General features: G+C 40.3%; 2 protein-coding genes across 2 annotated transcripts; one reads left to right on the forward strand and one right to left on the reverse strand.

Annotated features, from left to right (window-relative positions):
* The first annotated feature begins 30,544 nt into the window (after positions 1–30,544).
* Positions 30,545–36,217, forward strand: LOC140194710 (anterior gradient protein 3-like). Its single transcript, XM_072251965.1, has 8 exons — positions 30,545–30,652; positions 30,820–30,993; positions 31,119–31,182; positions 31,733–31,785; positions 31,950–32,026; positions 34,291–34,354; positions 34,455–34,538; positions 35,806–36,217. The coding sequence occupies exons 2-8, from the start codon at positions 30,849–30,851 to the stop codon at positions 35,853–35,855; spliced, it is 537 nt and encodes a 178-aa protein (XP_072108066.1). The 5' UTR covers positions 30,545–30,652; positions 30,820–30,848; the 3' UTR covers positions 35,856–36,217.
* A 23,726-nt stretch (positions 36,218–59,943) lies between these two features.
* On the reverse strand, positions 59,944–113,365 carry tspan13a (tetraspanin 13a). Its single transcript, XM_072251966.1, has 6 exons — positions 113,023–113,365; positions 83,024–83,191; positions 78,362–78,442; positions 74,554–74,667; positions 70,600–70,704; positions 59,944–61,328 (listed from the first exon to the last, which is right to left on the reverse strand). The coding sequence occupies exons 1-6, from the start codon at positions 113,083–113,085 to the stop codon at positions 61,254–61,256; spliced, it is 606 nt and encodes a 201-aa protein (XP_072108067.1). The 5' UTR covers positions 113,086–113,365; the 3' UTR covers positions 59,944–61,253.
* Positions 113,366–121,896: the final 8,531 nt, after the last annotated feature.

Raw genomic sequence — 121,896 nt, forward strand, 5'->3', positions numbered from 1 at the left:
TTGATCTTGCTAACATTGAGTAAGAGTAAACTGTGAATTCAGTAAGCTCTAAATTTACCCTTACCAGCACAAAAGTCACTCTGTTTCTTGTAATTAGCAGTCTAGATTTTGGAGCCACCAGTAAAACAATGTGAGTTGTATTCCGAAGAAACCTAACCACAGTTACCTATACACCTTAACAAAATGGATTCCCATTTTCTGATGTTAGTTTTAGTCAGTTATCAATTCAAACTGAGCAACCATATTGAAGAATTCCCGTGAACAGCAAATTGAGAAACAAAATGCACATCTTTCAGCTAAATCTTTGAAAGTTTTCCCATGCATGACATAAAGATTAAAATGTACATAAGCTTATAGCACAAGCAGACATAATAATGAAACATTTTAGAAAATTAAAAGTAATTTTATAATTTTAAAATAAATATTTATCTAAGAAAATTACAATAAATAATGCTAAGAGTGAGATTTCTGACCAGCAGTAATCAAAACCTCACTTATACCTAAAGCAATAACACAAGAACTTTATCGACCTGAAACCATTTTCTTGCTTCACAAATGCTGCCTGGCCTACTGAGCATTTTCTGTTCTCATTCCCGTCTCATTCAAATTTCAAACTTCAATGTACATTTATTATCAAAATGAAGTCTTACACCATCCCTAATGCAGAGGGCCCAGAACATGACATAATACTCCAGATTTGACTGAACCAGTGTTAGATAAAGGTTCATCACAACCCAAACTCTGGTATATTATTATGGCAAATTTCAAATGCAATTAACATTTCATTATTGAAGTCAGAATCAGAATCAGAATCATTATCACCGGCACATGATGTGAAATTTGTTAACTTAGCAGCAGCAGTTCAATGCAATACATAACCTAGCAGAGAAAAAAAAGTAAAAAAAATAATAAACAAACAAGTAAATCAATTACAGTGTGTGCATATTGAGTAGATTTTAAAAATGTGCAAAAACAAAAATACTGTATATTAAAAAAGTGAGGTATTGTCCAAACAATAGTCTGCCTGTGACACATGCATATACATTATTTCTTTCTCCTTTGCTAATGCTTCAGTATATATCATGCATTCCTTAAAATTATGCTTCCTCAGTTAAAGGAGAAAGTGTGATGGCTGTTTGCCTTTGAAGCTGGAAGTGGTCCAGCTCTTTATTAAGCTGAGTTATTTATTGTTTTTGCAAATGTTTGCAAGACGACTACAATCTGTTGGTTGTAGCTTCTGTTATCATGGGCCAGCTATTGACTCAATCTCCAGTGCCTTTAACAAATCCTGCTCTTCATTGTTGTTGGCTATTCGTATGACAACTCCAATGATGTGTGCGCCCACTGAGTAGCTTTGGAAGTTTTGACCTTTCACAAGCACATTAATTCCAGGCATAACAAGTTGATGCAAAGCCAAGCTCAGGGCCTTTACATTCCCAGGACAAGGGCAAAGGTTAACATGGATGGCAGGAGCATCAGTGGCATGAGGCCCATCAGGGCCTGGGTAGTAGGGGGCTGGTGGGTGGTTAAGACCTTCAGGAAAGGGACAGATGGGGAAATGACCATTGAAATGATTGAAGCCTCAGTGGTCTGGCTGGAGGCAATAGAATCAGGGTTTTCAACTAGAACATCAAAAGATTGGGGTATTGTGGGGGATTAAGGTTTATCTGTGACCAGGGCTTGAAGTAATCAGAGAATCAGAAAATTTCACTGAATACTGCTTTGTGTCTATGTGGTCACCTGCCCAAATAGCAGAACCAATGCATCCCTTCAGAACTTACACTGTTTCAAAATGACAACTTTTTTACCTCCTTTAAGAATCAGCTTAGCATTCAAATTTTAGATACACAAAAATCGTAATTTAAAATATTTCTCTAACAGATTTAAAAGAATAATGAGACTTATTTAGTAGGAACATGTTTTATCACTTCTTTGCTAATCCGTTTTGGAATTCTCCATGAAGTTTACTTCTATGATTTTCAGTTTGGTGAGGAAAGTGCATTATGCCTCATTAGATCATTGGCTTAATTTATTTGAACTACTCCACCTAGTTCAAATATTGAAACTGGTTCTGTAGCAAATATAATGAAAATGCTGAATTGTTCAGTGTATTGATTACACACTTAGGTCACACTCTGTCACAGACATAGAACAATAGCTCTATGGCTTTCCTAAGTGGATTATACAGTCTTATAGAGGAAGTTATAAATGTCTCCTCTCAAAATTGCACAGCCCTCATGGGTGGAGAGATTGCTTACTTTTCCATATAAAAAAAAGTGTTTCCAATGAATTGAGACTCTGTAAGTGCTTCAGAGTAAATCTTTGTAATCTTTGCAATCACTAATTTGGCTTTGAAAGATAAAATAGCCATTTTGCCAATTAAATTGGTCAATTGGCATGACATCGTCTATCCTACTTGCCACTGCAAATTGCTAAATAAAAATCAGTCATCACATTCACTTAGGTCCAGTGAGGTGATTTGAGTAAATACACGCTAGACAAAAGATTAGTGATGTTAATCACATGTGGCTCTAGACCCATGCATACCATTGCAATGGGATAAATGAAAGTTTAGAAAAGTATGCCAGACATCCAAATTAGTTTAATATATCTCTTGCGTTTAAACACACCTACTTGATAGAAGTTTAACACATCTATGGACCCATCAAATTAACAATGTACTCATAGAAGTAACATACAGACCATCAACTTAGTACACAAATCAATAAAATATAGCTATAACTTAATAGCCATCATTTTTAAAGTGTCCCACACCAGAAAAAAGATCATTTGACCCATTTCATTTCTGTCTGTGTTTTTCACAAATCAACAAACCTAACCCCGTTCTCCTTCTTTCAAATACCGTTCATTAGATGCTTTTCAAACAACTATCTGAATTCCTTATTACAGTATTTATTGCCTCTGCTATAAAAAAAGATGAAGGTTGTTCTATTAATCCCGTAGATACATCATCCACTTATTAATTTTAATTTATTCTAATTTATTTTATTTATTTTAATTTATTCTACTGTGCCTAAGATTGGAATGCTTTACAAAATGCTTGTCAAAATAATAGGGTATGTTATTTTAATTATGTGTTTTAAGCGGAAGCTTAGCAAGATCAAAAAGGACATTATTGACCCCAATCACCCTCGGGTTGAATAGCTGGCCCTTAGGCATGTGCATTCGTCCCGAACAGATTCTAAATAATAAGTATGGTTTTAGAGCTATTAGATTATAAGGGAAATCTTCCAGGAGCTTAGTTTTGACCAACTTATTATGTTATTCCACAAGAAAGCACTTTGGTTCGCTTTTGCAAAGAAGAAAGAATTTGCAATTATGTAGCCAGTTACACAGCCTTCATATGTCAGGAGGGGATTGACAACCAAAGAACTGTGACAGGTTTCTACAGGTTTGGCACCCTCTGAGTGAGCAAATTTCTCTTCATTGTCTTCACTGGGCATCCCATCAACCCTCATTCTTGAAACACATCCTCACTCCACTGAATCCCATCTGTTTAGTCCTGTAAGAACTATGTTTGTTTTTGAAGGATCCCTTCCCATTCTTTGAGACAATACTGGCTACATTGAGTTTATAGCTTCTGAGCAAGCTGATGAAGCCAATGTAGGAAGCACAGATTCTTCCATAAATGGAGCAGGTGATGGCTGAAGGGGAGGCAGGTTATGAGGTGGTTTATTTAACCACTGCTTAGGCAAAAGCCTCAGTGTGTTCCTGAAGCATTCCCCAGTTTGATGCTCATGAGCCAGAGATCCTCAAAAGTCAGTATAAATACTGTATTTCTTCAAGGAGGTCTGAGGATATCCTTCGTCCTTCTGGTAATCTCTCTGCATAGTGGAGCTCACAGTAGAGTTCCTGTTTTGGGAACCTGAACAACAATGGAGAAGGTTCTAAACTGGCAGTCAGGAAATGTTGAATTCCATGACTGTAGTTACAAAGGTCGAAGTGCAAATTTATTATTATCAAAGTACATGAATATCACCATATGTAATGCTAAGATTAATTTTCTTGTGGGTCTACCAATAAATCCATAATATGATAATAACCATAATAGAATCAATGAAACACCACACCAGCTTGGGCATTCAACCACTGTGCAGAAGGCATCAAACTGTGCAAATACAAAAAGAGGAACATAATAATATATAAATGATCAATAAATATTGAGAGCATGAGATGAAGAGTCCTTGAAAGTGAGTCCATTTGATTTCAATGATGGGGCAAGTGAAGTTGAGTGAAATTGTTCCCTTTGATTCAAGAGCCTGATGGTTCAGAGGTAATAACTGTTCCTGAATCTGATGCTGTGAGTCCTGAGGCTACTGTACCTTCTTCCTGATGGCAGCAGTGAGAAGAGAGCATGTGCTGGGTAGTGGGGTGGTTGATGATAGATGCTGCTTTCCTGTGACAAAGTTTCATCTAGATGTTCTCAATGGGCTTTACCTGTGGTGGACTGAACCATATCCATTACTTTTTGCAGGATTTCCCTTTCAAATCCATTGTTGTTTCCATACCAGGCTGTGATGAATCCAGTCAATATATTCTTCACCACATATCTAGAGAAGTTTGTCAAAGCTTTAGATGTCAGGCCAAATCTTCGCAAACTGCAAAGGAAGTAGAGATGCTGCCGTGCTTTCTTTGTAATTGCACTTAGTGCTGACCTAGGACAGGTGCTCTGAAATTCTAATACTGAGGAACCTAAATTTGATGACTCTCTTCACCTCTGATCCTCCAATAAGGACTGGCTCATGGACCTCTGGTTTCCTCCTCCTGCAATCAATTTGTACATCTGAATGCAAAAAATGTGAGATTTTGTTGTCAAACACAAGGAAGTGGCGAGGAAAACTATTTGGTCATATTACAAATTTGATTCATTATTTTTCTACAGGGAGAAAAGATGATCAGCCCTGATTACCTGTTTCTGCTTCTACACTACATCATGTGGTATATTTGGATTCTCAAAAGGCTTTTGACAAGGTCCCACACAGGAGATTAGTGTGCAAATTTAAAGCACACGGTATTGGGGGTAAGATATTGACGTGGATAGAGAATTGGTTGGCAGACAGGAAGCAAAGAGTGGGAATAAACGTGACCTTTTCAGAATGGCAGGCAGTGACTAGTGGGGTACCACAAGGCTCAGTGCTGGGACCCCAGTTGCTTATAATATATATTAATGACTTAGACAAGAGAATTAAATGCAGCATCTCCAAGTTTGCGGATGACACGAAGCTGGGTGGCAGTGTTAGCTGTGAGGAGGATGCTAAGAGGATGCAGGGTGACTTGGATAGGTTAGGTGAGTGGGGAAATTCATGGCAGATGCAATTTAATGTGGCTAAATGTGAGGTTATCCACTTTGGTGGCAAGAACAGGAAAGCAGGTTATTATCTGAATGGTGGCCAATTAGGAAAAGGGGAGGTGCAACGAGACCTGAGTGTCGTTGTGCACCAGTCATTGAAAGTGGGCATGCAGGTACAGCAGGCAGTGAAGAAGGCGAATGGTATGCTGGCATTCATAGCAAGAGGATTCGAGTACAGGAGCAAAGAGGAACTACTGCAGTTGTACAAGGCCTTGGTGAGACCACAGCTGGAGTATTGTGTGCAGTTTTGGTCCCCTAATCTGAGAAAAGACATTCTTGCCATACAAAGAAGGTTCACCAGATTGATTCCTGGGATGGCAGGACTTTCATATGATGAAAGACTGGATCGACTAGGCTTATACTCTCTGGAATTTAGATTGAGGGTGGATCTTATTGAAACGTATAAAATTCTAAAGGGATTAGACAGGCTAGATGCAGGAAGATTGTTCCCGATGTTGAGGAAGTCCAGAACAAGGGGTCACAGTTTGAGGATAAAGGGGAAGCCTCTTAGGACCGAGATGAGGAAAAACTTCTTCGCACAGAGAGTGGTGAATCTGTGGAATTCTCTGCCACAGGAAACAGTTGAGCCCAGTTCATTGGCTATATTTAAGAGGGAGTTAGATATGGCCCTTGTGGCTAAAGGGATCAAGGGGTATGGAGGGAAGGCAGGGACAGGGTTCTGAGCTGGATGATCAGCCATGATCATACTGAATGGCGGTGCAGGCTTGAAGGGCCGAATGGCTACTCCTGCACCTATTTTCTATGTTTCTATGTTTCTAACATTATATCTTTTTTGCATTATCTATATTTTTTGTAATTTATAATAACTTTATGTCTTTGCACTGCACTGCTGCCATGAAAAAACAAATTTCATGTCATCTAAGTCAGTGATAATAAACCTGACTGATTTCTGATTCAAATTCTTATTCTGCCCTCTCTTTTTATAAACCACACTAATTTAATCTGGATGACGTGTAACTCTTGCTTTCCTTATTGTAAGCATGCACTTCATTGATAAGTATTAAACTGCAAGATATATATAATTAAATGCCATGAATAATATTCCACCTGAAACTTTAATGCTACGTGAAACTTCGAAAAGCCTGGAGCATAGCCAGATGTTTTACTCCAACAAGGTATGACTCATTGCCCATCCCTTTTTCCCATCAAGGTTTTCAGAATCAGAATCATGGTGTTGGTAGTCAGAATTTCCATATTATAATGACGCTACCACAGGTCACAGAGGTTCGAAATGCTTGCTCCTTTTGCCCTGCCTTCCCCTATTCCATAGCAACTTGAAAGTATTCGTGGGTATATTCCAGTGTTACTTAGACAGAGGGAAGGCAAATGTATTTTTCTATATCAAGTGATGACTTTAGAAGGAACGTAAAAATGGCAGAAAATCAAAAAACATAACAAATTGTTAAAATATTTTAGAATCAGAGAAGCATACAGCATCGAAGTAAGCCCTTCAATCTAACAAGTTTGAGCCAACTATCAAGCACCAAAATAAAGAGTTTAAGGACTCTTTTTCAATTTTGCCCCTGACACTTTTCTATAAAATAGTTTTACAGAACAAAACAGTCCCACCCCGCACTACATATGAAATGGTCCACTTCAAGAACAAAGTATCTTGGTGTTTAGGAGCAATGTTACTTTTTGTTGTATTGAAATAAAGAATTAATTTTTTTAAATGCTAATGTACTGACACTTACTTTAATATGTTGCAACAAAACCCCTCCATTGAAATCAATAGAGGAATTTTACCTGCACTAGTTTCATGCTGGCAGAAGCTTTTGGGCAGATTCCTACAATGACTTACCGGGGAATTGGATTAACTTTATATTCCACCATTGGACTCCATAAAATGCAAGGAAATCTCAAACATGCTGGCACTTTGGTAAGAAAGTGTTGTCAGGTATGTGTGTAACTCTTGATATTTGCCTGCAAAACTTAGGTCAATATTTGATCATAATCTTACTTATGTTAGTAAGAACTAGATGTATGCAAAAAAATCAACTTAATCTACTGTATTATAATAGTGACTGAACTTCAGTGGCTGTAAGGTACTGAAAGGAACATGGAAAGGTGCTATATAGATTAATGTCCATTTTTTTTATTTAAAGCATTAGGACCTAAATTATTTTCAGTTGAAATTGACAGACAAAACCTAAATGCTGTTAGATGATAACCTGAAATTTCTCTTTCCAAGTCCCATTACCAATTGTTTTAAACATACCATGAGATGTGTCAGCTATATGTCACAGCAACATTAGATGATGATATAGATAAAACGGTTAAAAATTCCCTGATGTAGTCTAATTTTTCTTTCTTTCTAAAAAGAAAGTTTGTCTTTTTTTTTAATATGGACGCTAGGAGATATAACACTTTACAAACATTTGGACTGTTTTTTATGCTTTCCTATCAGTTACAGTTTTGCCAAATGGATGAACAAATTTATACCAGAAACAAGCAGCCAGTGGAATAAGCTAAGATTGAAGATGACTGACCAAGCAGCTGTTAAGATATCATAAGGCTGCTGTGTAGGTCCTCCAGAAACTTGAATACACTGGTTCAAGAGCAAGATAAAGTAAATCCAGAATGGTTGATTTTTGCACTGTCTTCTCTTGGCATTAAATGGTACCTAGCATATTGGTGAGTAGAGTAAAAAAAAAACCCAAGGCATTCTTCAATTATGTGAAGAACAAAAGGATGACAGGAGTGAAGGTAGGACTGATTAAAGATAAAGGTGGGAAGATGTGCCTGGAGGCTGTGGAAGTGAGCGGGGTCCTCAATGAATACATCTCTTCGATATTCACCAATGAGAGGGAACTTGATGACGATGAGGACAATATGAGTGAGGTTGATGTTCTGGAGCATGTTGATATTAAGGGAGAGGAGGTGTTGGAGTTATTAAAATACATTAGGACGGACAAGTCCCCGGGGCCTGACGGAATATTCCCTAGGTTGTTCTACGAGGCGAGGAAAGAGATTTCTGAGCCTCTGGCTAGTATCTTTACGTCCTCGTTGTCTACGGGAATGGTACCGGAGGATTGAAGGGAGGCGAATGTTGTCCCTTTGTTCAAAAAAGGTAGTAGGGATAGTCCGGGTAATTACAGACCAGTGAGCCTTACATCTGTGGTGGGAGAGCTGTTGGAAAAGATTCTTGGAGATAAGATCTATGGGCATTTAGAAAATCATGGTCTGATCAGGGACAGTCAGCATGGCTTTATGAAGGGCAGATCATCTCTAACAAGCCTGATAGAGTTCTTTGAGGAGGTGACCAGGCATATAGATGAGGGTAGTGCAGTGGATGTGATCTACATGGATTTTAGTAAGGCATTTGACAAGGTTGCACATGGTAGGTTTATTCAGAAAGTTAGAAGGCATGGGATCCAGGGAAGTTTGGCCAGGTGGATTCAGAATTGGCTTGCCTGCAGAAGGCAGAGGGTCGTGGTGGAGAGAGTACATTCGGATTGGAGGGTTGTGACTAGTGGTGTCCCACAAGGATCAGTTCTGGGACCTCTACTTTTCATGATTTTTATTAACGACCTGGATATGGGGGTAGAAGGGTGGGTTGGCAAGTTTGCAGACGACACAAAGGTTGGTGGTGTTGTAGATAGTGTAGAGGATTGTCAAAGATTGCAGAGAGACATTGATAGCTGGCAGAAGTGGGCTGAGAAATGGCAGATGGAGTTCAACCCGGAGAAGAGTGAGGTGTAACACTTTGGAAGGACAAACTCCAAGGCAGAGTTCAAGGTAAATGGCAGGATACTTGGTAGTGTGGAGGAGCAGAGGGTTCTGGGGGTACATGTCCACAGATCCCTGAAAGTTGCCTCACAGGTAGATAGGGTAGTTAAGAAAGCTTATGGGGTGTTAGCTTTCATAAGTCGAGGGATAGAGTTTAAGAGTCGCGAGGTAATGGTGCAGCTCTATAAAACTCTGGTTTGGCCACACTTGGAGTACTGTGTCCAGTTCTGGTCGCCTCACTATAGGAAGGATGTGGAAGCATTGGAAAGGGTACAGAGGAGATTTACCTGGATGCTGAGGATGAGAGGAGGCATGATAAAGGTATACAAGATATTAAGAGGAATAGATAGAGTGAATAGCCAGTGTCACTTCCCCAGGGCACCACTGCTCAATACAAGGGGACATGGCTTTAAGGTAAGGGGTGGGAAGTTCAAGGGAGATATTAGAGGAAGGTTTTTTACTCACAGAGTGGTTGGTGCATGGAATGCACTGCCTGAGTCAGTGGTGGAGACAGATACACCAGTGAAATTTAAGAGACTACTAGACAGGTATATGGAGGAATTTAAGGTGGGGGGTTATACGGGACGCAGGGTTTGAGGGTTGGCACAACAATGTGGGCCAAAGGGCCTGTACTGTGCTGTACTATTCTATGTTCTATATATAAAAGGCTTTTTATGATATTTATAATCATTTCTCTGCCTCATTTGGATTGTAGCCACTGATGTGCACTGATGCACAGATTAATAAACAGATAAATATGTTCCGCCAATTGATGGGAAAATAAAACATTCCGCCAGAGTTCATTAGACCTTATAATCTTGGTTTACAAGCCCATATTTCACACATGAAAGCCTTCCCTTATGAGTAGTCCTGTCTAGGCACACTTTCATTCCTTTCTGCCCCTTTAGCATACTGCTGTTCATATCTAAGGAAATCCAACATCTGATTGTGTACATGAGCTCAGGAATTTAATACAAATGTGAACAACATAGAAGTTTTAAGAACTAAGATGGGTCACATACGAGAAACAATCTAAAGGTCTTCGAAGCAATGTAGTACCACCGGCCACATTGATATATTTTGGTATAATAATATTACAAACACAGAACGTGCAGGGAATAATCTGTCTGGTTCAGGATGCTGTTGGCTTGCTTCTATTTTTTGCATGATGTGTTTTTTTTCTTGCTCTTTCTCTGTGCAGTGGCTTTTGTTTTTTTTTAAAATTGGGTTATAGGGATTCTTGCTTTGTGGCTGCCTATAAGCAGACAATTTTAAGGTGTATAACTTATACATTCTTTGATAATAAATGTGCTTTGAATACATAGTTGTAATATGGGAAGTGTCTATAACTAATCCAAGAATGGGAAGGATGATCAAATAGATTTAAAATCCCTGTGAGTACATGAAAATAAAATCCAAAAGCTTTCACCATGACTCATTAAGATGATCAAAACTAATCCAGCAAATTACATTTGCCCTATTTTTTTAAAAAAAGGGGAAAGTATTGGTAGCACTCAACAGGGCAATAAATTCTGTCGAAAGAGAAATGGAGATAACATTTCAGGTCAAAGGCCCTTAATCAGATCTGGGAAACAAAGAAAATAACCTAGTTTTAATTTTCAGGGAGGGTAGAGGTTTGTCAAGAGAAATACACCCGGTGGCCACTCTATTATGTACCTGCTGTACCTAATAAAGTGGCCACTGAGGAGAATGTTTGTGGTCTTCTGCTGCTGTAGCCCATCCACGTCAAGGTTTGATGTGCTATGCATTCAGACATACTCTTCTGCACACCACTGTTACAATGTTTGGTTATTTGAGTTACTCTCACTTTCCTGTCAGCTTGAACCAGTCTGGTCATTCTCCTCTGACCCCTCTCATTAACAAGGCATTCTCACCCATAGAACTGCCACTTACTGGATTTTTTTTTAATTTTGTTTTTACACCAATCTTTATAAACTCTAGAGACTGTTGAGTGTGAAAATCTCAGGAGAAGAGGTGCTTCTGAGATACTCAAACCATTCTCTTTGGCACCAACAATCATTGCAAGGTCAAAGTCACCTAGATCTCGTTCCTTCCCCATTCTGAATTTTGATCTGAACAGCAACTAAACCTCTTGACCATGTCTACATGCTCTTATGCATTGAGTTGCTGCCACACGATTGGCTGATTAGATATTTGCATTAATGAGCCGCTGTGTACCTAATAAAGTGGCCAATAAGTATATAGATATGGTAAGGACAGGATTGCCATGGCGGTAGGCTGTTGGTAAGGTCATCGGACTGATATGTTAATATGGCTGTTAGGAGTGACAACACAAAGGAACATGCAAAAGCTGTGAATGGCAGAGCTACAAGCATTTCAGACTGTGCAAGTGCACACACAAAAAATATTGTCAATAGTATAGTTGGATGACCTGCACCAGAACCGACACCAGCCCAGAATGCACGTTACCTGATGCTGTTGAGCTTGGAGGATTGCAACATGTCTGGATGGAGAATGAGGCGCTGTATCTCAAGTTTATTTTTGGCCCCATTAACAAAACTGCAGGAGGTGACTGACAGATAAATCAGAGAGGGACTAGGATGGACAACTAAGGTAACAGGCAATTGGAAGCTCACAGCCATCTTGCAGACTGAATGTGGGTACTCCACAAGGTGGTCACCCAATTTGCATTTTGGGTTCTCTTATATACAGGAGACTGCATCACGCAGTACACTGATTAGAAAGGAGTGCAGTTGAATTGATGCTTCCTTTGGAAGAACTAGCTGGGTTTGTTGATGGTGGGAAGGGATGAGATAAATGGATGGTGTTGCACCTCCTGTGATTGAGTGGGAAAGTCCACAAAAATGGAACTGGTTGGTGGAGAAGGGAGAGCTGACTAGGAAATCATAAAGAGTGTTAGCCCTTTGAAATACTGAATGGGAAGTGGACAGGAGGTGGTGGAATCTTGATGAAACCATTAGAAAGTGCAAAGAATGACCCATTAAAAGCAGAGACTCTTGAGGTGGAAGATGAAGACTACAAAACTCAAACCTTAAGAGAAGGAATGAAAACGAAGATGTGGGAAGTAAATGAGTTATGGTCAGGTGCTTAGTCATTTATAGTAGAGGGCAACGTGGTTTAGGAAGAAGGAAACCATCTCAGAGGTAACCGAGTGGGAATAGCACAGCTATCTAATTCTCATACAAAATGATCTTGGGCCTAGCCAAGGTAAGTCATGCTCTAGGTTGTATCAAAATAAGGAATGAGCATCTACTGCACAAGCTGGCAAGCAGTTCCACATTTTACCCAGTTTTGGGAAAAGAACAATTGCATAACACTTAACCCAATTCTGTTTTTAACACTACCTGACTTTGTCAAATTGAGAATTTTTCAACGTTCATAACATGAGAGATGAATCAAGCAGGAAGTAATAGGTAGGCTTCAATAATTCATTTTATCTTTTTCAGAATATAGGATGTAGATACTGTCACTATTTATAGTGCTTAAGCATTAGGAGCAATTACTTCACCACTAAAACTGGAAGATGTCTTTACCTTTTGTGTACCTTTAACTGCTTTCCCTAACCTACTACTGAGTTTCCAATGTGAGTATTGTGTTCTTATCACCATAAAAGTCACAGCCAGTAGTACTGCACTGCAGAATTGAATTGAATTGACTTTATTTCTTACATCCTTCACATGCGTGAGGAATAAAAATCTTTATGTTACATCTCTGTTTGAATGGGCAATCTGCAAATTATAGTAATTTGTAATAAATAGCATGTATAGTCAATATAGCTCAGAAATATGATTGTGTCAGTGTGAATTAATCAGTCTGATGGCCTGGTGGAAGAAGCTGTCCCGGAGCCTATTGGTCCTGGCTTTAATGCTGCGGTACTGTTTCCCAGGTGGTAGCAGCTGGAACAGTTTGTGGTTGGGGTGACTCAGGTCCCCTATGATCTTTTGGGCCCTCTTTATGCACCTGTCTCTGTAACTGTCCTGAATAGTGGGAAGTTCACATCTACAGAGTGGTCAGCACCACTATCTGTAGAGTTCCGCGATTGAGGGAAGTACAGTTCCCATACCAGGCAGTGATGCAGCCAGTCAGAATGCTCTCAATTATACCCCTGTAGAAAGTAGGATTTGGGGACTCATGCCGAATTTCTTCAACCATCTGAGGTGAAAGAGGCTCTGGTGTGCTTTTTTCACCACACAACCAGTATGTACAGACCAAGTGAGACCATCGATAATGTGTATACCATGGAACTTGAAACTGTTTACCTTCTCAACCCCAGATCCATTGATGTCAATAGAGGTGAGCCTGTCTCTGTTCCTCCTGTAGTCCACAACCAGCTCCTTCGTTTTTGCGACATTGCAGGAGAGGTTGTTTTCTTGACACCACTGTGTTAGGGTGATGACTTTTTCTCTGTATACTGCCTTGTTATTATTTGAGATGGCCAATCAATGTACTATAATCTGCAAATTTAATTAGCAGATTGAATTAGCACAAGGGAGGGTGAAGGCAAGGTCTCTGTGCATCTTGTCGAGCCTGGAGGGAATTATAGTGTTGATTGCTGAACTGTAGTCCAAGAACAGCATTCTCACATAAGCATCCATCCTCTCCAGGTGTGTAAAGACGGTGTGTAGAGCAGTGGCTATTGCATCATCTGTCGATCGGTTGTGTCAGTAGGCGAATTGTAGGGGGTCCAGTGTGGGTGGCAGCATGCTGCAGGTGTAGTCCTTGACCAGCCTCTCAAAGCATTGACTTATTATTGAGGTGAGTGTGACAGGACGCCAGTCGTTCAGGCATGTTACCTTGGTCTTTTTAGTTATAGGGATAATGGTGGGTGTTTTGAAGCAGGAGCGCACTCTGCACTGAGAAAGGGAGAGATTAAAAATGTTTGTAAACACAGCTCTGAGTACCCGCCCTGGGATGCCGTCCAGTGCAGTACAGTAAGAAATGTTTTCAAGTAAGTCAGCAACTGAAGAGCTTCATGATGCCAAAAGGTGAGTGTGTCAGAGGTCTACGAACCTGCAGAGACTAAGCAAACATTTATTCAGATTCAAAAGATTCAAAACTATTGTGGGATGTATCAGTCCCTAACATGATGCAGGAAATAATATACATGTGCATCAAACAACCCAAACTGCAACTGCATTGACATTTAATCTAACTTCCCCTCCGTTACTCATGATCAGGAACACAAAAATAGAGTTTTACCCTCAAATTTAAAAGAATAGGCAGAATTTTGAAGTCAGTGGTATAAAGGCACTTTGTGCCATTTACCTCAATGGAACTTGCCCACTGAGACCTAGTGACCTCAGTCTATAACATGGACATTGATTGCTATCAGGAATCAGTTCCAAACCCACCAATTGTGATCTCATCAATGAACACCAAACATCTAATCAGATGAAAGAATTCTTACAGGCCAGGAAATAAGGTTCACAAGTTTTAACTAAAATTTAAAATATTTCACAGTGTAGTGTAAAATGAAGATTAGAACACGCAAGTAAAATGAAGATAAAAGGGGACATCTAATAAATAAACTCTTAATCAAATATAAAGTTACTGAATTCTCGAGAACTAATGAAATAACGTCACCCCATGTAAACAAAAATAATTTTTAAGAGCAGGGGAATTGTCAAGCAGTAACTCTGGCTTGGAATGCCATGAGAAATTTATCCATGTCTCTTGCATCAAAGCACATTTTCAGGCTTTCATTAAACTTTGAATAGTGAACTGCTTGCACAATACTGAAATTCTCATCATAATCACTGACCTCTCAAGGTTCCACAAGAGAAGGCGGCAAAACATTGCTCCTTGAGAGGAGAATCAATGACAGCAACTCCCGGGTTTCTGCAAGTAATATAGATATTCCAGGAATTGTTTCCAGAGCATCTTCATGACAGCAGCGAGTGTTGAATCCTACCAATATTTCTCACCAAAATTCCTGAACCAGAGAATTAAAATCGATTTTCTGTTTACCAAGGTCTGGCTTTACCATAATGCATTGCACCTTCATGCTGCAGGTCTTTCTGAAATGCACGCAAAATCTCTATGGATACAGAAATAGATTCAATGAAAATTCAGATCAAATACCACATATACCTGCTAATTACTTTTCTGCTATAATAGGTTTGATGCAAAACACTATATTCTCTTATAGTCTTGTGTCTGACTACATCCTTGTCAGAGTCAAGAATGACCCTTTTCCATTATTGTTCTGCTGGCTTTGAGGTGGTCAATGAAGCCGCTATGGGACTCAGAAACTCTCCTTGCATAGGAAACATCTTCTCCACATCAACTCTATCAAGACCTTTCACCTTTTGATAGGTTTCAATGAGGTCACCCTTCACTCTTCTGAATTCTAATGATTACAGGCCCAGAGCCATCAAACACTCTTCATGTAACAAGCCATTCAATCCAGGAATCATTTTTGTCAACCTCCTTTGAACCTTCTCCAGTTTCAGCACATCCTTTCCAAGATAAGGACCGAAAACTGATCACAATACTCCAAGTGAGAACTCACTAGTGCTTTATTAAGTCTCAACACGGGACCTGCACTCAGGGTTTCACGACTGGCTGTTATCCAGCATGTCAAGGGCGTGGCCTAAGAGCTTCGCTCTTTGCCTTCCTCACTAAAGACCCAACCTGCAAATTAACTTTCCTGCACAAGGACTCCCAAGTCCCTTTGTACCTCAGGTTTTTGCATTTTCTCTCATTTCTTCCACCAAAGTGCATGACCATACACTACCTGACACTGTATTCTATCTGCCATTTCTTTGCCCATTCTTCTAATTTGTCGAAGTCCTTCTGCAGCTCCTTTACTTCCTTAAAACTACCTGCCCTGCCATCTATCATCATATCTTCTGCAATCTTTGCAACAATGCCATCAATTCTTTCATCTAAGTCATTGATAAATAACCCAAAAAAGAATCAGTCCCCAACACAGACCCTTGTGGAACACCACTAGTCATCGGCAGTCAGTCAGAAAAGGCACCCTTTACTTCCACTCTTTGCCTCCTGCCAATGCTTTATCCATGCTAGAATCTTTCCTGTAATACCATTAAGCTTGTTAAGCTGCCTCATGTGTGGCACCTTGTCAAAGACCTTCTTGAAATCCAAATACACAGCATCAACTGATTTTCCTTTATCCGATTGTGGAGGTTTGTGTCAGTAAGTCTTTTTACTGATTTAAGCCTTTTTGTGTGTCCTGCATACCTTGCCCAGGTTTCATTTCTTGAGAGGAGAGTTCTGAGGACATATGGGGTGGTAGGCTCAGAAATACAAAAAAACTGCTTACTCTGAGACCTGGAGCAAAAGGGAAGTTCCTGGAAAAACTCAATGCGTCAAGCGGCATTTGCAGAGGGGAAAGGGATTTCTTGATATTTTTTCACTCAGATGGTAGGCTCAGGGTTTGCAATTCCTTAAAAGGTTGGTTCACATCTCTTATTCAGCTTTGACATTACTTCCACAGGTTTTGTGATGCTTTTCATTTACAGTGTCATTGCTGGAGTTTCTGGATTGTAGAAATGTGATGCTGTCAGAAACCGAGAGCAGCACATTAATAACGTTTACTATTGCTGATATGGCAGTAACCTGGGTCTTGATTTTCATCATCATTCTTTGCCAATGGTCAATCCAAATTCCTGACAGTCAATTAGCCACTGGAGATCAACACACGCAAAATGCTGGAAGGACTCAGCAGTATCAATGGAAATGAATAAACAGTTGACGTTTCAGGCCTAGACCCTACTTCAGGACTGAAAAGGTAGAGGGAAGATGCCAGAATAAAAAGGTGGGGTGGAGAGGAAAGATAGTAGCTAGAAGGAAATAGGTGAGGCCGTGTGGGTGGGACAGGTAAAAGGGTGGAGAGGAAGGAATCTGATGGGAAAGGAGAGTGGACCGTAGGGGAAAGAGAAGGAGGGAACACAGGGGGAGGTGATAAAAAGGTGCAAAGAGGCCAGAGTGAGGAATGGAAAAGAAAGGGAGAGGGAGGGATGGGCCAAATGGCCTATTTCTGAACTATACCTCTCTATGACAAACCCTTCAGGTCAAAAATACTCAGTGAATGTCTGTACATTGGTCAGGACAATATGGGCAAGTTTTCCCATGACATTCAGCAGAGAAGTACCACAGTAATTCTTAAAGTCACCCTGTCTTAAAGGAGGCAACACTCTTTTTTTTTGTACGCCATACTCTTCACTTATATGTGATAAATTATGTATTCTAAGTCACAGTTACTGCTATTTAATATCATTGCAGGGAATCACAGAAACAGTACAGCACAGAAACAGGCCCTTCTGCCCACCTAGTCCATGCCAAACCATTTCAGCTGCCTACTCCCAGCAATCTGTACCAGGACCATAGCCCTTCATATCCCTACCATTCACATACCTATCCAAACTTCTCTTAAACTTTGAAATTGAGCTTGCATGTACTACTTGTGCGGGTAGTTCATTCCACACCCTGAGTGAAGAAGTTTCCCTTCATGTTCCCGTTAAAATTTTCACCTTTCGCCCTTAACAGTAACCTCTAGTTGCACTCCCACCTAACCTCAGTGGAAAAAGCCTGCTTGCATTTACCTTAAATATACCCCTTTTGATTTTATATACCTCTATCAAATCTCCCCTCAATCTTCTACATTCTAAGGAATAAAGTCCTAGCCTATTCAATCTTTCCTTATAACTCTGGTCCCCCAGACCTGTCAACATCCTTATAAATTTTCTCTGTACTCTTTCAACCTTATTTACATCTTTCCTGTAGGTCATCTCCCCCATAACAGTATCCTGTTGTTGTGGGGGGGTGGCCACAGGGGTACTCTGCGTGGGCTGTTTAATCCCTCTTTGACTGTCTCTCAGTCTGCTATGTCCTGCAGCTTGGGGGTAACTAACTCTTTATATCTATCACCCCTTCAGCCTCCCCAGTGATCCAGAATTCAACCAGTTCCAGCTCCGGCTCCTAAATCGGTTTGTTAGAAGCTGCAGGTGGGTGCACATCTTGAAGGTAAAGTTGCCAGGGACACTGGAGGTCTCTGCTTTCCCACATCCCGCAAGAGGAGCATTCAACTCTCATACCTGGAATCTCTACTGTTCAAACTGTACAAATGTAAAGAAGGAAACAATAAATAAATTGAAAAAAAATCTCCCTTCAGCTTTTTCACCTTTTATCACACAAGCCTCTCCTTGCTGAAGCCTCAAATAACACGTAAGCATTTTATCAAAGTGAATTTATCACATCTGCGCTTTATTGTGCACACTTAAAATTGCTTCCTGAATCTCTCCAAATTATACTCCAGTTTGTAAACTAATTTCTAACTTAATCTCTTTTGAATTTGTGCACTGGTATTCGAGTAATAGGATTATAAAGTACAGAAACAGAATCCTTTTTCCGCTCGCCCATGCCAACTACAATATCTAACTGAGGTAGTCCCATTTGCTTGCATTTGCCCAATATCCCTTTAAGCCTCTCCTGTCGTATAACTAGTCTACATGTATTTTAAAAGTTGTAATTACACCCATTTGCACTGCTTCCTTCAGCAGCTTGTTCCATATAACCACTATCCCCTGCATAAAAAGGTTTCCCTTGAGATTCATTTTAAATCTTTCCCCTAAGTCTATGTCCTCTTCTTTTCGTCTCACCTGCCCTGAGAAAAGGACTGTGGCCTTTCACCTTATCTATAGTACTTGAAAATCATGGAACATGGCTTTTGAGCCCTTGAATACGGAGTTGAATTTGTCGGCTAGAGTTTATTATGAAATGCTAGCAATTCTTCATTGAAGTTCATAAGGTTAAAAAGAACATCTGTTGCCCACTCCATGAAATGTCAGCAAGAAGGGGACTGCAATGGTTCTGTATTTGCTGGCTGAGAGTTTATGACTGTGCTGCAATACTGGCATATACAGGTCAAACACAAACCTGTTGAATTTTCCAGTAGTTACATGGGTGGGGGTGGAGTGTGGTGGGGAGATTGTCTGCTGAACTCCCAAGTTAAGTGTTACACAGGATTCACTTGCCCATTAATCAGAATGAATAAAAATAACTGGGAGCAATATTCAGTTCATGCTGTCCCTTGGATTTGCTTTCTCTTCACTTGGTTGTTGATGTGTCCTATGATTAAAAAACAGCTTTACAAGCAATATGATGGGGGCAAGTAGGTGGATGGGTTTTGATGGAAGTGGTATCCTCCTTCCATTATCATCACTTAATACCGACGTTCTAGTTTTTTATTACCTTATCGGATGTTTCTTCTCCAATTTGATCCATCGTAGGAGAGAATTCTCGATATTTTGTCAAGATGTTACATTTTTCGGAAAGGCTTTGAGAACTTCCTGAAAGCATTTTCTCTGCCCTCCAAAAAACCTGCATCCTTGAAAAGAGCTCACAGCAGGATAGAAACATAGAAACATAGAAAATAGGTGCAGGAGAAGGCCATTCGGCCCTTCAAGCCTGCATGGCCATTCAGTATGACCATGGCTGATCATCCAACTCAGAACCTTCTCTCTGTATATGCCTTCTCTCCATACCCCCTGATTCCTTTAGCCACAAGGGCCATATCTAACTCCCTTTTAAATATAGCCAGTGAACTGGCCTCAACTGTTTCCTGTGGCAGAGAATTCCACAGATTCACCACTCTCTGTGTGAAGAAGTTTTTCCTCATCTCGGTCCTAAAAGGCTTCCCCTTTATCCTTAAACTGTGACCCCTCGTTCTGGACTTCCCCAACATCGGGAACAATCTTCCTACATCTAGCCTGTCCAATCCCTTTAGGATTTTATACATTTCAATCAGATCCCCCCTCAATCTTCTAAATTCCAGCAAGTATAAGCCTAGTCGATCCAGTCTTTCATCATATGAAAGTCCTGCCATCCCAGGAATCAATCTGGTGAACCTTCTTTGTACTCCCTCTATGGCAAGAATGTCTTTCCGCAGATTAGGGGACCAAAATTCCTCAGATTAGGATGTCCATTTCCACAATCTTAAACAGAAGTTAACAATAATGACACTAATGAAAGTTTAGAAGAAGAAAAAGAAGTGTAGTTCAAGGAAGTTTTAGGGTTTTTCAGTCTGATTCAAGAACTTTCACTCAGAGGGATGTGAGAGTGTGGAATGAGCTGCCAGCACAAGTGGTGATGCAAGTACAATTTCAACATATAAGAGAAGTTTGAATAGGTGCATGGAGGGGTCTGAAGAGCTATGGTCATAGTGTAGGTCAATGGGAGTAGGCAGCTTAAATGAGTCGGCAGGTACTAGATTGGCTAAAGGGTCTGTTTTCTGCTCTGTACTTTTCTATGACTCTATGACTTTAATCTGATGACACCTATGGACTCACTTTCAAGGACTCTTCATCTCATGTTCTTGATATTTATTGTTTACTTTTGTATTGTTATAATTTCTTTCTTTTCGTCTTTGCACAGATTACTGTCTTTTGCATACTGGCTGAACACCCAAGTTGGCGTGGTCTTTTATTGATTCTATTATGGCTATTATTCAATGATGTATTTACTGAGTATGTCCACAAGAAAATGAATCTCAGGGCTATATATGGTGACACATACTGTATGTACTTTGCTAATAAATTTACATTGAGCTTTGGTGGATATGTACATTAGGTATAATAAAATGGAACTTGCTCAGTATCACATGGGACCACGTTCAATGGAATGCAGTTTCCAACAATTTGCAGTTTGCTACAGTCTTATTCCAGGAAGTGCACTCTACCCGTGCAGAAAACATCTGGAATTTCAATTTCCCCTAGGATGAAGGCATGTGATAGACTATGAAAAAATATTCCAACAATCCAAAACCATCTGAATATGGGGTGAGTGGAAGCCTTTCCTATTGAGGAAAAGATCCAGATTCTCTCCAGGTATACTGCTACATCACAGTTTCCAAGATCTTTTCTCTTCATTGAAATCAAAGTAGTTCAATTCTCTCTGTGACATCATTGCCTGCATTATTATTCTGAAGCAGAAATGAGCAAATAATTATGGATATGGCAGGATCTGTTGTGGCTGTGATGAAACAATTTAGATTCAATATGACCTTCTGCTCAAGAGAAAGAGCCAAACGAGCATGACTGTTTTTTTCCAGCTGCTCTTCCCATTGATGACTGTCTTTGATAACATGAGTTTGTTCATCTGTATAGTCCATGTAGGATATGATGTCACTGAAGATTTTAAGGGGTAATCTGTGCCTTTGCCACCTTCCTTAAGGTCTCCAGCCCACCTTGTTTGCCACATTGCCTCCAGGTATACAGTCCAGGCAGGAGGTCATAACTCAGGCCCTCAATGAGTATCTCAACAGCAAATCGATGGATTAAAGTTTCCACCTTAGCTTTGATACACATCATAGCTTTGGAAAGGGTTTTGAGCTGCCCAACTTCAGAGCTCCCTTTGTTGTAAAGCGCCATGACTTTACAAAAAAATTCAATATTTTTATCAAGTTCCAATGGTGGCAATGGGTATTGAGCACATAGTGATGGCATTAGGTGCATGTCTGATGCTGGAAAGAAACTCAGACACATTGTTATGAATAGCAATTCTCTCTGATTCAATTCTGTAGTAAGTGCCACTTCACTTGGAAATGATTGTTAGCATGATCTGCTCCAATTACTTAGCTCACGTAGGTTGTACTAGTGAATATTTACACTGATCATTGTCCACTTTAGGCTAATTTGATCTAATCTTTCGGCTCATTAACATTAAAATAGTTGGAAAAATACAAAATTATTTACATGGAGTTTGATTATAACTTTTAAGAGTTGATGATTGTTGACAGAATTTCAGATGGTGGCAAGGAAGCATACAGATGTGAGATAGATCAGCTGTTTGACTGGTGTTGCAACAACAACATTGGAGTCTCTGTCAGTAAGTACAGGGAATTGTTTGTGAACTTCAGGAAGGAGAAGTTGAGGGAGCACACACGAGTCCTCATCCAAGGGATCAACAGAGGAATAGTTGAGCAGTATCTCCTCCCTGGAGGTCCTGAAGATCTATCCTGGGTCCAACGTATTGATGCAAGTACAAATAAGGCACATTTGCAGCAATGTTTCATTAGGAGTTTGGAATGTCACGAAAGCCTCTCGCAAATTTCTACAGATGTACTGTGGAGAGCATTCTAACTGTCTGCATCAATGTCTGGTATGAAGGGGGCAGGGCAATGCACAGGCTCAGAAAAAGCTGTATAAATTTGCAAATTCAGCCAGCTCCATTATGGGGGTTACTCTCTGCAGCATGGAGGACACCTTCAAAGGGGGATGCCTCAAATAGATGGCATCCATCATTAAGGACACCCATCACCCTGGACATGTTCTTTTCTCATTGCTACCATCAATGAGGAAGCACAGGAGCCTGAGACACACCCAACATTTCAGGAGCAACTTCTTCTGATTTCTGAATGGACAGTACATCACTTCTTTTTTACATTTTTGCTCTCTTTTTGCACTACTTATTTAATTTAACCAATTATATATTTCATACTGTAATTTATCTGTAGATTTTTTATTATTATGTATTGCAATGTACTGCTGCTGCAAAACAACAAATTTTACAACATATACTAGCAAAACTAAACCTGATTCTGATTCTGCTGTTTGTAAACAGTCAATTAATGTAATTCTTAGATTATTTAACAAGCAGAAGCATGAGTCAGATTAGGAAACCTTTTGTCTGAGTATGGTGGCTAAGAAGATATCTTGCACCAATGGTTCAATGGTTAACTTCAATGATTTCCTATAGATCCTTTTCAATGTTTATCGAAACATAAAATTTGATTAATATGTTTATCTGAGTGACTATAAAAGTTCGTCTATGGGATTTGGCCTGATCAAACAAATTAAATAATTTTTCATAGTCTATTAATTGAAATTCACACATTATTTTAGCACACATAATAATTAAATATAATAAATAGGCTAATGCTTTTGGTAAATGCCAGACAAAGAATCATTGCACAGCATAACTTCAAGTGTAATGCTTACTGTAATTTGGCACCTATGTTTTATTTAAAAGAGGCTTGAAACTATTGACATATTTTTAAACTATATAATGCATGGCACAATTAATTTTTGAACAAAGCCTGTATTGTAAGGTACAGTTAATATATCATGCAAGTATTGTGCGAGTTTTTGCTTATTTTTCTTTTCATGTATGGGGGAGGATTGATGTATTTCTTTCAACTTCTTCTATGGTTTTCTGTATTTTATGGCTATCTAGAGAAGACAAATCTCAGAGTTGTCTTTGATAATAAAATAAACCTTTGAACCTTTGTTGAATTAAGGTCCGCATGAGTCCAATTGAATAGTGAACACTCAAAATTGGTAAGTATCTTAAAAATGTTTGAAATCTATTTGTTTTTAGATCTCATTGGATATATATACTTGAAAAAGATTGTGTTGTCTGAAGTAAAGTTTACCAGTGTTGATACAGTGCATTTCACCTAAAGAGAAAATTAAAATAATGAATCAGCATAGAGACCATTTTGAATAAAATCATATAAAAAAAATTTTTAACCAATAGCAAAAGGACAAGTTATCCTTCAAAGAGATTACAAATGTTGTTTGATATGTACATTCCTTTGAAAGTCTGCCAAGTTTCCAAATCATTTGACATCTCTACTTCACACAGGGTGTGGTTAAATCTGTCAATGCTACCAACATTTCTTCTTTTCTCACAAGAACTAGGGTGTGGTATTTTAAATAATTACTTCATACGGCACCATTTATTAGATTGGTTCATAAAATTCATTTTTATTTCAAGAATAACCCCATGGTAAAGTGTATAACCATCCAAGTGAAAACGTGTCACAGACTTTTCTTTTCTAACCTTTCTCTAGTCTTCTAGAAAATTCCTCTAGAAAGATCAGTGACCTAAAAACATCAACTGTCTTTCTCTCTTCACATATCCTGCCTGATCTGTTGAGTACTCCTAGAATTTCCTGTTTTATTTTTATGCAAAGTTCTCACATTGATGTGATTCAAATTACAATAAGAAGAAAAGCACGCTCTATTTAATTTTGTGTGTTCATGTTACCATGGAGAGGGAGACTAGGAGAAATAGTAAATCACAAGAATGTCCCATCTATAAAGCTTTCAAATTAACAATGTTATGATTTCTCATTATAATTCATTCATGTTAACTGTGTTGAAGTGAATTAAGTCAACAACTAAAGGCTAACAATGAACGAAGGGAGAACAGCTTGAATTATACTCATCAAATTTACCAAGTCACATCAAGTCCACTATGACATCAGAATGGATTTGCTCTAAGGTGAAGAAGCAAGAAGCATGTTTCTGCTGATATGTGCTCTCAGAATTATATATTGTTTGCCCTCTTAATTATACAGAATATTACTTAAAACAAGGGGACATGTTAAAATGACATAGCTTTCTAAAATACCTATTTTTAATTCGCTGATCAAGGTGAGAAACAGATGAAATAAAAAGGGTTCATTAATAGCATGTCTGAAAATATTTTAAAATATTACTGCTAGAATGACTCATGCCATTCTCAGATGCTTCTGGCACCAGCTTTATTAATAAGGGTGTAACCACTGCTGGTGAAAGTGAGATATCTGTAGGCTTTGTTCAATATTTCAGGGTTCATTTCTTGAACTACACATTGATTAGTGATTCTAGTTTTTACCAGCCAGAGATCTTCAATGGCACATTCAACAAATACACAATGATTCAGTCACATCACAATTGATTCAAAGAAAAATATCCTTCAGCATGCTCTCACCATAATTTGCCTGTAAAAGTATTACAAAGTAGTTATAAACTAAACCAAGATCTAAACACAGAAAGAGAAAAAATGTAAGGAATCTGAAATAAAAATGAAAAATGCTGGAAATACTCAGCAGAGAAATGTAATTAATAATTCAGACCAATAACCTTCCATCAAAACTAATGAACCAGGATTCAAATATACTGAATCCATAGATTGCACTAGGTTTCTGAAGAAACTGAGATTAGATTAGATTCTGCCCACTTCAAATGTGATGACCATCAAGAGATGGGGAAGTAACACATTGTGCCGGAGCCATTTGCTTTAGACATGTATATCTTCCACAATGGTACTTATAAGCACATCATGGATGTATCTTTCTGAGTAAACAAATCCCATATGATCTGTGATAGGTTGTTATCCAATCAAAGCAAAAATAAAAAGAATATGCCTTCTTGCATTTTTGAATAAAACATTGTTTACTACAGTTTCTTCCCAAGGAACCATATTCCACTCCTATGCCCACCTATAGTACCTATTATTGATAAACTCTCTGAAATCTTCACAATAATGAGGCCATTGATCATTGACAGTCAAACAGTAGAACCTGTATGCTACCAGGATCAACAGTGGATGGTTCGCACTCAATAATTATTTCAAATTCCACCCATCCATGGATTTCAAAATCAGTTTGTGTTATATCCCATTCATTTAAAGTCAATATTTTTTCTTTATTTCTTCTTGCTTCCTACCAATATCTCACCTTTTTAGTGTTTTATTTTGTACTAGATATATAGCCAACATGAGCTTAACCCATTTCCAGCAAAGAATGAAGAAAAGAAGAGTTTAAGGGCAGAAAAATACTAGCCATAATTTATAACACTTTTCGCTATTATTGTGCTCTTCTGGAAGAAACAAGATGAAGTTAACTGAAGCAATGTCAACTTCATGGAAAGTTTTTCCCCAAACTTTTCAGACAAACGCATTGACTGCAAACCAGTGTGATATTTTATTGTCACAACTTTAGATGGTGTGAACCATGAGAGACTGCAAAGACTGTAATCTGGAGTAAAAAGAATAACTGGAGAAAATTGAATATTTTTGGGTCAGACAGAATCAACGAAGGCAGGTGAGTTTCCAATTTCCAGTTGAGATCTTGCATCAGGGCATATGGAGTGATATCTGCTGCAGCCACCATCTCCTATGAAGATGTGCAACAAATATACACTCAGAACTTGAGCCAACATTGTCTTACATCCTTTGGGTAAAGGTGATCTGCATTTACACAAGTTGAGTATATGGGTGCTGGTCCTTCCTAACATTTCTAATTGATGTAAATTACTGTACAAGCATAATATGGATCCTTGGTGCTCATACACATCCCATGAGTTGTCCAGATCTTTCTAAAGTAAATGGACCCAATGTTTTACATCTATCTAATTAAAATGTTTAAGATAAGACCTGTTACTGTAAGCCTCTTTTGAACCTTTTCCAATATCTTTAAGGCACTCAATGTGTTAGGCAAAAAGAACACATTATATTAAATGCAAGTCAGCAAAATTTTATTGCAGGTCAGAATGTGTGCATCATTTAAAATGAGACATTTTAACTATAATGTAACTAAAATATATATACTACAGACATCTTAGGACTTTAAGGAATAGATACACAGGTATATTATGCTAGTGTATGGGTGACTTTAATGAAGACTGGGAAATCTTTAATGCAAGAGATTTAGACAGGGCATAATTTGTTAGGTGCAACCAGGAGAGTTTCTTATTGATATTCCAACAGGAGGAGGGGGCAATACTGGATCTGATGTTGGGTAATGAGCCTAGCCAGGTGACTAACATTTAATTGAGAGAACAATGAGGAAAAGCGATCCCTAATTGTTTTAAGATAATAATGGATAATTATATGTATTGGGTGGCAGGATGGAGATATGTCTCTACCAAAGGAGGTGTAAGGCGCTTCTTCCCTCTCCTCGCTGTAGGTCACCCTTGGGCAAAGTGTAGCACTTGTTTAGCACCTCCCCCCCCCCGATCTAGATCACATGAAGCCATTGGAGCAAGTAGTGGAAGGTCATATGAGCAGCTGGTGTCATCACAAGTCCTGGTTAGTATTGATAATGGCTGGGGTCACCAGTCTTGTAAAGTCACTGCCCAGAAGAAAGCAATGGCAAACTACTCCCAAAGAAAAAATTGCCAAGAACAATCAAGGCCATGTGACCATGACTGCCTACATCATATGACATGCAAATAATGATGATGATAATAAGTGTAGAACATGCAGGAGATATTAAATTGGAGCAGTGCAAATTATGTGAGTATTAGACAAGGACTAGGGAGGGTTGACAGGGAGCAGCTGATTTTGGGCAAGCCAACATCTGACATGTGAAAGGTGGTTAAAGGCCAATTGCATAGATTCAGGAGAGATATCTTCCAGTAAATGGCAGATGCCATCTCTTTGGCCCTACATTCCTCCTTAGAACACCTGGAGAATAAAGACACATATTTACATTTATTTCCTTTTCATTGACTACAGCTCTGCCTTTAATACCATCATTCCAAATAAACTGATTCCTCAGCTCTGGAACCTGGGCCTTAGCACTCAGATCTGCAGCTGGATCTTCAACTTCCTCACAGACAGGACCCAGGCTGTAAAAATAGGGGACAAGCTCTCCTCTACAATCACTCTGAGCACCGGTGCCCCACAAGGCTGTTTACTCAGTCCCCTGCTGTACTCACTGTACACCCATGATTGTGTAGCCAAGTTTCTATCAAACTCAATATATAAGTTTACTGATGACACAACAATTGTAGGCCGTATCTCAGGTAATGATGAGTTTGAGTACAGAAAGGAAATTAAGAACCTGGTGGCATGGTGCGAAGACAATAACCTATCCCTCAACGTCAGCAAGACGAAGGAATTGGTTGTTGACTTCAGAAGGAGTAGCAGACCGCACGACCCAATTTACATCGGTGGTGCGCAAGTGGAACAGGTCAAAAGCTTTAAGTTCCTCAGGGTCAATATCACAAATGACCTGACTTGGTCCAACCAAGCAGAGTTCACTGCCAAGAAGGCCCACCAGCACCTTTACTTACTGAGAAAACTAAAGAAATTTGGCCTGTCCCCTAAAACCCTCACTAATTTTTATAGATGCACCATAGAAAGCATTCTTCTAGGGTGCATCACAACCTGGTATGGAAGTTGTCCTGTCCAGGACCGGAAGAAGCTGCAGAAGATCGTGAACATGGCGCAGCACATCACCCAAACCAATCTACCGTCCTTGGATTCACTTTACACCGCACGCTGTCAGAGCAGTGCTGCCAGGATAACTAAGGACACAACCCACCCAGCCAACACACTTTTCGTCCCTCTTCCCTCCGGGAGAAGGCTCAGGAGCTTGAAGACTCACACGGCCAGATTTGGGAACAGCTTCTTTCCAACTGTGATAAGACTGCTGAACGGATCCTGACCCGGATCTGGGCCGTACCCTTCAAATATCCGGACCTGCCCCTCGGTTTTTTTTTGCAATACCTTACTTTCCCTTTTCTATTTTCTATTTATGATTTATAATTTAAATTATTTTTAAGATTTACTATTGATTTGTACTTCAGGGAGCACGAAGCACAGAATCAAATATCGCTATGATGATTGTACGTTCTAGTATCAATTGTTTGGCGACTATAAAGTATAAAGTAAAGTAAAGTAAGATGGAAGGACAAGGATGGCAATGTAACACTACACTGGATGTCAGGAGATAATGAATTCAGTTAAGAAGAAAAGGAAGTCCATGTAAGATTTAGGAAGCTGATATCAAACAGAGGCCTTCAGGATTATAAAGAAGCTAAAAAAAAAACAACTCCAGAAGGCAACTTGGAGAACCAAGAGAGGCTAAGAAAAGGCTTTGGCAAGAGAATCCCAAGGCATTCTATACCCACAGTACTTCAACAGCAAGGGGAAAACTAGTGAGGTGGCAATATGCCCAGATGCAGCGAAGTCATGTGTTACTAACTGGATTGAGATTTTTGAGGGGATGATGAATGAATATATTAATTAATTAATTAATATAGAGCTGCAGATTTTGTATGTATGGATTTTAGTATGGCATTTGACAGTCTCTCAGAGGGAATATGATGGCATGTAAGCAAATAATTATTCACTGAACACTTGGAAGGTGAAAGAAGCAGCATCCTGAAGAAGAGTCTTGGCTTGAAATGTCGACTACTTACTCTTTTCCATCAATGCTGCCTGGCCTGCTGAGTTCCTCCAGCACTTTGTGTGCACTGATTTGGAAGGTGAAAACTACTTTCAACCACATGCAGATGAGCAAACTGAGAATGTGTCCAATTGATATATATTTACTGAAAATTGAAACTCAGAAGAGGCCCATCAAATATCCTTTATCTACTTTTACTACTGAAGGAGGTTAATGAGGAAGTAATAGTGGTAACAAAAATATTTTTCAAGATTTATCACAAGAAGTTCTACTAAAGGACAGGCATGTGTGAAGGTGAGATAGCTCAGATATTCAATTACAAAATATTCATCCCTTGATGATAGAGATAAAGAAACGGGATAATTCTTAAAGCGATCACAAAGTTATGAAGGTTTACATTTTATTTAACAAATGTAATTAAATGTAGCTATGGAGGATACCTTGTAGACTTTCAGATCTATTGCTAGGGTGTTGCATGAGATACTAATTGAAAAAAAAAACAAATGCAAGCACTGTGTCTGCCATTGCTACCATCAGGAAGGAGGTACAGAAGGCATGCGCTGAACAGTTCAGGAATAGCTTCTTCCCCTCAGCCATCTGATTTCTGAATGGACATTGAACCCGTGAACACTACCTCACTACTTTTTACTTTTATTTTTGTACTACGTATTTAATTTAACACACACCTACTGTAATCCACATTTTTCTATTATTATGTATTGCATTGTACTGCTACCACAAAGAAAACAAATTTCATGACATATGCCAGTGATATTAAACCTGATTCTGATTTTGAAAAAAGGTACAGAAATCTGATAGGGATTGAAGCAATGATTATTGGAGTCCCTGGGAGCATTACATGGATTACTTTTGGTTTTTGTTTATAAACACAAAGACAAAGGTGAAGGAATATAGTTGAGTGAAGCAAAACGCGGCCAGAAACTTTGTAAAATTGATAATGCTCCAAGGCATTGAAACCAAGACTGAAGAAAATCTTATTTTTGACCTTATTGGAACCAATAAGTGAAAACAGAGATTTCTTTCAAAGTCTTTTGTTTTAAGAATATTGTTGTTTTATATAAACTCGACTTTGTGTGTCAATTATAAAACCTGCTTGTGCAGATATATTAGAATCATTCGTCCTAACAAAAGGCTTACAAGTTGTGAATCAGCTCTCGATTCAAATTAGAATACAATTAAAACTATTACCAAGTTGTCAGTAAAACTTCCAGCCAATAGTAGAGAGACTCGTCAGCTTTCAGAATTATCAAGAGAGACTGATTTGAATTACCCAATCTTTTGAAATAGCGCCAAACTTCCTAAATAATCCATTATTTTTGTCCAGACCCCTGCAAAATCACGTCTAAAATGCAATACTTTGAGAATTCTGAACTCAGGTCTTTCAAAATTTTCAGAATGTACAGAAATGAATTTTTCACGGGAAAGCCCATTCTTCCTGTATTTTGAAATTGGGGAGGGCGATGAAAGGATGGCGGCCAATGGGATGGCTAACTTCGAGTATATATTTGGAAACGATACACACCTGAATTACCGTAAGGTCTAGACAGTCCTCATTTCTGATTCACTAATAACCCACGGCGGTAAGTAGGGGATAAACCTTAGTTTTTGAAAATTATAAAAGCAAATCGCTTGTCCTAATCTCAGCTTTGTTTTAGTCTTCTCGCTTTGGAATTAATTAGAGTCGACTGTACTTTTGCAGAATTGCCAGAACTCATTACATTGCTGATTTTATGTTCTGTGTCTCCAGCAATCTGCGTGAATTTGAATTGGTCCGCAATGTCTGAATTTTCTTTTTTCCTGCTGGTGCTGCTGGCTGCTGTCACAGGCTCTCTGGCGAGAGGCCCCACTGGACAAGCGAGGAAGCCCGAGCCCGAGAAAGAACCTGCAAAGCAGAAGAAATATCCTATCACTCTATCTAGAGGTAAATAATTTATAACTTCCCTCGCTGCTTCTGACCGTATTTCATCGCATACTCCATTGCAGCTCTTTTCGCTTTCCTTGTGATAGTGTCTGCAGGGTTATATATGCATATTTTATTTTTCATAGGATGGGCCGATGAGGTTAATTGGGTTCAGACCTACAAAGAAGGGCTGTTCAAGGCGAGAAAAAGGTAACGATCACTTTTCGGCTGAAAGCGCTCTCTGGTGTCTATCGGAACTGTCGCTGCGCGGTACCTGTCCTTTCGATCACAGAGACATGCACATCAAAGTTAACAAGTAGATGCTATAATAATTAAGCAAACACTGAGACGATTGATGGCAAGAGATGAAACGGCTGACTGAAATATTGCAAGGTTTGACTAGCTGACCTTTGAGGGGAAAACGTCTAAAGTTTTACTAGTCAGAGTGTAACAATGGCAACCAGGTAGGAAAAGTTACAAGATATTGAAGGGAAGCACTTGGGAATTTACCACAGATGAAAGAAATTACTTAAGTTTTACAGGGTGAAAGAAGCATTCAAAGTAGCAAATGGTGAGTTTGAAAAAGTGGAATTAAGAGTTTTCAGCCCCAATCGCCCTAAAAATTAAAAAAAAACTGAAGTGTAGGAGTTAACAAATTTTGTATATTTTAAGTTACTTACAACAGTCTTTATTGATTTGTGGGCTAGCTTATCAAAATTATGGTTGTTTTTTTAACAATGAATATTATTTTGCATTTCAGCAACCGACCTTTAATGGTGATCCATCACTTGGAAGAATGCCAGTACTCTCAGAGTGAGTGATTTCTTTGGCAAGCATTTCTTCCTATGTGTTCACTGAAGAAGCAGTTGAGATGCTTTGAGCTAGTATGAAAGACCTACCAACACTTCATTTAGATTCTAGAAGAACTTGCTGCACTGCACTACTTTTTCATACTTTATTGTGACTTTCTATTTTAGAATTGAAGAAGGCATTTGCTGCGAATAAAGAAATTCAGAAAATGGCAAAAGAGGACTTTGTTATGCTTAATCTTGTGGTAAGTGAGAAGTTGCTTTTAAAAAGCACTAGGCAATACTGCACCAATGGTGAAAGCCTTCATTAAGTGTAAGTTTTTGCTTTTCTTAAACTCAAAGTTGTCCACAGTTTATATGAAAGTAATACAACAGGTTACCCTCTTATTGGAGCTTCCACTTGAATATATCTACAAGACTTCTTGGGCATTTCATCTGGTGATTTAAATGGTCAAATTTCTCTCATCAGCCATGTGGTGATGCTAAGAATTAACCTTGTGGTTTCTGTCTGCAGTAGTCCCAATCCTCCTTTCTTGACCTACTGTTCCAGAGATGGGTGCAATCAGATATGTTGACTGCCTGAGCAGAAATAAGGGTATTGTGACTGACAGTGTCACTTGATTCCTGTCTATTTTGGTAGCTGAGTCCAACATTTCTAATGGAATTCTGCATTGGTTGAATATGCAGTTAGATAAAACAGTGTCTAGCTTCATCCTGATTTATTTCTGCACTATGAAGAGTGTTACACACTGAAATTAGGAGCAAAATGTTATACTTAAATAAATATACAAGTTCCTGTATTAACTTCACCTTGCAATGTTTAAGCTCATTATGTAATATCTTTATACTGTTTCATTTGATAAGCTACTTCCTGTGTTTGCAGAATTTACTTGTTTACATTAAGTCTTAGAACAGAAGTCACTGTAGATTAGATTAGACTCAACTTTATTTTCATTGTGCCGAGTGTAGATACAAAGCCAATGAAATGCAATTAGCAACTAACCATAAGTGCAAAAGAATAGTATTATTTACAAAATAACTGCAAATAAAAAGTGCTACAGCATACAAATATAAAAGTACTGAGACAGTACAATATGGGTGCAATACTGCTTAGCGCTGTGATGTGAGGTTCAGCAGGGTCACAGCCTCAGGGAAGAAGCTCTTCCTGTGCCTGCTAGTGTGGGAGCGGAGGCTCCTGTAGTGCCTACTGGATGGGAGGAGAGTAAAAAATCCATGGTTAGGGTGAAATGCATCCTTGATGATGCTTTTCGCCCTGCCCAGGCAGCGTTTATGGTAGATGTTCTCAATGGTGGGCAATTAGGTGCCGATAATCCGCTGGGCTGTTTTCACTACCCGCTGGAATGCTCTTTGGTCCAATACGGGACAATTGCCATACCACACTGAGATGCAGTTGGTGAGTATGCTCTCAATGGTACAACAGCAAAAGTTCGTCAGTATCCTGGGATAGAGGTGAGCTTTCTTGATGCTCCGTAGGAAATAAAGGTGCTGTGAACAAGAGAATAAAAAAAGTTGGACACTTAGTTCAAGGGCACACAATTTCCACGTTAGCAGCTCTTGCCCACCATTTGCCTTTCTGCAGCCAGTAGTTAACTTGGTGAAATATTCCTTAGTAGAAGCCATCTTGTTCTGTGTCAGGCCCTGTGTTGAACATAAATTGTCATCCTGTAGGAGGTCTACAACATCCCTTCTATAGAAATACTATAACTAACATATTGCTTTGCTACAGTGAAATTAAAAAATCAAGTTACTAAATCACTGAGATTTAAACTTTAAGTAAACTCACTTTAACTCAAAAGAATATAAATTAACTAATTTTAGCTAGGTCCTTCACAGCATTTCCTAAAGTCAAAGTTGAAAATTTTGCTAGAGGTAGATTGTAAATATTAATGTTTTCTTTATTTGGCCACTTTGATGCTTAGTCCAATCAATGTTTTATCAATTTGGGTATTATTACCCAGTGTTTTGGAATGGAATTGCCATGTTAACTTTATGAGAGTATGGTGAAACTGAAGTCAAATGTCAAATTGGCTCCTTGAGTTGAAAAAGCATATGATTGTTTAATTATTTCCTTGGTAGAAACTGGATTCATCCACATAACCACCCCAAATGCACCTTCCATGTCTTATTGGGAAAAGTGAGGATAGGCAGCAATGAAATTGTATTCTGTATTGGAAATGCACTACAATGTTCTCTGTACACTAAATTGCAGGTTTCAATTAACTCTTCAATGTCCTCTTGGTATCAATCTCCATTACTTATGGGCTTCCCTGTTAACTGAGCTCTTGGAAGCTGGGGGTAAGGGGGAGTAGGAAAACTTTTTTTTTTTTTGATGGATGCTCCATAAAACTAAAAGATCACGTTGTTCCAATAAATTAGATGCATTGTTTGTGAATTTAGTTAATTTGCATTATTGATTCAAAATGCTCATTTCCAATTTGCTTACAATTAATGGTGAAATCACTATTACAACTAAAAATTTTCATTCCAGTTTGAGACAGAAGATGAAAACCTGTGGCCTGATGGTCAGTATGTTCCCAGAATCATTTTTGTAGGTAAGAGCTGTAAACTTGCTATATTTGACATGCATCACTCACGTTTGTTAATGCTCGGTCTCTGTAATTGTAAATATTGATCTTATTTTATTTTAAACAGATCCCTCTTTAACAGTGAGAGCAGATATCAGAGGAAGATATGAAAATCGAAAATACACTTATGAGGATGGTGACATTGATCTTTGTAAGTGTAAACAAAAATGCTGCTTTTCAACAAGTGCAAAGTTATTGCCACAATCGACAATGTTTTGTATTTTGTTACCAACTTGTAAAATGTCCTTGCATTGTGAGCACTATTAATGGCAGTGCATAATGGGAGCAATTCTGAATTCTCTTCAACATTGAAAGGTGTACAATTGATTACTATATTGGCACCTACAACTTCACTATTGCTCAAGAGGTCAGGGGTCTACTGCCTGTGGGACCATGTCAAGATGGTACAGAAAATATGTAAGATTATGTAAACACTAATGCCTCCAGCAGGCAAGGTTCCAGCTCAGAGCACGTTAGGAACATTGGCCTTCGAGACATTCTCCATTTATAAATTGTTGCTTCAGATTTGCTTTAATTGTTGTGTGTACCATGTACAGCTTTTCCCTTCTGGGATTTCAAAGTTTATAACATTCATCAGGATATTAATATCATGCAAAAACAACTTCCACTAGTCTATAGGCCAGGAACTGCAAATGAATGATCAAAAGTGAGCTTTTCTTTAATGCAAAAGCTTGCACTGACAATGATTGTCCTGCTGGATGTTGCGGAACAAAATTTTTATTCCATGTTTATTTACTTTTCCAAGCTATTATGTTAGAGTTGTTCTTCAAAGCTTTGGCTAAAAAAGCCACACACAAAAAAAAAAAAAAAAAAGCTCAGGTGTGGGGCAAGACTTCAGATTCTGTAGATTTGAAGTGAAAGGTACTGGAGATGTTCAGTGAGCCAGGCAGCACCTGTGGAGTTTTTATATTTTAAAAAAAAAAGATCTAATGACACGAAATACTAATTCCATTTCATTCTTATGCAAATGATTTTCCTTGTATAATATTCTTTGACTGATTGTCTAATCTAACACAATGCTAATATGCTATTATAATCTGCATAACTGCCTAATTTAAAACATGTATTCTAATGTATTTGCATAATAGTTCTTATGACTTGAATATGAAGTTTTCCCTAATGGTCATGGCCCCTGTGTAACAAAACCATATTAAGATACACTAATATTTGAATGGGCATCCACAATGGGTACCAGCTTACAATAGCAAATGTGTACTCATAAATACAGTCCTACTTCGTACTACAAGGAAAAACTTTCAGTTCCGCATTGACTTCAGGGGCATATAGAGTTGTAAAGATGTGTACTCTACAGCTTGGTGCAATAGGAAGCTGTAATTGATGTAACGTTAAGTTTACATATCCCTTAAGTAACACTTTTTTTTCCCTCTTTGTTTTAGTGATACAAAACATGAAAGCAGCCAAAAATCTACTGAAGCAGGAATTGTAAGGAATTGAAGTTGTCTAACTACCAATTAAGCTTTAACTCCATTATCTGCTCATACATTAAAACCACGATGAGTTCATTGTGCAGAGCTAGTGTGATGTAATGTATTAATGTGTGCAGAAGTGGTGTAAATATTCTCTCAATGTTAGGTATTTCAATGTAAGAGACTAAATCTTTTGATATATACTCTGTATATGTGATCAGCTTCTGTAACATTTTTAAAAAAAAACATGAACGCCCCTTGAGTTACAATAAAACTTTGAACAGTAGCTACTGTTTGGCATGGCTTAAACAGAAATATTACTCTTTAAGATTGGTAGTAAGTAACACCTCCATGAACCATGATTTTCATAATGGAAAATACAACAATTACAAGGTCATTACACTTATATTTGTTCATCTTACTGCATTACATTGAAATCTTTATTTTCAGAATTGCTGCTCCCAAGTAGTAGATACAGTTTCTAATTCCTACAAGTAGAGCTATGCCTGAAGGTATTGTAAGCACTGATATTTTTTTATAAAGAAAGACAATATCAGTTTGGCTGGTTGTTTTGTTTGAGTTGAAGAATATTAACTCTATAAACTGCAGTTTGCTGGCATGCTGCAATGAGGCAAAATAGAACTTCTCGATTTTGTTACTTTTGTGGGGGAAAGATGATGTTGAGGCTAGGACAGTGAAGATGTGTGGTGCAAAGGATATATACCTGAAAGTTCAGCACTTGTAAATGAAATTTCCGTCAGCCTGTGTGTAGGACTCTGCACTGATCAGAAAAAAATTCGATGTAGCTTTACACAAAATGAAATGACTCCACCTAAAACTGACAAGCCACTGTGCTTAGAGGGGAAAATGCTATACAACTCATTTCAGAGACTCGCTCATAAGGATGCAGTTCCTTTATGCTAAAGGATGAGTGGTTTAAACTAATATGGCAGGGGCATGGGAACCAGTATAACAGAGCTTACAATGAGCCAGCAGGTTTACAAGTGGGTTATGGAAGGAAGGACAGACCAAAAATTGGGTACAACTGCAAACAGACCAAATAGTTAAGTTGTACTACAGAGGTAAAATTCTTAAGGGCAAAGAATGCAGGACTGAAAGTACAGTATTTAAATGGACATAGCATTTGGAATAGGGTGGAGGAACTCATGGCACAATTAGAGATTGATTGGTATGACATTGAGGGCATCACTGAGTCGTAACTGAAAGGAGGTCATAGTTGGGAGTTTAACAAGGATATACTTTGTATTGAAAGGACAGGCAGAAAGGCATAGGTGGTAGTGTGGCTTTATTGGTAAGAGATGGAATTACATCTTTAGAAAGAGTTGACATAGGGTCAGAGAATGTTGAATCTTTGTTGGTGGAGTTTAGAAACTGCAAGGATGAGAAAAACCATTATGGGAATCATATATAGGCCACCAAATAGTAGCCAAGATGTGGCGTTGAGAACATAGAACATTACAGGCCTTTTGGCCCACAATATTGTGCCGACCCTTAAACCCCACCTCCCGTATACCCACCCCGCCTTAAATTCCTCCATATACCTGTCTAGTAGTCTCTTAAATTTCACTAGTGTATCTGCCTCCAGCACTGACTCAGGCAGTGCATTCTGCGCACCAACCACTCTCTGAGTAAAAATCCTTCCTCTAATATCCCCCTTGAACTTCCCACCCCATACCTTAAAGCCATGTCCTCTTGGTGCCCTGGGGAAGAGGTGCTGGCTGTCAACTCTATCTATTCCTCTTAATATCCTGTATACCTCTATCATGTCTCCTCTCATCCTCCTTTTCTCCAGAGAGTAAAGCTCTAGCTCCCTCAATCTCTGATCATAATGCATACTCTCTAAACCAGGCAGCATCCTGGTAAATCTCCTCTATACCCTTTCCAATGCTTCCACATCCTTCCTATAGTGAGGCAACCAGAACTGGACACAGTGCTCCAAGTGTGGCCTCACCAGAGTTTTATAGAGCTGCATCATTACATCGCGACTCTTAAACTCTATCCCTCGACTTATGAAAGCTAAAACCCCATAAGCTTTCTTAACTACCCTATCTACCTGTGAGGCAACTTTCAGGGATCTACGGACATGTACCCCCAGATCCCTCTGCTCCTCTACACTACCAAGTATGCTGCCATTTACTTTGTACTCTGCCTTGGAGTTTGTCCTTCCAAAGTGTACCACCTCACACTTCTCCGGGTTGAACTCCATCTGCCACTTCTCAGCCCACTTCTGCATCCTATCAATGTCTCTGCAATCTTCAACAATCCTCTAACAATCCTCAATCCTTCTATTTCTTTAATTCTTAAGAAAGATAAAGACCCTACTGATTGTGCTTCATATAGACCTATTTCATTATTAAATGCGGATGCCAAAATTCTTTCAACAATAATGGCTAATTGGATGGAGAATATACTAGCTAAAATTATTTCTCAGGATCAAACGGGTTTTATAAAAGGCCGTTATTCTTTTTCTAATACTCGGAGATTGTTAAGTATTATATACTCATCCCCCTCTAAGACTCCCCAATGTGTTGTTTCTCTAGATGCTGATAGAGTTGAATGGAAATATCTATTTAAAGTTTTAGAGAAATTTAACTTTGGTACTAATTTTAATAAATGGATTAGATTGATATATAAAAGCCCTATTGCCACTGTCATCACTAATAACTGTAGATCCCCCTTTTTCCAACTTTCCCGGGGTACGAGATAAGGATGTCCCGTTAAGTCCTCTGTTATTTAACTTGATGTTGGAACCCTTGACTGTTGCACTTCATGAAGCTAAAAATATTCAAGGAATTTCTATAAATGGGACTATTCATAAGATCTCCCTTTATGTGGATGATCTTTTGTTTATGTTTCGAATCCCAAAGAATCTATTCCTAGCTTATTGAAGTTATTAAATGAATTTAGATTGTTTTCAGGATTTAAATTAATCCTGCATAAAAGTGAATTATTTCCTTTAAATGATTCTGCTTCTATATATGATGACATTCCTCTAAAAGTTACGGATTCTTTTGCATATTTAGGTATTATCATCACTAAAAATTATGGAGACCTTTATAGAGCTAATTTAGTTCTCTTAGTGGATTTTATTAAGCAATTTTTTTTTCTAGCTGGAATCCACTTACACTTTCGTTAGTAGGTCAAATTCATGCAGTTAAAATGATTTTACCAAAATTTTTATATGTATTTCAAAACATTCCTATTTTTCTAACTTTTTTGATCAGGTTGACTCTATTATTTCATCTTTTGTTTGGAATAATAAAAGACCAAGAATTGGAAAATGTCATTTACAAAAGTTAAAAAAGGATGGAGGTCTTACTTTGCCTAATTTAAGAATGTATTATTGGGTGGTTAATATACATTATGCGTGTTCTTGGTTATATTGGACTCATAAAAAGGAATGACCATCTTGGGTTGATTTGGAATTGAAAATTGTGAAACAATTTCATTTAACTTCGTTATTAGGAGCTCCTTTACCTGTACAACAATACACTACACTATCTACAACACAACCAACCTTTGTGTCATCTGCAAACTTGCCAACCCACCCTTCTACCCCCATATGCAAGTCATTAATAAAAATCACGAAAAGTAGAGGTCCCAGAACCGATCCTTGTGGGACACTACCAGTCACAACCCTCCAATCCGAATGTACTCCCTCCACCACGACCATCTGCTTTCTGCAGGCAAGCCAATTCTGAATCCAGCTGGCCAAACTTCCCTGGATCCCATGCGTTCTGACTTTCTTAATAAGCCTACTGTGTGGAACCTTGTCAAATGCCTTACTAAAATCCATGTAGATCACATCCACTGCACTACCCTGATCTATATGCCTGGTCACCTGCTCAAAGAACTCTATCAGGCTTGATAGACACGATCTGCCCTTCATAAAGCCATGCTGACTGTCCCTGATCAGACCATGATTCTCTAAATGCCCATAGATCCTATCTCTAAGAATCTTTTCCAACAGCTTTCCCACCACAGATGTAAGGCTCTCTGGTCTATAATTACCTGAACTATCCCTACTACCTTTTTTGAACAAGGGGACAACATTCGCCTCCCTCCAATCCTCCGGTACCATTCCTGTGGACAACGAGGACATAAAGATCCTCGCCAGAGGCTCAGCAATCTCTTCCCTCGCCTCGTGGAGAAGCCTGGGGAATATTCCGTCAGGCCCCGGGGACTTATCCGTCCTAATGTATTTTAACAACTCCAACACCTCCTCTCCCTTAATATCAACATGCTCCAGAACATCAACCTCACTCATATTGTCCTCATCGTCATCAAGTTCCGTCTCATTGGTGAATACCGAAGAGAAGTATTCATTGAGGACCTTGCTCACTTCCACAGCCTCCAGGCAGATCTTCCAATTTTTATCTCTAATTGGTCCTATCTTCACTCCTGTCATCCTTTTGTTCTTCACATAACTGAAGAATTCCTTGGGGTGTTCCTTTATCCTACTCGCCAAGGCCATCTCATGCCCCCTTCATGCTCTCCTGGAACTGGAGAACTGGAAAGGACATGTAATAAGGGTAATGTCACAATTGTAATGGGGGACTTCAATATGCAAGGGGATTGGGAAAATCAGGTTGGTGTTGGATAACAAAAGAAGGAATTTGTTGAATGCCTACAAGATGGCTTTTTAGAGCAGCTTGTGCTTGAGCCTACTAAGGAAAAGGTTATCTTAGTTTGGGTATTGTATAATATCCCAGATTTTATTAGTCAGCTTAATGTAAAGGAAACCTTAAGAGGCTGTGATCACAATATGATTGAATTCATACTGTAATTTGAGAGAGAGAAGCATAAGTTACATGTATCAGTATCGCAATAGTCTAAAGGGAATTACAGAAGCATGAGAGAGGACCTTGCCCAGGTGGATTAGAGGGGGATACTGGCAGGGATGATGGCAGAACAGAGGTGACTGAAGTCTGTGGGAATAGTTCACAAGGCACAGGATAGATATGGTCACAGAAGAAGTTATCAAATGGCAGGGCTAGGCAACCATGGCTGACAAGGGAAGTTAAGGACTGCATAAAAGCCAAGGAAAGAGCATATAAGGTACCAAAAGTGAGTGGGGAGTTGGATGATTGGGAAGCTTTTAAAATCCAACAAAAGGCAACTAAAAATGCTGCAATAAGGGAAAAGATGAAATATGAGGGCAGACTAGCCAATAATATGGTTTGTATTCTACAATAGAATGCACCGCCGGCAATGGTGGTGGAAGTGGATACAACAGGGTCTTTTAAGAGCCTCTTAGGTACATGGAGCTTAGAAAAATATAGGGCTATGCACTAGGGAAATTCTAGGCAGTTTCTAGAATAGATTGCATAGTCGGCACAACATTGTGGGCTGAAGGGCCTGTAATGTGCTGTAGATTTCTATGTTCTATGTTCAATGTTAATATAAAGCAGGACACTAAAAGTTTTTTCAGTTATATAAAGAATTAAGGGGAGGTGAGAGTTGATACTGGACCACAGGAAAATGATGCTGGCAAGATAGTAACGAGGGACAAAGAAATGACAGATGAACTTAATAAGTACTTTGCTTCAGTCTTTACTGTGGAAGACACTAGCTGTATGCCAGAGGTCCATGAGTGTCAGGGAGCAGGAGTGAGTGCCATTGCACTTACAAAACAAAAAGTGCTAGGTAAACTGAAAGTCTTAAAGTGGATACAGTTCCCATAAAACGTATTCAGCACAATAATTGATTCACCCTCTTTAAAATGACACACCAAATTGTCACAGGTGCAGCCAATTGTTTTTAGAAGTCACATAATTAGTTAAATGGAGATCACCGTGTGCAGTCAGGGTGTTTCAACTGTTGTAACATAGAAACATAGAAAATAGGTGCAGGAGTAGGCCATTCGGCCCTTCGAGCCTGCACCGCCATTTATTATGATCATGGCTGATCATCCAACTCAGAACCCTGCACCAGCCTTCCCTCCATACCCTCTGATCCCTGTAGCCTCAAGGGCCATATCTAACTCCCTCTTAAATATAGCCAATGAACTGGCCTCAACTGTTTCCTGTGGCAGAGAATTCCACAGATTCACCACTCTCTGTGTGAAGAAGTGTTTCCTAATCTCAGTCCTAAAAGGCTTCCCCTTTATCCTCAAACTGTGACCTCTCGTTCTGGACTTCCCCAACATCGGGAACAATCTTCCTGCATCTAGCCTGTCCAATCCCTTTAGGATTTTATATGTTTCAATCAGATCCCCCCTCAATCTTCTAAATTCCAACGAGTACAAGCCTAATTCATCCAGTCTTTCTTCATATGGAAGTCCTGCCATCCCAGGAATCAATCTGGTGAACCTTCTTTGTACTCTCTCTATGGCAAGGATGTCTTTCCTCAGATTAGGGGACCAAAACTGCACACAATACTCCAGGTGTGGTCTCACCAAGGCCTTGTACAACTGCAGTAGTACCTCCCTGCTCCTGTACTCGAATCCTCTCGTTATAAATGCCAGCATACCATTTGCCTTTTTCACCGCCTGCTGTACCTGCATGCCCACTTTCAATGACTGGTGTATAATGACACCCAGGTCTCGTTGCACCTCCCCTTTTCCTAATCGGCCACCATTCAGATAATAATCTGTTTTCCTATTTTTGCCACCAAAGTGGATAACTTCACATTTATCCACATTAAATTGCATCTGCCATGAATTTGCCCACTCACCCAACCTATCCAAGTCACTCTGCATCCTCTTAGCATCCTCCTCACAGCTAACACTGCCACCCAGCTTCGTGTCATTCGCAAACTTGGAGATGCTGCATTTAATTCCCTCATCCAAGTCATTAATATATATTGTAAACAACTGGGGTCCCAGCACTGAGCCTTGCAGTACCCCACTAGTCACTGCCTGCCATTCTGAAAAGGTCCCATTTATTCCCACTCTTTGCTTCCTGTCTGCTAACCAATTCTCTATCCACATCAATACCTTACCCCCAATACCATGTGCTTTAAGTTTGCACACTAATCTCCTGTGTGGGACCTTGTCAAAAGCCTTTTGAAAATCCAAATATACCACATCCACTGGTTCTCCCCTATCCACTCTACTAGTTACATCCTCAAAAAATTCTATGTAGTAAAAATACACCTGTCATCTGGAAGGTCCAACTGCTGGTGAATTAGTATCCTAGGTAAAATTGCACCATGAAGATAAAAGAACAGTTAACTCTGCGAAAAGGTTATTGAAAAGCACAAGTACAAGAAACTTTCCAAGTCACTGAATATCCCTTGGAGTACAGTTAAGTCAATCGTTTAGAAATGGAAAGAATATGCACAGCTATAGATCTGCCTGGAGCAGGTCATCCTCAAACACTGAGTGACCATGTAAGAAGGGGACTTGTGAGGGAAGCCACCAAGAGACCTATGACAACTCTGGAGGAATTACAAGCTTCAGTGGCTGAGATGGGAGAGACTGTGCATACAACAATTGCTGCCCAGGTGCTTCACCAGTCACAGCTTCATGGGAGAGTGGCAAAGAGAAAGCCACCGTTGAAAAAAATACTCACGTGAAATCTCAGAGTTTGCCAGAAATTATGTGGGAGGTTCTGAAGCCAACTGGAAGAAGGTTCTATGGTCTGATGAAACCAAAATTGAGCTTTTGGCCATCAGACTAAATGCTATGTTTGGTTAAGCCAAACACTGCACGTGATCAAATACTCACCAGCCCTGCGAAGCATAGTGGTGGCTGCACCATGCTGTGGGGATGCTTCCCTGCAGGTGGCCTCCTTGGAAGGCTTGTGAAGGTAGAGGGTAAAATGAATGCAGCAAAATACAGGGAAATCCTAGTGTAGCCTGCAAGAGAACTGTAACTTGGGAGAAGATTTGTTTTCCAGCAAGACAATGAGCCCTAGCATAAAGCCAAAGATACACTGGAATGGCTTAAAAACAACAAAGTTACTGTCCTGTTTAAATCAGAGTCTAGACCTCAATCCAATTGAGAATTTGCAGGTTCTTGAAAAGCACTGTTCACACATAATCCTTATGCAATCTGACAGGGCTTGAGCAGTTTGTAAAGAAGAATGTGGAAAAATTGCAGTGTCCAGATGTACAAAGCTGATAGAGACCTATCCACACAGATTGCAATCAATTAATTTGTGTTTTATATTTGTAATTAATTTAGATTAGTTTGTAGAGTTCTGTTTTCACTTTGACATAAAAGAGTCATTTTCTGTTGATCAGTGTCAAAAAACAGCCAAATTAAATACACTGTGGCTCAGTTTTGTACAACATTAAAACATGAAAACTTACAAGAGGAGTAAATACTTTTTATAGGCACTGTAAGTCACTCGGACCAGATGGACTACATCCCAGAGTCCAGAAGGAGGTTGCTGAAGAGATAATGGATACATTGGTCGTGATCTTTCAAGAATCACTTGATTCTGTCATGGTCCCAGAGGACTGGAAAATTGCAAATACCACTCCACTCTTTAAGAAGGGAGGAAGACAAAAGAAAGGCAATTATAGGCCAGTTTGCCTAACCTCAGTGGTTGTAAAGTGTTGGAGTCCATTATTAAGGATGAAGTTTCAGGGTACTTGAAGACTAATGACAAAATAAGTAAAAGTCAGCATGGTTTCTGTGAAAGGAAATCTTACCTGACAAATCTTTGAGGAAGTAAAAAGCAGGGTGGACAAAAGAGAGGCAGTGGATGAAATTTACCTAGATTTTCAGAAGGCATTTGATAAGGTGTCTAACATGAGGTTGCATAACAAGATAATATCCTGTTGCATTACAGGAAAGGTACTGGCATGGACAGATGGATGACTGACAGGCAGCAAGTGAGAATGAAGGGGGCCTTTTCTAGTTGGCTCCAGTGACTAATGGCGCTCCTCAGTGATCAGTATTGGGACTGCTACTTTTCACATTGTTTGTCAATGATTTAGGTAATGGAATTGTTGACTTTGTGACAAAGTTTGCAAATGATATGAAGATAGGTGGAGGGGTAGGTAGTGCTGAGGAAGCAATGCTATTGCAGCAGGACTTAGACAAATTGGAAGAATGTGCAAAAAAGTGGCAGATAGAATGCAGTGTTGGGAAATGTATGATAATACATTTTGGTAATGTTACATGATCATGGTTTCGTTTACTGTGGGTGTCACTTTAAAACACCTAAATGAGGTGGGACTATAACGTCAGTATAACAAGCTGAGACTTTCAGAGGAGAGAGAGAGAGAGTGTGGAAGCTTTGGACCACAAGCTGCTGGAGTAGCTTGCTGCAGCAATGGGTAAAGTCTGATACTTTCCCATGCCCTGAGAGTTGGGTTAATCAATGGCACACAGTGCACATTGGATGTGTGACTGTCACTTCCTATGACCCATACGTGGATTTTGTTGGAGTACTCTGTGGCAACCACCTTCGTTAACCCTTACATGGTTTCGGGTATGTTATGTGGTAACCACTTGTGCCAAGGAATATTCCATGATTGTCACCTCGTGATATTTCTACGTGGATTTAGGGACAACTCGACAGATCATTTCTTCGGTGACTGTTACTTCATTTTCTCAGCGTGAAACCTGTGGAATTCTTTGTAATTGCCTCCTCTCTACATTTTAATGTGGATTTACATGTTTCTCCCCTCACTTATTCTGTGGATTACCGGATCTTTTTAGTTTGCCATCTTAAAACTTTAAGGACTGTTCCTAAGCTTGACAGTTTGGGAGCCACACACACATAACACTGTTAACTTCTGTTTATTTTGTTTAATTTTCTATATTTTGAGTAGATACTAATAAACATAGTGGTTTTAACATTAAAGCCTGACTCAATTTGTGGTCTATTGCTGCTGGTACATAACATAAATTGGGGGCTTGTCCAGGATTTGAACGAAATTGGAGCTTATTGATTGATTGATTATCGATCTGATTGGTCACTTCCCTTTTGATTAACTTGTGTGTGGAAACCAGCAGCAATGGATATTGATAAATTTCTGGCATCACCAACCTCTGAGGCATTAGAGGAGGCCAGAAAGAATGAGCTGTTGATCATTGCCAAAAAGCCGGGTTTTGTTACAGTGAAATTGGCTGTGAGGAAGGCAAAGATTCGGAGGAGAATAGCTGAGCATTATGTATCTACGAATGTGTTTGAAGAGAGGGTGTTAGAATTGTTTCCTGAAAGTAAACCAGATAACCCCGAGCTCCAGTTACAGCTGGAACAATTAAAGTCCAAGCAGGAGAAACTTAAATTAGAGGACAGAGAAAGACAAAGGCTGTTTGAAGCTGTGGAAGCTGAAAAAAAAAGGCAGTTTGAGATGGAGAAGTTGAGGCTTGAGAGTCAAACCTCTGGCTCTAGGGATAAATTTGTTGCCAGTCGGGAAGTTAGATTGGTTCCTCCATTTGATGAGGTTGAGGTTGATAAATACTTTCAGCATTTTGAGAAAGTTACTCAGAGCCTATGGTGGCCAAGGGGGTGTTGGCCTCTTCTGTTGCAAAGTGTAATTACAGGTAAAGCTCAGCAGGCTTATTCTGCCCTATCAGTTGATGATGCAGCTGACTATGAGACAGTAAAACAGGCTGTGCTTAAAGTCTATGAACTGGTTCCAGAAGCCTATAGGCAAAGGTTGAGGAATTTGAAGAAATCTGTGAGCCAGACTCATGTGGAATTTGCTTATGAGAAGTCTGTGTGTTTTGAAGGATGGTGCACATCTAAAAATGTGGATGATGACTTCAACATATTTAGATGAGAAGGATGCTGCCACTTTGTGAGAATCTGCTAAATTAGCAGATGAGTTCGCTTTAACCCACAAGTTTAAGTTTACCCCAAGTAAGACCTTTCAAAAGAGTAGCATGGATAATCAGGGTAAATCAGAAAATAAATCTGGGACTAGTGACAAAGGTAAGGGTGAAGGGAAGCAGTTAAAGGAGAAGCATTCTGGTCCTACTTGTCACTATTGCAAGAAACCTGGCCATGTTATGGCTGTTTCCTCCTAAAGAAGAAGGAGGTAGTTCCAGATGCCTGTGTTCAGCACTTTGAAACACCTATAGACCCATAGGATTCTGGACATTCTGATGAAGCTCCGTCAGGGGCTGAGACATCTGACCTAATCAAGAAAGAATTCATTCCTTTTGTGTCAGAGGGGTTTGTTTCAGTGAATGAGGGGTCAGCCCCGGTACCAGTGAAAATTCTTCGAGGTACTGGAGCTTCTCAGTCACTCTTGTTAGACAATATTCTAGAGTTTAGTGATGGGACTGCCACTGCTGAGGTAAATCTTATTCAAGGCATTGGGGACGACATTGTTTCTGTACCTCTGCACAAGGTGATTTTGAAGTCAGAGTTAGTTTCAGGACCGGTTAAGATAGGATTGCGGCCCAGTTTACCGGTGACAGGTGTTTCTATGTTGTTAGGGAATGACCTAGCAGGTGGTAAAGTTGTCTCTGCAGTGCAGCTGACTACTATGCCAAACACTGATGACCCAAAAATGGATTCTAATGTTTACCCATCCTGCGGTAACTCGAGCTATGGCCAAGAAGCTTGCCAATGCGGATGGTTCTGTGTAGCATGGTTCTGCTACCCATGATGGCCCAAATCAGGACTCAGGTTTTGATGACTTGTCAGCGACTTTCCTTCCGTCATTATTGGAACAGAATCCTTTTATTAGGTCTGACTATAAAGATTTGTCTCTGTCTAGGAAGGAGTTTATAGCAGAACAGACCAGAGACCCTGAGGTTGCAGCCTTGAGAGAAAAAGCTCTCCCAGGTGATGAGATTGAGAACGTACCAGTTGGGTATTATATCAAGGATGGAATGTTAACGAGGAAGTGGAAACCACCAGATATTCCTGCAAGTGAGGAATGGTCAATTGTTCACAGGTAGTAGATCGAAAAGTCTATAGGAATGAAATTTTAACCTTGGTCCATAGCATGCCCTTAGGTGGCCATCTAGGTGTGAATAAAACTGTGGACAAGATTTCTAAACAATTCTTCTGGCCTGGTTTGAGGAAAGAGCTTGCGTTATTTTGCCTAACTTGTCACACTCATCAGGTTGTGGGTAAACCTAATCAGGTCACCTCAGTGGCCCCACCGCAGCCTATTCCTGCATTTGGTGAACCCTTTTCTAAAGTTATTGTGGATTGTCTTGGCCCATTGACCAAGACCATAGTTGGCCATCAGTATTTGCTAACCATCATGTGTACAGCACCTAGATTCCCAGAGGCAATACCTCGCAAGAATATAAAAGCTAAAACTGTGTCGAAGGCTCTCATAAAGTTTTTCACCTTATTTGGTTTGCCTAAAGAAACCCAGTCCAATCAAGGAAGTAATTTTCTGTCAGGATTATTCCAGCAGATAGTTTACAAACTGGGAGCCAAACAAATTATGTCATATTGTGTACCATCCAGAATCCAAAGGGGCCTTAGAAAGATTTCATTCTACCCTCAAAACTATGATTAGGGCATTCTGTATTGAAAATGAGAAGGATTGGGATGAGGGAGTTCACTTGCTTCTATTTGCAGTAAGGGAGTCAGTGCAAGAGGCTTTAGCCCCTTTGAACCTGTGTTTGGACACCAGGTCCAAGGTCCTCTGGCATTATTAAAAGAGCAGTGGATTAACAACAACCTACATATTAATTTGTTGGACTATGTTTTAAAATTCAAGGACAGATTGCAAAGGGCTTGCAACTTAGCAAGGGAAAATTTAAAATCAGCCCAGGAAAGAATGAAAACCTGGTATGATAATAAAGCCAGAATGAGGTCATTCAACCTGGGAGATAAAGTCCTTGTTTTGATCCCTGTGCAAACAAACTCTCTACAAGCTAAGTTTCATGGTCCCTATGAAATTGTGTCTAAAGTCAATGATGTGGATTATGTAGTCAAAACACCAGATAGACAAAGGCCAGCGCAACTTTGTCACGTAAATATGCTTAAGTTGTATTATGAGAAACAAACAGCAGCTGTGATGGTTGTTGTCAATAACAATGAACCTGAACTCTCTGGGAATTTCCTAGCTGATCCATCTGAGCCCTACTTTAAATCAAACATTATTTCAGCCAGATTGACAAACTCAACTATTTTGGAAAATTTTGATGAGAAATTGGCTCATTTACAGCCACAGCAGCCGCAACAGATGAAGCAGTTGATCATGAAATTTAGGGATTTGTTCCCTGATGTTCCAAAAAGAACAACAGTAGCCTCACATGATGTAGGTGTCGGTGATGCCAAACCTATAAAACAGCATCCATATTGCATGAATCTTGAAAAATGTAGACTTGCTGAACAAGAGATCGAGTATATGTTAGAAAATGGTATTACTAGCCATTCTACTTCAGATCGGATTTCACCTTGTGTTATGGTACCTAAACCAGATGGTAGTATCAGGTTTTGCACTGATTACAGAAAGGTGAATGTTATAACAAAAACAGATGCTTATCCCATCCCTAGAGTGGATGATTGTGTAGACAAGGTTGGAAAGGATAAGGTTCTTACAAAGATCGATTGGCGGGAGGAGAGAGAAGCAGCGCGTCGCGCATGCACAACCCTCCGGTGAAAAATGATATCGTATCCATTAAATAGGGGCCGTGGACAATTCTGATTTGATGGAGATGGAGGTGAAAGCACAGAGGAACATCTGGAAAAATTTCTGAAATGCTCGTTCGCTGCTGTCGTTACTGCGCGATCGGGAATCTTTCGGAGGAAAGGCCTCAAAATCCCCAGCTTTGCCCGCTGTTGGCGACCGAGATGGAGGTCGAATCGGTCAGGTAGAGATAGCACTCAGTACTCGGTGTCGGAGAGCTGATCAGAGCTCGAAGTTTTCAGATGTCTCAGAGTCGGACCGTAGTCGGGTATGGCAGGGAGAGTTTTTCTTCCTTCTCCCATCTGCGTGAGATGTGGGACATTTGAGAGACTTTGAAAGTTTACTGTGCTCATGGACTTCTTCATCAAGTTATGGTATTGTTGTGCTGTTGTAACTATATGTTATAATTATGTGGTTTTCTTAGTTTTTTTCAGTCTTGGTCTGTCCTGTCTTTTGTCATATCAGACCGGAGGAAATATTGTATCATTTCTTAATGCATGCATTACTAAATGACAATAAAAGAGGACTGTATGTCTTCATAATCTATTAAAAGGGTATCGGTGTGTTCTATTAATGGATAGAGGTAGAGAAATTTCTGCATTTGTAACGCCTTCAGGATTGTATGAGTACAATGTTCTGCCATTTGGAATGAAAAATGCTCCAGGAACGTTCCAGAGAATGATTAATTCTGTAATTCAAGGGTTAAAGAACACAGATGCATATATTGATGATTTAGTCACAGGGAATGACACCTGGAAAGCCCATATCTCTGCAGTGGAAAGTTGTTTGACAGGCTCTCAAAGGCCAATCTTACAGTTAACTTAGCTAAGAGTGAATTTGGCCATGCCACTGCGACCTATCTTGGTGATGTTGTAGATCAAAGCAGGTTAGCTCCTGTTCAGGCAATTTCTGAGGTTCCCATTCCAACTCGTAAAAGAGCTCTTAGAAGATACCTGGGAATGGTCGGATATTATCGCAAGTTCTGTAAGAACTTGGCTGATGTTGCTCTCCCATTGACTAACCTCCTAAAGAAGGGTGAAAAGTTTGTTTGGACAGAGCCTTGTCAGGAGGCATTTGATAAATTGAAAGCCATCTTATGTCACCAACCTGTGCTTAGGTCACCTGACTTTGCAAAGCCATTCTTCATAGCCGTAGATGCCAGTGATGAAGCTGCAAGAGCAGTGTTGCTACAAAGAGATGATTATGATGATGTTGACTATCCCACAGCTCACTTTTCAAAGGAATTCAATGAGCATCAAAGAAATTATTCCACTATCGAGAAGGAATTATTATCACTTATTTTGGCTTTGCACCATTTTGATGTTTATGTTTGCCCAGCTCAGAAACCACTTGTGGTTTATACAGACCATAATCCATTGGTGTTCTTGAGTAAAGTGAAAAACAAGAATAGAAGGTTGTTGAATTGGAGTATGATTTTGCAGGAGTATGATCTTATACTTTATACTTTATTGTCGCCAAACAATTGGTACTAGAACATACAATCATCACAGCGATATTTGATTCTGCACTTCACACTCTCTGGATTACAAATATTAAATATTATAAATAGTTAAAATTAGTAAATATTAAAAATTTTAATTATAAATCATAAATAGAAAATAGAAAAATGGGAAGTAAGGTAGTGCAAAAAAAACCGGGAGGCAGGTCCGGATATTTGGCGGGTACAGCCCAGATCCAGGTCAGGATCCATTCAGCAGTCTTATCACAGTTGGTAAGAAGCTGTTCCCAAATCTGGCTGTACAAGACTTCAAGATCCTGAACCTTCTTCCGGAGGGAAGAGGGACGAAAAGTCTGTTGGCTGGGTGGGTCGTGTCCTTGATTATCCTGGCAGCACTGCTCCGACAGCATGTGGTGTAAAGTGAGTCCACGGATGGAAGATTGGTTTGGGTGATGTGCTGTGCCGTGGTCACGATCTTCTGCAGCTTCTTTCGGTCTTGGACAGGACAACCTCCATACCAAGTTGTGATGCACCCTAGAATAATGCTTTCTACGGTGCATCTATAAAAATTAGTGAGGGTTTTAGGGGACAGGCCAAATTTCTTTAGTTTTCTCAGGAAGGTGCTGGTGGGCCTTCTTGGCAGTGAACTCTGCTTGGTTGGATCAAGTCAGGTCATTTGTGATATTGACCCCAAGGAACTTAAAGCTTTTGACCTGTTCCACTTGCGCACCACCAATGTAAATGGGGTCATGTGGTCCGCTACTCCTTCTGAAGTCAACAACCAATTCCTTCGTCTTGCTGACATTGAGGGATAGGTTATTGTCTTCGCACCATGCCACAAGGTTCTTAATTTCCTCTCTGTACTCAAACTCATCATTACCCGAGATACGGCCTACAATTGTTGTGTCATCAGCAAACTTATATATTGAGTTCGATGGAAACTTGGCAGCACAATCATGGGTGTACAGTGAGAACAGCAGGGGGCTTAGTACACAGCCTTGTGGGGCACCGGTGCTCAGAGTGATTGTAGAGGGGAGCTTGTCCCTTATTTTTACAGCCTGGGTCCTGTCTGTGAAGAAGTTGAAGATCCAGCTGCAGATCTGAGTGCTAAGGCCCAGGTTCCAGAGCTTAGGAATCAGTTTATTTGGAATGATGTTATTAAAGGCAGAGCTGTATTCAACGATAACCCTAACCCTAACCAGCCCTAACCCTAACCCTATTGCTAACTGTCTTTCCCGATGTGAAGTTTGGAAGGTATTTTTAATAGTGGAGTGAGATTTACTATTTATCTGCAATATGTAGTCTGTAGTATGCTATATGGTAACCGTTAATGTATTATTTCACATATTGTAGTTTGCAGTTAAAATTTTGCTCTTTCAGATCAAAATTTTCCCTTTTTTTGGCAAGGTGTTCCGTGACCATGGTTTCATTTACTGTGGGTGTCACTTTAAAGTGCCTAAATGAGGCAGGGCTATGACATCAATATAACAAGCTGCAACAGACTGCTGGGACTTTCAGAGGAGAGAGAGAGAGAGAGAGAGAGAGTGTGGAAGCTTTGGACCACAAGCTGCTGTCAGGAGCTTGCTGCAGCAATGGGTAAAGTCTGATACTTTCCCATGCCCTGAGAGTTGGGTTAATCAATGGCACACAGTGCACATTGGATGTGTGACTGTCACTTCCTATGACCCATACGTGGATTTTGTTGGAGTACCCTGTGGCGACCACCTTCATTAACCCTTATACGGTTTTGGGTATGTTATGTGGTAACCGCTTATGCCAAGGAATATTCCGTGATTGTCACCTTGTGATATTTCTACTTGGATTTCGGGATGACTCGATGGATGAGATCTTCGGTGACTGTTACTTCATTTTCCCAGCGTGGAACCTGTGGAGTTCTTCGTAGTCGCCTCCTCTCTACATTTTAATGTGGATTTACAAGTTTCTCCCCTCACTTATTCTGTGGATTACTGGACCTTTTTAGTTTGCCATCTTAAGACTATAAGGACTGTTACTAATCTTGACAGTTTGGGAGTCACACACACATAACACAGTTAACTTCTGTTTATTTCATTTAAATTTCTATATTTTACGTAGATACTAATAAATACAGTGGTTTTAACATTAAAGCCTGACTCAGTTTGTGGACTATTGCTGCTGGTACGTAACAGTAAAATGAACAATAGTGCAGACAATACTCCAAGTATTGTCTAAATGGGGAGAAAATTACCATTTTCATGCCTTCATGCAAGACTCCCAGGAGGATAAATTACAGGTTGAGTCAATGGTAAAGAAGGCCAATGCAATCTTGGCATTTCTTTTTGAGCAGAGTAGAATATAAAAATAAGGAGATAATGATGAAGCTTTATAAGACATTAGTCAAGTTGCACTTGGAGTATTGTCAACAGTTTTGGGCCCCTTATCTCAGAAAGGATGTATTGTCATCAGAGAGGGTCCAGAGGAGGTTCATGAGGATGATTCCGGGAATGAAGGGGTTAGCATACGAGGGGCGTTTGGCAGCTTTGGGCCTGTACTCATTGGAATTTAGAAGAATACATAGAGATCTCATTGAAACCTATCGAATGTTGAAAGGACTAGCTAAGGTGGATGTGGAGAAGATGTTTCCTCCTATGGGGGTATCCAGATCTAGAAGGGGCAGTCTCAAAATTGAGGAGTGACCTTTTTGAACAGAAGTAAGGGTTTTTTTTTTGGCCAAAGATTGGTGAATCTGGCGAAAGTTTTGCCACAGTCTGTGGCTGAGGCCAAATCTGTGGGTATACTCAAAGCAGAATTTGATAGATTCCTGATTGTTCGGGGCATCTAGGGATATGGTGAGAAGATGGGTGTATTGAGTTGAATGGGATCCGGGATCAGCCATGACAGAATGCCAGAGCAGACTCAATGAGCTGAATGGCCTAATTCTGCTCCCATGTCTTATGGATGTGGAATATGCACCTGCTTATATGCAAACTGAGGAATATTTGAATTTTTTCTAAGTATTGTCTGGGAAGATAAAAGCAATGAGGAAATCTGTTCTGAAGACACCAGTCCTGTCAATAGATTAGGACTGAGAATTAACATTCCCTCTCAAATAGGAGGCTTATGACTTGCTGTAACAAAGCTGTAAGAAAATTTACCGCTTCTATTGAACACACCATCTTGTTAGAATTTCATCTGATGATGGGTGGCATTGTTTAAATGATGTAGATATCCAAACAAATTCAGGATATCTTGGTAAAGCATCCACATGCTTAACAGTGAGTGAGCTAAGTTGCACTGTGAGCTGTCTTAATTTATATCTTACAATAAACCAATAGCATTGTGATCAAGTTACTGGGGAAGTAGTATGCAGACGATTGGACTATTAACCTGCAGATAGATTCAAACCCCACTATATCATTTGGAGATTTTGCATTAAAATGATTCAATACATCTGGGGTAAAATGCTTGAATCTGTAACAGTGACTATAAAGCTATTATATTGACATGAATACTTTTAGGGAATAAAACCCATCAAACTTAAGTAATCTATATATACCTCTAGCTAACTGCCCTCAAAAAGGGATTAGGGGACAATTAGGTACAAGGGATTTAGGAATGGGCAATAGGTAATCTATTTGCCTGTGACCCCCACTTCTCTTGAATTAATAAAATTCTTCTTATATGGAGACTATCCTCTGTGTTGAGCTGACTTCAATATATCTAAACCCAAAATAATTGCAAATGATGAAGAAAGTCTTTATTACAGTGGTATAAAACAGAATATGTCACCGTTCTTGAATGAGAAGCCATCTGGCCCATTACTGGAGGGTATAGTTCTCCCTGTTCAGCTCTTGTTAATAAACACCAAACTTACTACACCAATTCATGGCTTACCTACCTGTAAGGCCTAGTTATTTTTATCTATTTATTGAGATTGAGCACAGAATAGACCCTTCAAACCACACCATCCAGCAAACTCCTGATTTAATCGTAACCTCCTCATAGGACAATTTACAATGACCAATTAACCTATTAACTGCTATGTCTTTGGACTGTTGGAGGAAACCCACTCGGTAATGGGGAGAATGTACAGGTGGCAGGAGGATTTGAACCTGGGCTGCCCATGAAAAGTTCACATGCTTTTGTGAATCAAAGTCTTGACACACCAACTTAAGATGTTTTTCAGGTTGAAAGTGTTACACAGTTACACATGTTACAACTGTGCTACAAGTGAAGTTCTACCGCTGTGGACTTTACTACAAAATTGCCCAACTATAATAAATGGACTCCATATGGCAAAGACTACAAGAAACTAGTATACTATGCTACATTTAAGTATTGCTCTATTTGTTTGCTTGATACATACACATACCATCAACCTTATGCCATCAGTACAATTTCATTCTCAATAGTCTTTCATCAACGGTCTTACCTAGTGGGCTGGAAAGCAAATGTCATGCCTTTGATTATGAAGAGAAAAAGGATAATCCTAGTAATTATAGGCCAGTGAGCTTCACATCAAAGATAGAAAAGCTATTAGAGAAGATAATGCTGGATAGAATTCATCCACATTTGGAAAGACATGGCCTACTTTGTATGGGACAGATCATACCTTACAAACTTGATTGAGTTTTGGAGGGGAGGTGATGATAGTGTCTGATGAGTGTAAGCTAGTGGACATTACCCTCCTTGGCCTTTAGTAAGGCATTTGATAAGGTTCCCCATGGTAGGACCAATTCAGAAGATAAAGTTGCATGTGATCCAGTGTGAATTGCAATTTTGGATTCAGAACTGGCTTACCTGTAGGATAGGCTGGGGTTAGGCGGCTGCTCATCTAGCAGGCAGTCTGTGAACAGTTGTGTTCTACAAGGATCACTTCTGGGACCCCTGTTGTTTGTGATATATTGTATATGGATGAAGATGCAGATGGGTGGATTAGCAACTTTGCTGGATTGGAGTTGTGGACAGTGTATAAAAGAATACAACAGGATATCAATCAGTTACAGGTAAAGGCATATAAATGGTATATGGATTTTAATCCAGGCAAGTGGGGGATGTCGCACTTGGGGAGGTCTAATGCAAGGAGGAAGTAATAGTAGACCCATGGTCTACCAGTTTATAAATGGTATAGCAGAGTGGGATCCTGGGCTCTAAGTCCATAATCACTGAAGGTGGCTACACAAGTAGACAATGTGGTAAAGAAAGCATATGGAATGCCTGCCTTCATTGGTGAGGATGTTGAGTATAATGATAAAGAAGTCATGTTGCAGTGGTATACAGTAGCTTTACTCAGAACACACTTGGAGTACAGTATTATGTGCAGTTCTGGGTTGCCTTATCATAAGGAGGAAGTAGAAACTGTTGAAAGGCCACAGAAGAGTTTTACGTGGATACAGCCTAGAGTATGAGCTACAAGGATGCACAATCTTGGATTGTTCTCTCTAGAGCATCGGAGGCTGAAGGGGACACCGGAGGGCATTTTAAATTATGAGAGGCATAGTTAGGGTAGACACTCAGATTCTTTTCTCCAGGTAGAAATGACAAATTCCAGAAGGCATGTTTTTAATGCTGGGGAAATGGGGGTAAAGAAAAGTTTAAACACAACATGAGTGGCAAGTGTTTGTTTGGAAATGCAGAGAATGGTAGATGCCTAGAATGGGTTAGTAGGGGTGGTAGTGGAAGCAGGTAATTTGGTGGAGTTTAAAAGGCTTTTAGAGAGACACGCATGAATATGAGGGGATGGAGGGAAATGGATGATGTACAAGAAGAGGCCATTTAGAATAGATAGGCATCACATTTGACACAAATGGCCTGTCCAGTTCTGTATTGTTCTACATTCTATGTCCATTTTGACAACTTTTCACCACTGTATTAATCATTCATACAGAGCATTTCATTAACTTGAGGTTAATAATGCCCATATTGTAGTCATTATGTTGAGACTGTGTGTTAAGAAATAATATACAATATTATTTGGTCTAATGAACACAAAGCAAATCATAACAAACCCAAGTCTGTCCACCTGAATAACTTCAATTCTGATCACTGCAACTGAGATTCATCCCAGAAACTTTTGTAGCTGATACAAGACTTTGGAGCAATAGTAAAGGAACAGATGATCTGCAATCTCTTATGCGTAAAAAAATTATTTAGAGGTGATTTTCTGTATTAATCATTGGGCCATACAGCCGGATTCCACAAAAAACAAATGCTGATAGTGAAGAATTACTGCGAATGACTGCCTAGATTTAGAAATGGAATGAATTACAGGGGAGAAATTTCATCCTGGCAGTGTCAATAGATTTAAGTGATGTAGCTAAACTTCTTAAGGAGTTTCAGAAGTGTTAGCAAACATAGAAAATAGGTGCAGGAGTAGGCCATTCAGCCCTTCGAGCCTGCACCGCCATTTATTATGATCATGGCTGATCACCCAACTCAGAACCCTGCACCAGCCTTCCCTCCATACCCTCTGATCCCTGTAGCCTCAAGGGCCATATCTAACTCCCTCTTAAATATAGCCAATGAACTGGCCTCAACGGTTTCCTGTGGCAGAGAATTCCACAGATTCACCACTCTCTGTGTGAAGAAGTTTTTCCTAATTTCGGTCCTAAAAGGCTTCCCCTTTATCCTCAAACTGTGACCCCTCGTTCTGGACTTCCCCAACATCGGGAACAATCTTCCTGCATCTAGCCTGCCCAATCCCTTTGGGATTTTATACATTTCAATCAGATCCCCCCTCAATCTTCTAAATTCCAATGAGTACAAGCCTAGTTCATCCAGTCTTTCTTCATATGAAAGTCCTGCAATCCCAGGAATCAATCTGGTGAACCTTCTTTGTACTCTCTCTATGGCAAGGATGTCTTTCCTCAGATTAGGGGACCAAAACTGCACACAATACTCCAGGTGTGATCTCACCAAGGCCTTGTACAACTGCAGTAGTACCTCCCTGCTCCTGTACTCGAATCCTCTCGTTAATGCCAGCATACCATTTGCCTTTTTCACCGCCTGCTGTACCTGCATGCCCACTTTCAATGACTGGTGTATAATGACTTATTGCACCTTCCCTTTTCCTAATCGGCCACCATTCAGATAATAATCTGTTTTCTTATTTTTGCCACCAAAGTGGATAACTTCACATTTATCCACATTAAATTGCATCTGCCATGAATTTGCCCACTCACCCAACCTATCCAAGTCACCCTGCATCCTCTTAGCATCCTCCTCACAGCTAACACTGCCGCCCAGCTTCGTGTCATCCGCAAACTTGGAGATGCCGCATTTAATTCCCTCATCCAAGTCATTAATATATTGTAAACAACTGGGGTCCCAGCACTGAGCCTTGCAGAACCCCACTAGTCACTGCCTGCCATTCTGAAAAGGTCCCATTTATTCCCACTCTTTGCTTCCTATCTGCTAACCAATTCTCCATCCACATCAATATCTTACCCCCACTACCGTGTGCTTTAAGTTTGCACACTAATCTCCTGTGAGGGACCTTGTCAAAAGCCTTTTGAAAATCCAAATATACCACATCCACTGGTTCTCCCCTATCCACTCTACTAGTTACATCCTCAAAAAATTCTATGAGATTCATCAGACATGATTTTCCTTTCACAAATCCATGCTGACTTTTCCGATGATTTCACCGCTTTCCAAATGTGCTGTTATCACATCTTTGATAACTGACTCCAGCAGTTTCCCCACCACCGACATTAGGCTAACTGGTCAATAATTCCCCGATTTCTCTCTCTCTCCTTTTTTAAAAAGTAGGGTTACATTAGCCACCCTCCAATCCTCAGGAACTAGTCCAGAATCTAACAAGTTTTGAAAATTTATCACTAATGCATCCACTATTTCTTGGGCTACTTCCTTAAGCACTCTGGGATGCAGTCCATCTGGCCCTGGGGATTTATCTACCTTTAATCCCTTCAATTTACCTAACACCACTTCCCTACTAACATGTATTTCGCTCAGTTCCTCCATCTCACTGGACCCTCTGTCCCCTACTATTTCTGGAAGATTATTTATGTCCTCCTTAATGAAGACAGAACCAAAGTAATTATTCAATTGGTCTGCCAAGTCCTTGCTCCCCATAATCAATTCACCTGTTTCTGTCTGTAGGGGACCTACATTTGTCTTTACCAGTCTTTTCCTTTTTACATATCTATAAAAGCTTTAACAGTCAGTTTTTATGTTCCCTGCCAGTTTTCTCTCATAATCTTTTTTCCCCTTCCTAATTAAGCCCTTTGTCCTCCACTGCTGAACTCTGAATTTCTCCCAGTCCTCAGGTGAGCCACTTTTTCTGGCTAATTTGTATGCTTCTTCTTTGGAATTGATACTATCCCTAATTTCTCATCAGCCACAGGTGCACTAACTTCCTTGACTTATTCTTTTGCCAAACTGGGATGAACAATTGTTGTAGTTCATCCATGCAATCCTTAAATGCTTGCCATTGCATATCCACCGTCAATCCTTTAAGTGTCATTTGCCCTTCTATCTTAGCTAATTCACATCTCATACCTTCAAAGTTACCCCTTAGAAACCTTAGAGTAACACAAGCAGATATATTATGGCAGTTACGCAGAGACTGGGTCAAACAGGCAAAGTGTATTTTAGGGGGAGGGGGAGGGGGAGGGGGAGGGGGAGGGGGAGGGGGAGGGGGAGGGGGAGGGGGAGGGGGAGGGGGATCTATCAGGTTTAGGAAGAGAATTCCAGAACCTGGGCTTTTGTCAGCTCACCACTGGTGAAGCAACTATATCAAGAATTAACACTAGAAACAGATGAATAGCAAGATGGAGAAAAGGAAGAGTTTGGTGGAAAAATAAAAAAAAAACAGGAAAGGATTTAACCACTGAGATAATTAAGCAGAAGCCAGACTGGGTCAGAAAGTCTAGGGATGATAGGTAGAAATGGCATGAGAGAAAGAATTCTTCACAGACCTCAAATCAAACAAGCAAACTATAAGCAAGAGAAAATTTGCAGATGCTGGAAATCCCAGCAACATACAAAATGCTGGAGGAACTAAGCAGGCCAGGCAGCACCTATGGAAGAAATTACAAACTGACGTTTTGGGCTGAAACCCTCCGGAAACTGAGAGAATATACAGCGGTTAAATGCAAAGAACACAGATTTCAGTTCACTCATCCACATGTGATATTTTAATGGTTAGCATCCACAATTTATCCATGGTCTCCAAAAATTTACTCATCCCATTAATGTTACATTCTCCACATTACGATATTTTAAATCAGTTCCATTCCAGTGTTACAAACAACCAATGATTTGAATTGTACACTTGCTGAAATACCAAACTACCAAATTTACTCAATTTTAAAATGCTATTGTATACAATTGGACAATGTTTTAAATAACTGAATAAACAATTCCTCAATCACATGCAGAGACAAAAATTGCTACACAAACACGTTAAGTAATGCTTCCAAATCAGCTACATTTCCAATTAATTAATTTTACTATGCACTGAGAGCAATAACAAGTTATTTTTATTTCCAATAACATGCGCTAAATTCAGTGTAAATAGACTAAAATATTAACAACCTGAGCCATAGCCAAATTATACTAAATTTATCAATGAACAGATCACAATGGTTCTACATCAGAACTTCACATTCATCACACTGGCAAGTGTAAAGGCAAGTAAAAGCACTTGCAAAGCTAGAGAAACAGTATGATCAGAACAGACTCTTCCACCACCCCTCCCCCGCAAGTATTTCTACATCTCAAAGGTTCTACGGCAGAAAAATGCATTTCTTCAGTTAACTATTGCCAAGAGCTAATCAAAAGATCAATGACCACAAAATTCCTTAAACGTATTAATCTCTTTTGTTCTGGACAGAAGACAAATCTGTAACCATCTTTTGAAAATCCACAAAGTACGGTTATGTAATTACAAACTGCAATAATGTTTACATTTATTTATATTCTCACTTGTTTTACATTTGCAGCAGTAATCAGCAATCAAAAAGGAACTTAAATTTCAGCCAAAATAATTTGCAGGAAATGGAAAAGTCAAAGGCTAGTACATCATTTTACACTGCAATACTCTGAGGGAGGTCTTGATGTTTAATTATAATGTATATTACCTTTATTTATTTCCTCTGAAAATTACATCTAATGCCAAAGCAGATTTTTTTTAAAGACTGCATAAGAAGGTAATTTTAAAAGACAACTTTTTAAGAAATTCTCCTGTGCTGAAACTGGGATTAGGCTGCAGACTAAGTAGAGTTGCTCCAATTCTGAAAGATCAAACGTTCCATTCTCAGGTTTATTACAACAGGAGGGAGTAACAACAAAAAACTCGTATCCCACTTCAAAAAAAAACATCTTGCAAGCATCATGGGATTTGAGTTGTAGGAAGTCTGAATAACAAATTCACAGGATGCATCAGAATTCACAGGATCCAACAGAGTGGCGTTTCAAAAAACTTTTCCTACAGGAATGCACTTGGATTTGCTCGTGGATCTTTCTGGTTCCTGTATCTGTGTGTTAACCAAACTCCCAGAATCTGAAATAAACATACTTGCAAGTTTTACTATTGGTAGTGTAGTGAAACAAAATGAATACTATTTCACGTTAAGCAATTTGAATACAATGACACATAATTATACTTGAGTAATTTTAGCATTTTCACATCCATTGCCATTAGATAACTGCCTATCTTGGATTTCAAAATGGGAAGACAATATGAACAGTTACGTTACAAGGAGATCCAATGTACTTAATGGTTTTGTGTCCAAAAATAGTACTATCCAGACCCAGTTCAGATTAATTTTACTCTGGAACAAAAAAGAACTGAATTTACATAAAGGTTGCAACAACAAGCTTGCATTTTTTTAAAAAAAAATTGTTTTCTCATTTTATGCCTTTAGATCAAATTGATATTACAGTTTCAGACATTACAAAGCCCAGTTAAGATCAGTATTGAACAAATAAGTGCTCATTACTTTGATGTATACTTTTTCAAGGCTCTGTATTCATCCCCCACAATTAGTTACAGTTTACTATCTTACTTGCTAAGTAAAATATATTGTAGCGCTCAGGGCAGGGGACAGGATTGGGGGAAAGAAATGGTTGACAGCACACCCCAGCATTCCTAGCGGCCAGCACTATTTATTGTTCTTGTTTTAAAATTCTTTTGTGGGATTATGGTGGGAAGTTCCAGTTCATTTATTGTTACATTTTAGCTTAGGTTATATACATGTATTCGCTTGTGTGTTTGTGGGTGACCGTGAGTATAACCAGAGTGTGTTAGAATCACATCCCCCATCTGTATGTGACTGAGTGGGTTTTCTCCCCAGGTCATAGTATCCAGTCAGTTTTTGTGTTTAATCACAGTAAAAATGGCTATTGAGTTACATGAACTTTTCTTGTCTATCATCGTGGACCAAATGCTCACTACAATATTGTAGTATTTTTGATGTAATCTACAGAACAGTGTGCATCATGTCAAATCAAATGAAAAATTCCAAAACCAATTTACTAAAAATTTAAAACCAAAATAAGTCTGCAAAAGTATTCATTCCCTTTGCAATTACTAGGCTAACTATCCTCAAGCACAATACTATACATTACCTTACCAACTCACCCAATTTGTCGATATAGAAAATTGGAGGATCACTTGTAATCAATGAATTCATAAGTATAAATACCCTCCTCTCTGTAAGGTCCAACAGTTATGGTAGAAGTTCAACAAACCAAAATGAGGACAATTGAGCATTCAAAACAAGTCAGAGAAATGATAATAGAGAACCACAAATCTGTAGAAGGGGACAAGACCATCTCATGGGCCCTGAACAAACCACAGAGCTCAGGGCCCATCATAAAAAAGTGAAAAAAAAACATGAAACCTCAGCCACACTGACTAGGTCAGGCCACCCCTCTAAACTTAAGTCAGCGGAGAAGAATGGCACTTGCTATAGTGACACCAACAGTCAACCTAAGTGAGATGCAGAAGTCAGTGGCTGCAACCAGAGATGAAATTCATGGTTCCACAATCTCTAAGGCCTTATACAAAAGAAGCATTTATGGAAGGGTGGCAAGGAAGAAGCCCTGGCTGGAAAAAAAGCATATGCTTGTTCATAAATACTTTGCAAAGTATTACTTAGAAAATACCGTAAAGATGTGGAAGATGGTCTTGTGATTGGATGAAACCAAAGTGGAAATTTTTGGCCTCAGCACTTAGCGTTACATGTGGCACAAATCTAATGCCACACATCAGCCAGGCAACACCATCCCGACTGTAAAATATGGTGGAGGTAACATTATGCTATGGTGACGGTTTTCAGCAGTAGGGACTGAAAATTGGTCAGGATTGATGGGAAGATGAATGCTGCTAAGTAAGAGAAATCCTGGGTAAAAACTTGCTAGCTCACCTCTGCCAGAAAGCTTAAATTGGGGTGGTAGTTCATCTTTCTACAGGACAATGACCCAAAGCACACTGCTAGAGAAACCATGGAGTGGCTAAACAAATGAAGAAAATTGATGTCCTTGAGTGGCCCAGCCAGAATCCTGAATTTAACCCAAACAAACATTTCTGGCAAGACCTCAAGACACCTGTCCACTACCACTCCACAACTACCCTGGCACTGCTTGAGCAATTTTGCAAACAGGAATGGGCAAATCTTGCTCCATCCTATTATGCAAATCTAACAGACACTTATCCAAAAAGAACACTGGCTGTAATAATTGAGAGGTGATTCAACAAGGTTGTCAAGCTGAGGAGTGGTAGGGGGGACAAGCTCTCACTACCTAAAACTGTTCCTCACGGCATGCGCCTCAAATAGCCTCTGGCAACTAAGTCCAACTCTTGGCCTTCTCATGTAGCTTAGCTACTAAGCCCGGTGGAACTGTTTCTACTGACAGCAGAAGGGGCGAAGGCGGGTCCTGGTGCCTTAAAACTAGTGGTTTGGGTAGATGGAGCTCGTCAGCCTGGGAAGGCAGTCCATCTAAGAGAGGGAAACTCCGATTTCAAACCTCTGCTGCCTTGTGGCCAAACCCACTCATGGGAAAGGCTTCGGGAGTAAAACCTGAGGACAAATCTAGAGCTGGAGTCCCTAAGGCAGTCCGACGTTGCCTTCAACCTTGTTCTGGCAACTCCTGCGATGACACTGGTGCCAAGCTGTATCAGCCCTTGTCCTTCCCTTGGACAACATCGGTGTTGTAGAGAGGGGAGACTTGCAGCATGGGCAACTGCCGGTCTTCCATACAACCTTGCCCAGGCCTGCGCCCTGGAGGGGACACTCCAGCGTCGCCTCACCACGATGGCACAACACGGAAAGCAGCAGTCTACTGGTTATAAGCCTGCGCTCGACTGACGTAGAAAAAGGTGCCAGGGGTTGCTCTCGACGGAGGGAGAGACCAGTGCGTCTCACTGGACAGCTACCCCCCACCTCAAGCTGGGCAGCCCCCAGCCAATTAGGTGCTGTCCCGCCACGGTCCGCCCACTCCACTGGGTGCATGGGGCTTAGGGGTACAAGTAGCCCAAACTGTGGACTGTAAACGCTGCACCAAGCACAACTAGAAGACAAAGAAAGAAGCCGGCACTCAGACTAGGATGCTGGAACATACGGACCATGACAACTGGTATATCAGATGACCTTTGGGAGATCAGGGACACACGCAAGACAGCAGTGATTAACAATGAACTGTCAAGACTCCAAGTGGACATTGCAATGCTCCAAGAGACACGTCTCACAGAATTGGGAACCCTACGTGAAAGAGACTATACCTTTTTCTGGCGGGGAAGGGCTCAGAAGAGACCAGAGAGCATGGTGTCGGCTTTGCCGTGAAGAACTCGCTGCTGAAGATGGTAGAGCCTAGCGAGAAGGGGACAGAGCGGATTTTCTCACTTCAACTCCACACATCCGACGGGCCTGTCAACCTTGTCAGTGTTTATGCCCCAACCCTTTACTCCACACAGGAGGCAAAGGACAAGTTTTACGACCAGCTCTCAATGATGATACAGGAGATCTCAAGTCAGGAACAGTTGTTGCTACTTGGCGACTTCAACGCCAGAGTGGGTGCCGACCACGACTCCTGGCCAAGCTGCCTGGGGCGGCATGGGATTGGCAGCATGAATGACAATGGGCAACGACTGCTCAAGCTTTGTATGCTCCACGAATTGTGTGTCACCAACACCTACTTCCAGACCAAAATTCAGCACAAAGTGTCTTGGCGGCATCCCCGCTCCAAACACTGGCACCAGCTAGACCTGATAATCACAAGACGCCGTCACCCTGAGAAACGTGCTCATGATTCGCTCCTTTCAGAGTGCCGACTGCGACATGGATCACTCTCTGGTTTGCTGCAAGATCAGTCTTCGGCCAAAGAAGATGCACTGCGCCAAGCCTCCAGGCAAGCAGCGCATCGATGCCAGTACGACAACACCCAGACAAAGCTGCAGAGTTCATCAAGTCAATGGAGGATGCTCTCCTTGCAGAGCCACCAGAAGGAGACGCTCAGCAGAGATGGGACTCTCTCAGGAATACTATCCGCAGCACTGCACTCAAGGCCTTCGGGAAGAAATGGGGCAAGACACAGTACTGGTTTGAAGCGAGCTCAAGTAAGCTCACCGCTGTCATTGAGGTGAAGCGTGTTGCACTGCTAGAGCACAAATGCCACCCCACCCCACCCGGGCAACACTGCAAGTGCTAAGGACAGCAAGAAGCAAGGCCCAGGAAACAGCCAGACGCTGTGCAAATGACCACTGGCTACAACTATGAGAAAGCATTCAGTCATCATTTGACACAGGCAACATCCGTGGAGTGGACGAGGGGATCGAGAAAGCCATTGGGCCAACCCAGAGCAAGACAGCACCATTGAAAACCATAACAGACGAGACCATCAATGACAAAAGCAAGCAGATGGAGAGATGCTCTAAAAAGAGAAGAGAAGCTGAGGCTTGCTGCTGAAGAAAAGCGCACTCGTTGGAAAAACAGTACCAAAATAACACTGGAGGACAACGCCTTCAAGTGCAGTCGCTGCAGCCGAGACTGTCACTCCCGTGTGGGACTCTACAGCCACAACACACGCAGCTCTACCAACACAGACTGAAGCAACACTTTCCAGGCGCAGATCCATGGTCTCGCGAGACTAACAGATGCCACCAGATTCAACAAAGTACTGAGCAAAGGGAGATAGATAAATTTTTTTTTTTTTTTGAAGGGGTGACATTTCAGTTCTAGGATTTTTAGTTTTACCATGCTTTACAATTTTCCCTGTTTTTGGGGCTCTACTGTGAAAAATGAGCATGTGCATGTGATTCACAAATAAAAATTCTCAGTGAAATTGACCAAAATACCTGGTTGCAATACTCAGTTATGTGAACAAAGGGTGGGGGCTAGAAACTTTCACAAGGCACACTGCATGGGCAACAGACTTAGTAATACGAAGAGTGATTGATAAGTTTGTGGCCTAAGGTGGACGGAGTCAATTTTAGAAAACCTAGCACATTATTTCTCAACATAGTCCCCTCCTACATTTACACACTTAGTCCAGAGACGAGTTATACAGCTCTCGTTACATACACATGCAGTTCAACTCTTTGAGTGATTGTGCAGAAAGTCTGAAATTAATAACTCATCTCCTTCTACCTTAGGCCTCGAACCTATCAATCACCCCTGCTGTGGACCATTTCTGGAGGTCCAAGACGCCGACTCCTACACAGAAGGGATCCGTATGCTCCACGACTGCTGGACGAAGTGTGTAAATGTAGGAGGGGACTATGTTGAAAAATAAATACATTGACTCCTTCTACCTTAGGCCACGAACTTATCATGTCCATGTATCTATCCACTTCTGCTGGAAGCTCATTCCACACAGCTACCACTCTCTGAGTGAAGAAGTTCCCCCGCATGTTACCCCTAAACCTTTGCCCTTTAACTCTCAACTTATGTCTTGTTTGAATCTCCCCTACTCTCAATGGAAAAAGCCTATCCACGTCAACTCTATCTATCCCCCTCATAATTTTAAACACCTCTATCAAGTCCCCCCTCAACCTTTTACGCTCCAAAGAATGAAGACCCAACTTGTTGAACCTTTCTCTGTAAGTTAGGAGATGAAACCCAGGCAACATTTTAGTAAATCTTCTCTGTACTCTCTCAATTTTACTGACATCCTTCCTATAATTCAGTGACCAGATCTGTACAAAATACTCCAAATTTGGCCTCACCAATGCCTTATACAATTTCAACATTATATCGCAACTCCTATACTCAATGCTCTGATTTTTAAAGGCCAGCATACTGAAAGCTTTCTTCACCACCCTATCCACATGAGATTCCACCTTCAGGGAACTATGCATCATTATTCCTAGATCCCTCTGTTCTACAGCATTCTTCAATGCCCTACCATTTACCATGTATGTCCTATTTTGATTAGTCCTACCAAAATGTAGCACCTCACATTTATCAGCATTAAACTCCATCTGCCATCTTTCAGCCCATTCTCCTAACCGGCCTAAATCTCTCTGCAAGCTTTGAAAACCTATCTTAGTATCATCTGCATACTTACTAATCCAATTTACTACCCCATCATCCAGATCATTAGTATACATGACAAACAACATTGGACCCAGTACAGATCCCTGAGGCACACTGCTACACACCATCCTCCAATCTGACCCCTGAGGCACACTGCTACACACCGTCCTCCAATCTGACACACAGTTATGCACCACTACTCTCTGGCATCTCCCATCCAGCCACTGCTGAATCCATTTTACTACTTCGATATTAATGCCTAACGATTGAACCTTCCTAACTAACTTTCCATGTGGAACTTTGTCAAAGGCCTTACTGAAATCCATATAGAGAACATCCACCACCTTACCCTCGTCAACTTTCCTAGTAAACTCATCAAAAAATTCAATAAGGTTTGTCCAACATGACCTTCTACGCACAAATCCATGTTGACTGTTCCTAATCAGGCTCTGTCTATCCAGATAATTATATATACCATCTTTAAGAATACCTTCCATCAATTTACCCACCACTGACGTCAAACTCACAGGCTGATAATTGCTAGGTTTACTCTTCAAACCCTTTTTAAACTATGGAACCACATGAGCAATACACCAATCCTCTGGCACCATCCCCGTTTCTAATGACATTTGAAATATTTCTGTCAGAGCCCCTGCTATTTCCACACTAACTTCCCTCAAGGTCCTAGGGAATATCTTGTCCGGACCCAGAGACTTGTCCACTTTTATATTCCTTAAAAGCACAAGTACTTCCTTTTCTTTAATCGTCATACTTTCCATAACTACCCTTCTTGTTTCCTTTACCTTACACAATTCAATAGCATTCTCCTTAGTGAATACCGAAGAAAAGCAATTGTTCAAAATCTCCCCCATCTCTTTTGGCTCGCACATAGCCGTCCACTCTGATTCTCTAAGGGACCAATTTTATCCCTCACTATCCTTTTGCTATTAATATAACTGTAGAAACCCTTGAGTTTTTTTTTTCCCACCTTACTTGCCAAAGCAGCCTCTTTTAGCTTTTCTAATTTCTTTCTTAAGATTCTTTTTACATTCTTTATATTCCTCAAGCACCTCATTTACTCCATGCTGCCTATATTTATTGTAGATCCCTCTCTTTTTCCGAACCAAGTTTCCAATATCCCTTGAAAACCATGGCTCTCTCAAACTTTTAACCTTTCCTTTCAACCTAACAGGAACATAAAGATCCTGCACCCTCAAAATTTCACCTTTAAATGACCTCCATTTCTCTATTACATCCTTCCCATAAAACAAATTTTCCCAATCCACTCCTTCTAAATCCTTTCGCATCTCCTCAAAGATGGCCTTTCTCCAATCAAAAATCTCAACCCTGGGTCCAGTCCTATCCTTCTCCATAAATATATTGGAACTTATTTTGATCACTGGACCCGAAGTGCTCCCCAACACATACCTCCGTCACCTGCCCTATCTCATTCCCTAACAGGAGATCCAACACTGCCCCTTCTCTAGTTGGTGCCACTATGTATTGCTGCCAGAAACAATCTTGCACACATTTGACAAACTCCAAACCATCCAGCCCTTTTACAAAATGGGCTTCACAGTCTGTATGTGGAAAATTTAAAATCTCCCACAATCACAACCTTGTGCTTACTACAAATATCTGCTATCTCCTTACAAGTTTTCTCCTCCATTTCTCGGTCCCCATTAGGTGGTCTATAATACACCCCTATAAGCGTCACTACACTTTTCCCATTCCTCAATTCCACCCAAATAGCCTCCCTAGACGAGTCCACTAATCTATCCTGCCAGAACACCGCTGTTATATTTTCTCTAACAAGCCATGCAACACCTCCCTCTTGCCCCTCCTATTCTATCACACCTGAAGCAACCAAATCCTGGAATATTTAGTTGCCAATCACACCCTTCCTGCAACCACGTTTCACTAATAGCTACAACATCATATTTCCAGGTTCAATCCATGCTATAAGCTCATCTACCTTTCTTACAATGCTCCTAGCATTAAAATAGATGCATTTAACAAACTCTCCACCTCTTACTCTGTTTTAAATACAAAATAAATTTTTCCAGAAACATTAATCTAATGTAGCAATTAAATCAACAGTGGCTGACTGGTGGTGTAGTGGCATCAGCACTGGACTTCAAAGCAGATGGTCCTGAGTTCAAACCCAGCCGGGTCCCAAACTGGGCAGTAGCAGTGTCTGCGCAGAAAAAAGGCCTGGCAATCTACTTCCATATCTTCCATGAGAACCCTGTGGGCCCTATGGTCCATGAAGTCACGAAGAGTCAGACTCGACTAAACAACTGAACAACAACATAATAAGCTCAGGGACCATAAATGTTTTAGTGGAGGCTGATATGATAGGGTCTTTTAAGAAACTCCTGGACAGATATATGGAGCTCAGAAAAATAGAGGGCTATGGGTAACCCTAGGTAATTTCTCAGGTATGGACATGTTCGGCACAGCTTTGTGGGCCGAAGGGCCTGTATTGTTCTGTAGGTTTTCTGTTTCTAGTGCACTAAGAGGCTCTAATCATTCTGTGTGACAGACTAATTTAATGTTGGCACATTTTAGTGATTACGAAATGTACAAATGAATTTCAAATTTTCATTGTATTTGAAGAAATGAAATACTGTTTATTACGGTGAAATTACATATTGACAGAAGTTACCAGATTAGAAGGGGGATAAAGATCTTCGTTCACTTGAAGCAATTGCTAAAATGACTTCTACCTCAAACTAATTGGAGCTAAATTTTCCACAGACTGACTTCCAATATTCAAAGACGAAGTATTAAAAGAGTACATTGTTAAATTAAAACAATGACTACATTGCTTAAAACTAATTCTTTCTAACGGCATTTGTCACCATGAACAACACTGCATTATTCCTTTTTGTTTATTTTATAGTTTAAATTTTTATCTTTGAACTGTTCTACTGCTGCAGAAAAAACAAACATTTATCCTTATACAAGTCAGTGATACTAAATCTGATTCTGATTTCTGAATATGGTATGATACAACAATAAATCTGGTAGAGAATCAGTGGGCAAATTTTCCAATATAATTGTCAAAGGGTCAAAGAAGTTCAAAATAATTTGAGAAATGTATTTTAATTATTACTTGAAGTTTAACTTTGAATTTTGATTTCATTTTCCTATGCAGATACACTAAAATTGCTCTGTGACACTCAAAATAAAAACACAATTTTAGGTAAGAATGAATTGGAACTGCTTCAAGTTTTTAAAAAAGATTGAGCTACTTCTTTAAATTAAGTTCCTTCAAAAGAAACTTCTACTGACCTCGGTGAAGCTGAAGAAGAGACCTATACCACCAACAAATCTCAGTACTTCGCCAGCATAGGTTCTTAGAATTGGTCCACATGGTTTACAGTTACCGGTACAGTGCTGCAAAAAAGCAGATATCATTTCCCTTCATATTTGAAAGCTTTCATTCATGAAATATGCAACTCTGAAAATAATTCTCAATCAATCTTGTTGGAAGAATTTTCCTCCTTTGTGGTGAGAATGTCTCACCACTTGATGGACACTGGTTGGAAAGCTAGCATTTATTCCCCACCCTGGACGTCTTTGAGAATGTTGTGCCCTGCTCCCTTGCAACCCATGTGGTGGAAGTGCCCTTAAAATGATGCTCATTAAGGACTGGCAATACTTAAATTCAGCAACAGTAAAGAGCAAAATTATGTGAAAGGCAGAATAGTGTGCAATTTGGAAGGGAACTTGCAGATTGTAGAGTTCACGTGCACTTTGTCTTTGTCTATAGGCAATAGGAGGCTATGGGGAGGTACCTCTGAAGCAACCTAGGTGATTATTTTACAAAACAACTTGCTGAAAATATACACCACAGTCACAATGGATAGGGAGTGATTATTCCCAGTGAAGTTAGTTTCAAACAAAACCGCCACTTTGTCCTCAATGGTACCAAGCTTGAGTATTATTAGCGTACAATTCATATAAAATAATTTGGTTTCTGATTTTTGAAGGATCTTAACTATCTACTAATAGAAGGTTAAGACCCTTTGAAGAATCAGAAGCCAAGTTATTTGCTGTAATTAACAGTGAACAATTTACCTTGTGTTTCTTAAAACCTCAAGAGATGGTAGTTAACTTTGGAATCAGGCAAGATCTCACAAGAACATAAGAAATTAACACGTTCTCATAACATTGGAATCAGTAAAACTGCAACACTGCAGGACTCAGATCAGCCCAGTTTGTTCACATCTATGTTGTTTCTATGTATGCTCTTAAATTAAACATAACCAGTCCAGTGACCACCCCCCCAACATGAAAACATATTGCCACAGAAATAAAGGACTTTATGCACAATTGTCTTCAATTTACAGTGAGCACTGACTACCTAGAAGTCTCCATCACATTTCCTTTCATTTGGTACTTGTTTACAAAACCTCAACATAAACATTTAGACATTTAGCTTAAAGTAGTTCATCAAGGTTTGGTCATTTTTATCAGCGTGGTGAAGCTTCATTGGATCAAGGGTCTTTCCAATTTCCCATAAGTGATCGCAATTTAGCCACTAGGAAGGAAACACCAGCTTTGTCTCTCAGTTAATTGATCAACAGAGTGCTGCCTTCAACCTGAGTGAAATGATACCTACAAGATATGGAAACCCAGAGGGTCATTTCCATGTTGTATGGCTTTATGACTAAGATACTGCATTGCAACTGTATTCCATACCTGTTGTTACACTGAATACAAATCCAGGCAAATATTGTTTGAGGATGTCCACACTAACTGTAGCTTGCCTCAGGGCCAGCTCGAGGTTTGAAACTGACCACTGGTGAAGATGCAGGGGCTTCTGGTTTTATTGGCTAAGAGGCACTTGCTTGGAAAACTTATTGGGGTAAAAAAAAAAAAAAAATGAAGCCTCATGTTTCAGAAATTTTTAATAAACTGTTCAACCACAGATCTAAATGATGTATTTGCAGTCATCAACATTTCACAGGCACCACTATCTAGTTTTATATTCCGAGATTCCATAATTACAAAAAACAAGTTTAAATTTGGTCTTTACCTGTACTTTAAATTTCTGCTGTTTATCTTAATACTATTCCCATAGAGTATGAAACCACACTGTGTGCCATGGCAACTTGGAAGTATTATACACTCCGAGAGAAACAAGCAAACAGATTGCAGGGGTTCAGTAAGGCAGCTTCTCACTGAGCTTAACTACATTTACAACCATAGTGAAGGTGGCAAGGAGGAATCTTGGAATGGTGTCCCAAGAAGGTTAACAAGAGGAATTCTGCAGATGCTGGAAATTCAAGCAACACACATCAAAGTTGCTGGTGAACACAGCAGGCCAGGCAGCATCTCTAGGAAGAGGTACAGTCGACGTTTCGGGCCGAGACCCTTCGTCAGGACTAACTGAACGAAAAGCTAGTAAGAGATTTGAAAGTGGGAGGGGGAGGGGGAGATCCAAAATGATAGGAGAAGACAGGAGGGGGAGGGATGGAACCAAGAGCTGGACAGGTGATTGGCAAAGGGGATATGAGAGGATCATGGGACAGGAGGCCCAGGGAGAAGGAAAAGGGTGGGGGGGGGAACGACCCAGAGGATGGGCAAGCGGCATAGTGAGAGGGACAGAGGGAGAAAAAGGAGAGTGAGAGAAATAATGTGTGTATAAAAATAAATAGCGGATGGGGTACGAGGGGGAGGTGGGGCATTAGCGGAAGTTAGAGAAGTCAACGTTCATGCCATCAGATTGGAGCTAACCTGAGTGTGGCTTCATCTTTACAGTAGAGGAGGCTGTGGACAGACATGTCAGAATGGGAATGGGATGTGGAATTAAAATGTGTGGCCACTGGGAGATCCTGCTTTCTCTGGCGGACAGAGCATAGGTGTTCAGCAAAACGGTCTCCCAGTCTGCGTCGGGTCTCGCCAATACATAGAAGGCCACATCAGGAGCACCGGACGCAGTATATCACCCCAGCCGACTCACAGGTGAAATTCCAGACCTAATCAGTTCCCCTCTACCACCACTCTGCTCCGTCTAGCGGAATTAGTCCTTACACTTAATAATTTCTCCTTTGGCTCCTCCCACTCCCTCCAAACTAAAGGTGTAGCTATGGGCACCCGTATGGGTCCTAGCTATGCCTGCCTTTTTGTTGGCTTTGTGGAACAATCGGCAGGGATCGCTCCCTACGCGACTCCCTTGTCCATTCGTTCCCCCCCCCCACCCCAATTCCCTCCCTGATCTCCCTCCTGGCACTTATCCTTGTAAGCAGAACAAGTGCTACACATGCCTTTACACTTCCTCCCTTACCACCATTCAGGGCCCCAGACAGTCCCTCCAGGTAAGGCGACACTTCACCTGTGGGTCGGCTGGGGTGATATACTGCGTCCGGTGCTCCCGATGTGGCCTTTTATATATTGGCGAAACCTGACGCAGACTGGGAGACCGTTTTGCTGAACACCTACGCTCTGTCCGCCACAGAAAGCAGGATCTCCCAGTGGCCACATATTTTAATTCCACATCCCATTCCCATTCTGACATGTCTGTCCACGGCCTCCTCTACTGTAAAGATGAAGCCACACTCAGGTTGGAGGAACAACACCTTATATTCCGTCTGGGTAGCCTCCAACCTGATGGCATGAACATCGACTTCTCTAACTTCCGCTAATGCCCCACCTCCCCCTCGTACCCCATCCGCTATTTATTTTTATACACACATTCTCTCACTCTCCTTTTTCTCCCTCTGTCCCTCTGACTATACCCCTTGCCCATCCTCTGGGTTCCCCCCTCCCTTTCCTTCTCCTGGGCCTGCTGTCCCATGATCCTCTCACATCCCCTTTGCCAATCACCTGTCCAGCTCTTGGCTCCATCCCTCCCCCTCCTGTCTTCTCCTATCATTTTGGATCTCCCCCTCCCACTTTCAAATCTCTTGCTAGCTCTTCCTTCAGTTCGTCCTGATGAAGGGTCTCGGCCTGAAACGTCGACTGTACCTCTTCCTAGAGATGCTGCCTGGCCTGCTGCGTTCACCAGCAACTTTGATGTGTGTCCCAAGAAGGTTTATAGTTTAGGATATTTAGAGACCCGTTTCTGATTTTACGCCATTACAATCATTTTGCTGCCCAGCTATATAGAGCAAAACTGAGTTCTATCCTGAATTAATCTAGCTTAAAAATACCAAAGATTAATTTGATGAATTCAAATGAATTTTTTGACAGTACATTTGAAGAAACTGATGTTTTACTTCCAGCATTTTATACACTTACAGCTTTGCAGGTTTCATTTTTATTCACTTCATTAAATCCACAGCAGTTTAGATAGCTCTCCACATCTCCTCTGGTTTCTACTGATTTGTTCCATCCCACTTCCAGAAAATGATTCTGAAAGCAAAAAAAAAATTACTTTGCTGTCAAATCATTGGGACAGCAGTCAGTGTTTGTAAGATGCATCACTCACAACATCTCTAAAAATTCACATTTTAAAACAGACATGTAATATTTCAACTTAATTGTCACATCCAAAAGACAATATCCATGTTAGTTTGTTTTGATCTTAACTTGATTAATCTAAGCAAACTAGAAAGGGCTAACATTATATGAAAGCGATTGATGATCAATAAATAAATTTAGCTTTTAAATAAAGTGAGGTCATGTTCAGGCCAGGTTTGAATATCGGGGGGGGGGGGGGAGGGGGGAGAAGAGAGGGGGTGGCGGTGAAATCATTTGTTGGAAATCTAAAAACCAGCTTAGATAAGAAATGAAACCTGTCTAGCATCACAGGAACTACTCTGGAATAGTCCAATAAAAATAAACGTTAGCAGATGCAGCAGAGGTCCATAACATCTCTAGAATTCAGTGTGCAGCACTATTCTCTCAGAATAGCAGTGAAGACTAATGAAACACAAACTACTGAAGAGTGTTAAAATCCAAAGAAACCATCAGAGTAGGGTGAAAGCTAAACTTTTGGGATTAATATAGGAGAATTAGATGATCCAAGGAATGATAAACAGGAAACTTAGGTACATACTAGAGTCAGGGGTGGCCAACCAGTGAGGCACTGGATGATCAGAAGAGGCACCAGGCGTCTGCACCAGCGGTGCGTCACAGGTTTTTGCCAGTCAGTTTACAACTGATACTCGTGCACTACTGAGTTGTGCTTTGTTTGTCCTTTGTGAACATTTGCAGTTTTGTACTTCTTCGAAAATTAAGCCTTGTTTTTACATTCAGTTACCCATCACAGTGCAAAAGAAAAGCAGAAAGTGATAGTAAGCGTGAATTCAATGAACAGTGGGAAAATGAGTTCTTATTTATAGTGGGTCCATCAGGAAAACCGTTGTGCATTGTTTGTGAAAACACTTTCTCACATAATAGAAGACATGATCTTAATAGACACTATAAAACACAACTTCAGACTGAAGTAGAAGGAAAACTGAAGCTAGTGCTTGGGTCTGAGTTATAGAAAGAATACGTGATTAAGAAAAATGAAGAAATCAAAAGAAGACAAAATATATTTGTTAAAAGAAATTGTGAAAGTTTGGTGACGACAGAAGCGTCCTATGAAATTGCTTTAGCGTTGGCCAAAAAATGGAAGTCTTTCTCTGATGGAGAAGAAATTGTTAAGTCTTGTCTCCAAATATTTGCAAGATGTCTTGGTGATAAAAATATTGAAAGGAAAGTAGACAAAATTGCTCTCTCAAAGCAAACAGTTACGAGATGCACCGAAGAACTCTGTCATGATGTATCTGAGCAACTGAAAGACTTTGTCCGTGCTTGTACTTCCTTTTCTTTAGCTTTGGACGAATCTGCTGACATATGCGATGTAGCCCAGTTAAGCATTTTTATAAGAGGAATTGATGATAATTTTAGCGTCTTTGAAGAACTTATCAGTCTTGAGTCGCTTCATGGAAAAACAAGAGGATCAGACATATTTGACAAAGTAAAACCATGCCTAGAAAATCTACAACTAGGTTCTAGTAAACTCATCAGTGTTTGTACTGATGGAGCATACAGATGTGAACAAGCATTTTCAGCCATGAAATTGATTAAAAACAAAACGAGGTCACGATTGATTCAAATTTGAAGAATTCTCTGCTGCCCTCAGTAACTAATTTAACTCTAAACATTAAAAGCTTGGCAAAATCAAAACAGACTCAAAAGTCTCATTTAGGCAAGTGATGTTTATCTTGCTTTTATATTAAATCAATATATCATGTAAAAATGCTAAATATGTCTATATTAACATATTTTAACAAGAATTGAATGGAGGTATAAGAGTTGAATGGCGCATCTGAACTCGTGCATGAAAATAATTGACGCATGGAATGTAAAAGGTTGGCCACCCGTGTACTAGATCATGATTGTTAGTTATAAATGTTTAGAGTGTGGGTGTTGAAAGCAAAGATAGCATTTGTTGCTCATTCCTAGTGCCTCCCTTTGAACTGCTCCATAGGAACATACAAATTAGGAACAGAAGTCAGCCACTTGCCCCTCAAGCCTGCTTCACCATTCAGTATGATCATGGCTGATCCGATTATAACTCCAGCGTATTTTTACAAACTCAGTGATTTCTTGCCCTTGTGTTTAGCAACAATGTCTTTAAAATATGCAAAGGCATGCTTTGAAGAAAAGATTGCCAAAGACACCATCCTCAGAAATAAAGCCTTAAATACACAACCTTATTTTATTAAAAAAACAATAAACCCTAGCCCTTGAATCTTTCGAGGGACAACTTCCTATCCATATTCCCCCTTTTATGATTGCTGGAAACTTACACAAGACAATTAATTGGACTGTCACATTTCCAAAATCCAGAGATGAGACAACCTACTGGCCCCTAGTAGAAATGGTGCAGAGGGGGGTTATGTGAGAAACCACTGATACACACACTGCTGACACCTAGTTGATGCAATGATAACTAAACTGCTAAACATTGATAAAGATGTATTACCTTGGCTTAAACATGACAAGTACATTGCTGCATTATGGAGGGATTGTGTTCACAGAAGACCTTCAACATCATTCCTGTAAATATCTTAAAATATCTTAGCCCTGGACAAAATTCATCTCTCCGCACCCCCCCCCCCCCAATGTGTGTTAAGTTATGATGTAGTATAGCTTACTTGAGGACAAGAGCAAATTTCATTCTTTACCTCAAATTTTTGGTAGCAATTTGTTACTGGTTATATGCAAAAATAAGTGACACTACCACATGATGTATGCTTTCTTCACAACGAATTAAAAACAACAAACTTTACTAGCATCTCTTGGCTCTCTCATTTTCTTTTAATGTTTTGGACTGTGGGATAAAGGGAAGGAGGGGCACCTGGAGAATGTGATAGGCAGATGAGGAGACAAGTTTAAAGTGGGGGGGGCTAGAGTGGGAAAAGAAGAGGGAAGGTGGAGTGGAAAAGAAAAAAATACCAGTTTTCACTTCACTACAGTGAAACTCCATTAATCTATCTGATACCATATGTAGCGGCACTGAAGTAGCAGATTTTTAGACCAGTGGATGTTACTCCAAGAAATATAGCATTTTATTTTTTTAATTTCAGAACGCTGGAAAACATATTGCAGGGATGTATATATTTTTGTGAATCTAGTGAATTTAAAGAGAGTGGGAAACTGTGTGATGAGTATAAGGGATCAAAGCAAGCCCCCCCAAGTCTGGACCCTGCACCAAACACAGCTTACACTCCAGCTCCCAGCTCCATACCCTGCTCACACTCTGCACCCAGAGTTGTCAATTTGGACTCTTAAGGAGCCAGATGCTGAACTATCAGAATTTCCAAACAGTCAAAAACCATTAGGAGTTTGAATTTACATTCCCCAGCTCACACGGCAAGATTCGAATCCCAGCTCTGATCAATAATCCAAACAGTTGCATTCCCAACATGGTGCAGCCCTTCACCTTTTCGGATCTACGGAAAATCGGCACTTAACACCACCATAAAACAAGTCATTAAATCCAATGCATAGATAGTGTATGAACATGATAAAAGGTTAGTTTAAAACAAAAGAGAAATTAAAGATAGTTTCTGAACTTGTGAAATGAAGAAAGATCAATGAATTTCCTCACCTGTTGATTCTCATTGAGCGCGAGGCTTGCACAGGAGATAGAGAACTGAACTACAAACACCAAGAACAGAATGATCATATACTAATAGCCAGCAGTCAAGGGAAAAAAAAATGTTGTGCTCACCTTCTGATATTCATGGTGCAGCAATATACATACATTATCAAACTACCATTCCAATTCTTTCCACTACTCTTTCTGCTCCAAGATTAAAAATATAGTACCCAACCTTCATTGGGCAACTTTGTTTTTAAATAAAGAAAACAAAGCATTCAAACTCCTGTTACCGCATCAGGCAAATAAGTAAAGCTGAAATTCTAACTTTTACATCTTTTAAGGCTATTGGATCATTGAATGAACATTTTTAAATCAAAGTGTGATGATAGCATGAGGGAGTGTGAAATGGGAATTATATTTAGTTAGAAAATATGCATTCGGAAAAGCAAAAAAGCAAGGATATACATTATAAATGGGAAGTTACAGAGATGTGTACAGGATGCACACACAGAGAAGGAGTCAGACAGTAGAATGATAATGAAGACAGGTTGGACTCTAGCCTTTTTCAGTTGAAGCTTGGAATATGAGGCACAAAGAATAGGGCGGTCATACTAGAACCATACGAACTACTAAACAGGCATAGCTACAGCACAACATACAATTCAGCACAGTAAAGGGCAATATGTTAACACAAGACAGGGTGCAAAGATGATTCATAAGGATTTTGCTAGAGTGAAATAATCGAATCAAATGATGCCTTATTTCCTTTAGGAAGAAAGGAGACTGAACAGTTTTAATAAATGCATGAAAAGGTGTTAAGAGGCCCAGTCACAATGAGTAGAAAGGTTTTACTTTCTGTAGTAAGTGAAACAACACTTCAGTGACACAAGGATTAGAGGGTTTAGAAATAGTGTTTTTAATCAAAACATAATGAATAATAAAGTACATCATTAAGGGCAGATAGCTTGCATTTCTCCTGTTTCTATGCCAATACATGTGACACCCCCAGGGGGGGTGACCCCACTGCTGCTGACTGCCTGCAAACCACTCACCTTTGAGTTCTTCCTTCAATCCGTCACCCTCCTCTCCCTATCAGTCACTCTCCCCTCTTTCATTCTCCCTTTGACAATACCAAGCTGAGATGCCCCTCTCATTACCATCTTCTGCTCCAGTTGTTTCTTATCCATCCTCTCTGACCTCAGCATGGGCCTTGAATTCACACCCCTGTGAAGAACTCAGGGCCTACCTTGATGGTAAGAACTTCTCCCATTGTTTCCATGCTTATTTCCTTGGTAAGGAGTCCTTTAAACCATTGCCCCACACCCTCATGTTCTCCAGAGACGTTCAATCCCTTTGCAGTTCTACTCCCCATCAGGAAGGGCTCGGGCTCTTTACATTTCTCTATAATTTAAATCCAAACAATTCCCCTTTACTATTGCTATGGGCTACCTTGCAGAACAATTACTTACCTTGGAATACTTCTCTTTTGATTCCTCTCACCTTCTTAAAAAAAAAATCAAAAGATGTTGTTTTACACAGTTATATAGGCCCTACTTACACCTGCATTTCATTGGAGATGTGGAGCTATCTTTGTTCCAATCCTAGTCTAAGACCACAAGACATAGGAGCAGAATTAAGCCATTTGGCTAATTGGATCATCTCCACCATGGTTGATTTATAATCCATCTCAACACCATTCTCCTGCCTCCTCCCTGCAATCTTTGATGCCCTAACTAATCAAGAACCTGGCACCCTCCATTTTAAAGATACCCAATGATTTGGTCTCCACAGCCATCTGCAGTGAGGAATTCAACAAATTCACCACACTTTAGCTAAAGAGATTCATCCTCATCTCTGTTCTAAAGGACGTTCTTCTATTCTGAGGCTGTGCTTTCTGGTCTGAGACTCCCCAACTACAGAATCATCCCCACATCCACTCTATCTAGGCCTTTCAATATTTGACATATTCCAATGAGATCCCCCTCATTCTTCTAAACTCCAGCGATTATAGGCCCAGAGCCATTAAATCCTCTTCACAGATAACATTTTCATTCCCCAGATTATTCTCATGTACCTCTGTATCCTCTCCAATGTCATCATATCCTTTCTTAGATAAGCAGTCCAAAACTGCTCACAATACTCCAAGAGCACTCTGACCAATGCCTTATAAAGCCTCAGCATTACATCTTTGGTTTTCTATTCTAGTACTCTTGAAACGAATGCTAACATTGCATTTGCCTTCCTTGCCACCGACTCAGCCTGCAAGTTAACCTTTAATAATGTTGCACAAGGGCTCCTAAGTCACTTTGCACCTCAGATTTCTGAATTTTCTCCCCATTTAGAAAATAATCTTATGCCTTTATTTCTTCGTCAAAGTACATGACCATACACTTCCCTCCGCTATATTCCATCTACCACCTCTTTGTCCATTCTCCTAATTTGTCTGTCCTTCTACAGACTCTCTGCTCCTTCAGCAGTACTTGCCCATTAATCTACCTTTGTATTGTCTGCAAACTTTGCCACAAAGCCATCAATTCCATCATCCAGATCACTGACATATAACAAGAAGTGGTCCCAACACTGACCCCTGCAGAAAACCATTAGTCAACAACAGCCAAATAGAAAAGGCCCCCCTTTATTCCCAATCTTTGCCTCTTGCTGGTCAGCCAATCTTCTATCCATGATAGTATCTTTCCTGTAATACCAGGGAACCTTACGTTATTAAGCAGCCTCGTGTGGTACGTTGTCAAAAGCCTTTTGAATATCTAAGTGAAAAAAAAACTCTGACTCTCCTTTATTTTCCTGCTTGTTATTTCCTCAAAGATTCCAACAGATTTCTTGAAAAGATTTCTCCTTAAACCATGCTGTCTTTGGCCTATTTTTATCAAGAGCCTTCAAATACCCCAAAACCTTATACTTAACAGATTCCAACGTCCTCCCAACCACTGAAGACAGGCCTATAATTTCCTTTCTCGTGCCTCCCTCCTTTCTTAAAGAGTGGAATGACATCTGCAAATTTCCAGTCCAATAGAACCACTTCAGAATCTAGTGATGCTTGGAAGATCACTCCAATGCCTCCACAAGCTCTTTCAGAATGGGGTGTAGTCCATCTGGTCCAGGTGACTTATTTAACTTCAGACCTTCCAGTTTTCCAAGCACCTTCTTATTAATAGCAACTACAATCACTTCTGCCTCCAACACACTCGAATTTCTGGCATACTGCTAGTGTCTTTCGCAGTGTTCTTTGGTCATTTCTTTGTCTCCCCCCCCCCCCCCCATTACTACCTCTCCATCATCATTTTCCAGCAGTCAGATATCCACCCTCTCTTCTATTTCACACTTTAGATATCTGATATATACCTTTGGTATCTTCTTTTATATTATTGACTAGCTTACCTTCATATTTAATCTTTTCTCTCCTTTTGGGATTTTCAGCTGCCTTCTGTTGGTTTTGAAACATTTGCCAAACTTCTAACTTCCCACTAATTTTTGCGCTACTATATGCCCTGTCTTTTGCTTTTATAACACCTTTGACTTCCCTTGTCTGCCATAGTTGCCTCATCCTCCCTTTAGAATAATTCTTCATCTTAGCGACCTATCTGTCCTGCACCTTCCGAATTGCTCTAGAAACTCCAGCCACTGCTGATCTCCTATCATTCCTGCTAATGTCCTCTTCCAATCAACTTTAGCCAGCTCATCTCTCATGCCCCAATAACTTCATTCACTCTATTGTAATACTGATACATCTGACTTTAGCTCAAATTGCAAGGCAAATTCTATCATATTGCAATCACTGCCTCCCAAGGACTCCTTCATGTGATGCTCCTTAAGGTTTGCCTTAAGCTTTACACTAGGTTGTAGCACCTGCAGTCTTTTTGTGTACGTCTTCAACTATTTCCCATTATGGAAATATTTTTGATACAGATAATTCCACATTAGGAAAACTGGGGGGGAGGGGGGGGGAGGAGAAGAGAGCTGTAAATGCTAGTATATGCTTAGGGCAAGAAATAATGTCTTTATCAAAGGAGCATCCATTAAATCTGTGTATTTTTGTCATTTCTACAGCATTATGATGGATAATGACAGGAATTTGATTGTAACTATACAAACACCAAGTGTTTATGTTGTTTTTTTTTCTAAATCACCAAGATTATCACAACAATCTTAGAGGAGGCATGAATTCATGTTCCAAACAAATCAATTCTTGACCCTTAGCACCTTACAGTGCGGCCCTGGCTTACAGACACTGGACATTTGAAAGATTTGAAGGATGGATTTCCACAGGCCTGCTCTTCTCACACATCACGTCCTTGGAGCCCCCCCCCCCCCCACAGCCTGTCAATAGTCACAACAACCAGGGACTGGGAGCACTCTGTAGACTCACTGAGTCAGCAGGCTGGCTCTTCTTTCTTACTCTATTACTGCTCACTCTGTAATTTCCCCCTCCCCCCCACCACACACACTGTTTCTGTTCGTTTCCAGTTTATTTTTCAGATTACAATCAGTTCTCAAGAATGGAACCCTATCATAACTCAAACACTGTATTAATACCCAGTAAATATTTTTGCCTCAGTATATTTTGTATGCAGGCACAAATGTTAGCATATTACGAGGGGAATATAAACAAAAGCACAGCATACCCACGTATTATTCTATTTAAAAGGATACAAAAAACAGCAACACTTGGTGGTGTTTAATTGCTCCCAGCAGTCCAATCAAAGCAATAAGAAAGAGAAAGATTCCCACGCCAATCACTCCAGCAACGACAGAGAAGCTCGTAACAAGTCCAAAGGTTTTACCCCATGCTGCAATTCCAATCAGCAACAGACTGACCAGCTGTGAAAAGAGGCATAAATTCAGTGTTACAGCCAGTCGTCTTATGGTTATACAATACACTAAAAATGTTACCACTTAGAATCAGACATTAATGAAAGCTGCCTTAACCCCTTTGTTTCTGAACTCATAATTACCTTGCCTTAAAGTATTTATCCAATTCCCCAATTCCTCCCCCCCCCCCCCCGGGAATGCCATGCAATTTTTCTATATTGACAAGATCTTATCCAATTCCAAAATAGTTTTCAAAATTAATTTAATTTAAAGGGTCTCTACCAAATTTCAACACTAAACAGCAGAAAATGTTACATTGAAACACTTTTCTATCACTCTCCACTAATCAGATTTCTAAATGTGCAATGAACTCGCGAACATTTCCTCAGTATTCTCCCCTTCGTTTTGTACTACTTGTTTATTATACTTCTCATTGTCATTCATAGTTTTATTATTATGTATTACAAAGTACTGCTGCCACAAAGCAACTAAATTCATGACATATGCCGGCGATATTAAACCAGATTCTGATTGAGTGTTACTAGTCATCCAAAAGTTTTTATTCTGCATTTACTAATTCATCGTAAATTTTATATTTGCATCTTCTGGCTTCAGTTCAAGAATATACATAAGTTAACTCAATTACATTCAGCGACCATTTTCTGTATATTTCTGTATTCTAGTAATCTCAAACTTTCCTCCTTTTGTCATCAAATTGGGATTAGGCATAAGTACTTACAGCTAAAGGGCAATGTGCATCAAAAGGTACTGCCCAAGCAGCACAATTCATCCCAAAATAACGTTCTTACCTTCCATCCATAGGACCCTTTATTTTTCAGATAACTGAGACAAAGAGAACCTTTACAGATCACAAAAATATATAAGCACAGATAATTTACTATGTGTAATGAAACAGAAACAAGTTTATGAATCTGAGATCTGTGGTACATGTCCTTGATTAATCCATTTCCAAACCTTTACAAACTAAGGATCTGTGTTGTTAAATCACAGCAAACTGAGTTCCAGGAACAAAGTTCAAGTCAATGATACCACCCAACTACTTTTCCTTTTACATAGACTTCCTATGTGCATCAATGGTAAAGTACAACATTGTGGTTTCTAATGCAATTTGAAAGGCTCAAGATGTTTGCTAGCAAATCCTCCCTCAAAATTTCAAAAGGGAGGAATTGAAAACTGGCCCTAGATTAGTACTGTCTAAAAGAAACAATTACTTTTTTTTTGCTTGTTGGTCTTCCAGTAGCTATTCAAACACATTTTATAAATACAATATGAATGAAGAAGTAAAAAGATTAAAAAAAAATGAAACTGATTTTAGAAAAACCACATTCTTTCCTTGAACACCATTTTGTAGCAGCTACGCTTTGGCATTGCCAAGTGAGGTCATTGTTATTTTGTTTGCTACAAGAGATGAAGTACAAAAGGTACCACACAACACGATTGTTAATTCATCCAAAAACAGAGCTCCGAAAACAATGGGATGCAGAGTACTATTCTGTAACTTGCCAAGCTTTATCACGCACAATTACTCACGCTCTTAGTTTTGGCATACATCGTTTACTTAGAAACGTCTTCTAGGCAGTTTACTACCGTAGAAATCTAACATAGCATCATCTGAAATTATTTTTGATATACTGCATGGAAACTATTCTATTTTGCAATTGCCATTTCAGACAAAGTGTGGGTTAAGCTGTCGTTACATCATTTTCTACAATCAGATGGAGGAAGGAAGTGACAGGGAAAAGGGCAAATAAAGCATTGTGTGCAGACTTATGACTGGAGAAGATAGTGTTGGCACATTATAAACAAGAGATTCTACAGATGCTGGAAACCCAGAGTTCACATACATGATCAGGCAGCATCTAAAGAGGAGAATGAGCAGATGATGCTTCATACTGAGACCCTTCCTCAGGGCAGTATTAGCAGTCATTTGTATGAAATTGGTTGCCTTAACTATATTCACAAAGGGGAAGATAAAGAGCTTTTAACAGGAACCTCAACTAATAAAGATGCCATTATACATTCACTTTTGGGGTTTGGGCACTACTAACAAGGCCCACAGTTACTACCCATTCCCAAGTGTCTTCAAGAAAGGGGTTGAGAGACTTGTTCATAAACTGCTGCAGTCATTCTGATTAAGGCAATCTGTGGAGGGAGTTCCAGATTTCCCACCAATTAAAAGGAATGGTGAATTATTTCCAAGTCAGGATAGTGCAAGGCTTGTAGGCCTTGAAGTTCTTGTACTTCTGCTGCCCCTACTTGAGGTATGGGTTTGAAAACTACCGAGATGGAAGACAGTGAGTTACTGCAGTGGATTCTGTAGACTAAAATGCAGCCACAGTACACTGTGGAATAAAAAAAAGTTCACATGTTAATCAAGTAGATAATTTTGTACTGGATGTTATTGACCTCCTTGATTTGTTATAGTTGCGCTCATTCAGATAAATTGAGTGTATTCTAATCATACTCCTGATTTATGCCAAGGAGATGTTGAAAAGGCCATGGAGTCTCTCACCACAATAGGATACTCTGTCTCTGATCTGTTTTTATAATCATAGTATTTATGCAGTTAGTCCAGTTGAGTTCTTGCAGGATACTGATAGTCAAAGGCAGGCATTTAGACTATTCCATGCACATAATAGGTTTATTTCATGTTGGAAACAGTCATTGCTTGCCACTTTTCATATTTGACAATGCCTGCTTGCTGTTTAGGCCTAGCTACAGATAGTCAGGGACCGGTTCGTTCATCAAAAGGTTGCAGTGGAATTAACATTGTGTTATTATTAAGCACACCCTCATCTACAAACAGTAATATATGATGCAATGGCATTGATAAATCAGTGAAGGTGGATATGAATACACTGTAGAGGGTGAAAAGAAAATTTACTAGACTGTCGCCTGAAATGGAGCAATTCAAGTCTAAGGAAAGGCCCGTTAGCTGGGTTTGCCTTCTTTGAAAAAGAAATCAGAAGGAGAACTTAACTAAGGTCTACAACACTGACGTACACAGATAGGGTAAACAGAAAGAATTTTCTCTTCTAATAGAGATCCCTGTAACCAGAGGGCATATGTTTAAAGTAAGGTAGGGGATTTAATGTTTCTTCTAATTCTTTCTAAAGTGTGAATGAAATTTTGAATCCATTGCCTGAGGAAGTGAAGGTATGTACTCCAAGTACTTTCAAATGTTGTGTGATGAGTACTTGAAACACCAACATGGGGATTAGTTTAGTTAAGTGCCATGGTTGGGTCTAGGGTTCCTGCAACCATCTCCCTTGTGAGAGTTAGGACTCCAGTCATTGGAGACATTTCCCTTTGATGCCCAATGACTTAAATTTTACTGATGACAATAATCAATGGAGGCTTTTGCCTGAATTTGCTGAATTGGATTGGTCCTTTGTTTTAAATGGAAAGGTTAGAACTGGACAATCTTCCCAATGTTGCCACTTTATTTGAAGTAGGAAAGTGCCGGAAAGCACACACGTTTCAGTACAGCAGGCAAAGGAGACTGGGAAGTGAACTCTGCATCATGCAAATGAAGGCAGAGACTTTGTTGCTGATGGAAACAGAAGGGGACATAATGAGGCTGGAGTTTGAAGCAGTAAGACTATAAAGTGAAAGAAAAATCTAGAGAAGGTCACAAAGTTAAAACTGAGCATCAAGTGAAGTCAACAAATTTTCCTACTACATATTAATTTTTTTTCTGTACTAGTTTAAAGTGCCGGTGCGAAAACATTACGAAAGGTCAAGAAGTAAAGTGAAGGACCTGATAACGGTCATTTTATGTTGAAAATGACTAGGCATGACTAGAAGTGTGCAGGATGTCTAAGCGTGAGAAGTACAATTTTCCTCCGTTACACTCAACACGACAGCCACATGATGAGAACTAGATACTAGAGCAACAGGCCTAACAGGAAATAGCACTAGTAAGTGACTTCAAGCTGTGCCAAGCCATAGATGTCATACTTCCTGGTATTTACATTCATTAAAATTAGGGCTCGCTAAACAACGCTGTACAAAAATATTTGCAGATTGAAACAAAGTGAACACTTTCTAGATCGAGCTTTGTTAGATGACTGTTAATTATATGACTTCTCACTTTTGTTTCTATTCATAATTTAATTTTTTTTTAAATGTGAAAGTAACTTACAGAATGCACTATTCTTGAAAAAAATAATAATAGTTCAAATACAAAATATACAGGAAACACTCAGCAAGACCAGCATTATCTGCAGAATGAGCAACTGGCTTAAAATTTCATACTGAAGACCCTTCAAAAAAAAAAAAAAAAAAAAAAAAAAAGTGCTGTTGCTTCCAGAACATTTTACTTTTGTGCCAGACTTCCAACATTGCATTTTCATCTACTAGTCGCCACTTAATTTGCTGTGCAAAATGTTGCAAGTAGTATTTCTCCAAAATATGTGAAGAGTGGAATTTTCAGCCCAAGAAGCAGTGGAGGCCATCTCAGTAAATACATATAAGACAAGGTTGGATAGATTTTGCATTGTAAGGGAATTGAGAATTATGGGGAAAAAGCAAGTAGGTGGAGATGAGTCCATGGCCAGATCAGCCATCATCTTATTGATTGGCGGAGCAGGTTCAATGGGCCAAATGGCCTACTCCTGCTCCTACTTATATTCTTATGGTCTTATGTAAATGTACCAGTTTAGACACGTTAAGAATGTGATGCCACAAAGATAGAAACACGTCATATTCAAATTGTTAGAATGAAGGCTCAACACATTCTTATTAGTTTATTTCCAAAACATCAACTGATATTATTAGATCTTCTTTGAAAGAAACTGTTCCTTTCTGCTTTTTTGTATAAAAGACACCTGGCATTTTCATTATTATCTGCATCATGGAAACTAAAGGAGAGAAAGAAAAATATTTCTGTTTTGAGAAGTCATTGAATCTATTAACAGAAAGGTATCAAGATGCGATTTCATCCTATAAACTCATTACTTATTGCAGACATTGACAGGAGAAGAAAAACCATCACAGGAGGGAGTTACACACAAAATGCCGATGGAACGCAGCAGGCCAGGCAGCACCTATAGGAAGAGGTACAGTCGACGTTTTGGGCCAAGACCCTTCCTCAGGACTCATCAAAGGAGGGAGTTAATTGGTTAAAGCAGCCAGGTGCTTAATGGAAGATGGATGTCAACAAAAATTCATGATAGAAATAAACACAAATAAATGCAAAATTCAGTATTATAAATAGAGGAAAACTACAATGGAAATAGAACAGACAGCACTGCAAACTGAAATGAGAGCTAGTTCTGCCTGTTAAAAGTAGGTGCTCTGAACTACACGTAGCTAACTCTCCTCCATCTACACACAACGTCTCCTCACCAATGACTATGACTGTGACTATGTTTCAAATGATAACCAATCATTGCATCTGTACATGAATACAATCCACACGGATTTGGGAGCATCTCTTTGGCCACTGGAGGTGATGGATATGGAGGACTTGACGATAACTTTCCCTGTGACAGACAACAGGGAGACTCCTCTGCAGATACTACACTGTCATGATTATATCATGTCAGGTCCTCCAACACCTTCCTCACTCTCCAGAGGTGAATAATGACATTTGCAAATTTGCAACCAAAGCTCTATGTTATGGAGTGTTTATTGCCTGTTCAAGGCCTCATTATTTATGAGATTCGATGCAGTCTTCATGACTTCTTGTTGGTCAGGAAATGGCAGCCAGACTGGATGTTGAATGCAGTCAAGAATCCTGACATTGGAACAGTTATTTTAGTGAAGTCTTCAAGTCTTCCTTCCAATGGCATTGATAGTCATACCCTCCCTGATGAGTTTGCCCACGCTTAGCTTCCATGTGCATTCTATGCTCTCTCTATTCACCATCTGTTCTTCAGGCCACTAGGTTTTCTGCATGACCATCTACTCTGCATGGCTTTCATTCATTTACCTCACTAAAACCTTACCCTCTTTCTCACATTTGGCTGTCCACTCAGATTTAATTTCACTTTGCACTTGCTCCATTATAGCTTGAAAGCCATGATTCCAACCAATCTCAGTAAAGCCCAGGCTACATCACTTCCCTTTCTTTTTAAAAAAAAAAGAAATAGGCATCCGTTAATCTTGTGAGACCATGGATTTGCGCCTTGGAAGGTTTCTAGGGCGTAGGCCTGGGCAAGGTTATATGGAAGACCGGCAGTTGCCCATGCTGCAAGTCTCCCCTCTCCACACCACCGATGTTGTCCAAGGGAAGGGCACTAGGGTCAATATAGCTTGGCACCGGTGCTGTCGCAGAGCAATGTGTGGTTAAGTGCCTTGCTCAAGGACACAACATGCTGCCCAGCTGAGGCTCAAAATAGCGACCTTCAGGTCACTAGACCGACGCCTTAACCACTTGGCAACACTACATCACTTCCTTACACTTGTAAATTAGACTCACTATAATTTGGCCCTCATCTCCACCAAACCTCTGGTGCTGGTGGAACTAATGGGAAACTATTCAGCCTGTGCTAACTACAGTCCAGAACCAAGGTAATCTGAACTGCAGTGGCAAGGTGTGTGTTGTGCACAGTATGTGCAGTGTGTATATGTACACATGCGGGCATATGTACACTGAGAGGGCAACCTCTAATACATTGTCAACTGTTAACTAAAGCAAAAACAAGGGAGGGTCTTACACTCAACACCTACAAGACCAAAATTCCTCTCCCAGCTCATGTCCACTGCACAACACTGCCCTCGGACAATAATGCTCATGGAAAACCATAAAATGTGTGTACCAAGTCCTATACTTAGGCAGCCACCACTTCCTAGATGGGAAACATTGATGAAAGTACATCAGTCTTCAATGCAGCAGACCTAACTGTTAGTCATTTGAAAAAAAAAACATTAAAGTTAAGACATTGGACCAGATACAAAACTCAATTTATTAGGTAGCAGTCATGTCTGATTAAGGTCTGGGCTACTTACAGCAAACATCTCCAGGAAATGGAAAATACCACATATGCCATCTCCAGAAAATCCTCCATACAAAGAATTACCAAAATCAGCATCAGTGACCTCTGTCAGCCCAAAACTTCCAATCTGAAAGCCCAGTTGCTCTCTGTCAGCTACACTGGGCAGAGTGGACACTATCCTAAATTCAGAGATGGAAGGAGACTTCTATGTGTACAAAGCCAGATTCGGCGCTATACTCAGCAGACGCCATGAAACATCCCACTGAATCCTAAGAATCACTGGCCCATGATCACTCAAAGTGGCGAGGTAGAACTTGGTATTGAAAATTTAATGCCATGCTCTGAGAGTACACATAAACCCTGGATAAAGGAGGAGGAGCAGCCCAACTCTCAAACTATCCACTCTTCCCATCTGTGAAGTTCTCACATTAACCCAACTCAAAACCCACGAAACCAGATAACCTTAATCTTGAGGTTTATCTCTTTCCTCAATAACAAACCCCATCAGTAAAAATGCTCTTTTGTAATGAAGGCTAAAAGTCAGAAGTTGCTAACATTACATTTAGAAGGTTGAATATATGCATTACTGCACACTTTGCTCACACATGACTGCATGGCTAAACACCTGAGTTATCACACTGTCTTTTTCTTTTCAAATCTTTTTATTGTTATATTATACAGAAAAAATAACATGAGTACATTGAAGTAACAATACTTAATGTCTCAAAAAAATACATTATCTAAAGATTGAAAAAAATTTTTGTGATAACAAAAAAAACCTAAGCAGAAAAGTGAGAAAAAAAAACCCATTAAGTGTACAACCCCAGAGTCATGCATCATACAAAAAGCTTCTAAAAATAAACATCAAACCGCCAGCAAGAAAATATACTAAAAAATTTACAATTAGTTCATGGAAAAATTATATCAAGTAGCTCAAATGATAATAATGAGCAAATGAGCCTATCACACTGTCAAGTTTGCTGATAACATGACACTGGTGAGGTTCCTCAGATGGTCTACGGAGAGGTGGAAGAGCTCAAGGCCTGGTGCCAGGCAAATAACCTCTTCCTTAATGTCAGCAAGATAAAGGAGATGGTTATCGACCTCAGGAGAACTCACACCCCTCTTTACATTGGTGGCATAACAGTGAAAACTGCCAGCAGCTTCAAACTCCTGAGTGCGCATACCTCACACCACCTCTCGTGGTCCCAGAAAACATCCTACATAGTCAGGAAAGCTCACCTACGCTTTTACTTTGAGGAGGCTGAAGAGAGCTGGACTATGCACATCCATACTTATGTCATTCTACAGATGTGAATTAAACAGCACCCTAAAAAGTAGGAAAGTATGGAAACTGCACTGTAGCAGACAGGAAGGCTCTACAATGGGTAGTTAAAACTGCCCTATGCATCACTGGCAACCAGCCTACCTGCCATCAAGGATATATATACAAAAAGGTGCCAGAAAAAGGCCAGAAACATCATGAAGGATCCCATCCACCCTGCTCATGGAATGTCTGCCCCACTCCTATCAGAGAGGAGGCTATGTAGTGTCCATGCCAGGACCACCAGACTCAAAAACAGTCACTTTCCCCAAGCAGCAAGGCTGAATTCTACCTCTACCCCACTAACCCACCCCACCATACCTCCCCCATCATTTCATGTCAGTCACCTTATGTACACACAGTTCTATGCCTAGTGTTATTTTATGGACATTCAATATATATTTAGTGTTCTTTATATGGTGTTTATTTTGTGCTGCATAAGATCCTGAGCAACATTTCTGTTCTTCTTCCACCCCCCCATGTACAGGAAATGACATTAAACAAACATGAAGGTGCATGCAAAATTATGGAGTATAATTTGTGACATTTTTCCTTTCAGAGTCCCATGAGGTTTAGGTTGATGAGCAGAGTCAAAGTAGAAGGGACAATTAAAGTGAGAGTCTTGACCTAAAATATCGCTGTACGCTTCTGTTGGTACTTGCTGACTGACCTACAGAGATCCTCCAGCACTTTGTATGTTGCTCCACATTTCTGCACTTGCAGGCACCAGTGTCAACAAACTGATGTGGCACCAAGTCTCATGAATGTATTAACACAATTCACCAATATTAGCTGTTTTCTTTGCATGCAGATTTTGTCTACGATCCTGACTACCATCAAAATGACTGCATTGGATTAAGTGAAGATTTCCACAAGCAAGTTGTTTTCCATTAATATGGCTTTCTATGATGCACCTATTCCATTCTTCCACCCACTTGACTCAAATATTTGGAAGCTGACGTAGTTCCTTTATCCTCTTAAAATTTACTTAGTCTAGAACTCAGCAATCCAATCTTATCCAAGCAAAGAACTGCCCAATTAATACCTCTGCCCTTGTTGACACATTCTTAACCTAGTGAGAGGCTCAAACTGTTAAATCACTTCAGCTTCCACACTATGTTTCATAAGAACAAAGAAATAGGAGCCATCTGGCCTGTTGAACCTGTACCGCCATTCAATAAGATCATGGCTGATCTGGCCATAGACTCGTCTCCACCTACCTACCTTTTCCCCATAATTCCCCTACTATTCAAAAAATCTATCCAACCTCGTCTTAAATATATTTACTGAGGTAGCCTCCACTGCTTCATTGGGCAGAGAATTCCACAGATTCACCACTCTCTGGGAAAGGCAGTTCCTCATGTCCATCCTAAATTTACTTACCAGAATCTTGAGGCTTTGTCCCTTAGTTCTTGTTTCCACAGGTAGGTGAGACTACTTTCCTGCCTCTATCTTATCTATCCCTTTCATAATTTCATATGTATCTATAAGATCTCCTCTCATTCTTCTGAATTCCAGCAAGTACAGTCTCATAGTCTAACCCCCTCATCTCTGGAACCAACCTGGTGAACCTCCTCTGCACTGCCTTCAAAGCCAGTATATCCTTCCTCAAGTAAGGAGACCAGCACTGCAGGCAGTACTCCAGGTGTGGCCTCACCAGTACCCTGCACAGTTTCAACACTTTCCAGTTCACAAGCTGTGTCCCCTCCCTTTCTTTCCCCCAATTATCAATTTCTTGCTTTTGCCACTCTGCTGCACTACCAGTGTCCAACGTTTTTTTAAAACCCAAGTCCTGCTTTAATGAGTTTACTTTCTGGTCCACTTCACTTTCCTCATTTTCTTCACAGACTTGTTGCAGCTCACAAGCTTTGACCATGCTCCTACTAATTTCTACTGGTTCCACCTTTGCTTTGATAACCAAATTTTTTTGTGCCTCAAACATTTAAGAGCATTCCTCTATGCAAAATGTGTAATACAGATGCACAAGATATAGCTTGTGTACATAATATGCCAATCATGTACACATTTCTCAACGAGCTCTTACTGAAAAGTTGGTCTTCTTTGGAACCTTTATCCACCTTCACGCTATTGTTTATTGCATACAGACGTACATTTTGCTTTGCCTCTTGACCCCGCTCTTCAGTATGCAAATAAATTTCCTCTAAAATTTCACTATACCTTTTCTTCATTCTCTACAAGGGGAACGGGAGGAGAGTGGGAGCTGAAGTTTCAATTTTCATCTCAGTTCTAATAATGATAAAGGTTTGTGGCATAGATTGGGATAGAGGTGCATTGTAGTCTATATTAAATTGGCAACTTCCTTGTACAAATGATTTGTGTCAAACCTAACCCAAGCAATAAAAGCTCCAATACAAGATTCAACATAACTTTGCATTTTTAATCTTGCAGCTGCACCATGGCAAATCCATCTGAAACCGAGGACACAATATCTGTAGTCGAAACAAAACAATGGCCTTGTGAACATGCTTGTGATCAATTCCAAAGCAAGGCTGTTTTGAAAGTACAAGTCATGTACAGCTTGTCCAAACGAGCCCAACAATCTTAGTGGTTAATACTAGTATGTGATTTCTAAAGAAACATCCATTTATGAAAACATTATGCACCTTAATTATTGGTTAAAATGCAGTTATTTTTTTTTAAATAATTACAGCATGTGAAGTTTCAATGCAACATAAGTACTTTATTGAACCCAAGTGGGAAGTTCTTTCATTACAGCAGCAACATTTAAAAAAATATACTTAACAGTGTGCAGACTTAACTAATAAAGTACAGAATAATAATATACACAATAATAATTGACCAATGTGCAATAATGTATGAAATAATGAAACAGACTATTGTACTATGATGTGTGTCCTGTCACACAGAGTGTAGGGAAGATTTTCTGTAACGATCATTGTGACAGTGGAGCTGAATGAGCCTGTTCAAAAGGGTTCTCCGCTGCTTATTCAGTAGGTCATGCAGAGAATGTGCCAGATTGTCCATAATTGATTACAGTTTGTTTAGTGATCTCCTCTCCACCACTAACTCAGAGTCCGGGTTGTAGCCAAGGATGGATCCAGCCTTTTTGATGGAGTTTACTTAGTCTTTTTGCATCACTAGCACTGATGCTGCTCCCCCAACATAAAGCTGCAAAAGACGACTGCACTCGTTACAACAAACTGGTAAAGGATCTCCAGCATCCTGCTGCACATATTGAAGGATCTCAGCTTCCTTAGAAAATAGAGTCTGCTCATCCCCTTCTTGTAAATAGCCTTTGTGTTGGTTTTCCAGTCAAGTCTGTTGTCGAGGTGAACACCCAACTATTTGTACTCCTCCACCACCACAACAACTACTCCTAGAATGTATATAGGACTCTTCACAGTCTTCTTGCTCTGAATATCAGTCTCCATCTCCCTGGTTTTGGCCAATTCAGGAGCAGGTAATTCCTCCCACACCACTCCACATACTTATCCACCAGTCTTCTGAACTCCGACTCCTGCCCAACCACTGCAGAGTTGTCAGAGAACCTCTGAAAGTGACAAGACTCAGATTTGTACTGAAAGTCTGAAATGTACAGTGTGAACAGAAACAGGACTGCCCCTTGGGGAGCTCCAGGACCACTTACTACCACCTCAGACAGAACTACCCAGCTGTAGAAACTGGGGTCTATCTGTCAGGTAGTCAGCAATCCAGGACAGAGTCTATATCCATCCTTTGCAGCTTCTTGCTCAGAAGTGGTTGGATTGTACTGAAGGCAATAGAGAAATCTAAACATGCAGTGAACATTCAAATTTCAATTCCACGCCAAGTGAAGTTTGATTCCCACTATTAGATGCGTTTAAACACAGCTTAATTTTGTTCTGAAATCAAGAAATCTAAATAACATTCCTAGGAGGTAGAGAAAAAAAAACATTTAAATCCACGAGTATCTAGAGATACAACCAAACAGTAATTGGAAAGGAAACCATTTTTTGAGAAATACTAACTGCAAGCACATATATGCAGTTGAACAACAGAGGAAGTGTGTTGAAAATAGCAGAGCTTTCAGGGAAGAGAGGGCAATGTACTTCAATAATAAATGTTAAGAATACTTTCATAATTTTGGTTTACAAAAAATAACTGCAATAAATCAATATGAGCAAGGATCTGGGAAGTAATGTAATAATTAAAGGCTCATTAATGAGATGGAGTTTGAAAAATGCAAGAGATATGGAGGCTGCTTTACAAAGAGAAGACTTCAGATCTTAGAGATCAAAGGAGCAAAACAATTACTTCCAAGATGGTAAAAGAGAGCGCTTTTCACACTCATTAGAGAGTGAAGACAAAGGGGAAAAGAAGTCTTGATGGGACAGTGATTATTCATAAAGAGATATTAGTTTTTTTTTGCTCAATCAAGTAACCTCAGAACAAGAATTTTGGGAAGAGTAGAGTTTGAGCTGATTAAGCCAAGGCTAGCTATCAATAAACAAAATTACAATCCCTTCTGTAGCCCTTGGACCTAACAGTCTGAAGATGACAAACAAATAAAGATGATGATTTTCTTGAGAAATGTATCATAAAGAGGCAAAACAGCTGCAAAGACATTACAAAATAGTCAAAATATTGGTATTCCAGAATTGCTGGCCACACCTAACATTAGGAACAAGTGTTGCTTTTTAAATCATCCAACTAAAAATGGAAGTAAGAAGTGACTGAGTGGATGAGAGGTAGCTTTATCAAATCTGAGAATTGGGCATAGCCTTTTGCAATGGTTGGGAGAATTTACATTGACTGAAAGATTTAATTGACAGGAAGAGTTCATTGAGAGGAGAAAGTAAGTGGATCTAATAACTTTCTAGAATGAACAGTCTTTCAGCACAGAAGTTGGGACGAGGGATCTCAAAATCTTGGAATCTGACTCCATAAAGCAATAATCATCATCATCATCATCATGTACCATGCCCAGTTTGAGCTTTGACTGCCATGGCCCACACACTGCTGTTTTGGGTCAAGTGGATCAATTCATTGGTATTCATTTCCAGTTCTCTGGCTGCTGTCTCCATAATCATTTGTCTTTGTCTTCCTCTTGCTTTCTTCCCTTCAATCCTTCCCACAAGTTCTATTTTAACTTCATCAGTCCACAGGACTTAAACATAGAAACATAGAAAATAGGTGCAGGAGTAGGCCATTTGGCCCTTCGAGCCTGCACCGCCATTTATTATGATCATGGCTGATCATCCAACTCAGAACCCTACACCAGCCTTCCCTCCATACCCCCTGATCCCTGTAGCCACAAGGGCCATATCTAACTCCCTCTTAAATATAGCCAATGAACTGGCCTCAACTGTTTCCTGTGGCAGAGAATTCCACAGATTCACCACTCTCTGTGTGAAGAAGCTTTTCCTCATCTCAGTCCTAAAAGGCTTCGCCTTTATCCTCAAACTGTGACCCCTCGTTTTGGACTTCCCCAACATTGGGAACAATCTTCCTGCATCTAGCCTGTCCAATCCCTTTAGGATTTTATACATTTCAATCAGATCCCCCCTCAATCTTCTAAATTCCAACGAGTACAAGCCTAGTTCATCCAGTCTTTCTTCATATGAAAGTCCTGCCATCCCAGGAATCAATCTGGTGAACCTTCTTTGTACTCCCTCTATGGCAAGGATGTCTTTCCTCAGATTAGGGGACCAAAACTGCACACAATACTCCAGGTGTGGTCTCACCAAGGCCTTGTACAACTGCAGTAGTACCTCCCTGCTCCTGTACTCGAATCCTCTCGCTATAAATGCCAGCATACCATTTGCCTTTTTCACCGCCTGCTGTACCTGCATGCCCACTTTCAATGACTAGTGTATAATGACACCCAGGTCTCATTGCACCTCCCCTTTTCCTAATCGGCCACCATTCAGATAATAATCTGTTTTCCTATTTTTGCCACCAAAGTGGATAACTTCACATTTATCCACATTAAATTGCATCTGCCATGAATTTGCCCACTCACCTAACCTATTCAAGTCACCCTGCATCCTCTTAGCATCCTCCTCACAGCTAACACTGCTGCCCAGCTTCGTGTCATCCGCAAACTTGGAGATGCTGCATTTAATTCCCTCATCCAAGTCATTAATATATATTGTAAACAACTGGGGTCCCAGCACTGAGCCTTGCGGTACCCCACTAGTCACTGCCTGCCATTCTGAAAAGGTCCCGTTTATTCCCACTCTTTGCTTCCTGTCTGCTAACCAATTCTCTATCCACATTAATACCTTACCCCCAATACCGTGTGCTTTAAGTTTGCACACTAATCTCCTGTGTGGGACCTTGTCAAAAGCCTTTTGAAAATCCAAATATACCACATCCACTGGTTCTCCCCTATCCACTCTACTAGTTACATCCTCAAAAAATTCTATGAGATTCATCAGACATGATTTTCCTTTCACAAATCCATGCTGACTTTGTCTGATCATTTCACCGCTTTCCAAATGTGCTGTTATCACATCTTTGATAACTGACTCCAGCAGTTTCCCCACCACCGACATTAGGCTAACCGGTCAATAATTCCCCGGTTTCTCTCTCCCTCCTTTTTTAAAAAGTGGGGTTACATTAGCCACCCTCCAATCCTCAGGAACTAGTCCAGAATCTAACGAGTTTTGAAAAATTATCACTAATGCATCCACTATTTCTTGGGCTACTTCCTTAAGCACTCTGGGATGCAGACCATCTGGCCCTGGGGATTTATCTGCCTTTAATCCCTTCAATTTACCTAACACCACTTCCCTACTAACATGTATTTCGCTCAGTTCCTCCATCTCACTGGACCCTCTGTCCCCTACTATTTCTGGAAGATTATTTATGTCCTCCTTAGTGAAGACAGAACCAAAGTAATTATTCAATTGGTCTGCCATGTCTTTGTTCCCCATAATCAATTCACCTGTTTCTGTCTGTAGGGGACCTACATTTGTCTTTACCAGTCTTTTCCTTTTTACATATCTAGAAAAGCTTTTACAGTCAGTTTTTATGTTCCCTGCCAGTTTTCTCTCATTAATTAAGCCCTTTGTCCTCCTCTGCTGAACTCTGAATTTCTCCCAGTCCTCAGGTGAGCCACTTTCTCTGGCTAATTTGTATGCTTCTTCTTTGGAATTGATACTATCCCTAATTTCTCTTGTCAGCCACAGGTGCACTACCTTCCTTGATTTATTCTTTTGCCAAACTGGGATGAACAATTGTTGTAGTTCATCCATGCAACCTTTAAATGCTTGCCATTGCATATCCACCGTCAATCCTTTTTAAGTGTCATTTGCCAGTCTATCTTAGCTAATTCACAACTCATACCTTCAAAGCTACCCCTCTTTAAGTTCAGAACCTTTGTTTCTGAATTAACTATGTCACTCCCCATCTTAATAAAGAATTCCACCATATTATGGTCACTCTACCCAAGGGACCTCTCATGACAAGACTGCTAATTAACCCTTCCTCATTGCTCGGAACCCAGTCTAGAATAGCCTGCTCTCCAGCTGGTTCCTCGACATGTTGGTTCAAAAAACCATCCCGCATACATTCCAAGAAATCCTCTTCCTCAGCACCTTTACCAATTTGGTTCACCCAATCTACACGTAGATTGAAGTCACCCATTATAACTGCTGTTCCTTTATTGCACACATTTCTACTTTCCTGTTTAATACCATCCCCGACCTCACTACTACTGTTAGGTGGCCTGTACACAACTTCCACCAGCGCTTCTGCCCCTTAGTATTATACAGCTCTACCCATATCGATTCCACATCTTCTCGGCTTATGTCCTTCCTTTCTATTGCGTTAATCTCATCTTTAACCAGCAACGCCACCCCACCTCCTTTTCTTTCATGTCTATCCCTCCTGAATATTGAATATCCCTGAACGTTGAGCTCCCATCCTTGGTCACCCTGGAGCCATGTCTGTGATCCCAACTATATCATAATCATTAATAACAATCTGCACTTTCAATTCATCCACCTTGTTACGAATGCTCCTTGCATTGACACACAAAGCCTTCAGACGCTCTTTTACAACTCTCTTAGCCCTTATACAATTATGTTGAAAAGTGGCCCTTCTTGATGCTTGCCCTGGATTCGTCGGCCTGCCACTTTTACTTTTCTCCTTACTACTTTTTGCTTCTACCCTCACTTTACACCCCTCTGTCTCTCTGCACTGGTTCCCATCCTCCTGTTGTGAACTAACCTCCTCTTGCCTAGCCTCTTTAATTTGATTCCCACTCCCCAACCATTCTAGTTTAAAGTCACCTCAGTAGCCCTCGCTAATCTCCCTGCCAGGATATTGGTCCCCCTAGGATTCAAGTGTAACCCGTCCTTTTTGTACAGGTCACGCCTGCACCAAAAGAGGTCCCAATGATCCAAAAACTCGAATCCCTGCCTCCTGCTCCAATCCCTCAGCCACACATTTATCCTCCACCTCATCGCATTCCGACTCTCACTGTCGCGTGGCACAGGCAGTAATCCCGAGATTACTACCTTTGCAGTCCTTTTTCTCAACTCCTTTCCTAGCTCCCTATATTCTCCTTTCAGGACCTCTTCCCTTTTCCTACCTATGTCATTGGTACCCATATGTATCACGACCTCTGGCTCCTCACCCTCCCACTTCAGGATATCTTGAACACGATCAGAAATATCCCCGACCCTGGCACCAGGGAGGCAAACTACCATCCGGGTCTCTGGACTGCGTCCACAGAATCACCTATCTGACCCCCTTACTATCGAGTCCCCTATCACAACTGCCCTTCTCTTCCTTTCCCTACCCTTCTGAGCTCCAGGGCCAGACTCTGTGACGGAGGCACGGCCACTGTCGCTTCCCCCGGGTAAGCTGTCCCCCCCGACAGTACTCAAACAGGAGTACCTATTGTTAAGGGGCACAGCCACCGGGGTACTCTCTATTACCTGACTCTTCCCCTTCCCCCTCCTAACCGTGACCAACTTGTCTGCGTCCCGTAGCCCCGGTGTGACCACCTGCCTGTAACTCCTCTCTATCAACTCCTCACTTTCCCTGACCAGACGAAGGTCATCGAGCTGCAGCTCCAGTTCCGTAACACGGTCCCTTAGGAGCTGCATCTCGATGCACTTGGCGCAGATGTAGACGTCCAGGAGGCTTGGAGACTTCAGGGCCTCCCACATCCGACACCAAGAACAACAAACTGCCCTCACACTCATACTGCCCCTCTCCTCAAATAACAACAGAAAATGAATACCAAACCTTCCTCGCCTATTTCCGCCTAAGCCCGTTGAGCCAAAGCCCTTAAGCCTTCACTCTGCTCCCGGCTCACTCCGCCGCACGCAAACTACGCTGCCTGCTGTATGAGGCTCTGTTCCTTTTAAATCTGTCGCACTGCACTGCCCGACGTCACACGCCTGCGCAGACCCGCCTCTCTGAACGCTGTTGGAGCAAAAAAAACCCGAAAATTTCAAATATGTCTTCCTCCGCACTCCCGCTCCGACTCTCAGACTTCTTTCTTCGAACCAAACCCGAAGCAGGATTTCTGCCCTTTTAAATCTGCCGCGCTGCACTGCCCGACGTCACACGCCTGCGCAGTCCTGCAAAAAAGCACTTAGTTACAGTAAATTTCTTCCAACATTGTGTTATTCCTTGAATCCGATTTATTGACTTGTTTCCAAAATTCATCGGGCTTGTTTAGATGTTTCTTTGAACCCTTTGAATATAACTTTTTGGCCGCAATGAGCAAAGGTATGTTTGGAGAAAAGAGGGTTCAGAATTTCATGAAAAGAACCCCTCTCCAACTGTTAAGCATGGGGGTGGATCGATCATGCTTTGGGCTTGTGTTGCAGCCAGTGGCACGGGAAACATTTACTGGTAGAGGGAAGAATGAATTCAATTAATTACCAGCAAATTCTGTAAGCAAACATCACACCATCTGTAAAAAAGCTGAAGATGAAAAAAGGATGGCTTCTACAACAGGATAATGAACCTAAACACACCTCAAAATCCACAATGGACTACCTCAAGAAGCACAAGCTGAAGGTTTTGCCATGGCCCTCACAGTCCCCTGACCTAAACATCATCGAGAATCTGTGGATAGACCTCAAAAGAGTAGTGCATGCAAGACGGCCCAAGAATCTCACAGAACTAGAAGCCTTTTGCAAGGAAGAATGGGCGAAAATACCCCAAACAAGAATTGAAAGACTCTTAGCTGGCTACAAAAAGCATTTACAAGCTGTGATACTTGCCAAAGGGGGTGTTACTAAGTACTGCCATGCAGGGTGCCCAAACTTTTGCTTCAGGCCCTTTTCCCTTTTTGTTATTTTGAAACTGTAAAAGATGGAAATAAAAAAGTGTTCTTGCTTAAAATATTAAAGAAATGTGTCATCTTTAACTTCATGCCTTTTGGAAATCAGATCATCTTTTACACGCTTATCTATTCACAGTAACAGAAATTTTGACCAGGGATGCCCAAACTTTTGCATTCCACTATACCATGAATTTTAGGGCCTGGGATATTGAGGAACAGAAGGTCCTTGGTATGCAAGTTCATGAACCCTTAAAGGCGGCAGCATAGATGGAAGAAGTAGCATAAAGGATGCTGGCCTTCACAGGCTTGGACATAGAATTCGTGGATTTTCTCCCTCCCACCCTCACCTACGAGGGTGACTGCAATTTGATGCTCTTTCCGGAGAAGGCAGTGGAGGCAGCTATTCTCGTAACACTTAAAATACTACAATGAACATTTGTATTGTCAAGGCATAGAAGGCTACAGAGTAGATGCCAGAAAATGGGAATGGTATGGATATGTAACTGATGGTCAGCCTGGACTTGATAGGAAAAAGGCTCAATATCTGTACGCCAGACTCTACAATTCAGCATGCAAATCCTGTTATTGGATTTAATTGCAGAAGTAGATGAATATGCTAGGAAGGATCAGAAGCATTTTCCATATCCATAAATTCGAAATGCCATGCAAACAGCAAAATACTATCCCTCTACTTTTGAGGATCACAAGGTTAAAATGTTTATCACCAATATGGTGAAATAAATCGGATTCAAGGAATAACACAATGTTGGAAGAAATTTACTGTAACTAAGTGCTTTTAAATTCTTTGTATATACTTCAGTAAAGCATCCTCCTTATGAATTACTTCACTGATTAAGTCAAATGTTTTATCTGAAGTTGTATCAAGTCTCTTGTGTATTATTCATACAATAATTATATACCTCTCCCTAATGATGTTAAAAGACCCAGGCAGACTACTTGCATTAAGTATTACACAATAGGACAATTCTCAACTTGACTAATACAAGCAGTAACAATTACTACATTGTCGCAAACATGAGGAAATCTGCAGATGCTGGAATTTCAAGCAACACACATAAAAGTTGCTGGTGAACGCAGCAGGCCAGGCAGCATCTTCCACTGCCTGGCCCGCTGCGTTCACCAGCAACTTTTATGTGAATTACTACATTGCAATAGTTTAAAAACTTCTTCGTTCCTAAATGTCCCAACACTCTTACTTATATTGTTACTGTCTTTTGCAGCATTATACATTAAAGTGATTCAACCATAATGATTTTAAAATAAATAAGCACCATTTGAATTTGAACAAAATGAAAGGATTGGGGCTCAAAGAAGAAAAAGACATTCTAATGTGTTGAGCCATTCTTACACTGACTTGCAAGTTAATCTCCAGAGCATAGCAAAAAAGTGCTTCAATTTGTCCCAGAAATGATAGACTATATTCAGGGTATTCAAAAGCTCCTTACAGCAATTATTCTTTGAAATGCAAAAAAACGTTTCAGTCAATCGCATGCAACACCTTCCCAGAAACAATTACTTTTATTTAAAACTATTATGAGAAATTAATAAATATGAGTAACACCCATAGATAAGCAATTCCATTCCACATCTAAAAGGAGATACGATACAGGGTCATTTTCTACCACTTAAGGCAGTGAAAAATTGCAGGAGGCCCAAATCATGTGGTCATATTCAAGATTCAAAGCAAAAGAGAGTGCATTGAAAAAAAAAACCTTAAAGGGAATATGCAGGGCACCTTTTTATATATTAAAAAAAAAGCAGAGTGGTATGTGCCTGGAATGGGCAGCCAGGATAGCAGATAAAATAGCAGTGTTTGACAGGCTTTTAGATAGGCACATGACTATGCAGGGAATAAAGACATACAAATCAAGGGTAGGCAGAAAAGATTTAGTTTAATTTGGCATAGTCATCGTGGACTAAAAGGGTTTTTCTTGTACTATTCACTGACTCTATGACATAACATTATTCCTTTCCCAAAAATAAGCATTGTTATTCAACAGTCACATGATGAACAGTGGCAGAAGAAAATCTAATCTACATACAGTACAAAGTCATATTGTATTACACATATACAAACACACAGACAAACTGCAAGGGTACCCAAGATTTTTGCACTGTACTGATGCTACTGCAGCAAAAAAAAATATTTCATGACGTATGTGGGTGATGATGAACCTGATTCTGATATGGGTCTCTATTGCAGACTAAGAGTGGGAAGGGGGCACCTCCTCTCCTCCTCCACACCTCTCCTCACCAACCCCCTTCCCCACCTTCCCCTTTCCTGCCTCCCTCACTCCCTCTCCTCTACCTCCACCTCCCTCACCCTTTCTACCCCCTCTCCCTACCTCCATCCCCCCACCCTACTCCCTCCCTTACCCTAATCCCCTGACCCCCTCCCTTCCCCACCCCTCTATCCCACCCTACCTCCTCCACCTCCATTCCCCTCCCCCTCTCTCACCCCATCCCCTCCCCCACTCACTATTCCCCTACCCATCTCCCCCCACATTCCCTTCCTCTCCCTACACCCCCTCTCCTTCCCCCTCCCTAAGCCCCTCACCTTAACTCCCTACCTCCCCACATCCATTCCGAGTTCCCCACTCCCACCACCCCTCCCTAGCTTCTCCTAAACCCTCCCCCTTCCCCACCACCCTCCCCCTCCTTGCCTCCCCTCCCCCACTACCCCCAACCACCCCTCCTTCCCCCCCACCCCATCTCCCCTCCTTGACTCCCCTTCCTCCACATCCCTCTCCCTACACACCCCCTCCCCGTCTACACTCCCCTCACCTACCCCCTCCCCCTCTACCCCTCCCTCCTTTACCCTCCCCTCAGCTACCCACTCCCTCTCCACCCTCCCCTCACCTACCCCCCTCCCCAACCTACCTCCCCTACCCCCTCCCCTCTTTACCCTCCCACCACCCTTTACCATTTCCCTTGCCACCTACCCCTCCCACTCGCTGCCTAACGCCTTCGACCGCACTACCCCTCGCATCCCCTCCCTACATTGAATCACGGTAGATTTAATTTGGCTTTTTTTGACGCTGATCAACAGAAAAAAAATTTTGTGTCAAAGTGAAAGCAGATCTCTACAAAGTGAACTAAATTATTTAAATATTAAACAGAAAATAATTGATTGCACAAGTAACCACCCCTTTTAATATGACCTACCAAATCTGAATTGGTGCAGTCAATTGGTTTTGGAAATCACATAATTAGTTAAATGCAGACTGCACGATATGCAGTCAAGATGTTTCAACTGGTTGTAGTAAAAGTACTCGTGTATCTGGAAGGTCCAATTGCTGATGAGTCAGTATCCTGGCAAAAACCTACACCGTCAAGACAAAAGAACACGCCAAGCAACTCCGCAAAAAGGTTATTAGAAAGCACAAGTCAGGAGATGGATACAAGCAACTTACCAAGTCACTGAATATCCCTTGGAGTACAGTTAAGTCAATCATCAAGACATGAAAAAATATGGTACAGCTGTAAATCTGCCTACAGCAGGCAGTTCTCAAAAACTGAGTAACTGTGCAAGGGGACTAGTGAGGGAGGCTACCAAGAGACCCATGACAACTCTGGAGGAGTTACAAGCTTCAGTGGCTGAGATGGGAGAGACTGCGCATACAACAACTGTTGCCCAGGTGCTTCACCAGTCACAGCATTATGGAAGAGTGGCAAAGAGAAAGCCACTATTGAAAAATAAACAACTCACATGAAATCTCACTAAAGTTTGCCAGGAGGCATGTGGGAGACTCTGAAGTCAGGTGGAAGAAGGTTCTATGGTCTGATGAAACCAAAATTGAGCTGTTTGGCCAGACTAAATGCCATGTTTGGTACAAGCCAAACACTGCGCATTACCAAAAAAATATACCATCCCAACCATGAAGCATGGTGGTGGCTGCCTCATGCAGTGGGAATGCTTCACTGCAGCAGGCCCTGGAAGACTTGTGAAGGTAAGGTAGAGTGTAAATGAATGCAGCAAAATACAAGGAAAACCTGATGCAGTCTGCAAGAGAACTGAGGCTTGGAAGAAGATTTATTTTCCAGCAATACAATCACCCTATGCATAAAGCCGAAGCTACACAGGAATGGTTTAAAATCAACAAAATTAATGGTCTGGAGTGGTCAAGTCAAGAGTCCAGATCTCAATCCAATCAAGAAATTGCAGCTGAACTTGAAAAGGGCTATTCACTCACAATCCCAATGCAATCTGACAGAGCTTGAGCAGTTTTGTAAAGAATGAGGAAAAAAAAATTACAGTGTCCAGATGTGCAAAGCTGATAGAGACCTATCCACACAGACTCAAGGCTGTAATTGCTGCCAAAGTTGCATCTACTAAATACTGACTTAAGGGAGGGGCCATGAGTAATTATACTAATTAAATCCACTGTGATTCAATGTTGTAAAACATTAAAAACATGAAAACAGGGGTGGGGGGTGGAAGTGGTGAATACTTTTTATAGGCACTGTATGTGTATCCAGATATACAGCTAGGGTGTCTAAGACTTTTGCACAGTACTGTACTATTCCATCTCAGCCCAACAAAAGTCATTCATCAGGTAAAATTGTATTATTTATTACACAGATTTCTGGCAGGTATTTAATTTTGCTTCTGCAATAATTATTGTTTTTACTAAACTGTTTTACTTTAGTTTACAAATCAAAATCTGTGCTCAAGTACCACATATAAAATCAATGTCCAAACAATACCATGGGCACTAAACAACTTCAGAAGCAAGCAGCTATTGGTTTGAATAACACCACTCCTTACAAAAAGTTTTTATTATACAACTACTCTTCTGATTTCTTAAAAGGTCTTCCAACTCCATTACTTTTTTTTTTTAAATCCAGCATAACTCAAAAGTGCTACTGTATTAGATTTCATAGTTGTCAAGATGCAGAATATTAAAGCCAACAGTCATGCACAACTCTTCAGATATGCTGCATTGCAAGAAGAGCTCATGACTTACATCATATGAGCATCACCTGCTTTGCAGGAGAGTGACATCAGCAAGGATTTCTGTTTGGAGTTCTACTCAGTGACCTGTGCTACAAATCACTGCAAAGAATCAGATATACTTCATAATAAGATAGCCACAAATTTACTTTGTCTTTGGGATTTATTTTATTCCAATGTTCAGATATATATATATATTTTTTTTTAAATGCAATTACATCTATCTTTTTGATAAATCAACCCCTCAACCACTCCAACGTATTCCACCAGATATACAATCACTCCAGATGCTGAACAACCCCTTCATCTTTAATGTCTTCCTGTTTGAAGTTAATGCTTAAAATTATGCCATCATCTTTTAACATTTGTAACTTCTGATTTATAGCTCACAATCAATATGAACGTTCTGTGACATAGCAGCGTGATCACCTCCACATGCCGCACTTTGTTCTGTTTCTGGGGGTGAAGGAGTTATACAAATACCACACAAAGATGTTCATTACCTGTGAGACTTCCTTGACAGTGGATGAAGTAATCACTTTTTAAATGTTTATCAGCTTCTAACTTGCTTGGAATTTCCTACTTGATATTAGATTGAATTCTCTCATTAAGTGAGTTTCCTGTTTACACATACTGTTATCTACTCAGAAAAAATTGCTTTCCTTATGCTGAAAACAAACCAGAGTCAAAGTCGACACAATTTCTGCAGTAAACATTTCTATTCAAATATAATTCATTTTGTAACTTTCAATATTGTGCACAACTTTCTTCACCTCTTGCCTTCCCTGCACATCCATATCAATTCCAGTTTAGCATTCTTCCATACGAAGGATTTCGTATTCTCTTGAATCACATTCTTTCCCAATATCTGGACTAAGACCTATTTTTTGATGGATTGGCCACATCCCAGTTTACTTGAGATACAAGAGATGCAAGAGATGCAAATACTGGAATCTGGAGCCATGCACAAAACGCTACCAGAAATTGGCAGGTCAGGATAAAAAGTATACAAGATCTGTGCCACCCCTCCCCTCTATCTTTTTATACTGGCTGCCTCCCCTCTATCTTTCAGTCCAGATAAAGGGTCACAACTTGAAACACTGATTGTCCATTTCTCTCCATAGAAGCCGCCTGTCCCGCTCAGTTTCTTCAGCATTTTGTGTCTTACTTCCAATTTTCTGTTGCTGCCAGTTCTGATATCTGATTTCTACTGTTCTTAGTGATTACAGATATACAAAACTAGAAATTCTTCCTCTTCATGCATTCACCAATATTTAGACTACTCCTGGTATCTAACATATTTGTGTAGCATACAGTATATATTTATTTTCTTCATTATCCCTTCTAAACTCTTCCTTGAGGTAAATTCCTCCAGTTGGTGGCGAGTAATTAATCTGCATTTTGGCCCAACAATGCACTTAGTCATTCACTTTCCAGAGCATGTATGACCTGCAAATTATTTGTCTAGACCCAGTGTTTCTGACATTCAAGAGATTTGGGAACTTAAAATTAGGTCTTTTAAGACCTTCTGAAATAACATTTTATAATAATGACTACTTAAAATTTGTTGACAATGTAGTCAGGAAGTAAACAGTGCTTGTTTCATACTGTTATTGCTTCTTCCACCAATTTAATTCCACTCAGTGTCCTAAGTACCTAGTTATCTGCAACATAGCTCAGAATGACACTGCTTCTTATTATACCACTGTCTTGTTTTAATGCCCATTTCGAGCCTGCCCACAACACTGACCAAAAATGCCTTACTTACTCAAGTGTAAGAGAGAGGCTAGAGTGGATTTTGGACCACTGGAAAACAATGATGGAGAGGTAGTAATGGTGGGGGGGGAGAAAGAGGGGAGAACAACAAAATAGCAGACAAACCAAATAAGATTTTGCACCAGTCTTCACTGTGGAATACACTAGCAGTATGGTGGAAGTTCCTGGTGTCAGGTGTCATGAAGTGTGTGAAATTGCCATAAAGAGAGAGGAGGCTCTTGGGAAATTGAAAGGTGTGAAGGTAGATAAGTCACCTGGACCAGATGGTGCACACCCCAGAGTTCTGAAGGGGTGGCTGAAGAGATCATGGAGGCATTAGTAATGATCCGGAATCACTAAATTCTGGAACAATTCTAGAAGACTGGAAAATTGCAAATGTCACTCAGTCTTCAAGAAGGGAAAGAAGCAGAAGAAAGGAAACTAGAGTCCAGTTAGTTTGACCTCAGTGGTTGGGAAGATGTTGGAGTCAATTATTAAGGATGAGATCTTGGAGGCCATAGTCAGCATGGTTTCCACAAGGGAACATCTTGCCTAAAAAAATCTGTTGGAATTCTTGGAAGTAGTAACAAGCAGGACAGACAAAGGAACTGATGTTGTGTGCTTAGAATTTCAGAAAGCCTTTGACAAGCTGCCAAACATGTGGCTGCTTACAAGCTACGAGTCCATTGTATTACAGGAAAGATCCTAACATGCATAAAGCAGTGGCTGATTTGCAGAAGGTAATGAGTGGGAATAACGGGAGCCTTTTCTGATTGGCTGCCTGTGAGTTGTGGTGTACCACAGGGGTTTGTGTTGGGACTGATTCTTTTTACGTTACACGTCAACGATTTGGATGATGGAATTGATGCTTTTGTTGCAAAGTTTGCAGACAATATGAAGATAGGTGGAGAGACAGGTAGTTTTGAGGAAGTAAAGAGGCTACAGAAGGGGTCAGATTAGGAAAATGGACAAAGAAATGGCAGATGGAATACAGTGTTGGGAAGTGTATGGTAGTGCATTTTGGTAGAAGAAATTAGAAATTATCTAAGTGAAGAGAAAATAGAAAAAAAAAGCAGGTGCAAAGGGACTTGTGAGTCCTTCTGGAAGATTCTTAAAGATTAATTTGCAGGTCATGAATGTGGTGAGCAAGGCAAATACAATGCTAACATTCATTTCAAGAGGACTAGAATATAAAAGCAAGGAAGTAATGTTGAAAATTTATAAAGCACTGGTGAGGTCTCATTGGGAGTATTGTGAACAGATTTGGGCCCCCTATCTTAAAAAGGATGTGGTGAAACTGGAGAGAGTTCAAAGAAGATTCACGAAAATGATTCCAAGATTGAATGGCTTGTCATATAACGAGCATCTGATGGCTCTGGGCCTGTATTCACTAAAATTCAGGTGATTAAGAGGTGACCTCATTGAAACCTATCAAATGGTGAAAGGTCTTGATAGAGTGGATGTGGAGAGCATGTTCCCTATGGTGGGAGAGCCTAAGAGCAGAGGACACAGCCTCATAATAGAGGGACATCCTTTTAGAATGGAGATAAGGAGGAATTTCTTTAGCCAGAGGGCAGTGAATCTGTGGAATTCTTTGCCACAGACAGCTGTGGAGGCCGTCTTTATGTATATTGAAGGTAGAGGTTGACAGATTCTTTATTGGTCAGGGTATGAGGGATACACGGAGAAAGCAGGAGACTGGGTAGAGAAGAAATATGGATCAGCCGTGATGAAATGGCAGAGCGGACTTAATGGGCTAAATGGCCTAATTCTGCTCCTACATCATATGGTCTTACTGAATCTAATAAAATTACTCATCATGAAATCCCCTCTTCTATCAACCTCAAAGTCCCAAGCTATCCAAGATCATATTTTAGCTTTTATTAAGGATAAATTTCTCAAGAACAACTACAATTTCTACACCTTTACTGTGCTCTACTATATGTATGTCAGCTGTGCTACTCACAAAACAAATTTAATGTCAGTAGGTCTTTAAGCAAACTGCACACATTACAAAACACTTCAATGAATATCCTGCCCATCTTCAGAATGGCGTCAGTGGAACTCCTGCAGGAAATACTCAGTTTAATTGGCAGACTTCTCCTTCCATGAGCAATGTCATTTTATCAGTACAAGCCAAAGACCTGTCTCCATGTTTAATAAATCATACAAATTTTATTTTGTCATGTTTCATTTACTTCAGAAACACACAAGTTGAATTATTTTAAAAATAATAAAAGGTATTTCATTGATCAATTTGAAGCCCAAGTTCAACCTAGTTAATCAGCAATGACCACACATCTACAGCAACTTTTGGGAATTTTAACAATAATGAAAATAATTTAAAAAAGCAAAACTGAAAATGCTGCACATTTGAAACAAAAACAAATGGCTGCAAATAGTCAGAAAAGATTCTGCAGATATTGGAAATCTTCAACACACAGAAAATGCCCGAGGAACTCAGCAGATCAGGCAGCATTGCCCTCTATAAATACTTAAAGTAGTTCCAAAGTAAAAATTATTATCAAGAGTACATGTCATCACATACAACCCAGAGATTCTTTTTTTTCCTGCAAGAATACTCAGCAAATTTATAGAATAGTAACTGTAACCAGGATCAATGAAAGAGCAAGAGCACAGAAGACAACAAACTGTGCAAATATAAATATATAGCAGTAAATAATGACAGCATGAAATAACAAGAAAAAAGGTCCTTAAATTGAGATCATTGCTTGTGGGAATACCAGAAATAGAATGAGTGTAGTTAACCTCTTTTGTTCAAAACCTTGATGGTTGAGGGGTAGTAACTGCTCTTAAACCTGGAGGCGGGAGTCCTGAGGCTCTTGTATCTTCTACCTGATGGCAGCAGTAAGAAAATAACATGGCCTGGGTGGTGAGGATCTTTGATGATGGATGCTGCCTTTCTATGACTACATCTCATGTAGATGAGCTCAGCGATTGGGAGGATTTTACTGGTGACGTACTGGGCCAGATCCACTACCTTTTGTAGGATTTCCACTCAAAGGCATTGGTGTTCCCATACCAGGCTGTAATGTAGCCAGTCAATACACTTTCCATCCACCACACATCTACTGAAGTTTGTTAAGGTTTCTGGTAACTTGCTAAATCTCCGCAGACTGAAGAAGTAGAGGCGCTGGCATGCTTTCTTTGCAATTGCATTTATATGATGAGTCCAGAGCAAGTCCTCTGAGACAATGACATCCAGGAATTTAAAGTTTCTTACCCTCTCCTCCTCTGATCCTCCAATGATTACTGGCTCATGGACCCTCTCCTGAAGTCTACTATCAGTTCCTTGGTCTTGTTAACATGAGTGAGAGTTTGTTGCTATGACACCACTCAGCCACAATTTTCAATCTCCCTCCTGCACTGATTGGTTTGCTGAGTTCCTCCAGCATTTTGTATGTGTTAGCAAGTCAAGCAACACATGTAGTGAGAAACAGAGTTGAAGTTTCAGGTCAACGATGCTATATTAGCTACTGAAATGACAACAATTTATTGCTCTCCAGGGACGCTGTGGCCAGTTGAGTACTTCCAAAACAGTTTATTTTTTTTTAAATATGAAAATAATCCCGTTTTATATGAATACCACTTATTGAAATCACGTGCACGCACTGCATTGTAATTAAAAACAAAAATTCTTTGTGCACAAAAACTAATTCAGTCCTGTATGTCAGATGCTAAAAGGGCAATTTCCATACCTAAATAAACCAACCAGTGGTTTCCGCACAAGGCTATGCCCCAAGTTTATGACGTGTATTTTAACTCTGGTCAATTTATTCCATTTATAAATACAGGCTATTCGAATCAAAGGTGAGAGATTAAACACCTTCATCCATAACGTATTACCAAAATCAGAATACAATTTCTCATCTGCGTTAATTATTCATGGAATTGACCGTACTGGGAAATGGTACAAGTCTACACCTCCACCCTCCGAACATTCTAACAGCCAGACAATGAATTACATCCTTAAAACTATTCGCATTTAGTGCAAAACAAGAAAAAGGATCACTTGTAAGATTAAACCTGACCTACTGCAAAAACATTGCTAAAAACCAAACGTCCAAAAGTTTCCTGAATCACCACGCAAATTAACCTCCACATTGCGTTGCCGATACTTTTCTACGATGATGAATGAGTAAAAAAAACTTATCTAGGATAACTAGTAAAGGAAATGATCTTGTGATGGAGTTGGAAATTATTTGCGAGACAAAATTATATAAGAGGACCCTGACGCCACAAATCGTTCCTGGGATTAGCAGGCAATACAGGGAAGATTTCCACGCATGAAAAATCAAATAACCTCCTTGGAAACAATTGCCTGGAACAAATGCAGCAGGCAACAGTTTAAACGTAATAATTATAAAAAACAAAATACATGTAATGGTATTTTGTGGGTACTGCGAAAATGGTATTTTCTGTTCTTTCGAGCACCTGCTGTCAATGGGGGGGGGGGAAGCTCCCATATATTTAACCTTTCGTCTGTTCGCCCCTCTTTCATACACACGCTCACTTCATTGTTCTACTCACGATGTACAGCAGGTTAAGGACACACAGTGAGTTTTTCGAACAGGTGAACCCGCCGCAAACCATGGTCACGATCGAAACGAGAGCCCCGGGCACTCGACACAGCTGTTGGCGAGCTCCGGACACCGACGAGACACCGGCGCTTCACTCCCTCCTCCTTTCGCAATGTCTCTGAAGCCTGAAGTGAGGAGGGGTTGGGGAAGGGGAGGAAAAAAAAAGAGAAGCTGCAAATCCGCCCGTCCTTTCCTCCGCCAAAATGTAGGATCGCAGAATGGGAGTGAAGGGAAAAAAATGAGGAACTGTGGTAAGTGCGCAGGCGCTGCCGCCTGGGCTCGGCTGACGTTCGCTTCACCTCATCGCCAACCTGCTATAGGAATAGATGACTGAATGCGCACTGTGAAATCCTGCTGGATGTTGGAGATCTGAATTAAAAGGGCAGCAATGGCCTTGAGATATCCAGCAAGTTAGGCAACCATAGAGCGGTAAATGTTGCAAATCGGTGATTTATTCTCGTGATTGGCATGATTTAAGAGATTAAAACACGTTTTTATGATGCAAGAAAAGTGGGAGGGGAATGAAGTGCTGACGGGAAATTGCTAATTATCAGTACTGTCACTAGTTTTTCCTATCCAGAAATGCCATAGGAGTAGCAACAAATTCTGTTGATGGCAGCGAAATTTGTACCATCACAAAATCATGGTGTGTCAGCAAAGCATGGAATGATTTCATTACATTTTGCCGCACGGCGAGTCAATGTCATTAGTCCCTGCAACCTTATGCACAGTGGATAGCAGCACAGACTATCGACAGATTTTCAAAAGAAACAGAAAATGCTGGAACAACTCAACAAGTTAGGTAGTATCTGTGGAAAGAAGTGCCTTCCATTTGTGTATTTTCTGGTTTTTTTTTCAAATTTCCAACATCTCCATTTCTTTAGAAAAGTCATCTAACTCTTCGATTTAATTAAAATTTGCTTTCAAGTTTTCCCATTAAAAGACAATTACTTATTAGTCCTGATATCCGTCTTGGTAGCAGCTTTCTTGAGTCAGGTGGTTGAATCTTTTCTGGAAAGTACCGAGTATTCCTTGGAGGAACTGAATTCGTTGAAGGTCTGTCGCTGACACCTAAATAGCGCAAAGGACTAGTTTACATTGAGCAGGCTGACACCCTGACCCACTTCTGCCTGTTAGAATGGGAGTAAGATTGGTATGATGAATCTCAGAATCAGTAGAACAGTGCATCAGCTCTCAAGGACGCTGATTTTGTCTTTGCTGCTGTGAAGGTCACTAACTTTTCAAGTACAAAAACAGATACAAAAAGAAATAACATAGGACACAGGAAAGCTGACAAAAGCAGGAAAAGATGGAAAAAATTAGACTATGAGGAGTTATAGACATTAGTTTTTGATTGTTTTTCCTTCTACAGACGTTGTCTGGCCTGCTGAGTTTTTCCAGAATTTTCTTTGTTTTATTATAACAAAACAAGGTATAATGTGTAATGTGTTTTGTAATATAATATGAAATGTATATTTCTTGCTCTGGATTCTAGCATTTGCAGTCTCTTCTGTCTATAAGATGCAATGTGTACAAGGTATTCCATCAAGGCTTTCATTTTGATACTTGCTCAGCTGTTGTTAAATTCATTGAAAATGTTATCTTCTCAACAGTCAGCAGAGGTGTAGAATGCCTAAATGGTGCCAATCAACTGATTACGCAGGCCTCCTTGAATGACTTAGTAGAATTGGTATTACTGACGAATGGAAGGCATAAGGGATGTTGTAATGGATAAACGACATTGCAACACAAATAAGTTTCTCTTTCTTTGTTCTGTGGCTGTCTGTGAAAACACGAATCAAGCACTGTATACTATATACATACATACTTTGGTAATGAATGTACTTTGGATCTTTGAATAATTGAACAAATATAAAGATAATAAATGTATCAAGAGTAAATGATAATAACTTTGTGTTTAAGTTGCTGAAGTCTTTGTTGACATTGGAAGGGTGAGATATTCCTAATGGAAGGTGAAATGGTTGTTCATCAAACTTACGACGAGTTTCATGAGGGTTGTTTGGTAGGCCAATGATGGAGCAAGGAAAATATGAGTAAACAGTAGAGAAGTGCGAAGAAGGGGAATAAGGCTGACAAGGTTATTCTGCTGAGAGCTAGCATCAGTCAACACAGGCACACGTCAAGGATGCATTCATAGGTCACTACTGTACCCTCCCTACATTCATGACTGTGTGACTCAGCACAGCTACATACCGTCTGTACATTCGCCAATAATACCACAGTTGTTGGCAGAATCTCAGGTGGCATTGAGAAAGATGTAGGAGTGAGGTAGTTCAGCTGGTTGAGTGGTGTTGTAGCAAAAAATTCACACTCAGCGACAGCAAGACCAAGAAGTTGGTTGTGAATTTCAGGAAGGCAAAATTAGGGAATATATACTGGTCCTCATTGAGGGTCAGCAGTGAGCAGCTTCGAGTTTCTGGATGTTACCATGTCAGAGGATCTATCCTGGCCCGAACACATCAATGCATTCATGAAAGAGGTACTTCAGCGGAGCAATTTGATATTTAAAGAATTTCCTGCTCAGGATCAATAAAGTACTTATTATTATTATGTTACCAAAGACTTGCAAAGAGATGTGCAATGGAATGCACTCTGACTAGTTGCATCACCGGCTGATGTGGATCAATGTGCATGATCGAGAGAGGCTGCAGATGGTTATAGATTCAGCCAGTTCAATCATGGGTGAAACTCTCCCTATCATTGAGGAAATCTTCAAGAGGTGGTGCTTCAAGAAGGTGGCATTTGCCATTAAAGATCCTCACCATCTGGGACATGCCCACTTTGCATTACTACCATTGGGGAGGAGGTACAGGAACAACCTTACCCAACGTTTTAAGAACAGCTTTTTCCACTCTGCAATCAGATCTCTGAATGGTCCATGAACCCATAAACAATACTTTGTTATTCATCATTTGCACTGTTTGTTTATTTCATAATTTATGGTAATTTTCATGTCTTGTACTGTACTGTTGTCATAAAACAACACATTTCACAACATACTATAGATCAGTGATAATAAACCTAATTCTGATTCATAGATTCAATGGGCTCCTTCTGCATCATAATAAGAAAGTTACGATTACACCTGAAGAATAATCAGACATATTTTATAGGTAATTACTACCTTGTTAACCTGCCTTTTTATTGGAAATATTAATCAGATGTGACCTTCACTAAATATATCCATGCTGGCTGTCTTTTATTAATCTGTACTCTTCAAAGTAAAGGCTTATACTTTCTCAAAGAATTCATTACAAAACTACTGTACTTGTAATAACTCAGCTTATTCCTTCTTCCTCTTTAAACAATTGTACAATGTTAGCAGTCCTTCATTGTCTAGCATCACTCCTGTGGCCATGGAGAATGAGAAATGATGGTCACAGAGCCTTGGCAATTTCTTCCTTCATTTCCTTTTTACAGCCAAGGATGTATTTTACTTTAGTCTGACATCTTTTTTCACTTTTAAAGATGCCAAACTTCTTAGTTCCTTCCTTTCTATTTTAATACCATAAAGTAATTAATACCTTGATTCCTTAATTACAAAATCTGCATCAGCCCTCTATTTTGTGTAAAAACCTTCAAATTATTGAAACTTATTTCCCCCACATACACATGTGGATAGGCAGTTTGGTGCCTTACAGGGTCTATTTTTTATCCTCTTCATCCTTAAAACATTCTTCTTTATTTTCATCTAATTTGTTTCTGAAATTTCTGAATTTCCATTTCAATTTCAAATCTGTGTTTTCTGGCTTTCAGATTGTAATAGATTCAGATTTATTTATCACGTGTACATGGAAACATGCAGTGAAATGCATGATTTTCCGTAACAACCAAGACACTCAAGATTTGCTGGAGTAGCCCGCCAAGTGCTGCCACACATTCTGGCACATTGTTAGGCTTACTGTGTCAAATACTGTTTTTCTTCTTTCACTATACCTTACTGTCTATGCATCCTTTTACAGGGGCATTGGATTTGTCAACTCCACACTTTCTCTTTGTGGGAACATGTTTGCCTTGGACCTTTGATCTTCTTTCCAAGCATCCCTTATTACTCATAGACAGATTTATCTTAAAGTAGTTGTATCCAGTCCAATTTTGCTAAATTTAGGCTTGTAAAATAGGCCATCTAACAAGATAGAACTTTGACTCCTATTTTAATTCTGTTCTTTTTTATAACCGTGTTAGATTTATCTGAATTGTATTTGAAACCCTTTCAGCTACTGAAACTAAAAGTAGAATTACCCTTTCAGTCTGCGAGGGAAGGAAGTGCTGAGGTCAGCAAAATGGAAGACATATATCGAACATGGAAGTTGGCAACATTATAACAGTGAATCAGTGTGAAGCCTTAGAAACAATCAGATCAGAGCAATGGGTGGGTTTGCATTTGTAATCAGAAAGAAGTGGAAGTGAATTGCAAACTCCTTTGAAATGCATTGAATTTTATGTAATTTTCACATGATTGGTTCTTTAGAAAATATGCATTATTTGTATAGCATATATATGTGTTTGTTTATGTTTAAATCTTGTACATGGATCACAATTGCAGTCAAGTATTTTCATAGCCTTTACTATGTTATTCATAGTCTACGAGCTCTCACTTCTTTCTTGTACTACGTGACTGTTCTGTGAAACACATTGACTCTTTACATGTCGTTATTGTGTAGATTCAAAGGATTCAAAATATATTTATTATCAAAGTATGTCTGCAGTATACAACCCTGAGATTCGTCTTCCCACAGAGAGCCACGAAACAAAGCAGAACCCATTCAAAGAAAAACATCAAGTTGTCCCTTCCCACATGCACAAAAGAATAGTGCAAAGGCAAGAAAAAAATGAGCGAAAACACAGAATATAAAAGTACAAAGTCAAAAGACATATTTTGGTTCAGCTTAGTGTTCATTATCTGCAGGCCACCCGAGTTCTGTCAAAAATAGCAGCAAAAACAAAGGAGTGACCAGAACTAGAACACATCATAAGGTGAAATACAAGGTCCAATGCACAACCCATGCCAATTAAACCTTATAGAAATGTTTAAAATTATGAGATGCATAGACAAGGTGGATGGTAACAGTCTTTTCCCTGGGCTAGATGAGTCCAAAACTAGGGGGCATACATTTAGGTTGAGAGGGAAAGGTTTCAAAGGGACCAAAATGGCAACCTTTTCCATGCAGAAGGATGGAACAAGCATGTTCCGTGAGTATATGGAACAAACTGCCAGATGAAATGATTGAAGCAGGTACCATAGTGTTATTTAAGAAGCTCTTGGATAGGTACATGGTGGGGAAGCACTTAGAAGGAAATGAGTGGAATACAGGAAATTGGAACTAACTGGGTGGATACCGTGGTCATCATGGACTTGGCAGCCCAAAGTGCCTTTATCTACGCTGTATTGTTCTATGACTCTTAAGACGATGATTCTAAGTAAATGGATATTCGATGGTGCATTAGCTGACCAAAGAAAGCATCAATATTTGTTGATTATGATTGGTTCATTCTGATCTGATTTTGCCAATAGTCTGAAGCTACAGCACTGAGCAAAAATCTTAGACACACATATATACAGTATATAGCTGGGTAATTAAGTCTTTTGCACATTACTGTTATTTGTCAATTTGGAGTGAAGGCTGAGTGTGTAAATCTGGCAGAAACAAAAGATGCTGGGAATGGTGAGGGTGGAGTGCCTTGGGAGGAGTGTAGGACAGATGGCAGTGGTGGGGAGTGACACAGGGGCAGACAAATCCAGCACTAAGACACCAGGCAAGGTCATTTGATTCCAAACAATTGGTTTATTGATCATCACAGCTTCCTCCCCTCTGTCTTCCCCTTTTCCCAACCATGATTCTCCTCTCCCTGCCCCCTTTCCACTCTCAGTCCACAGTAGAGACCCTTATCAGAATCAGGATTATCATCACTCAGATGCATTACAAATTTTTTTTTGCAGCAGGTGTTCAGTACAATACATAAAATTACTACAGTGCTGTGCAAAAGTCTGAGGCACCCTAGCTATATATATGTGCACAAGATTTATGCATAGTACTGAATGCTTGAAAATACTACTACTTTGCAGTGCTTTAGATTTTTGTGAGTGATAATGTTTGAGCACAGGTCCGTGGTGCAGAAGGGAAGGAGGGAGAAGAGGGGATCAGTAGTGATGGGGGACTCTATGGCCAGTGGAACAGGCAGAAGACTCTGTGGACGTGAATGGAACGTCCAGATGGTACGCTGCCTCCCAGGTGCCAGGGCCAGGGGCATCTTGGATCACATCCATAATATGTTGGAGAGGGAGGGAGGGAAAGAATCTTAGGGCTGTACACTGCATAGATGCTTTGATAATAAATATATTTTGAATCCTTTGAAGGAAAAGCAAAGAGAATGTAGAGAACTAGGTAGAAATCTGAGAAGCAGGACCTCTCGGGTAACAATTTCTGGATTGCTGCCTGTGCCACGCACCAGTGAGGGTAGAAACAGGATGATCTGGCAAATGAATGCATGGCTGAGAAGCTGGTGAATGGGACAGGGCTTCAGGTTCTTGGATCATTGGGATCTCTTCTGGCAGATGTATGACCTGTTCAAAAGAGACGGGTTGCACCTGAACCTGAGGAGAACCAATATTCTCGCAGGCTGGGAGCTGTTGGGAAGGGTTTAAACTAATTTGGGAGGGGGGTGGGAACTGGAATGAAGGACTCAGGATAGGACAGATGGTAAAAAAGCAAAGATAGTGTGCAGTCAGACTGTAAGGAAGGGCAGGCAGATGATGGGACATAACTGCAGCCAGCAGGGTGACTATCTGTGCTTTAGGGATGCAGAATCAAAAATGGTAGTAAATACAGTACTCAGTGCATGGAGTTTAAGAAATAAGATGGATGATCTTACTGCATTTTAACAGTTTGTCAGGTATGATGTTTTGGCCATCACTGAATTGTGGCTGAAGATGATTGTAGTTGGGAGCTGAATGTCCAAGGTTGCAAGTTGTATTGGAGGGATAGGAAGGTAGGCAGAGGGGGTGATGTGGCTCTGCTGGTAAAGAATGACATCAAATCGGTAGAAGGATGTGACATAGGATCGGGAGATGTTGAATCCTTGTAGGTTGGGTTAAGAAACTGCAAGGGTAAAAGGACCCTAATGGCAGTTATATAAAGGCCTCCCAACAGTAGCTGGGATGTAGACCACAGATTACAAAAGGAAATAGAAAACGTGTGTCAAGAAGGCAATGATATAGAAAATAGGTGCAGGAGTAGGCCATTCGGCCCTTCGAGCCTGCACCGCCATTTATTATGATCATGGCTGATCATCCAACTCAGAACACCGCCCCAGCCATCCCTCCATACCCCCTGACCCCCGTAGCCACAAGGGCCATATCTAACTCCCTCTTAAATATAGCCAATGAACTGGCCTCAACTGTTTCCTGTGGCAGAGAATTCCATAGATTCACCACTCTCTGTGTGAAGAAGTTTTTCCTAATCTCGGTCCTAAAAGGCTTCCCCTCTATCCTCAAACTGTGACCCCTCGTTCTGGACTTCCCCAACATCAGGAACAATCTTCCTGCATCTAGCCTGTCCAATCCCTTTAGGATCTTATACGTTTCACTCAGATCCCCCCTCAATCTTCTAAATTCCAACGAGTACAAGCCCAGTTCATCCAGTCTTTCTTCATATGAAAGTCCTGCCATCCCAGGAATCAATCTGGTGAACCTTCTCTGTACTCCCTCTATGGCAAGGATGTCTTTCCTCAGATTAGGGGACCAAAACTGCACACAATACTCCAGGTGTGGTCTCACCAAGGTCTTGTACAACTGCAGTAGTACCTCCCTGCTCCTGTACTCAAATCCTTTCGCTATAAATGCCAGTATACCATTCGCCTTTTTCACCGCCTGCTGTACCTGCATGCCCACTTTCAATGACTGGTGTATAATGACACCCAGGTCTCGTTGCACCTCCCCTTTTCCTAATCGGCCACCATTCAGATAATAATCTGTTTTCCTATTTTTGCCACCAAAGTGGATAACTTCACGTTTATCCACATTAAATTGCATCTGCCATGAATTTGCCCACTCACCCAACCTATCCAAGTCACCCTGCATCCTCTTAGCATCCTCCTCACAGCTAACACTGCCACCCAGCTTCGTGTCATCCGCAAACTTGGAGATGCTGCATTTAATTCCCTCATCCAAGTCATTAATATATATTGTAAACAACTGGGGTCCCAGCACTGAGCCTTGTGGTACCCCACTAGTCACCGCCTGCCATTCTGAAAAGGTCCCGTTTATTCCCACTCTTTGCTTCCTGTCTGCTAACCACCTCTCCATCCACACCAATACCTTACCCCCAATACCGTGTGCTTTAAGTTTGCACACTAATCTCCTGTGTGGGACCTTGTCAAAAGCCTTCTGAAAATCCAAATATACCACATCCACTGGTTCTCCCCTAATGGGAGATTCCAACATACAGGTTGATTGGAAAAATCAGGTTGGTAATGGATCTCAAGAGAGTAAGTTTGTTGAATGCCTATGAAATGGCTATTTAGAGCAGTTTGTTATTGAGCCAACTAGGGGGATCAGCTATACTGGGTGTTATTTAATAAACTGGGAGTGATTAGGAAGCTTATGGTAAAAGAACCCTAAGGAGGCAGTGATCACAATATGATTGAGTTCAACTTGAAATTTGATATGGAGAAAGTAAAGTCTGACATAGCAGTATTTCAGTAGAATAAAGGAAATTACAGTGGTATGAGAGAGGAGTTTGTCAAAATAAATTGGAAGGAGATGCTGGCAGGGTTGACAGCAGAACAGCAATGACATGAGTTT

Source organism: Mobula birostris, chromosome 3, assembly GCF_030028105.1.
Source record: "Mobula birostris isolate sMobBir1 chromosome 3, sMobBir1.hap1, whole genome shotgun sequence".
NCBI classification, from domain to species: Eukaryota; Metazoa; Chordata; class Chondrichthyes; order Myliobatiformes; family Myliobatidae; genus Mobula; species Mobula birostris.

Coding starts and splice junctions, on each gene's coding strand:
- LOC140194710 (XM_072251965.1), top strand. CDS start 30,849: ATGTCTGAATTTTCTTTTTTCCTGCTGGTGCTGCTGGCTGCTGTCACA. Junction 31,183..31,732: donor CTGTTCAAGGCGAGAAAAAG/GTAACGATCACT, acceptor TTTGCATTTCAG/CAACCGACCTTTAATGGTGA. Junction 31,786..31,949: donor AGAATGCCAGTACTCTCAGA/GTGAGTGATTTC, acceptor TTTCTATTTTAG/AATTGAAGAAGGCATTTGCT.
- tspan13a (XM_072251966.1), bottom strand. CDS start 113,085: ATGGTTTGCGGCGGGTTCACCTGTTCGAAAAACTCACTGTGTGTCCTT. Junction 78,443..83,023: donor ACCAAGTGTTGCTGTTTTTT/GTATCCTTTTAA, acceptor GCTGGCTATTAG/TATATGATCATTCTGTTCTT. Junction 70,705..74,553: donor AAAATGAAACCTGCAAAGCT/GTAAGTGTATAA, acceptor GCTTTTTTGCAG/CACTGTACCGGTAACTGTAA.